General features: G+C 42.8%; 2 protein-coding genes across 4 annotated transcripts; one reads left to right on the forward strand and one right to left on the reverse strand.

Moving 5' to 3' along the window:
- Positions 1–332: 332 nt before the first annotated feature.
- Positions 333–30,541, reverse strand: LOC146359636 (uncharacterized). Of its 2 annotated transcripts, none has more exons than XR_014786732.1 (2): positions 30,049–30,541; positions 333–640 (listed from the first exon to the last, which is right to left on the reverse strand). XR_014786732.1 is itself a non-coding variant. In XM_084827812.1 (2 exons), the coding sequence occupies exons 1-2, from the start codon at positions 30,393–30,395 to the stop codon at positions 25,194–25,196; spliced, it is 447 nt and encodes a 148-aa protein (XP_084683938.1). The 2 variants fall into 2 exon arrangements, 1 of the variants encoding a protein (XP_084683938.1); XM_084827812.1 differs by lacking the exon at positions 333–640 and adding an exon at positions 25,194–25,293 and having other exon boundaries at positions 30,049–30,395.
- On the forward strand, positions 27,677–113,625 carry TAB2 (TGF-beta activated kinase 1 (MAP3K7) binding protein 2). 2 transcript variants are annotated; one of them, XM_084827811.1, is made up of 7 exons: positions 27,677–31,302; positions 83,525–83,710; positions 92,088–93,591; positions 106,183–106,343; positions 106,949–107,042; positions 107,756–107,836; positions 108,311–113,625. In XM_084827811.1, exons 2-7 carry the CDS (start codon positions 83,609–83,611, stop codon positions 108,454–108,456), a joined length of 2,088 nt encoding a protein of 695 aa, XP_084683937.1. In that variant the 5' UTR covers positions 27,677–31,302; positions 83,525–83,608; the 3' UTR covers positions 108,457–113,625. The 2 variants fall into 2 exon arrangements, with proteins under 2 accessions (XP_084683937.1, XP_084683936.1); XM_084827810.1 differs by having other exon boundaries at positions 108,308–113,623.
- The last annotated feature ends 15,699 nt before the right edge of the window (positions 113,626–129,324 follow it).

Here is a 129,324-nt window from a genome sequence, read left to right on the forward strand (position 1 = left end):
ACGTATGCATAGGATAAGACCACAGAACTTACTTCTGCATAGATATACGTAGAATAAGATACTATCCTTATGCAGATTAATCTGTTCAGGACTGTAGCCTTATCAGATTTGGGGCAATTTGGAAACAAGTTAGCAGTAATTCTTAAAAACTGTAGCACAGTGGGAAAATATTTCATTGCATTGATGGCTGTGGGCCCATATCAGACATATTCTACAAGTACACTAATTTCAAGAGAAACACTGACAGATGACAAGTACTCTGCTTGCATGTAAAATCAACCCTGTGTCTCAGATGCGAAATAGAAGGCCACCAATGAAGGGTGACAAGGAAGGACTGATCACATCATAGGTTAGAGATTTAGGCAAGACATTTTAATTTCATTTTAGTCTGCCAAACACGTTTTTTTTCTGAATTTAAACAGGCAAGCAAACAACGCTCTTGAATTTCACATGATTTCCAATGCATATAATAGATGTAAGTTGGAGCAGTGATGGAGTCTGAATGAGAAAGAGAACTTCGTCTTGTCTTCTTCTCATCTGAATTAATGGCAAGATTCTTTTTCTAACACAACATATTCTCAAGAGTATTTTTTTAGTTCATTTTATAGATGGGTAATGCTACTAAGGTCCTCTGCCTCTCCTGGAGAAATTAAAGAAAGAAAGAAAGAAAGAAAAAAAAAACAATATCAGGCAGGTCTTCCCTCTTAGAATTATAGGTTCTTTTATTTGGCCTCAGAATTTGTGACTCTGAAGACAATTCAGTCTGACAGACGGTGGTAAACATCCAGGTATAATACCATAGAGATGAACTAACCAGCCAGTCAAATGCAAGCTGCAGTCCTATACCCACTTACCTGAGAGAATGTTTTCTTGAGCTTAATGGGGCTTATGTCTAAGTAACCATACATAGGATTCCACTGTAGGTCTCACAGATTGTCGAGACACTAATTTTTAGTCCTATGCACACTTCAGTAATCCTTCTGAATATAATTCAGCTTTCATTTGAGGAAGCACACATAGGATTGCACCCTCAATTGCTGGTGCTCAGTCTCTCAAGGTCAGTATTCTTACTTGGTAAGGTGAAAAGTGGAAATCCCAAAATATCAGGGTCCCAAAACTTTTTGGGCTGATGGCACATTTGGAATTTTGAGGGAGTGTTGTGTGCACTCTCACAAAATGGCTGCCATGGGGGGTTACTCATTCATAAAATGGCTGCCATGGTAGGCATGTCCAGTCACAAAACACGCATTTCCCAGAAGGCAAACTGGTGAAAATAAAAGAAACATAACTTGCCCAAGAACCTAAGGACTAAGCAGAGGTGGGGTTTGAGCTCCCAGCACAAAGACCTGGTATGCATGTCACACTAAGCTACGCTGTGTTGTTATCCAGGGTAGCTTAGCATGATATCTGAAACCAGAGCAATTTTTCCATTGTAGGTTCTTTTTCGTAAACAAGCCACCCTGAGAACCCATGGGTTGTAGTAGGGTTGTTTATGGTGGCTTGTTCTCAGGGTGGATTTTTGTGATATCCAAACCCAGCAGGGAAATTTTATTACAGGTTGTCAGGAATGGCTAGAGAGCCTCCTGGCAAGCACAGGGAAAACTTCTCTCAACCTTGAATGCATTTGCAATTTTTTTTTAGTCCTGTACAAGTGCGCAGGAATGAATGTCTACTGCTAGAAAATTTGTACAATTTCCTCCTCTGTTTTACTGCTTTGCCACAACATTTGCACGATTTCCCCCTTAGTTTTACTGCTTTGTAATGACATGTGTGTATGTTTAGCGATCCTTCTCACTGCTCTGTAACCCTCAATACATCTGACAGCTAGCAATGGAGACAGGGGAGGGAAGCGACAAGCATGACGTGGTTGTGGCTGGTGGCTGCAGGACAGAAGAGCTTTAGGGGCGGGTGTTATTACTTCACTAGAACATGAAACAGCCTTTCAAAAAGTGGTGTTTTCCCTTGCTAGCAATGCTGAAGTGGAGGATGAAACTGACAAGAGGGCAATATCGGTATGCTTTGCTGAATAGCGGACAGGCAGCCTTGCAGTCTTGTGCAAGACCCAGAAAAATAACAATAACAATAACAATAATAATTATAAAATTGTGAAAGCATTCCCACATTCATAATGATTCAGAAAATTATTTCCTTTTTTGCAATCTGATGCAAGGGGGAGGACGTTTTGCTCAGGAAACACCAAAGTGGAGGATGAAAGTGAGAAGGACATTAACAAGATGCGGGAGGGGAGGGGGAGTTTCCCTTGTGAGCCAGCAACCTCAGCCGACCAATTGCAGAAAAGGTGCTGATGAAGGGAACAAGGAAATGAGGATTTCTGCCACAAAGGCCCCTGGGAATGGATAAGTGCCAGCAGTGGCTGGGAAGAATGAGAGGGACTGAGGGAGAAACACGCCATGGCAAACCACTGAGCTGGCAATCGTCTGTTGGGAGTAGCAGAGAAGTCACCCACCCACTGCAGCTTATTCTCAGGGTGGCTTACTGTGACATATGAACTCTCCCCAAACCTCTCTCTTTTAACCCAAATAGAGATGATGCTGTAGGGCAAGACTTCATTTTGCAGCATGCCAGCCCCCCGTTATTTTTGTCAATTACAAAAATCTTAATAAATAAAATAAAAATCAGGAGGGACAGGGAGCCTGGTAGGTGCCAAGAGAAGTGTCTGTGGGCAGAGTGGCGCCTACAGACAGCGCAGCAATATATGTTCTAACCACAAAAACAGTGACTTGAATTATACGTTTTATTTCAGTGACCATAATTGTCATATGTGCTAATATAAATGATAATTAAGGGAACTTGATTGATACTAATATCGATCTCAGTTCTCCAAGTGCCAGTTCTTATGTAACCAAAAAGGCACATCCATGCACAAGAGGGAGGCATCAACAGTCTTGGGGGAACTCTTAGTTTTGCAGAAGTGCAATCAATCTTTGGGGGGGAGCTCCCCAAAACAGCCCAGTGAGGACTGAACATGATCAGTGGACACAGAATGTTGGCTGACTGTTGTGGGGAAAAGGAAAACTTGGGAGGGGTGGAGGAATGGAGTGGGGTGTCTGGCATCCTGAACAGGAGCACTCCACACCGCAACTTCTTACTGCAGGTCCCATATTCATACACATCCATATACGTATGGGAATATCAGCATTGCTAGTGTACTTCCACAACAGACAGAAAACTGACATGTGGTATAGATAGTTCGAAGACATCTTGATTCCTCGAGAAGCCTGAAAATGGGACATTTTGATCTCTCCCACTTGAAATTCAGAGCATGAAATCCGTATTGTCATGGGAGCCAAAGCTGCCGCTTGGAGAAAGCCAGTCCACACATTCAACGAAATGGAAAGGTGCAGGAATTCTCCACTCACATACTGTCTTGAAGCAATCCCATGTGCTGGAGAGAGAATGAACATTCGCATCCAGGGGTGAGCCCATTCTTCCAAACGCAGGATAACTGAAGCAAAGAAGCATTGGCGAGAAGAATACAAGCTGCCACATATTGGAACAATATCCTTTCTGGCTATGTAGGTTATAGAAGAGTTTTTGAGTAGGCTTGCTCTAGCCTTAATTAAAAGAGAGCTCAGGCCTTAATTAAATACCAGAACATAACAAAATTGGTATATGATTTATATGGAGCCATCACTTCAATCCTTTCTGCCTTTACAGCATTTCTATACTGCCTGTCAGGAAAAGTTATCTGGATAGTGCACCAATAAATAAGGTATTGAGATACAGAGCAAGTGCTGAGCACTCCATGTGAGGTGAGATAATGAACGCTGCCTGTTTCTAGTCCCATCCTGAAGCAGTTATTAAAAGTTATGTTTATTTTATTTGCTATGCTCAAATGCCTTACTGAACATAAAAATCCCTCTAAACTGCTCATCAACACTTTTGGATGCTCCAGAAGAACTGAAGGGTTGTTTTGCTTTTGCTACACGTGTGGTTTCATTTTTCCTTTAAAAAAGGGGTGGGTGGGGGATTTTTGGGATAAACATTTGATTCTATATTTTACCTCCAAGAGAAGAAAGATCTAAAATGTCTAATTTGGTTCATGGTTTATATTGCATGTGCTGTACATAAATGAATGCTGGAGACCTAAATCCGTAGTTGGAACTATTTGAAAAATGTGTATAGGCTGAAATAGGAACTTCAGAACAGTCCGTCAGCATCTGGCCTCTTCCTTGGGAGTGTCATGAAGCCTTCAGAGCTTGGCAGGCAATTGCACAGCCCTAGCCTACCTTACAGCATATGTAGGAGACTGAGAACAACTTAATTACTGAGCATCTGTATAGCAGTTCCTATGGGGAAAACCCCCTAAAGGGGAAAATGGGGAAAAACCCCTAAAGGGGAAAATGGGGAAAAACCCCTAAAGCATGTTTTCTCATGCTATTCTCCATGTGTTTGTGAATCTTACCACAATCCTATATGATCTTACATTTTTAAAAACGTGTAAGTTGTACATAATGTAAACAGCTGAGCTGCTGTGATGTGCGAGCGTACCGAAATGCCGATGACCCAGCATTACTACCTAGTAGCCGTGCTAGTATGACAGTGTTGTACTACGTTGTACTGTATGTACATTTTACTGGGGGGGACATACATGGAAACGGAATAAGAAGCACTTCTGGCATTGTCTGGTTTTTCATGAAATCATTTTTGTTCCATCCCGGGCACGTGAAGCAAAAAATGTGGAGTAAAACACAACCTTAAAACCTATTTTTCACAGGTCAAACTGCACTTTAATCTGCCTTACTTTGCGGTTGGACAGGCAGAGTCTTGCTAGTAGAAGTGAATGTCATCAGCCCTATAGATGCTGCTCAGCCAGTGAGAGAGGCTTGCTTCTGCACCCACCATGCTCCACTGGTCAGGGAAGTTTAATGGAAGAGATTAGTAATGTTGAATAGTTCACGCGATGCCTCTCCCCCTCGCATCCACTGACTGTGAACCAGCAATATTGAAACCTGGGGATGACCCACGGGTAGGCAGACAGGAAGTGCCTACGTCCTGCACGGGCCGGAATGGCCCCCCTCTGCTAGCACTCTGGAGTCAGCAGCAGTGGCTACTGCTGCTGCCTCCACTTCCCCAAGCTGAAGTAAGCCTCCTCCTCCTCCTCCCCACAAACACACAGGAAAGTCACACACACAGGGGACTATTCTGAAGGGGAGACATGAATGAATCAGAGGCTGCGATCTGTGAATGGAAAAAGCAAACTGCCGCGTTACTATGAAGGGGTGACCCAGAGCGATTCCGTGATTGGGGAGGCGTGTTCCCAGCCCTGTCCATGCTCCCTTGCTGTACTGGCTACCCTTTCTTCTTCCCTTCTGGGTACTCCTTAGCTGAAGGTGTATTGCGCAACTGTGAACTTGTAGATGTATAATTACTATGAAGTTGCAGGTGTATCACAACTGCGAAATACTGAGGCTGGCCACCCTCTCTCCTTCCCTTCTGGGTATTCCTTAGTTGTAGGTGTATCATGCCACTGCAAAGTTGTAGGTGTGTTGCAGTAACGCAACTGTGAAATATGGCGGCTGCAAGCTCCTGCTACTGGCTGCCCTTTCCCCTTCAGATCTGTGTATTCTTTATTGTGCACTACATATAAACTGGCTACTCCACTATTGTAAATGAAACAGTGCTACTGCCATTATGAATGGGAAAAGAAGGCTATTTATTTTGAAAGCAGCCCCACTGCAAATGAGGAAAAAGAGGGAATGGGGGGTGGGGAAGGGGTGGCCCCAACCCTTGACCATGTCACTTGCAGGTCACAGAGGCACACCCAGTCATTTCATTTCATGTGGTGGGATGGAGCACACTGCTGCAGAACCTCTCCAGAGCCACATTTAAGAAAAACAAGTAAAAAGATTTTCCAAAAATGCACATTTTGGGGGATGAATGCTGCAGGATGGTGGCAGATTGGTGACGGTGTCACCTGTTGCAAACGACCCCAATGCACTCTACCACCGCATGAAATCAGCCATGTAGATTGGCCCTGGGTCATCATAAGTATTGAAGAACAATATATTCATTTCATTATTTATTTAGAGTATTGGTATCAGCTTTGCAAGAAAGTTATATATAAGCGTCACAACTTCGAATCTTCGAAGATCATGCCTGAATTAGAAAAAAAAACATTGCGGAGAAGCCCTGATTCTGCGAGGATAATGCCTTAATCAAAAAAAAAAAACATCCAGAGCAGGGGATAGGAAGGGGTAAAACTTAATCTCATTTGAGGGGATAGAATAACCCCCTGCTCAGTGCAGGAAGCTTGATTCCCAGGCGGTCGCCCATCCAACTACTGACTGGGGCCGACCCCTCTTAGCTTCCGAGATCAGACAACCACACACACATCCAGCCCTTTGCTTGTTGCTGAGGAAATGGGGGCTGCTGAGGAAGCTATGTGATCAGTAGCCGGAAGAAGACATGGGGCCGTCGAGAGCTGTGATTGGACAGGAGGGAAATACAAACACTGCCGTATATGGACAGGCGGGGGAGGGGACTATGACCAGATATGGTAGCAAAGGCGGAAAATCAGAGCACATTAAGGGGAAATACCGGGATATTAGGGTATTGAAAGCGGGAGCACGGAAGTGGGAAATTCCGGTTCCAATTCGAGGCGGCTAGTGCGTAGCATGAAAAGCGGGTGGTGAGACCTCATTGGAAGAGAAAAAAGGCGGTAAGTGTAGATCCAGCCTAAGTGTTTCCTGATAAATAATGGATCCCTATAACTGCAAATGTACTAATGTTAAGTTTTTCCAAGGAGAAAAATCACTCAATTTATCTTCCAGGTTTAGTTTTTGATCTCTTCTGACTGAAGCTAATTGTTAAATTCCCAGACACTAACTAGAGAAAAACACATTGTAACCCCTTTCCCTGCACTGTAGTTTGTAGTAGGAAAAAAAAGTGAGTTGAATTTATAGTCGTGTGTGTTTGTGCAAGGCAAATAACTGTATACTACACTCTTACATGTAACTAGCCAGATAGATGTGTGGTTACGATGTCTATGACCAAGGAGTTTTATGCAAGTTCAAACACCTAATTTGGCCTGATGACAGTCAGCACTGATAGCACAGATGTGTACAGAACAGGGTGGTCCCTGTACAAACAGAGTCTCTAGTGAACATTTTATGACTGACCTCCATGACATAGTGTGGTGAATATCTAGGCACTGCATGCTGTATTAGTTAAGCTTTGGAAAGGTAATCTTATCACTAAGGACATTCTAATGTGACACAGATTTATCCTGGATTTATTCTAAAGCATAAATGTACATTTTAATACTGGAAGATTTTTTCACTGTTACATTAGCCAGATTCCTACAGGGAAAACAATTTGGGATATCTTGGGTTTTGTTATTGCTGTACACACTTTTTCATCCCGAACAGAGAGCACATCATTTATTTAAATAGCTAGCAGTGTTATTTTTAACTTTTTTTTATAGTGGTCCATGTGAAAGACCCTGACACTTCATCTACTTGATCAGAGAAGGCATTAGTGGTCCAACTCTGACAGACAGCAGTTTTTCACCCCAAGGGATGTACTGTGTAGGGTTATCTCTACAGGGACAGGAACCCTGGTCAATTAGTATTTCTGTCCCCATGGAGGGAGTCCTTATATGTGTACATCTGTACTCACCTGACACTGAACACGTGGTGGCAGATAGTTTGGCATCACACAAATATTTTTTTCTCCCTCTGGCTCAAAATCATGCTCAAGAATATCTGTAACATAAAGACTCTAATACAAAATAACTGCACCAGAAAGCTGGGGTTGTACAAGCTGATAGGGATTGATGGTTCAGAAGCAGATGAATGGATTCTGAATGCTTCCATCCCAAACTTTTGCCCTTTTGCTCTATATTTGAATGCAAACACTTTTGCAATCCCGGAGGGTGTTTCCACCAGCAATTTACTCTGAGCCAGCTACGAGTTGAGGTCGTTAGGGATACATGATGTCGTGGCCATCCAGCAGCCACCCAGGAGCTTATCAGGGAAAAACCGGATTTCCTGAGACTGCTTAAAGTCCGATTCTTTTCCTTAAGTTGGGTTCTCCTTGGTATAGTTGCTGTGTTCCCCAACCCCCACATTTACCTTTGCTATGCTAGCCCTGCCCAGGGGTGTGCCTTTTATCGTGACCCCGGTCAAGGGGTGTTTCCTGTGTGTTTCCCATCCCTACACAAACCAATTAGTGTCTTCCCAGAAGTAACTCCCATTGTGCTGAATGAGGTTTGTCCTCTGAATACCCACATCAGAACTTACAGATAGCCCCCTCAATTAATGTGGCACAATTTAAAGTCCAATTCCCAAAGTGTGTTAAAGCACGATCTCAAGGCTCCGATTCTCCTTTGTTTGGTTTAACAGAGATCCTGCAGGAATCAAATGGGGGCTGGTTTCCATCTTTGTGTTTACTGCTCTCTTTCCCAGAACAAACCCATTACTGTCTCCTCAGAAGTAGCTCCCCTTGTGGTCAACGAGACTTGCCCTCTGAATGCCCATATCAGAACTTACAGAGATCCCTCAATTGACATGGCACAGTTTAAAGCCAAATTCCCTAAGTGTGGTAAAACACAATCTTGAGGCTCCAATTCTCCTTTGTTTGGTTTATTGCCTTAAGAAGTAACTACTTTGACCCTTTGTTATAGAGATCCTGTGGGTTAAAATGGGGGCTGGTTTCCTGTCTTTCTGTTCTCCTCCCCCCTTTCCAAGCACAAGTATATGTGTGCCTACTCAGTGCTCAGAAGTAACTCCCATTGTGGTCAATGGGGCTTGCTCCTGAAATGCAGGTGCATCTGGACTTTCAGGGGAAAGGAGAAAGGGGGGAAGCCTATCTTATTGGTTGAGCAGCCCCTGCCAGTCCGATGACATTCACTCCAAACCCCACCAGGAAGTATGTTCTGTGAAGCAATTTTTACTGGTGCAGAGAACCTGCTCGTGGAGCCCTGCATGGACCAAAGCACAGCAAAACTGGTTCCTTTAAAAAAATCTGGTACTCCATTCATTTTTCCTTCCGTTGTCATGGAAATATAGGCCAGGGAATTCAGGGTGGAGAGACTCTGAGACAATCTCACAGAGGGCTAAATAACAGCTTACTGAAAAAGAATGTGGACAGAAAGAGAACACGGACAAGGAATGCACTGGAGCTTCCTAGTAGGTACAGTGGATTTATCAAGCAGCTATGGCAGAAGTCAGTCTGGCAGTTCACCTTACCCATTCCTGCTTTTGGCCAACCTGTTCCAGTGCTCAAGCTTATTTATAGTTTAATAACTCTTCCTAACATCCAGGCAAAATTATTTGAGCTGCCATGTGAATCTTTTATCTCTTGACTTCACCATTAGATGCCAGGAGAAGAACAGGTTCTTCTCCTCCCCAAGGCAATCCTTCATACTTTGTGGGTCTCCTTTGGCTTGTTTGGAGTACTTTTTAATGGGATTTTTAGATAATGAACAGAAGAGTTGTGTTACCATTCCTGTGGGATTTGTTTTACAGCAGTTGTTTACACTTGCTTGTAATAGTGTGATAAACCACAAGGCACATATTAAAAAGATGATCCTTAATCACATTTTAAAATAAAAGATAAGGCATATGTGGCCCAAACAAAACATTGCACACAAGAACACCTTGCATATATTAAAGAAAAGGAATAATGCCCATTTTACAGCAGTGTTTCATAAGAGATTAGAAATAGCTAGTACATCTGAATAGGAGCATGCATATCCCCCTTGCCTGCTGAACCATTTTGCTAGTCCTAGCAAAGCTCTTCTTGTTCCTTTGGATCTTGTGTCTCAGCCAAACTCAGCAGCAACATAGAGAAGCCTTAAGATGGGACTACATGAGATGAGGGAGATCTGAGATCAGGATCTCCTTCCTTTTAAAAAATAACAGTTAAAAGCAGACACTGGAATACGTGTGTGTGTGTGTGTGTGAGAGAGAGAGAGAGAGAGAGAGAGACTGGGGGGATGGTACTGGGTGGGTGGGGTTTAACTCTTTCCCCGTATTGGTTTTTCAATTTAAATTGCATCCTCCCCAAACTGCTGTTTGTCCTGCCAGGTACCTATATATTTCAGATGGACAATGATTCTAGGCTGAAATCCTACTTGGGAATAAGCTCCATTGGACATAGTGCAACTACATCTGAGTAAATATGGGTAGGATTTTTGCTGAACATTGGGTTAAAACTTCTCTCTTAACACCACAACCCTGATCACAATGGTCCCCCTGTCTGGTTGTTTTTAACTTAAAAAAAAAACAACCATGGAAGATTCATATTATGGATCTCCCACGTCATGTCTAGTTCAACATGTATTGAAACTCTTCTTTGCTTCCCACAACATTCTTTGGATTTTTAACGTATCCTTAATTATTATTATTTTTGCCCAAGCAGGAATCTACAAATTCAACTACTAATTCTAGAATTAGGAATGGAGAACCTGTGGCCCTCCAGATGTTTTTGGACCACAACATCCATCATCACTGACCATTGACCATGCTAGCTGGGTTTGATGGAAGTTGAAGTGCAATGACGTCTTGAGGGCTGCAAGTTCATGCCCTGCTTGAGCGTTCCTGGCCAACAGCTGGTTGGGCACTGTGTGAACAGAATGCTGGACTAGATGGACCCTTGGTCTGATCCAGCATGGCTCTTCTTATGTTCTAATGTTCTCTAGCCTGCTTTAGGGGAATTCAGTGACTGGACTCCCTCTGTGCACATAGCAGACTTGAGCTCTGTTTCTGCTGCTGTTGTTTTTGGCAACCCATCCGATAAGTGAAGTGTGTGTGTGTGTGGGGGGGGGTGTTGTTGTTCTGTAATGTTTTTTCTACAGACCTGTTTGGTTTGTTCCTTACTCTGCCTACTGCAGTGCTTCTCAAACCTCTGAGCGTCAACCCACAGGTGGGTCCTATCCCAACATGTTTCTGGTGGATCGCACAATGAGAGCCTCCCCCTCCACTTCCACTGGCTTTTTTCTTTCTTTCACTAGGCTGCGAGCACACCGTTGCTTTTGTGTGGCCTCTTCAAGAGACAGGATGGCTCCCTTCCTCCATATAAGACAGCCTCCCCCAACCTGGTGGGCTCCAGATATGTTGGAATGTTCCCATCATTCCCAGCCAAAATATCTGGAGGCCTCGAGATTGGGAGAGGCTGCTGTGTAAGTCATGTTTCAATTCTATTCAGCTGTGTACTCCCTACGTATACCTAAATTAACCTTAACAATTAACACTAAAGTATTATATTCAGTGTTAGCAACTGATATGATCGTCTTGTGTTTTCTGTTGGAGGGGGGAGCAGAGGACACGAACAGTAGAGTTAGTTTACATGTGGTCCCAAAAGGTTACATTTACAGGTGCATCCCACTTCCAGACATTTGAGAAGCACTGCCCTACCTTTGCAATGTTTCCAAAACAAAGAGAAATAATCTGAATCTTTGTTTTATTTCTCTGTATTTTGACTTTGACAGAGTTCATGCTCAAGATTCCACTAGCAAACAATTTCAGTGGAGCCGGCCATCCTTGGGTGCTTCCAGATGGGGCTTTTATTGTGCGGTCACCCTGCTTCATTCATTGAATTTTGCCACGTGTGTGTTTCAGATGACATCATCTTCCATTTGAATCCCTCCCGTGTTTTCCATCTTTTTTCTTACCAGAAAAAAAAAAAATCCTGTTAAGGAAGAAAAGATGGGATATCTGCACAGTGCTTTTAACTGGTAGTGCTAGGGCTGGCTGCATTTTTAGAAAATGCTTTTGAAGTTGTTTCAGCTGCTTGTGTGAAAATTTTAAGCTTTCTTGTCATTAATGAACATTATTTACTAGCTTTGAAAATGGCAAATTCCCCATTCTGGCCTTTCTGAATATATCACACATTTGGCATAAGCCTCCGTGTGTGATATATTCTGCTTTTTTAACTACTGTGCTCATTGACACTGCATGCCGAATAAGTCCTTTATTTTGGTTTGGGACCTCACTTAGAGCACTAGGTTTCACACAGAAATCTATCTATCTATCTATATATATTGAAGTCAGAGCCTACATTGGGAGCGTCATAAATAATTTAGCTTCAGTGAATGCTGAAATTAGTTAAGGCTCCACATTGCTTGGCTCCAAGTCATCTATTTGCGGCCAGATATGTAGAAGTGTCCTTTGGCGGAAGCCCAGCCTTTACCATCATCATTACCCCCAGCAAAAACCAAATGGAAAACAATATCATCTTCTTTTAACTGGGTATGCCTGTGATCCCTGGGATATAAATGTACTTAGTTCTTATTGTAATTGCTGTAAGTGGAACAAACAGAGTGAGCCAAGAGCTAGGAGGCAGAAAATAATGAATGAGATACATTTTGGGTGTTACAGGCAAGAATTATGGATGGCAAAAAGGAAGCTAGCTGAATTACGGTATTATCTTGCAAAACTGTTGGCTCATCATTCAGTAAAGTAAGTGGTTACTATATTTAGCAATTCTGCCATGGCCTGAACCTGTTTCAGATTCAGCTCCTACAATACACAATGCATCTTACTTTCCATTGGTTTCCCTTGGCTTTGGAGCAAGGCCTGTTTTCTCTAAGCACACACATCTTCATTAAAAAAACACACAAAAAAACGGATAAACAGTATAAAGTTAATGGTGGCATTAAAGCCTACAGCCTTCCCAACCTGGTGCCCTCCAGATGTGCTGGATTATAACTTCCACCAGCTCCCGCCAACATGGCCAAAGGTTAAAGAGTTATTATTTTATTTTATTTTATTTTTAAATGTTCTAAGTAAGCAGGGTATGCATGAGCACTAACAGCTGTGGGGGCAGGCTACACAAAGAAGGGGTGTCTGGGTTGAGGCATAGTGGTAGCATTTTCAAACAGCCCAGGTAGCGTGCAGATGTGCAGGTTTGACTTGGAAGATGAGATGGAAGGACCAGAATGTGGATGAACCTTGACAATTCAACAGCTTTCCTCCTGGCAATGGCTGAGGGGAGGGTACCTTGCCCATAGGCCCTCAAAAACCTAACCCACTGGTATAGTTTCCTTTAAGAATTCTGGAGGGGGGATATTCCTGCACATGCTCAGTAAGAGAGTGAGATAAGGAGTGACCACCATTATGGGCAGTTACCTCAATGTAGTGTGGAAGAAGCTTGCTTTCTCCTCTTTGTAAGGCCTTGAACCCTTGAGACAGGGCTGTCTGTAAAGTTTGTTCCTGTGTGGGCTAAATCTACACATAGAAGTTATACCATTATCATACTGTTATCATAACTATTGACACACATGACAACAATGAGCACCAATAGTTATGATAACGGTATGATAACGGTACAACTGCTATGTGTAGATTCAGCAATGGACTCTGATCCACTTCGAGAAAACTGCTGTCAAGCTGAGGTGAAATGAGAAGAGACTGTGTTCCCGCTTTGGCCAGCAGAAAAATCAAGCTTCAGGGAGAAGTTTCATTTATATTTTTGTTGTTGACCCAGTCTGGAAGACAGAACTTTGGAACTGTTATTTATGTAAACTTCTTATATGTGTATTATTATTGTTGATAATTAAGAAATTAAAATAATACATGTTAATTGTCCCTGTATACGGCCGTTGCTGTGAGCCCCTTTAGAAAATCTTACACTGTCACTGTCACCACCTGCCACGCCACACAGTGGCCCTCCTTGAGGAACAGATACCCATGCAGAGCATGGACAGTCTAGCCTGTGCGCTACCTCTAGAAGTAGACACTTGCCCACCACCAGGAGTAGAAAGTCATCCACCTGCCTGTCTGTACCGTCTGTTTTCTCTTCTTCCTAGAACTTATTTATGTGTAGTTTTCAACTAGAATATCACAGACGTCTATGGTACCAAAATTAAACAGACACCACAGAAATAAACTACAAAAACAAAACAAAAACCACAGCATCATCCATGACATGGATGAAGGAGTGAATACTCTCACCAAATTTGCACATGCTACTGTGCATATCACATTAATTATCTGATGTTAAAGGCAGGTGGGAATCTAAAATCCTTCTAATTCCTGGTAGACAGGTAATGTGCTTGGTGAAATATTTTTTGCTGATAAAGAATTATTGCATGATTTATTTATTTTATTACATTATTTTATTACATTTTGCCCAATAGCCAAAGCACATGATATATTAAAAAGTTAGGAATATTCTTGAAAGACCAGCTGTTTGGTTCTGTTCAGAAAGATTTGTAGCATTTATAGCACTTCACTAATCTCAGAAAAAAGAAAATTACCCTCCCTCTTACAGTCTCTTCTGCCTGAAATCCTATGCCAATCTTAGTTTATATCGTCTATTCCTAATGGCACTTTGCACAGTACATCCAAGTTAAAAGAAGATTTTTTTTACTGCATTTGGGTCAAAACAGATGGTATTAAAAGCTAAAAATAATGTGTAATTTGATAGATTCCAAAATTAAATTCTTCCACCCCTCTTTCTAGACATTCAACTATAAACGCAGCTCTGTGCCAGTGAGTTTGTGTCTATTTTATTTGTGCTATTCTGTTGAATATTTTTAATGATCCCCCACCCTTGTTGTTAGAATAACTTACTTAAAAAAAATACTAATAGCACATTATATATTTGGAAAATATGTTCAAGCACTTTGTGTCTAATCCATTTTCTTTTCTCTCTATAAGTTTGCCTTGCCACAATCCCAAAGGGCTCTCACCACTTCTTAGTTGCAAATGTGTCTGATCAGAAAATAAACTGCAAAAATTAAAGAAGATAGCAATAGCCATTCACAAAACTTGTGCTGTATCACAGGTAGACCTTTTTATATTGTTTCAAAACAGCTGGCAGCTTTTGCAACGTCTCACCAGTTTTACTGAATCATCCAAGATTTTAAACCCATGCATCAACAAGCCACATGTCTGTCAGTTTTGAAATGTTATATGTTATTCTTCAGTAAAAACACTCTGGGAAGAGTACCCTAAGTATGAGTACACCATCATATGAATACAAGTTAAGTTCATATAAGTATATATGAACTTAGCTTGTATTCATATGATGGTTTATCTACCATCAAAGTTAACCCATTGTGAAGGTGAGATCTGTGACAAGAGAAAACTAATGTATAGTGCAACCCTGTATATGTCTTCTCAGAAGTAAGTACCATTGATTTCAATGGAACTTACTCCCAGGTAAGTGAATATAATAGTCAGAATATATAATATAGGGCTCCAAAGTTTCAGCAGTGCTGTAATTTTTAAATAATTCAGACGTATCAGGGCTACAGAACTCTAATCTTGCCAGTTAAATTGGTGCATCTGGTATAACTTCCAAAGTCTCATAATGCAAATTTTGCCCATTGAAATTGTATTTATAAAAAATGGCAAACTACGCAACATGTAAGTAAGCATACAATTCTCCCTAAATTCACTTATTTCCTCAACCTGGTGCCCTCTAGATGTTTTGGACTTCCACTCGCATCAGCCCCAGCCAGCATAGCCAGTGGTCTGAAATGCTGGGAATTGTAGTCCAGAGCATCTGGAAAGTACTAGGTTGGGAACGGATGACTTAGAAGGTCACTTTTGAGGAGTAATCACCACATCTTAGATGGGAAATGGCCTTGCTAGATTTAAATCTGAAACCACTTTAAAGGAAACATTAACAATTCTTACTTTGTCCTGCCTCCTATGCTGCAGAGAAATAGCCACAACATTTTAATTAGATACTACTTCAAGTACAAGGGACATTGTACAGTGGTCCAAATGATCAAAGACATGGATATTGAACATACAGCCAGCCAGGCTGCATTGCTTTTATCTGTCATTAAAAAAAAAAAAAACTTCTTAGCATTCCTCTGAGGAGAAAGCACTTTATAATCTTTGCAACTTGCTCCAATATTCTATTGGTGCTTCCACTTTGCCCCTGGCAATATGAACCAAGATCCAAAGAGCTACTTTACACTCACCTAAGAGTTTCAGTATGGAGAATTCTTTACTTTTTCTTCTTCTTTGAACAATAGCACATCATGCCACATCACAAACTCCTTTGGAAAGTCACCCTCAATTTCAAAATAAATTTGAGGGACACAAGGCAAAAGCAGTCTTGGATGCATGGCACTATTTGTGTGGTAGTTTGTACCTAGGTAATGATATTCTTCTGTGTTAGGGACTGATAGCCTCTCAATTACTATATTCTATCTAGAAACTGATAAAAGAGAGATTTTCAATAAGAAAAAGGAGGGGAAGGAGGAAGGATAGCCAAAATAACATTCTTATCCTCTGTATAAGGTGTGGCAAGTGGCTACTGGGTAAAGGGCTTTCTCAGTGGTGGCACCCTGGCTGTACAACACCCTCCCCAGAAAAGCACACCTTGTGTGGGGGATGCTCTCATGGGAAGCCTTCAGTTGCTGCCCTGGAGAATCAGGGATTTGAGCTTCTTCATGGAAAACTGTGCACACATTGGGGAAGGGGAGGTGCTCTCATGGGGAGCAAGTATCTAGCCTGCCTTTTTAGCACTGTTTCTTGCTTTCAGAATTGTGAATTAGTTACTCTCCATTCATAATAGCAGCAGGGGGAAGCCTAGACAGGGGTGAGAAACAAGCTTCTTTCATTGGTTGAGCAGGCCCTGCCAGTTTTGTGACATTCAGTTCTACTGCCCCCACCAAACACAGAAGTATGTTCCTTTCGAGTGCTGTGTGACCGGTGAAAACTGGATTTTAAAGATACAGTACACTCAGCTTTTCTTGCTTTGTGTGTCCCTGAAAGACCAAAGCCGATTCCATGACAATCTGGATAATACTCCAACGCGCTTCTCATTCTGTTGTCTTGTAGATCGCCCCTGGTTTCACTGTGGTACTAGGGGAAGATCTTTTTTATTTTTCCTATCCAGGCTTTTTAATGTCTCTGAGCTTTAAGCTGCAATCCTGTGGTTCCTGGAAGGGCATCCCAGGGGCAATAGGATTTTTCATATCTCACCCTCTGAGGGCAGTTAGAGAGATCCAGCCTAGGAGAAGGAGATCTGATGCAGCGCCGGCTCCAGGTTTTTGAGAGCCTTTGGGCAAGACACCTTCAATGGGCCCACCTCACTCCATGGATCTACCTTCTCATGGCCATTGTCACCAGCTGTTCTTGCTCCTCATCTTCTTTCTCATCATTGTCACTGCTTGCTCGCTTGACAGGCAAAGAGCCAGTCAGCAAGTAGGATTTGGCATCTACAGCTCCCCCTCCTCATCACCACAGTTGCCTGGGCCAGAACGAGTCAGATGAACAAGCAGGTTGGAATGGTGAAGAGGAGGAGCAAGTCCAGGGAGCCATCGTCAGTCGGCCCCTGCAGGGGCCTGGGCAAGTGCCCAACCATGCCTATCTTTGACGCCAGCCCTGCCCCGGCCTCACAGGCTTCTTCCATGAGGCCGTGGAAAGGTCTGCAACATCAGAGAACACAAAAGGGGACGTTCCAAGGGCATTCAGTGGGCATGCTGGGAGCCCACCTCTCCGGTGCTTCTGACAAGCCCCTGGAACAAGGGGGAAACTATGCCAGCCCTGATACTTGCATAGTTCATTTCTCTCCCATTAGTGACCCCTCCGTCTGGAAGAACTAGGCAAGAGAGGAAGCTTCTAAAAACACAGCTCTTGCAACACTTAAATTAAGAAAGTCATTATAATTTAAACCACCGAAGAATCTGATGTTCTACACAAGTAAAAAAAGGGGGGGGGAATGTTTAAAGGATCATATGCTTTTTGCACAGTCCTTTCTGCTATTCAGTTCAATGTTTCCATTAGACAGAAAAATAGCAACAATGGCCAACTGTGCAAGTGGTTGGAAAGAAAAAATTATCAGCGTGCAACAAATCCTTACTAATAGTAAAACAACACTAGAATCCCAAAGCAGCACTGCACAGTATTGTTAATACTCAGATTGCATTTTCTTTCTTTCCAGCATGTTTACCCCTTTCTTCAGCCAAAAAGGCTCCTTGACAGGCTTACAGATCACAATCAAAAAGACACAGCGCAAAGGGAAAAGGGGATGGGAAGGAAAAAAGAAAACAAACTCAGGCACCAGTTCTTAAAGTTACAAATAAGGACCAGCTGGGATGGAAACAGCTCTGGGAGAAGAGGAGCCAAAAGAATCTGCTCCCTCAGCAGAGCTGATGGAGTAGCCCAGCTTCACTTCTCTTCCTGTGCTACATCCTGATGGGATGGCTGCTGTCAGGTGACAGCTCAGGGATGGAGGATAATCCTCCAGTATAGTTAATGGTCTGGTTTCTGAACCTTGATGAAATTAAACTGGAGAGAGGGCAATGCTTCCCTATGCTAAATCTAGTGTCTTATGTTATGGGTTAAAAAAAGAAGAAAAAGACTCCCAGCAGTACCACCACAGCCAATCTACCAATGCTATCAGCCTTCCCCACACTGCTGCCTTCCAGATACGTTGGATTCCCATTATGCTGGCTGGGGATGATGGGAGTTGTTGTCCAATGCAGCTGGAGAATGCCAGGTTGGGGAAGGCAGAGTTACACCCTGCAGCATTTCACAGGTGGAAATAGGAGCACCCTGGTAACATCCCTATTCTTGTAGGAAAGATAAACTGCCCAAACACCCCCGCTCCATTACACATTGCTGAGGATTTGATTTAGTGATTTGACTTGGGGGATTTGACAACTGAGAATGAGCCTCACTAGCATAGGAAATTGCACACAACACTTTTGTGTTAATGCACACAACAGAGATAAGATTAATCTATCCCCACCTAAGACACAATCCTATGCATGTTTAGACAGAAAAAAAGTCCTACAACTCCCAGCATTCCCCAGCCAGCCATGCTAGCTGAGGAATGCTGGGATTTGTAGGACTTTTTTTTCTATCTAAACATGCATAGGATTGTGCCCTTTGTGATTTAACCTCTAGAATCCCCAAGAAGCAGGGGTTGAGCCCCGAAGAATGACTGTATTAAATCATGCTAATAAAATGTGAAATAATTATTCCCAAAAGGTCAAAAGGAAGAATGATTTAGGGTTATGGATAATAATTGACCAGGAACAGGCTTCAGAAAATAGGGACAACTGGAACATATGTAATAAGCGGAGTGAACTTCACAGCCCCTCCACCTGCAAAATTGCCAAAATGCCCTCCAATTTCACAGCCTGCAAACAGAATGAATCCAAAGACTGATGTAAATTGTGTATAGTTTACTATGCTAGGTTACATAATTGCTTCAAAGAAACATATTTTGCTTAAGCCAAGATGTTACCCCCAAAGGAAATTGATTTCTCCAGTGTGAGTTCAGAATATCCAATGCAGTTCCTTCTCTTACAGTTATATCACTTCTGCTAATATCTTCCTTAATTAGCACTTCTGCTAATTCATTTTATTTATGGGTTATTTATATTTTGCAGTGTTCCACCATTTCTGGGTCTTTGTTTTTTGAGCATATCTTCCTCTCGAATGAAAGACACCCTTTCGGTAAACAATTTCCCCCTGTGTATATTGAACCGGAGATAACATACAGGGTGTGTGTGTGTGTGTGTGGGAGGGGATTCTTGGTGAGATGATAGTTATTATTACACCCTCTGCTATACCACTGGCAAGGATAGAGACAATCATTCAGGAGCGGTTCTGCACATACTGACATGTTCCAATGGCCTTATCACCAAAACCTTATGTTCAACAGGGGGAAGGCTCAACTGGATCTAGGGATGTGTGAAAGTCACTTACCTTTTCGAATGGGTGATTCATGGTGGGGGGGGAGGCGCTCCGCACCTCCCCCCGAAATCCTAACCCAGCTGGCTCCACTCCGTGGCAACTCCGCAGAGCTGCTGGCCGGGTGCATTCGCGGCCGCCATTTGCATTTTTTTTTGCCATGATAGGCTACGTAAATATTTACATAGCCTATAACGGCAAAAAAGCAGGGGCGCAAATGGCGGTGGCTACGGCAGCCACCATTTGCATTCCCTTTTTTTTGCTGTGATAGGCTACGTAAATATTTACGTAGCCTATCACGGCCTCCGGAGGGACACAAATGGCATCCCTGCGTTAGCTGTGATAGGCTACGTAAGTATTTACGTAGCCTACCACAGCAAAATTGGGGAAGCAAATGGCGGCTGCAGATGCGGCCGCCATTTGCAAAGCAGCGCAAACGGCACCAGGTAAGTGCGCTGTTTTGTGCACCTTTCGTGGGGTGGGAGGCGGGGGGGCTTCATTCCGCCATGGATTTTGGGGGGCCGAATGCACTGGCAGTTGGCCTCACTGAGATCTGTGGCGGAATCCTCTGACATCCCTAACTGGATCTAAAAAGATCAGTAGGGTACAATTTTCCCCTTTCAATCTCTATGTAAGATCACCGAACAAAGCCACAAGTAGTCTCAGTGCCTGACTGGCAGGAATCCAAGAAACCAATGGCTTCAAGGGGTGTGTTCCTAAGCTGCAATCCTATGCACTTACCCGAGGGTATCCCATTGAAACCAGTTTCTTCAGAGTATGAATCTATGAAACCATTTTGTACCAACTTGTGCATTTGTCCATGTATTTCTATCTTGCATATTCTGGCTGGTCTACTAAGCTGCTACCCATGGTCCTATATCTGGAGATGGCAGGGCCTGAACCTGTAAATGTATGCATTAAAATTACACACTGAGTATGTGCTGCCTGAAGAGAAGCCTTAGGCTGCAGTCCTAAGGAGTGGGGAAGAGCTGGAGCTCAGTGGTAGAGCACCTGCTTTGTGTGCAGAAGATCCCCGGTTCAATTCCCGGCATGTCCAGGTAGGGCTAGAAAATCTCCTGCCTGAAATCCTGGAGAACTGCTGCCTGTCAGTGTCATCAGTACTGGGCTAGATGAACCCATGGTCTGACTCAGTACAAAGCAGCTTCCTAGGTTCCTATGAGTTATTCTCGTTGAAATGAACAGGGCTTACTTCAGAGTAACATGCTGAGGATTGCAGTGTTAAGACATTAAAAATCGAGGGGCTTAATTATTCCAAACATGTACAGCAAATAAACCCAAATCTAAATGGAAAAATATACACATTGAGAACTGTGTTCACATGTTTCAGTGCTTTGCATTTCCCTCAATAAACACAGAAGCAGGGCTGCCCCTATGTTTGTTATGAGGAAACAGTTGATTTTGTACTGGAGTTTCAAAAACAAGGTGTGAACAAACCTTGAATGTATTTAACTTCCTTTGTAATTAACGGGACTCAAAACATGCTTAAATATATCATGTGTACTTAACTTTCACTGAATCACTTCCTATAAGTATAAATGGAATGGGAGACTAGTAATACTGTAAAATTATAATAATGGTGTGTGGTAACATTGCTTAACGTCTTTTTTTATTATCCAAGAGCCTCATCCAAAATGTGTTTGAGTGAACTAATAAAAGCATGACTGGACTTCCTGATTGTTGCCTCATATCAAATGTCATGTACCAACATATTTCTGTAAATGTAATAAAATCCCCAACTCTTTACTGTGTAAAATCACTCCTTACCAAATTATTTGCCACTATCCAAATCTTGTTTTGGCTTGAAGACTACTGAGACCTATGCTTTTAGTATGTGTTCTTTTAATAGAAAAAAACTGAGCATTGTTTTAATCAGGGTGGGGAAGTGTTGGCTTTCCAGATGTTGCTGGACAACAACTCCCATAATCCCTGACCATTGCCGATGCTAGCTGGGGTTGATAGGAGCTGGAGTCCAACAGCATCTTGAGGGCCATAAGTTCTCCACTATTGTCTTAAATGAATACTAGAACTTTTTATCAACCCTACCTTCTTTTACTTTTCTTTTTACAGCAACAAAATTATTTAATTTATTTATTTAATTTATTTATTTATTTCATTTCTATACCGCCCAATAGCCGAAGCTCTCTGGGAGGTTCACAAAAATTAAATCCAAACAAGACACAATAAAACAATTTAAAATATACAGAACATTAAAACCACAATATAACAATACAACCACAATAAAACCTAGCAGCAGTGCAAGAGTTTAAAATACAGATTTAAAACAGCAAAGATAAAAATTTAGAAAGCTAAAATGCTAAAATGCCTGGGAAAATAAAAAGGTCTTCACCTGGCGCCAAAAGGAATACAATGTTGGCGCCAGGCGAACCTCACTAGGGAGCTCATTCCAGAGCCGGGGTGCCACAGCAGAAAAAGCCCTCCTCCTAGTAGCCACCCGCCTCACTTCCTTTGGCAGGGGCTCATGGAGAAGGGCCGCTGATGATGATCTTAAGGTCCGGGCAGGCACATCTGGGAGGAGGCAATCCTTCAGGTAACCTGGCCCCAAGCCGTTAAGGGCTTTGAATGTTAACACCAGCACTTTGAATCGGGCCTGGAAATGGACTGGCAGCCAGTGCAGCTGGAAAAGTACTGGCGTAATATGAGCTCGCAGGCCAGTCCCTGTTAACAATCTTGCTGCCCTATTTTGGACCAGCTGAAGTTTCCGGACCGTTTTCAAAGGCAGCCCCACGTATAACATATTGCAGTAATCCAGACGAGAAGTTATCAGAGCATGGATAACTGTAGCAAGGCTATCTCTGTCCAGATAAGGGCGTAGTTGGTATACCAGCCTAAGCTGATAAAAAGTGCTCCGTGCCACTGAGTTCACCTGTGCCTCAAGTGACAGTTCTGGATCCAAGAGCACCCCCAAACTACGAACCTGATCCTTTAGGGGGAGTGCAACCCCCTCCAGAACAGGTTGAATATCACCTAGCTGGGCAGACGAACCATCCATTAATAGTACCTCCATCTTGTCTGGATTGAGTTTCAGTTTATTGGCCCTCATCCAGTCCATTACCGTGCCCAGGCACTGATTCAGAACAGTCACTGCCTCACCTGGTTTTGATGTAAAAGAGAGGTAGAGCTGGGTGTCATCCGCATATTGATGGCACCTCAGCCCACACTTCCGGATAACCTCCCCCAGCGGTTTCATGTAGATGTTAAACAGCATGGGGGATAAAATAGAGCCCTGTGGAACCCCATGGCACAATTGCCATGGCACAGAGCAGTAATCCCCCAGCACCACCTTCTGGAATCGGCCATCCAAGTAGGAGCGGAACCACTGTAGTGCAGTGCCTCCAACTCCCAACCCAGACAGCCTATCCAGAAGGATACCATGGTCGATGGTATCGAAAGCCGCTGAGAGGTCCAGGAGAATCAACAGGGTCGCAGTGCCCCTGTCCCTCTCCCGGCAGAGGTCATCCCACAGGGTGACCAAGGCAGTTTCCGTTCCAAAACCAGGCCTGAAGCCCGATTGAAATGGATCTAGATAATCCGTTTCATTTAACAGTGCCTGGAGCTATCCTACAACCACCCGCTCAAGCACCTTGCCCAGGAAGGGGATGTTGGCCACTGGCCTATAATTGTTAACCTCCTCTGGGTCCAGGTTAGGCTTTTTCAGGAGTGGTCCAATTACTGCCTCTTTTAAAGCGGCAGGCACCACTCCCTCTCTCAAGGAGGAATTTACAACCTCCTGGAACCAGCCGGACAACCCCTCCTTGTTTGATTTAATAAGCCATGAAGGGCAAGGGTCAAGCACACAAGTGGTCGATCGGACTTGGCCAAGCACCTTGTCTGCATCCTCAGGCCTCAGTAACTGAAACTCATCCAATAAAACTGGACCAGACGGTGCTCTGAACGCCTCTACCAATGGAACTGCATTAATGGTGGTGTCCAATTCATGACGAATCTGAGCGACTTTATCCTCAAAGTGCCGTGCAAACTCGTCACAGCGTGCCGAGGGTTCCACCGTCTCTCTCCCTGGCCCAGAATGTAACAGGCCGCAAACCACTCGGAAAAGCTCCGCTGGACGACACTGAGAAGATGCAATGCTGGTGGAAAAGAACTGCCTCTTTGCCACCCTCACCACCACAGAGTAGGCTCGATAGTGGGCTCTTACCTGTGTTCAGTCAGACTCAGCACGAGTTTTCCTCCACCTGCATTCTAGCCGTCTCCCCTCTTGCTTCATTGCCCTCAGCTCAGGTGTATACCAAGGAGCTGGCCGGGCTCTGCTGAGAGGGAGAGGGCGCTTGGGCGCGATCGTGTCAACCGCCCGAGTCATCTCTGCATTCCACAGAGCGACCTGGGCTTCGACAGGTGCACCAGCCATAACAGCAGGAAAATCCTCCAGGGCCCTCTGGAATTCATCGGAATCCATTAATCTCTGGGGGCGGACCATTTTAATAGGTCCCCCACCCTTGCAGAGGGGAAAGGCCGCCAGGAGTCTAAACCTCAGCAGGAAGTGATCTGACCACGACAAAGGGACAGATGTTAAGTCCTCCACTTTCAGATCACCATCCTCCTGCCCAGTCGAGAAAACCAGATCAAGCATGTGTCCTTTTATATGCATTGGGCCGATGACATGTTGGGATAGCCCCATGGTTGTCATGGCGGCCATGAAGTCCTGAGCCACCCCGGATACAGCGGCCTCAGCATGGAAGTTGTGATCCCCCAGGACCATCATCCTAGGGGTCCTCAACACCAAGTCCGAGACCACCTCCGTCAGCTCAGGCAGGGAGTCTGATGGGCAGCAGGGTGGGCGGTACACCAACAGAATCCCCAATCTGTCCCGGGTACCCAACACAAGGTACAAACACTCAAGATCTGCACTCGAATGAGCAGGAAGCCTGGAGAGGGAGATTGAATTCCTATAGACCACGGCAACCCCCCCTCCCCGACCCTCAAGTCGGTGTTGATGCTGCACCGAGTACCCAGGAGGGCACAGCTGGGAGAGAGTGACCCCTCCCAGTTCCCCCACCCAGGTCTCAGTAATACATGCCAGGTCAGCCCCCTCATCCACAATCAAGTCATGGATGAGGGAGATTTTATTTTGGGCCGACCTGGCATTCAGCAGCAGCAGCACCAGACCCGAGGGCAGACTGGTAAGGCTGCCAGGAACCATCAGGTTGGGGGAAGAACCAGAAGAGGGGACAGCTGTAAGGTGTCTAGCCCTTCTTCTCCTCTTCTGGCCTGTTAATCCCCCAATGCCATACCTCCCCCTGCCCATGACCACAGTTATGGTGGCACCTCTCTGACTCCCTGAGTTGCCCAATAGTCCTCCCAGGCACATATTAAAATGTTAAGATATAAATAGCACAACAGTTTAAAAGAATATAAAAGATAAAAGAGATAAAAGAGAACAGCAGCTAAGAAGGAGCAGATAAAGTCCACGTTTGCCCCTTTCCCCTTGTCTTTAAAGCTGCTGCCGCTATTTGCTGCTGGTATTGTGGCTGCTGGTGTCTGGAGAAGCAGGTGGGTAGGTCTTCAGGTCCTACGCGACTCCAAGTCCGACGCTAAGTGCGCACTTAGCGTCGCATTTGGCACGACGCCGAGGCGCTGCCTCTGGCAGCTCCGCCTTAAGTACCTGTGGGCGGGGACAGAAGCAGGCTCAGGCTCACCCGGTGCAGCTGCTGGCTGGTAGGATCAATTTTGAAGTAGGAACTAAGGCCCCATCTATGGCACTGCTTTCACCCTTCACTCTGTTGCAACTGCGCAGCATTTCAGCTTCGATTTAGCTTCTGCTGCAATACACTTGCAATTTACTGCGGGGTTCCCTAACAGATTCCACTGTGCCCTTTTTTTTTGTCATTATATTTTAATGAGCAGCTGTGCAGTCCCGTGAACATGGGGGTGCAACACTTCAGTGGCTGTTTTTATTTTAGGGGTTCTGTTGTGTCTGTCTGTCCCTCGGTGTTCTGTGCTCCTTCATTTCCATGTCATCTGTTTGTCAGTTCCCCAGGCTGAGACTCTCACGATGGTTCGCACTCACAAGGCGTGAGCGGTATGTGCCTACCCATCACTCCGAAATGGAGACTGGAGTGAAGTTGGTCCTCCCCCAAGATCCCGCGGCCCTTGGGCACCGAGTCCAAAAGCAACAATTGAGAAGATACGAAGCTGCAAAAATTTGCGGAAGTGTGATTAAATAAACGAAAACGCCTCTCTGTGCCTCTGTAACTGCGCAGCTGCAAAGGGACGGGGGGAGTAAAGGGATGTCACAGAGTGACGCAAGTATTACGCACACCTACAACATGCCCACTGCAAAATGAGAAGTTGGTTTGGGGAAGGGACAGATGGCTCGCAACTGCAGGAAACCTACAGCAAATGAAAAACATCACAGCAAAACGCCTCCTCGGAAATCTGCATTTTCTGGGAGAAAACCATGTATGGCTGCAAAGTGGTGATGGCATCATCTGTCCCAAAGGACCTCAACTTGCAGCCACCCCAGGGTAAAAGGCTCATATAGATGGGGCCTAACAAATATCTCCATTCCATTCCTTTATTGCTCTTTGAGTTCATCCTGACCTGTGTTCCAGTCATTCTGAATCTGGTTTATCTAGCAGAATTTCTAAAATGCTGTAATTGGAGCATTTGCAGTTTGCAACAGATTACAGTCCATTCAGTTCATATCTTCCACAGTCTCCTAATCACAGGAGGTACTGCAATGGCACCCAATCAACTTATTTTCCTTCAAAATAAAGACAGCAGTGTTAAGCCCCCTTTTTTCAAATACATTTCATGTCATGTTCAGTTAGGCCCTTGTTGCAGATGCTCATTCATATGCACAGAGGTAATATATCCACTGCGAAAAAGTCTTGATGCAATGTACTTAGGATTCTTAGTTATTTAACTGATGGGCAAATGTGTTCCTATGCATTGGTAACTCATATAGAAAGAACTGTGATGCAACTATAGTTAGATATAATAAGTCTGAGATTGATTTTTTGAAGTGTTTTTATCAATGTATGTGTGCATATTGCACCAACCCAGAGGGAACAAAGTCCCAAATGAACTGAAAGCTATAGCAAACTGCATATATAGAATTCTATGCAAAATCCAGAAAATAAAATACTGAAATTAATTGGTTCCACTTTGGGATGAAGACTAGGTAATTTGGAAATCCAAAATCTGTGGAGAAACTTGGATGAGCAGAATTTCAGAAGCATCCCTGTTTTAAACTTTGGAGAAAAAGAAATTGGAAGTTCTGTAGAGTTAAATGGAACTTTCACCGGCTTAGTGGTTTGAGGATCTCACCTATGAATCTATCAAACTCAAGTGCGGTTAATAAGACACAATCATTCTGATTCTCCCACTAGAAAAATAAGAGTTTTCCTTTATACTCATATTATTTATAGTCTAAAGTCAAGGCTCCAGTGTTGTTTTTCAATCTTCAAAGAGAATGAGAATGAGAATGGATGTATTGAGGGAGATGAGAGGGGGAAGTGGGGCCATTCCACTATCCCTGTTGAAAGACTTAGGGTGGAATCCTATGGGGATAGGCGGCTGCCTCCAAACTTGGAGGTGACCACCTATCCAATGCAGGGCAGGAGAAGCACGGAGGGAATCGTTCCCCCCGCACTTCTGCCCTGCATTTGCGGCTAGACAGCTGATTTCGGCTGTCTGACGGCGGGAAAGTGGAGTGGGGGGAGGAGGCTGCCAGACAACACATAGGATGTGTCATACCAACATTTCTGCCTTCCCTGCCCTGGAACACCCCCCCAGAATGTCCCGTTTTGGCCGCTCCGCACCCCTCTTCCGAGTGCGGAGCATGGGGACGTTCCATGCTGCCTGCGAGGTAGCAAGGAAGGGGACGAAGGTTAGTTCTCCAGGAACTGACCTCGGAGCGCAGACACTGAGGTGGGTTTCCAGAAAACCACATATCCTATGGCCGTCTAGCCACTGACTAGCGGCCATAGGATTACTCCCTTAATTTTTTTCCTCTTTCCTTCCCATTTCTTTTTCCTTGTGTGTCGATTCTTTTGGATTGTACGCATACGGGCAGGGACTGTCTTGTTTTACTGATTATACGTAAGCCACTCTGGGAGACTTTTTGTCTGAGGAGCAGAATAAAAATATTTTAAATAAATAAATAATAAACTCCTTTTCCAACCAGCTTCTTTGCCTTCAGCCTGCCTATAGGCCTTCTGTGGGATTTTTCAAGTACTGACATTATCCCTGATCAGGACTATTGTAAAATCAAACCTTAAAATAATCTTCCTTCCAGGCTGCCTTTCCTTAACGTGTTTTAGTTAGGCTGAGATTTTCTTCCTTTTTTTCTATATTGAAATTCTGTGCCTTTGTTCAAACCTATGATGCATGCCGTGCCCAAGTGCTGTTTCTTAGTAATTTATACTAATTTGATGTATTTTTTAAACTTTGTATTTTCTCTATTGTGTATGCTGCTTTGCGAGGGTAGCCTATAAATACTTCCAGTAAGCAAACAAATAAATTGCTGCATAGGTAACTAGAACATCAACAAGAGAGGGAGGAGCAAATGTACTTAGTCCTGTCTTGGAAAAGACAGCCTCTCCTGCTTACACTGTGAACTGCTCTGGTTCTGAAAGAAGGTTGTTGTATCTGCATTATTATTACATGTTTGCATTTTATGTTATTTGGAAAATTATTTTATTCTTATGGAAAATACTTTTTGCTTAGGAGAAGCAAAATATAATTGTCCAAATAACAAACAAATGCAGGAGTGATTCTTTTTAAACTACCCAAAGTGATTCTTTTTAAACTACCAAAAAGCTGTACAACCTTCTAGCAATCGACCCGTGGTAGCTGGTTGTTCTTTATCATAGGCCTCCACTTTGCCAGAACATTCTAAATAAATATTTTAGGTAAAGTCAACCCCCAGTTTCCAGTCAGGTTAGCCTTAGGGGTTGTAATTTGGCAGACTTTGCATCAAGACTTTTATAGTTTTTGATTATTATTATTTTTGGGTGAGCTTTCCAAGTGCATTCCCCCCACTACAAGTTGTGTTTACATTTGTTTCTCAGTCATTCCTACACATAGCCCCTTCTTATCCCAGCCATAACAACATTTTTGTCTGCAGTGGTGGTATTAGTTCTATGTGTACCCATTCTGAATAACATGTGCAGCCTATCCCATCCTTTCTACCACTTCTGTTGCCATGTTGCTATCATTTACATTCAACTTTGACAGAAACATTTCAAAGTTGTTTCTCTTTCTCTGACATTGGGCTAAATAGGTAAATTTCTATTGGCATTACTGTTCAGTAGACAATATTCCTCAAAGGTTGCAATTGTAGCTTCCTAAATGATTCGTTCCTCAGAGGAGAGCTCAAAGGAAGTATAAACACGTGCACCAACTGATGAAATAGTTCAAAGAAATTTGTCTATTGTAGTTTTAGTTTATTAAGTTAACTCATCTCCTATCAGAAATAGTTGTATTTCCTGTTTTAAACTTTTCTTCTTCTCAACAGCAAAAGCGTGAAACAGCTAGGAATAAATATTTCACAGCAATAAAATGTCCACAATTTCTCTATTCCTTTCATATAATCCAAACCAGAGTATTTCGTGCTTGGTATAGTGTGCTGTTAAATTGTGTTTCTGTCTCAAGAACTACAACTATGTTATTAAAGTAACACCACAGACACATTATAGAGTGGGAATTAAAATATAATTGTTGAGTCTGAGTCTATATCCAACTGCCAAATCCAGCAACAGTCACACAGCCTAGTCGAAAGATTCCATTCTTCTTAAATCAACAGTAATACTAATATAATCAGATTATCTTTCCCTTTGCATTGGTTTTAATTTTTCCCTTTTAAAAAAACTTGTAGTATTTATGCTCAATAGAACCTATTCACCTTTCTGCCAGTACCTAGATCCATGCAGTTGTGCATGAATACATCCTTTCCTAGCATAAGGTGTGAGAAAAACTTATGGGAAAAGTGGGAAGTGGGATCAATTAATGGGCAGCTCTTCAAGGGCAATTAAATTCTTCAAAGTTTCTAAATGATACTCAGAACTCTCTGCTTCTAACTCACTACTGGAAGGGCAAAGAAGGTAGAAGCAGTTCCAAGTATCATTGGAAAGTTTGAAGAATGTAATTGCCCTTGATGAAGAGAAGTCTCTTTTAAAACACATCAGGAAACACTGCAGCTACCTGGTGGGGATTTTTTGGGGATGAACCTGTGACCCTCCAGATGTTGTTGCACTTCAGCTCCCATCATACCCAGCCAGCACGCCGAATGATCAGGGATGATGAGAGTCATTGAACAGCACACTATACCAGGCAAGGGCATCTGGTGGTCCACAGGTTCCCCTATGTGAAGCCAGAGGAAATACTCTTGAATCGATATTTCATAATAGCCTACCTCGCAGGTTTGCTGTAATCGTCTGCTGAGATAATATAGCAGGCTAAGTAATATCTAGACGGCGATGAAGGAACCCGGGCTGTAAGCATCCTAGAATGGCCGGAAGCCTCCCTCTGTGCATCTGACGGCGGGGCTCCTAGTATTTCATATCGATCATTGTTCAGCCACCCACAACTGTTCCCAACGCCCATTCGCTTCAGGACCACGGTCCCAGCCGTGAGTTCTGAGATCCCACATATGCCTTCAGGCTTGTAGAAAAATACCTGATTTAAGGTATCAAACATTACTCGGAAGAGCCTGGAAACGGCCTCCTCCTCCTCCTCAGCCGAATCGGCTCGCTCCGTCATATACGGACCCCCCGTCCCCGTAACGCGAAGGAAGCGCGCCTGCAGGACAGCGCGGGAGCTCCCGCGTTTGTTTGTTTGTTTGTTTGTTTGTTGGCGCCGCGCACGTTTTTGCCCGGAGCGCGCTCCGAGCGCGTCGCTTAAGCTCCGCCCGCTTCATCTTATACGCTGGGTTTAAATCGCTGGAAAGGCAAATAAGCATTCAGGCAGGAGGGGGAGGGACTGGGGCAAAGGAGAGAGAGGCGGAAGAAAGGAGCCCCTCCCCGCCCCCCTCCTTCCGTTGCAAGCGGCGCCGAGGCCCGGCCCTTCCGCGCTGCTCCCTGTGAGGAAGTGCGATGCCGGGAGGAGCGGGCTGCTGCCTCGGGGCGCTCGCCGGGGGTGGCTGCCAGAGGCCGCACGGCTGTCAAACTGACCCTTGCGCCGTTCGGCATTACCAGCCGTTACCTAGGCAACGGCCTCCCTCCGCCCTCCCCTCCCTTAGCTTGTTCCTCCTCTCATGCTATCCCGTTAGCACTCGCGCCAAGATCTCGCGAGGCTTGACAAGTGGAGGGGCCGCCATATTGTGTGACACTATTTTGATTTGGACTCGGCTGGCTGAGACGCGCAGCGAGAGACGGAGGAGGAGGTGGAGGAGGGGGGAGGGACGGGAGCGACTGGGAAGCCGGAACGGTTCCAAACGAGGTCGGGAGCGGCGCCTGCAAGATACCCGCCCGCCTGCCCGAGCCGTCCCTTCCTCTCTGCCCACCACCACAGCAGCACCAGCACGGAACCCTCCTTCCTCCCTCCCCCGGCGGCGGTGGGAGGAGGAGGCGGCGGCGGCGGCTCCGAAGTGTCCGCCTTGCCGGTTGGAGGCGGCGGCGGCGGCGGCTGTGGCTGTGGGAGGCGGAGGAGGAGCCGGTGTAGAAGCAGGGTAAGGCAAACCCCGCCGAGGCGGGCCTTATGGAGGCTTGCTTCTTTTCCTGCAAGACGCTCGGCCAGAGGCCTGGGAGAGACTGTATATCCCCCTCCCCTGGCTGGGCCCACTCCGGCCTCCTTTCCTCGGGGGAGGGAAAGCCTACCGGAGAATCCCGAGGGTAGAGGCGGCACTAATCCAAACGGCCCCCTTCGCGCTCCGTAGGCTGCCTCGCTAGCACTGTCGCTTTCGACCAGATGGTAAATCTGTGAGGCAAGGTGGCAGTGGTCCCATTTTATAGGTGAGAAGTTGAGGCTGAGAGGGCAAAGCTTGCACTAGGTCGCCTATGAATTGAACCTAGTTGCAAATTCTGAGCTCTTGGATGTAGCATGTATGAAAGGCATAGCTTCAGACCAATGTCTGGGGAGGCCTTGGATGGGTGGCAAGTATATTTTCCTTGATGAACTTGAAGTTCTTTGGTTGGAGCCAATGTTTTGCCTTGCATCTTCTTCTGCAATGGGCAGTGCCGCCTTGAGTCCCAAGATGTCTGGAGTTGATAGATCTAGACAGTTTGGCTTGGCTATTTATTAAAATGTTTATATTCTACATTTTCCGTTCCATTTAAGGAACATTCAAGGTGGCAACGAGAGATAATTAGAAGCAGTTTAAGAATAAGAGATTCAAGTGACATAGCATTCCCTCAGCATTAAAAGGAAAGAAGCAGTTCAGTCGTAGATTAAAAGCCCTACAAAACAGAATGGTATTCATCAAATGCTGGAAAGTTACCAAGTAGGGTCAGAATTCCAGAGTCTGGAAATTATAGTGGAGAAGGCCCTGTTTCAGGTACCCACCAGCCATAGTTCAGTCAGCAATGGGATGTTGAGCAGAGTTTCTCCAGAAGACCTGAACAGCTGGGCAGGATTATCTGAGGGAGGTGCATCCTTTTAAATATCTTGATTATAAGTCATTTCTGACTTTAAAGGTAATAACCAGCACCTTAAATTGGGTTTGTACACAAACCAAAAGCAACAGATGTAATAGCAGAACCCCGTGGCCTCTTAATACTTGCCACAATTAAAATTCTTACTGTTGCATTCTTCAAAAGCTGGTTTCCAAGCTTTATTGGAGGGGTGCCCCACATAGAGTTTGCTGCAGCAATCCAACCTGGATGTGGCCAAGGCATCTGTGACACTGACCCGATCAGCTCTCTCCAGGAACCTTAGCTGAGTAGAAGCATTCCTGGCCATGATTGTGGCATCAGCATCCAGGAGCAAAGCACTCCCAGGTTGTGAACCTAATTTTTCAAGAGGAGTGCAGCCCAGTCAAGGCTGTACCCTGTCTCTCTTGCTGACCAATAACGATCTTGTTTGCCCACAGCCAATCCTTCACTGCTCCCAAACACCAGTTAAGAATGTCTGCTGGACTCTGATGAAAAGGAGATATAGGATTCGGTGTCATCAGCATATTGATGGCCCTAAATTTCTGGACAATATCTCCTAGGACTTTTATGTAGATGTTAAATAATGTAGGTTGGCAGAACCAGATGTTATGGGGCTGAGCAGTAGACCCCAACCCCCCAGTACCACCACCTGCAACCTTCCCTCCAGGAAGGACTAGAACTATACGTAAGCAGAACAATGTCCCTTGCTCAGTCCTGGCAACAGTCTAGAAGGACATTCATGGTCATGATACTGAAAGCCACTGAGAGGTCCAGCAGAACCAACAAGGAAGCACTTGCCCTGTACAGTTATGACAGTTTATCTTTAAACCCCCCGCCCATCATTATATTTGAGTTCTTAAAGATAATGTCGATAACAATCCTGTACATGTCTATTCAGAATAAGCCGCATTGTTTTCAGTGGAACTTACTTTCAGGTCAGTGGGTGTAGGTTTGCAGCCTACGTCTATGTACTGAACACTTTTTTAGTTTATGGTATTTTTGGGGAGGGAATGGTACTTAGATTTATTATATGAAGTACTACATTGTTTATGTACCAAATTTGGTGGTGTTACTTGTGGGTAAAAAGATTTTCTGCAATATGTATATATTGGGTTCATGCCTATATTTTTGGATGGTAGTATTTTCCTTGTTCAGGTTAATTTTAGTTAGCTAAAAGTGATTTCTACTTGTTGGAACAGCTGGTTTACTTCTTTTATCATGCTGCTAGATCAAGTGTATTTTTGGAGGAATTCGGCAGTTGTTGAAAGCCATATAAGTAAACTTCTCAACCATTATTTCTGATGAATCATAATTAAGATGTCACTTCTTGAGTTTGATACAGCATGGGTAAAGCTGTGGTACTGCCACTGATGAAGCGTGAACATTGGTTTTATTTTTCTAAACTATATGCAAATGTTTAGAAGCCGTTTTACTAAGGGGCTGGGTTTTTAAAAAAATCAGCGGTGAATGCTGTACTCTTCATGTACAGCTGGATATCCTAAGGCAGTATAAAGCAGTGTTTAGACCTTGTTCTGGTCTGCAGCCAGTATAGCCTATAGTATGCAAATATTGGGTGTAAATTAAGAATATAATGTGCACCGTTCCATTAGGAATAGAATGAAATTTAGAAAATGTGAATAATACCTTAACATGTTGCTTCAATAATAGTAATTATGGGGCTATTCAGACAACACAAGAGCCCACGGTGACTTATTTAACTCAGGGTGAGGCTACGGTGTGTGTTGAGCACCCATGGGTGCCAGGTTGCATAAGGAACACTGTTTAGGGGTTGTCATGTCTTGCAAACCCGATGAGCATGGTTTATGCAAGGGTTAAACCATGTTGTTTAAACATAAAACACACTCACTGGGTTTGCATGAAACAACCCCCCAAGTGGGGGCACCTGTGGGCGCTGTGGCTCATTGTGGGTTAAATAACCCATGGCGAACTGCAGTGTGCTGTCCAAACCCAATCAATGATTGGGACCTGGCTGCAGCAAAATGTTGCAGTGTGGAGTTCAGGGAGCCAGCCAGCCATGCTCTTTTCCAGGATACTCCATTCCATTTTCCCTCCCCCATAGCTTTCTGCTCCTGCTCAACAAGCATTCAGCGTTCAGTGGCCATTGAGTATGTTCAGGCCTCAACTGGTTGTGTTTGGGATTTTTTGACCCCTTAGTTTTTTTAATTTTTTTGTACTTTTGCAAACTTGGGGTTCCCTTGAGCATGCAGATACCTCATTCCTGTTTCTCAGTGGCCCTGTTTTTTGCTGCAATCCTGTCAGCAGTCAGCATCTGAGTTGGCTGTTATAAGTTCAATAAGATTTTGGATTTTCATAAAAACATCTGTCCCTTCTTTGCAGGCTGCTTCTGTAAAGTTAGAATTCATTTTTACTAGATGGGAGAGATGCTGTCAATTTTATTTAAGTAAAACTTATGAAATGCAAAGGATTTCATTTTTCCATTATGAGCGGACATATAACATTGTTGACCTAAGTCTGTGAAGAATTGATGGTTGCTTCTGTTGGTTCTTATTCCTGTCTTAAACCATGGGGTAAAAGGCTGAAATTCTTAAATAGCACTTTCTGTAAGGTGTAGAACTTAATAACTCGCAATGTAAATTTACTGTTTTTTATTCTTTAACGTTGCTAAATGGGTTGAGTAGGTATTAACACAAGAGGGCATATAGTGTAGACGCTTTTTCAGCTCTTAGCAGTCATAGGGTTGAGTAGGGTTAGGAAAGATGTGGGTCCCTTAATCAGCATTGAGAGGCACATCAGAAATATGTCACAAGCTAACGGCTCAGAGCTTAATTTGAGCAAGTACTTAGCCCTGGAAACTTTCTCCCAGGCTCTGGCCCTGTAACATGTGAAGCAATATAAACAATACTTTTGAGGATGTGCATAACGTATTTTCCTTAGTCTTGAATACTCATAACCAGTCCCTACACTACTAAGTGGGCAGGCAGTGAGTTTTCAGATCAGATTGTGTGGCTTTCTGAGAACTTTGAGCCTTGTATATAATGTAACAATTATGTAATTTTCTGATCTTGGCAGGTACCGGGCTGTAGTTAGGAGACACAGAACTTTGCTCTGAAATATACTGCCTTTTAAAAAATCTTAGCTGTAAAGCATATGTTTTTGAATAGTGGTGAATTTGGTTGTCTTGTGTACCTCCTTGTTTCCTATCTTTTTAGCACTTTAGCTAACACTATTTCAAATATGCCAAATGAGGGTTAGCAACATACTCCCCCCCCCCAATTGCAACACTTAAGAACCTACAAGGTGAGCAAGTGACTTGGCACCACATTGATTCTTGGATGTGTGCTGCCAAACTCTGGATAAGCTTTATATGTGAAATTTTCCCTTCACTGAGGTCAAATATACACCATCATATATGAAGTATGGGGTATGAGGGGTTTTTTGTCACAAGTATATAGATTTGCTAGTGTATGTGCTCTTTCCTACGTGGAGATGATATAACACCTCTTCTTATAAATTCCATTTTCCTACCTGTGAATGCTCTCCATGTTGGAAAATGTCACCTATGAAGAAGCTGTACTTGGCCACTCTGTGTTAGTGGAGAAAGTATACAGCCATAACTTTTAATATTAGCTAGAGGAATGGTCAGTTATGTATGTGTTTAACAAAAATTTTAAAAGTAGAATATACTGTCTTACCATGTTGCCTGTTATATTAGTCTCTAATATCTTTCGTGCTGAGGAAATTTATTATTTCCCCCTTAATTGACTAGATCCGTGATCTTCACTATTCAAGTAGAAGTCACTTGAGCTCCAGGAACCACCACTTGGGTGCCTTTGTCAGGTGGTGGTTGTGGTGGGCTTTTAATCCCCTCCTGGCCAAGATGCTGTGTAGCAGATTCAGCTGGAGGTTTTTTGCAGCCTCTTCTCCCTATCCTCCCTCTGCAGCATCCAAGCAAGGCTTCATCATTCAGTTACCCAGCAGGCAAATACTGACAGGCTGATTTGGTCTTTGGACTAGTATGGATCTTTTCTTCATCTCTGAAGCAGTGCTGTGCTGTACTCAGTGCTGCAAAATCTGGCACAGGTCCACATTGCTTTCTCTCTCACCTGCGCATTCAACTTCCCCCCAAATGCATGTGCAGTACACCACTGTAGCTATCCAATAATGTTGCTCTTGGGCTCGTCCCCACCAGAGCTAATAGGTTGATTACTCCCACATTTCCCTCTTTCTGCCCCCCGCGAAGTTTCCTGACTCTCCACCCATGAAGCCTGCTCTGGTACCCCAAATCACAGCAGCCAGCCCACTGCTACCGCTAACAACAGGCCAAAGCTAGAAGGCCTCTGCTGAGAATGAGGACCTACTGGAGAGAGAGTTTGTGAGTGAGTGAGTGAGTGAGTGAGTGAGTGAATGAGAGACTAGAGCTCCCAGAGAGCACCTTCATAAGAATTTCACCATGTTCTTCCTTTGAATATAGGTGTGTACTAGGGCATTTCCTGAAAAACTGGGAGGCCTCCCAACTTTCATAATGGTGGCTTAGGAACTCATTGCTGGTAAACTTTAACCCTAATGTATCTAAATACTTGTCAGTTGAAGAGGACTTTTAAAATTTAGTTTATGTTTTGTGATAGTCAAGATAAATGTGTTTTAAGGTAAAAATCCAAATAGATTAATACATAAGGTGTCTTCTGTCATGAGGAATTGTTAAGAATAATGGAAAAAATCACCATGCAAGGTATGGTAGAATTTCTGAGCTCGCTGAATGAGGGATCAAGTGGACTGTCTTTAAAGTTGCAATAGTATTAAACATTCTGTCACTGTAGTTTTCACAGGAAATAGAACTAAAAAAATCCCAGTGATTCAAAGTTTGAATGTTCCTTTCAGTTATACTCAAAGTGCAAATATTTAAATAGCCACACTGAAATGTGTTTACTCCAGCATGACATACGCTGTGGCTGAGGCTTTTATTACTACTTTGGTACTGTCTGTTGTAATTGTAAATTTGTTGTAAAAGAAGAATCGACAATGATCTTGCAAGATTAAGATAATCCTTACTTGGTATACTTTTGTTGTTGATGTCAGAAGAAATAATTTATTTGTCTTTTTCAGTGAAATATCAATTACAGGAAACAGTTAATAAAAATAGAACTTTCATTTGATACTACTTGGGGGCAAAATGAACAATAATAGATGACAGTCTTGTTTAAAAACTCCAGAATTTACAGTCAGGCAATACCTTTTTGTTTGGTCCTAATAACGGTATTATCTGACTGTGCATTTTTGAATTTTTCTTATGGACCTATATGGCTTACTTTTTTGTTAAAAACTGATGCTTTTATGGCGACCTCAAGTTAACACATGTAGTGAACTGATTTATATTAAGCGCATAGAATGTTTAAAATATTCTGTATACAAGTGTTTACTTAAATCTATGTACTTCCATTGATTTTAGTGCAACATCTTTCTGAGTACATTGGCTTACCTTTGCAGCTGTAACAGTTACTTTCCAACACTGTTGTGGTCATACCTTGGGTATTGGTTATTTACTGATCTATTTTAGTGTGTGTGGGGGGGGGACAAGATTAAGTATAACTGATATCAAGTCAACTAACTGTATAATGTACTTGTAACTACATATTGGATAATTTATGAAGTGCTGTGTGCCCAACAGTTGATGAAATGTATTTCTAGACAATATCTTGTTGCTCTAAGTATGTAAACTTGAAGAAGGCATGTGGGAAAAAAGCATTTCTTGAAGGATACAGTGGCTTAATAGTTCTAGAAACAATTGAGTCACCTACAAGGAAAATCACTTTGTCTTGGAAATAAAACAACGTTGTACTCTTATAAAACAGCTAAGCATGGTTAGTTTTAATAAGAATATGGAAAATTGTACCCATTCTATTCTGAGCACACATGCAGATCAAATTTCACTTTCTTTAGTGATAAGCAATTGAAAACTTACTCAATCCTGGTAAGAGCATGTGTGGAATTCAGTCCACTTTTACTGGAAAGAAATGCGTTAGAACAATACTTCTGTTGTTGTGATTAGTAGTTAACATGAGTAAAGCTTCTGTTTTGGAGCTGCAGGGTATAGCATTCTTACAAAAAATGTCAGTGATAAAAAAATACTCAAGTTCTAACTTTTACATTAATTATGTATATATTTAACATATACTACATTTAGTTAATTATCTGAGAGTGTCTTTTTTCTGAATTGGCCTGCTTGTGCTGATGAATTGGTTAAATAGCAGTCTTATCTATAAATACATTCAGGCAGATCCACTGCAAATCAGGGGAAGCTGTATGTATGCAATACTGCTTAGTACTACAGCTTTACTTTAGTGATATTAAAGCTACTTTATCTTAATCTTATACAAGATTGTATTTCTTTCATTTCTATAGCGCCCAATAGCCAAAGCACTCTGAACATTCTAAATGTTCTTATGTATCTAAGCTTTCTCCTATGCTTCTTTGCTTCGCAACTTTGTATAAAACTGGTTGATAAGAATATTAGACAAGGAATTGTTTTCTGTGGAAACCTGTAGTACATGTTCACTTGGGCTCAGAGGTGCTCTGCCTGGGATTGAAGTTTTAGGGCAATATATTGCTACATAAGGCAGCCCTGCAAATGATGTATGGCGTTATTAGCCTACAGAACAGTTAATACCTCTAGTGTCAGAGGGATTATGGCTGTCAGTACCAGTTGCTGGGGAACATGACCAGTAGGGTACTGTTGTGCTCATGTCCTGCTTGTAGGTTTCCCATAGACATCTGGTTGGCCACTGTGTGAACAGAATGCTGGACTAGATAGGCCTTTGGTGTGACCCAGCACTTGCTGGCCCATGCATATGTATGTTAGTAATCATTGGCCCATTGGTAACCTGAAAGAAGGGAACAGTGCAATAATTAACATATGAACATAGGAGCTGTGCTAGATCAGCCCAAAGGCCTATCTCATTCAGCATTCTTTTTAGATATTGGCCAGCCAGATACCTATGGGTAAGGCCACAGCAGAAAATGAATGTAAGTACTCTTACACTGATATTCCCCAGCAACTGAAATACAGAGGCATACTGCCACTGATACTAGAGGTAATATATGGCCATTATGATTAGTAGCCACTGATAGTCGTCTCCTTGAAGAGTTTGTCTAATTCCCTTTAAAGCTATCCAAATTGGTGGCCATCATTACATCTTATGGTGATGAATTCCATAGTTTATGCACTGTGTGAAGAAGTACTTTTATCTATCCTGCATTTCCCAGTGTTCAGCTTCATTGGATTCTAGTATCATATGATATCATATGAAAGGGAGAAAAACTTCACACCATGTATAATGTTATACACCTCTATCATATTCCTCCCCCCTTTACCTTTTTTCTAAGCTTTATGTATGCTTCCCTGGCTGATCACCTACATGGAATTTTTTCCCATGACTTAAGTTATAATAATAAGGCAAATTCTTATCACTGGGGGCTTTGTACAGGCAAGGCCAATGCACGGGAGATGGAGGAACAGAACACTTTGTCCAGGCAAAAAGGTCCAGATGAGCCTGGCCTGGATGCAAGCCCATGACCATGATGAAAAAATGGAAACTAAACTGTACATCGTGGTTTATGATACATATATAATTGTATCTCATGCTTGAGAATGTAAACATCTGTGTATCTGTATGAGATATTTAGGTCTTGTAAGATATGGTGAGAATTACTGGAGCCACTCAGAAACAGTTTTAGAACGGAACAACTGGCATTCTGAACAATCTACTGCTGGCCCAACTGCTTTTCTAGAACAGCAAATGAGCATGCTTGTATAGGCAACTCTCTAGGACTTGTTTTGGGAGAACATGTGCCACCATATGTGACATGCTTTCTTAAGAAATGCATTAGTTTTTGCTGGTATTTCTTGTGCATAGGTAGGGGAAACCAACAGATGTAGCAGCAGGAGGAAGAGACAAGCACCATAGTCGGGGAAAGTAGGAGCTAGTGCTGCAGAATTTACCTGACTAAATGTGTGAGGCCTCTGGTTTCCAGGATGCATAGAAAACTAGATCCCTGGGACAGGGAACTATGTCTAAAGGGCATTTGTCACTTGTCTATAATATACATATATACGTACCATACTGTCATGTCTGTCTAGATATACAAATCAGGCAGCTAGAAGTGTAAGGATCTTAAACAAATGGACCTAAAGGCCATCAAACAATCCTCTTTCAAAACAGCCAAGGCCTCTTGTTGGGGATGGGCTTGTTCTACAATGTATTATTTATCATTATGTGTTATTGTATTAAAGTTTTATGTACTGAAAAAAAATAACTTTGGTATTTGGTAACAAATTTGTACTGGGCCTAGAGAAATGTTGCTTCTGTGTTGTTTGCAGGCAGGTGCTCTTCCTAAAAATGTTGGAATTATTTAATTTTTGGAGTCTAGAGTTTGTACTGGCTTGGTATTAGGAAGTGGCTGCCCTGTGTGAGAGGCAAAGGAGTAGGTGGGGTGTCCTTCCATTTCCTCATAAACTTTAAGCCTGGTCTGCTGAAGGAAAAAATATGTTCTTGGGAGGAAATGAAGACGAGTAGAGATATTATTTTAGTAATTTTCAAATGGATTCTAGAACCCTGTTTGACCATGGGTTTTCATACTATGGTTTGAAATTGATCTCTTCCTCCCCCCATCTTCCAAACTTGCCTCACAAGAGCTATTGCTGTGACAGGGTTTGCAGACTCAACTGGCTGTATTTTTCTCAAATAGGAACTGCTATTTTAGATACCCATAACTCCTATTCTTTATTGGAGATCATTTTGTCCTGAATATCTGGATTGGTTTCAATCTGCGTAATGCACTGAGGCATAGCATGTGCTTGAGGCTATGCACGTGGCCATTTGTGTATCAGATCCATGCCAGTTCTGGTTGGTGAAAACCAACTGAGATAAATTGTTTTTTAGTGCTGAGTGGGCTGAACTGTGTAGCTTTAAAGAATGGTGGAGATCCAGATGACCTCAGGTTTGTAATTGTTAGTGTTGTGCTTAAATAAAATAACATATACATTCTGGTAGTGATTGTTCAGCCAGATGCCAGTCTGCTTACAATCTTGCTTGGAAAGGAGATGGGGGTAGACAAGGTAGTTGAACATCTGGTTTCTCTATAGCTTCAGGGAATTATCTGTTCCTTGATCTGCACCATTCTGGACCTTGCATTGAGACTGTACTTGTTCTTCTGCCAAATTCAGACCCAAGATTTTGTCAGGATTTAGGAACAGGAAGCTTTATTTAAAGCCATCATCATTTCTGAAACTCAAGGCCACTTACATGACAGCAGATGCATGCTTGTCACTGAGTGTATATATATTAGAGGGCCAAAGTCAACTCTTGCCTCCCTGGCATATTTACTGTATGCATTGCATTTTTACAAGTGCATGTAAAAATGTTACATGTATGCAAACTCATGCTCAGAACTCTATTCAGTGAGAATACTTGGTTCTTGTCAGGTCTTATAGTCTGCTCTCTCTAGATCTGAGCATGTATGCCTCATTAACTTCACATGCGAAGAATCTCAGAAACAATGTTTTCCCTTGCTCCCAAGGAAGATACTGCTGCTTTCTCATGCAGCTCTAGTCTAGCCACACTTGATGTGCCTGATGCAAGTCAAAATATACTGAGAGCTAGAAATGTTTCAGCGTTTAGAGTGTTGGGCTTGGATGTGGGATATCCAGTTGAAATCCTCACTTGAAATCCCACGTTTAGGTAAATAAATATTGACTTGACCAAAAACCCTCATAAGGTTGTTGTTTGCTAAAATGCCATTCTGAGCTACTTGGTAGATGCCTGGGATATGCATATAATAATTGACTTGGATTTCTTCCCAAGAAATAGGAGGAAGGGATGATCACTTCCTCTGATAATTGTTTCACTTGGGACGAATTAAACTTCTTAATTTTGTAATTAATTTATTTTCTTTCATCCAGACCTTAACACTTATTTTTCACAGGTTTATATCCTGTCTTTCCACTATTTGGGCTTTCATGGCAGCTTACAAACATGTTTGAATAACTAGTTTACAGTCTTAGCAGGGGTGAGCTTCCACATCTAGATCCTGTATCCTTGCACAAAGGAACAGACTCCCTCACCCTACTCCTGATGTCTACTTAGTTCTGGCTGCCTTGGAAGTGGGGCAGAAAGTAACCCCTCCCTAGAAATACCTGTTCCCTCACCTGACAAAAATGGAGTGGAGAACAGGCCTCACATATAGTGTGAAGAATAACCCCTGCCTGAAGCACCTCCCCTCTTCAAGACCACGAGAGTGATAACAGTGTCTGAGGCAGGGCCCCTCCTGCCACGTAGTTCTTTGCAGGCTTGATGGCAGGTAATGAAATCTCCAGGAGGACACTTAGTGGGAGTTGTCATGTCAGTTGCAGTTCTGGCTGTCTTTGTCATAGCAGTGGGGCAAAGAGCACCCAACCCCTAAAAAAAATCTGGGAGCAGAACAGATGAGTGCCTGAGTTGAGCTCAGACTGCTTTCCCACAGAGTGGAAAAACAATACAACCAATAAAATTTACATAAAAAGGGAAGATCTCCACTGAAATCTCAAACATCCTCCAGAATGGAAGTGTTTTCACATGTTTAAAATAGGAATTCAGGAACATTTTGCAACTCTGGATGCACCACAGAAAAGTTTTGCATCCAGTGGATAACCACCATATCTCTCAATGGGAAGTCATCTGGAACATGACCTCTTTAATATATCTGAAGGCTCTGGAGAACACAGGAGAAAGTGTTTCCTGAGATACTTGGGACTGAAATTGTCTAAAGTTCTGAAGGTCAAAACCAGCATCCTTAAAGTGAGATTTCAGAATGCTTGGTTTTCTTGTTTTCATTTTATGAACTCAGATTTAATCTGTTTACCTTGATAAAAGTTATTTAATGGTTACATTTGTCATGCTATTTTAAAATTAATGTTAAAGGAGTACCACAAACAATTTGGTAGCCAAATCAAATATGCTAGAACAGGTGTAATATGTTCTTGTTAACCTGTACATGTTCAGAAAGCTGCTAACTCCTGACAATTCATAGGCAGCTACACACAAGAGCACACTCCACTAGTCACATCTAGAATTTACAAGGGATAGATAATGATAGCCAGGTCTCTCTTTTCCAGTATAATTGGTAAAAAAGCATTCCTGACAGTAGTGATCACCTGAGAATCCAAGAGCTATGCTGGTCCAAGAGCACTCCCAAGCTATGAATCTGTGCCCTAAGAGATACTGTGTAGCTGTATTTCTCCAGTACATAAGTCAGAATGGTTCAGGTTTGGGGTTCATGGTTAATACCTAAGAGAAAAACAAGAATAAGCACACAATTCTATGAGTGTGAGGGGAGACCCCAGTGACTAAGCATCACAGCAGTAAGTTAAGCAGACAGGTGAGCTAAGCACCTGCACAAATTTAACAACAGGTGAGGAAGCCTTTACTGATTTATTTACTCTTTACTGATAGTAAATAACCATTCAAGGAAACCCAATAAAGAAACAGCTATGAAGTCAGAAAGGCAGCAAGGCTGTGGGGTATCCTCTGTATTGCATAGAGTGTCACATGTATGACTGCCAGCCTGCTGGACAGAAGTTGTAATTATGTGCTTAGTTCAACAAACTGCTGATTCAGTGAACAAGTTAATTCCCTTGAAGTCAAGGTAGCTGACTTGGAGAAGCTTAGAAAGGTTGGAGGACATGGCTTTTGTGGGTGTGAGAGTGACAGCTCCTCTGCTGTCACAGAAAATTGCTACCACAGGAAGGAAGGTGTCGTCACTCCAAGAAAGAGGGAACAGATCCCCTAGAAGGGACCCATTCTGTCAGGCAATAAACAGATATCCTCTCATATTGAGGATGTGCTTCTGAAGGAGGGGGGCTCCAAGTGCAGTGCCAGCTGGACTGGTGAACCTGAGGGATCTCAATGCATAGGTGATGTGGTGTAGGGAGGAAGGATTTAGATTTGTTAAGCACTGGGGAATCATTGGGTGCAAGCTAGGCCTGCACAAAAGGAATGGATTCCACTTGAGCCAGAATGGAACCAGACTGCTGGCGCTTAACATAAAAAAGGTGGCAGAGCAGCTTTTAAACTGACCCCTAGGGGAAAGCCAACAGGAGCTGGAGAGTGTCCAGTTCGGGATTAGTCATTCCTAGGCTATCTGTGTGAAAATGTTCTTGATCAGCCAGATAGGGATGGGGGTAGAAATAGGCTATGAGTGTACAGTATAACGTGAAGCCAGTGAAAAAAAGCAAAGGGCCATATGGGAAAATGCACAACCAGAAACATGGGGACGACGACACCATGTACAGGTATTCCTATGCCAAATCTAGATGTTCCTGAGCCGAGATAAGGTCATTGGAGTGACTGGTTTTAAAGGAGAGCATAGATTAGGCATAACAGAAACGTCTTCTACAGTTTTTCTTGGTAGAAAGGCAGGGTACAAATCAAACACAAACTGTGGAATTGAGAGAAGGGATAGGGTCTACAGGAAGGACAGGGGAAGGCATACTGGAGTTGGTGTCACTTCGTATGTCAGAAGAGGGCATAGTGTCAAACTAGAAACCTCAAAAGGGAGAAATTCCTCCACAGAATCACAATGGGTGACAACAGCAGGCTGCAAAAGTAATTTCATTTCATTTTCATTTATTAAATTATTGGATGCCTTTCTCTTAAAAAAAAAAAAGAAAAACTCAAGTCATCTTATAGCAAGGTTTAAAACATACAAAGATGTAAAACAATTTTAAAAGGCTAAAAAATTAAAAATGACCCAAGATCTAGTAAAACAAGTTGATCAAAAAGCCCCATCATATGCCGTCGAATACCTGGGCGTAAAGTCTTAACGTGGTATCAAAAAGATGACAAAAGTTGGACCTCGCTGGGGAGAGCATTCCAGAACTGGGGGAGGCACCACTGAGGAGGCCTTCTCCCTCCTGCGTCTAGACAGCCACAATCGTCTGTCTAGCTGAAAATGCAGGGCAGGAGAAGCACGGAGGGAATGATCCCCTCCATGCTTCTCCTGCTCTGCTTTGGATAGGCAGTTGCCTATGAGTTCGGGGGCGACTGCCTGTCTGGGTAGGATTGCGCCCTTAGGGTAGTTAAAACAAAGGATAGCAAAGAGTTCCAAAATAATTTATCTGAATTGGGGATGGGCATTAAAATGGCAAATTCAGATCAATTAATTGTAAAGTGATGCACATTGGGCTAAAAAAAATCCTAATTTCACATATACACCGATGGTGTTTGAGCTAGCAGTTACTGACCAGGAAGGGGATCTTGGGGTCATGGTGCATAGTTCAATGAAAACATCGACCCAGTAGAATTCTGTGTTAGATCTCATTGGGAAAAGAATTGAAGATAAAACTGCCAATATCATAGTGCCTTTATACAAATCTGTGGCGCAATTGCACTTGGAATAATACACAGTTCTGATATATTTCAGGAAGGATGTGGTAGAGCTATAGAAGATGCAGAAAGGGGCAACCAAAATGATCAAGGGCCTAGAGCAACTCTCCAATGAGGAAAGATTATGTTTGGTGCTTTTTAGTTTAGAAAAAAAGCAGAGTAAGTGGGGAGATGATAGAAGTATATAAAATTATGCATGGTGTGAAGAAAGTGGGTAGTGAGAATTTTTTCTTCCTCTCAATACTAGAATACAGAGACATTGAATGAAGCTGAATGGTGAGATTCAGGACAGTCAAAAGGAAATACTATTACACATATTGCATAGTTAAACTATGGAATTCAGTACTACAGGATATAGTGATGGCCACCAACTTGAATGGGTTTGAAAGGGAAGTTGACAAATTCATGGAGAATAAAGCCTCTGAACACCAGTTACTGGGGAACAGAACTGGGAGAGTGATGTTGTGTTGATGTCCTGCTTGTACACTTCCCATGGGCATCTGGTTGGTTACTGTGAGAACAGAATGATGGACTAGATAAGCTTTTGGTCTGTTCTAGCAAATCTCTTCTTAATTTCTTATATTAATAATTAAAAATGGGGGGTAGCACAGTAAACAAAATCAGTAGCAGAATCGGGCAATATCAACAAAATCAATGTACAAATTGAGGGAGACAGTTAACTGATACTAAAGACAAGGCACTGTTGCAATACAATGATTTTCGTGAAACACTGAAAGGTTAGAAGAAAGGGGCAAGTGAGCTTCCGGGGGGAGAGAATTTTAAGGTCTAGCTTCTTAACTGAGAAAGCCATGTTCCACTTACCCACCAGTAGAAATGTCACATTTCTGGAAATGTTGAAGACATGGGGGGGGGGAACATTGGGGGGGCGGGAGAAGGGGGTTGGAAATTTTAGGGAAAATTTAAAAATATGTAATACTTTTTTTAGTGTTCTTTACTGATCTAAAGCTGCTTATTACTTTAGGAACATAACATTTATTATGTATAACTTGGCTTGCTAATAAAAATATATAAAAATAATTTAATGATATTGCAAAAACAAACAAGCGGAACAAAAAGAAAAGTTTTATGAGTAGTAATTAGTTTTTAACAGTATACAAACTGATAGTAAATAGTATTTTAAGGGCGCAGTCTTATCCGGATGCCCATCAGCCTCCAAATTCAGAGGCTGACAGGCATCCTATGCAGAACAGGAGGAATGCAGAGGTAATCTTCGCTTTTGTGCTCCTGCCACTCTGCATTTCAGCTAGATGGGCGTTTTCACCCATCTAGTTGAGACATTAGGGAGGGAAGGGGGCTGGGTGGGCTGTCTCGTAAGCTGCCACCCCTCTCCCCTCCCATGGGAATGCCCTCTTTACCTTCCCTCCGAGGTCAGTTTTGCGCCAGCTGAGATGGGGAGAGAAGCTCTGACTCCTGGGCGGGATCTTCATGGCAATGGAGTGAGAAGCGCATTGGAGTATTACCTGAATTTTCATGGAATTGGCTTTGGTCCGTCAGAGATGCATGAAGCAAGATAAGCTGAATGTACCATACCTTTAAAATCTGGTTATCAGGGATCACACAGCACTTGAAAGGAACATACTTCCAGGTGGGGTGGGGGGAGTAGAACTGAATGTCATCAAACTGGCAGGGGCTGCACAATGAATGAGAGGGGCTTGTTTCCTGCCCCTGTCCAAGCTCCCCCCTGCTACTACATTATTACGAATAGAGAACAGCTAATTTTCCCCACGTGTGCAGATTTCCCTGAAGAAGCCAAAATCCCCAGTTCTCAAGGGCAGCATCTGAAGGCTCCCCATGGGAGGCCTCCCCCCACCCCAATTTCGCTGCGTTCCAGCACTCCACTGTGGAGCTATTGCTTCCAACCCCGCCTTCCTTCCTTCTCCCTGCTCGCGATGAGAAGCTGTTATAAACCCAATAAAGTGGAGAAGGCTGCATTAATAGAAGTATAGCTTCCAAATCCCATGAAGGACTTGTTCCCTTCTACTCAGCATTGGTTAGACCTCATCTGGAGTACCGTGTCCAGTTCTGGTCACCACACTTTAAGAAGGATACAGACAAACTGGAGACAGTTCAGAGGAGGGCAGCAGAGATGATCAGGGGGCTGGAAATAAAGCCGTATGAAGAGAGACCAAAAGAACTGGGCATGTTTAGCCTTGAGAAGACTGAGGGGAGATATGATAGTGCTCTTCCAGTACTTGAAAGGTTATCACAGAGAAGAAGGCCAGGATTTCTTCTCGGTCATCGCAGAATGCAGGACACGGAATAATGGGCTCAAGTTACAGGAAACCAGATTCCGGCTGAACATCAGGAAAAACATCCTGACTGTTAGAGCAATACGACAATGGAACCAATTCCCTAGGGAGGTGGTGGGCTCCCCCACACTGGAGGCATTCAAGACGAGGCTGGATAGCCATCTGTCGGGGATGCTCTGACTTGGATTCCTGCATTGACCAGGGGGTTGGACTCGGTGGTCTTACAGGCCCCTTCCAACCCTACTATTCTATGATTCTATGGTTCTACTAAGGTGAATGAGTGTTCCACTACTGCAGTACTGTCAGGGGTCGTTGCTGCGCTGCTAGAGATTTTCTCAATGGGAAAAACTACTTTGGGGAAACAAGAGGGAATGGAGCATCCCACCCCCTTGCCCACATCACTGCCACGTCACAGAGGCATGCCCAGGATTTAATGCAGGGGGAGGGGGATGGCATGGCACACTGAGGTAAAACCGCCAGGGAGCCGCTTTCAGGGGGGAAAAAGTTGGAGTGAAAGGAGTTTCAGAAAATGCAGCTTTTCAAGAGAGAAGCAGCTGGTTGGCAGCGGATTTGTGGCAACTACATCTGTTGTGAAAGAACTCAGACTGCTCTACCTTCACACTAAATTGCTTGTGAAGTCAGCCCCCATGGTGCAAGGTCAGAGCGCTGTTGCTGACCTCGGATCCAGGAATCTGAACTATCTTATGCTCCCCCATCCCTGCTGTCTAGGGCCCATATGTTTGCTCTCCCCTGAACTCGTAAAATATTAATAACTTCTAACAAGATTTTTTAAAATAGCAAAAGATATATCTAATTAATGTTATATTCCATTAAAAATAAAAATACAGGAATTGTCCTAAATCATTTAGTTTTAGTAATCACTAGGTTCAGAACTTAGAAAAAACACATTGTATTTTTGGAAGCTAGGAATTCTTTTTGCAATAATTAATAAATGTGGTGAAATTTATTATAAAATTGTTCTGTCGCTGTATTTTTTGTTCTCATATGACACATTAATGTAGGATTTTTTTCTTATAGCTACAATTTTTCTAGCCATTCACTCATTGTAGGTATAATTAATGGTCTCAATTTTTTGGCATATATGATTCTTGCTGCTATGACCATATAAGAAGATAGTTCTTTATGTGGAAAGAACTAACTAGTTTAGCTAGTTCTAAGTGGAAAGATAATTGTTATTTTATTTATTACTTCCAGTGTAATGTGCCATCTTGTCATTGTTTTATAGCGGTTCTTTTACCACCATGTTCAAAGAAAATTGATGAGCCCTATTCCACAGCAAAAAACCCTATTTCGCCCCACCCCATTTTTTCCCCATTTTTTTCCTGGGCCTTCACAGCTCTACTCACTAGCTGTACTTCTCATGGCAGTGATATATGAAACATGTCCTCCCCTGACAACCTCAGTGGATGTGCGGGGTCATCTGAGTAGTGAGAGCTGTCCTTGCAGATACTGTCTTTGAGGTCCTTGTAGTCCAGCATCCTGTTTTGCACAGCAGCCACGCATTTAGCTCTGGGAAGCCTGGAAGCAAGCCAAGGAGTTTGCCATCCCAACAACTGGTATTCCATAACAGAGTACCTCTGAACCCGGAAGTCCTACTTAGCTATCATTTGCCATTTTGTTGTCCATTCACCTAGTTTGGAGAGGTCATTGTAGAATTCTTCAGTTTTCACTATTCTAAATTACTTAATCTTCTCTGCAAATGTGGCCATTTCAGTGCTTACCCTGACTCCAGATCATTTATGTACAAGTTATGGTACTAATCCCAGTATAGTTCCCTGAGGATTCCAATGCCTACTGTTTGTTGTTTAACTCATTGAGTGATACAGAAGAGGACCTGTAATCTCATGACAGCTAATGAGACCAGATTATTTCTCTTTGCATATTGTGTACAATCTTAGTGGAAGAAAGGCAAATCAAGCTGGAATAAGAGAAACTGCCATTTTTATAGCAAAATATGTTAAAGAGGAGATGGTATAAGAAAATATAAAGTGAAACATATGTAATTAGTGTTTCTAGTCTGAGTACTTGCAGAATATTCTAATTTAAGAAATGTTTAGCACGTATTGCTCTTCATAAAACGACAATAAAAAGAGTTCTTTCCTCAGCTGATCTATATATTAGTATTTTATTGCAATTTTTCTACCACACATTTCTATAAAATGCACAGAACTGCTTATTGTAAGACGTATAAACAGTGCATAATAATAAATGAAATGCCAGTATAGCAGAAATTATAATCAAAAGAAACCAAAACAGATTAAATATATTGTCTTGCTAGGGGAATTCATTTTCCCTTAATAATTGGGAAAATACTTTATTTCTGTTATGTGCTCTGTACTCAGTACTCCACAGTATTATAAACTGAAAACTTCTAGACATGGTAGAAGAATTGATAGTAGGCCACTCCAGAGCTGTTTTAGATGGGTCCTGCTCACACTGAAGAATCAGGTTTGACTCTTGGAGAGATCCTTGACCATGCATTGTTGCTTGGTTTAGTAATCTCCCTGGCTAGCTTATTGCACTGCATTCTGTATCAGCCTTTTAAAGACTGTTTGGAAGCTGTAGTTAATAAAGACTTTGGTGATTTGTTTCCTGATGGGTGAGTCTTGAAGACTACATAACTTCCATCATGATTCAACTGCACTGGCTGCCTATTTGCTTCTGAGGCCAATTCGAAGTGTGCTGTTTATTTTTTAAATGTATAAACTACATGAGTTCTGCATACCTTGGGGAGCTTATTGTCTTTCGTCTGAAGCAAAGTCACTTTGTTCCATCTTTAAGGGATGGTACAGAGCTCTCTGGTGAGATCCATCACATTCTTTTCCTAGACTGTGCTGGCTGTTGTACTGAGTTTTATTTATATTGTATGGGTTGGATCCAAAGGCATTCTTCTATAAATGCAAAGCCTTCAAACTGGCAAGGTTCCTGCAAGTGGAAGGGGCGGGGGGAGAATGATTTTTGCCAATTGCCCTTTACCCTGCGGACCCCTCAGATACTGTTCCAGAGGGTCCCCCAACCCTTTGAAGCAAATTTTTGGGTTTGGGGGGAAGGGGGAATTGGTGAAAATCACCTCTCCCCCTGCTGTTTGTGGGAGACTTCTCTGGATTGAAGGCCCTTCTATGAAGGAGAGGGGACCTTTTGGATCCTACTCGATATTTTAATATGTACCTTGCCTTGAACCAATTACAAAAAGGTAGATATAATTTAGAAATTGATAATTCTTACTCACTTTAGTTTCTTCGGTATATAATTAATTGTGTTTAAGAACAATTGCTTTTGTGATGTTATTTATCACACTTGTACCTTATTCTTCCTTCAGATAACTGAATAGTTTGCATATGATTCCCAGGTGGTGCCCTATCAAGATAGTTAACAGGTCCAGATCTGTTTAGCTTTGATGGCAGACCTGCATTTGTGCTTGCAGACAAATTTGGGATTTCAGATTTTGTCTTGGTCCAGAAGCCAACCATTACTTCTGCTTGCCACCAATTTTTCACCAGGTTCTTTGCACATTCCAATAGATTTGGGTCAGGGGCATGGTGTGTCTGTCTTGTATTGTGCTGGACTTTGGATCATTCAGAACCAGTACGAGCCTTTTGTGCTGGTTCTGTCTGCTTCAAAACTCAGTCTGCCATGAGATAGCTCCCCAATTTCTTTGCATCTGTGAGAGAACTTGGAATGTGTGTCTCATATCAGAGGTCGAGTGAGTCTTGTAATACTGCTTCTGCCCGTTCCAAAGTCTAATGCAAGAAAGAGAAGCTACTTCTACATCTTCTCTGCATTGGAGAGCATAGTGGGAAATCTCATATTGTACTGAGATTTGGAGCGGGCAGAAGCAAGACACAAGAGGCCTCTCCCAAATCTGCTGCAATGTGTGTAGAACTCAGGGAAGGGAATCTGTGTGCTTCTGGGCATGCTGCCTTGCTAGGAGGTTGGGCCACTTGCCCTTATGAGTGGATTTGACCTCTATATAAGAGGGGAATTGAAGCCAATGAAGATTTCCAACACCAGCAACAAAACTTTGAGGAAACAGCCAGGTTAACATGCTGTGAGCTGTAGGACATTTCTCTGTCAAAAACTGATTTATAGATGGCATTTAACACCCTTGCTGCTGAGTAGGATCTGCAGATCTGTAAACCCTATGTATTGGCAACATTGTTCATACACTTGCATTTATGGTGGATATGCAATATGATGCAAAAATTCTGGCAACTTATTTTTAATGAGTGTAAAATGATAATAAAATTTAGGGTACAACTGGACCCTAAGCTAGTTTTGCTTTCCCTTTTGTGGGGGAAAACTGATTTACTCCTTTAAAAGAAGCAGTTACTTTTATGATGTTTGCTGCTAGACAGGTCACAGCACCTATTTGGAAAAGTGACAAACCTCTCATCCTAGATATGTTACAATCGTTCATGGTCAATTATTCTGGCTGAAAATCTTATTAGCAAGGCTAGAATACTTAAGAGGGGAACGGGACTCAGACTCTTTTATCAGTACCTGGTATTTCTTTATGGATCACATTTATTCATTCATTCATTTATTTATTTATTTAATCGCCCATCTGGCTGATCACCCAGCCACTGTGGACGATGTACAACAATAAAAACAGTTTACACAATAAAATTCAACATTAAAAACATCACATTTCTAAAAATACCCTAGCCTACCCCAAATGCCTGCCTGAACAACCATGTTCTTAATGCACGGCGGAAGCTCATTAAAGAGGGGGCATGGCAGAGTTCCCTAGGGAGGGAGTTCCACAGAGTGGGGGCCACCACAGAGAAGGCCCTCTCCCTCGTCCCCACCAGTCTAGCTGTCCTGGCTGATGGGACAGAGAGAAGGCCATCTGAGGCTGATCTTGTTGAGCAGCCTATCTGGTGTTGCTGGAGGCGCTCCTTGAGATGGGCTGGGCTGGAGCCGTATAGGGTTTTAAAGGTCAAAACCAACACCTTGAATTTGGCCCGGAAAACAACTGGTAGCCAGTGCAGTTCCTTCAGCACTGGAGCGATGTGATCTTACCGGCGGCTGCTTTAATCAGGCGAGCCGCCACGTTCTGTACTAGCTGCAGCTTCCGAACCATCTTCAAGGGTAACCCCACGTAGAGCACATTACAGTAGTCTAAACGAGAGGGCATGTACTACTGATGGGAGGAGATGGTCGGGAAGGTAGGGGCGCAGCCGCCGTATCAGATGGAGTTGCTACAGCGCTGTCCAGCTCACAGCTGACACCTGAGCCTCCATGGACAGCTGGGAGTCTAAGATGACCCCCAAGCTGCGGACCTGGTCTTTCAAGGGTAACTGTACCCCATTCAGCACCAGGTCAACATCCCCCAACCTCCTCTTATCTCCCACCAAAAGTACCTGTCTTGTCAGGGTTCAGCTTCAGCTTATTCCTCCCCATCCAGCCGCTCACCATCTCCAGACATTTGGACAGGGATTCTATGGCCAACCTTGGTGAAGATTGGAACGAGAGGTAGAGCTGCGTGTCATCCGCATACTGATGACACCGCACCCCAAACCTCCTGATGATAGCCCCCAGCGGCTTCACATAGATGTTAAATAGCATCAGGGAGAGGATGGAACCCTGTGGCACCCCACAAGTGAGCGGCCACGGGTCTGAAACCTCCTCTCCCAGTGCTACCCTCTGGTACCTGCCGGAGAGGAAGGACCGGAACCACCACAATACGGTGTCTCCAATGCCCAACCCCTCCAGGCGGTCCAGGAGGATACCATGGTCAACGGTATCAAAAGCCACTGAGAGGTGAAGGAGAACAAGGAAGAAGCATTCACCCCTATCCAGAGCCCTCCTCATATCATCCACCAAGGCGTCCAAGGCCGTTTCTGTCCCATGCCCAGGCCTGAAGCCCGACTGAAATGGATCATTTCTGAAATACATCAGAAATTATGTCAGAATACCACCAATATGCTGAAAGAATACTACCAACTTCACACAGAACTATATGGAAGGACTCCTTTAGATAAATGAACTTGGAATTTAATTCAGTCATTAATGATGTGTGCTGCGTCTTCAAACTGTAAGCTGCCCCATGTGTTTCTTGTTGTTATTTGTTTGAATTTGTATTACTCATATGAAAAATTAATATATTTTTAAGTGCATATGATTTCTCCCTTAATTATTAATTTATGTTGAAATAGGGCACAGTAAAGACAATGAGTTTCAGGAGTTAAAGCCTAAAGAAATAATTGTGTAGAAACATACTTTTTTCAGTTCTGCTTTAACTGTTAAGCTTTGATATGCTGCAGCAAACCTCATGTAGAAACTTATACTGAAACTAGTTTTGGAATGATAAAAGTAAAATATAATTGCTGAGAAATGCTGCAGTATAGACCTTTATCTGACCTAGAGAAAAAGGGCGAGGCATAGAGGTATGTAGATGAGACCTTCAGATACATAATAGAGCTGTCCTCCTCTCAGGCTGACAACACCTTTGCTGTTGCGAAAAAGGAGGGTCTTGGGTAAGGAGAGCATCATTCCAAGGAAAAGGGAAACACTCCTGAGAGGGATCCATTCTTTAGGGGACAAACTGATAACCATCACACAGTGAGGATATACCTAGAGGAAGCTAGGGGCAGGGGGTTCCTAGTAGTAGAAGAGTAGAAATACAGAGAGATGGGTCTATGATGGGCATATTGACAGCATGACTACTTGCCTGGCTGGCATGAAGTTTGAAGACACAACCCATTGGTAGTGCTGGGGGAGGAGCACTAAGCATTTTAACATCAGAGATGTTGGGAAACATAGTTACACAGTCCTGAAAGCTTGATAGGATATTGTAGTCCAGGATGCCAGGGTAGTGTTCTCAGAAATGCTGTCTTTTCCATGTGCCAGATCAGTCACAGGTGGAGCTGAGGAATCTTGACATGTGAACTGGGCAGTAGTGTCAAGAGGAGGGATTTAGATTTGTTGGGTACTGGGGAATGTTTTGGGACAAGTCAGGCCTGTACAAAAGGGACAGAGTGTCCTTGAATAGAAATGGAACCACAGTGCTGATGCCTAATATCAAAAAGATAGCATAGCAGCTTTTAAACTGGGCTCTGGGGGAAAGTCGCCAGGAGTGGAGAGCATCCAGTTCAGGACAAATCATCCTTGGGGGAAGAGGGTGAAAATGTTCCAGATCATCTGAATGGGATATAACTTGGCAATGAGTGTACAGTTAGGACATGACATGCTGAAGATTTTTGGAAAGGGCACAATGTATCAGTGTTCACAAGCTATTGCTTGAAACCTCCAGGCCATGATAGGGGAGTTGGGAGTGCTTGGTTGTAAAAGAGAAGATATAGTAGAAGCAAAACTTGGTAGAATAGAGAGAATAGTCAATACAATTATCCCTGAATGCAAATGCTATAGAAAGGACAGGGAGGGGTGTATTGGAGTTAGTATAACTCTATATTTCAGGTGGTCCAATAAACTGGGAAATGTAACATGAACACACTCGTCTACAGCACCACTGGTAATAACACCACACTCAAAAAATAGTCTAGTATTGGGAATGCAGTATACTCTTTTTGACTGAAGATGATCTTTCAATGGGGAAAAGAAAGCAGAGCGGAATCCCCAGTAGAAAGTGTTTTAATAATGGCTGACTTCTGTTACCATCACACAGACTGGATAACCAAAGAGACAAAACTTCTGGATACCCTAAATGACTGTGCCTTAGTTGGTCACAGAACCAGCTGGAGAGGAGGCAGTTTTGGACTTAAACCTATGTGGTGCCCAGGACCTGGAATTACATGTAATATTGGATGACTTGGGAACAGTCACTACAGAGTTCTGAAATCCAACATATATGCAAGTGGACAATTGTAAAGAAAGTTCAGTGCAGTCACATTCCAGCTCAAAAGAGGAAGCTTCTTAAAAATGAGGGGACTGCTAAAAAGGAAGTTGAAAGGGTCACATCTCCAAAGCATTTGGAGGTTACAAAAACCACAAGAATAGAAGTTTTAGAATGCATACCACAAAATAGGAAAGGTATCATCCAGTCCAAGCGGATGCCTGCATGGTTAACAAGTAGAGTCAAGGAAGCTATAAAAGGCAAGAAGACTTCCTTCAAAAATTAGAACACAAACTTTGGCAAAAGAAGTGCAAGCAGATAAGTGTTGAAACAAAATAATTTGAGGAGCATATCACTAAAAACATTACGACCAACAATATACATTTCATTAAATGTATTGGACGCAGGAAAGCAGACAGGATTAGCAAAGTGTGGTAATGGAGGATGTAAAGTTTGCAGAGAAGCTGAATGAATTTGTTGTGTCTGTCTTCACTGTGGAAGATAACAGATATCTACCTAAACTGACATTTTCAGGGAGGGAAAATCTAGGAAATCACAAGACTATTTAGCTTAACATCTGTTCTAGGTAAATTGTTGGATAACATAATTTTATCTTTAATAATCAAGCATATAGAACAGGGATGCACAATCTGTGGGCTGCATGCGGCCCTTGGCTGTTTCCAGAGCAGCTCATAAAGCTGTGGGGACACCGCCCAGAGGTCGGAGATGAGGGTAGGATTTCCCTTGTTAGATATAGCGTTAGCAAGGAAACCCCGCCTGGCAAGGGGAACCTGTGTGAATGGGGGGGTGGAAAGTGTGTATGTGGTGGTGGGGAGAAGGTGTGTGTGTGGCAGGGAGGAAAGTGTATGTGTGCTGTGCATGTGTTCAGTGTCAAGGCCAGTGCCAGATTCCAGTAGGCCCTCAGCATAGTGCTGCTGATGGAGCCCCCTACTCACTCACCCAAACCCCCACCCACCCCTGCAACCCCCACAGCCCACCTGTATTGCAACACCAATAGCATTTGCTGGCATGATAGATTTCCCAGTGTGAACCGGTACACCAGCAAACACTGTTGGTTTTGTGCTAGAGATTGCTTATGCTAGTGTGATATAATTTCTGTTAGCAGCGGTGTCAGATTGGAAGCTGCTCATAGTTTAGATTTGAAAGGCAATTCAGGCAAGGTGGCAAACATTTATACAATCATGCATGGTGTGAAACAAGTGGATACAGACACGTTTCTCTTCCTATCTCATAATACTAGAACTCAGGTCATCCAGTGAAAAGACAGAAGGAAGTGCTTCACCAAGTGCATGACTTACGGAATTCTCTGCCACAGGGTGTGGTGATGGCCACTACCCTAGATGGCTGATTAGACTCATTCATGGAGGATAGTTCTATCAGTGGCTCCTGGTCATTATGCCTATTTGGAGCCCTCAGGTTCAGAAACAATGTGCCTTTTAGTATCGTTTGCTAGGGAACAATGGGAGAGAGTTACTGCTTTCATTTCCTGCTCGTGGGTTTCCCCAGTAGTTGGCTACTGTAGGCAAACAGGATGTTGGGCTAGGTGGACTTTTCATGTGATCCAGCAGAGCTGCCCTTACAGATTTGCAGATGCCTGCTGATATATAAAAGCATATATATAGTTCTATTTTTTTTGCATATTATTTGTACCATAGAAAACTTTATCCTCAAGCTATAGCAAATCGTGTCTTATTTTTGCCAGTTTCTGTGGAAAAGACCACATCTGCATTTTTAAATTATGTCTGTTAAACCCCACAATTTACTGTTTTTGCTGGGAAAGTAATAGGAAGTTGGAATTGGTGAGATTTGGAATGTTAACCACATATTTGAGATAGAATAATAGTTATACATTCACTACTGCTTATCTTCTTAAATTTTAGCGAGGGCTCGTCCCAAAGTTGATAGAAGTTTGGCCATCGGTTTCCTTAGCTTTTTGACATGATAGTATATTCTTTGTTTCTGTATGCTTCAGTCTGTATTTGTGAGCTGGCATGTGCAAGCTGTGTTTGCTTGATTTTTCTTCATTTCCACCTCTTCCATTAGTCCTCATACCATATCCCAGTCCTCTTCTGAAAGTCCTTTAACTCTCACAAGAGCTTTACAGGAGGTGCAGAGGACAGCAGCAGGAGACAATTGCATACAAATCTTGTTAAGCTATTTTATAGGGATGAAGTAAGTGACTTTGGATCTTTTCTCGTATTTTGACTCAATTTGTATCTTTGATTAAATGAGTAAATAAGCCAGGCATGAGTGAATTCATGGGTGGCTATCCCAGAAACAGAATATAAGCAAACCTTCACTGTGTGTGTGTGTGTGTGTGTGTGTTTACAGATACAGTCAGTACATCATCCATGTTTAGGATGTGGCTTTTGTTTGTAACCTCAGATATGTCCTGTTAACGATTTATTCTAGAATGTTGACTGATTAACACTTTCTCACAGGTGTTAATCTGAAATAAATATGTATATGCATGTGCAGTTATTTGAAGAAAGATGGTTGCAGCTTGCTTCTGTGAGACATAAAGTAGTTTGGCAAGGTTTTCTTAATGTTGTTTAACAATTGCAATGACAAAATGACCTACTCCTCCCAAAACCTATACTGCTGAAATGAAGAACCCTTGGGGGGGGGGGGGCAGCAATCAGGAGTCGATTTTTGTGCAGAATAACTGAACTCTGTTGTCTGGTATTCAAAACAAATTCCTGGGCTCAGAGTTCTTTAATCTAGGTGCATGTCTCTTGCACCTAGCTCTGGTTGGTGACCAGAGTTATGATCAAGGAGTTATGAACAAGGTAGTATTCTGGTCAGGGAGGGAAGAGATTGTTCTTACAGCCATTGTCAGCGGAAAGCTTCTTCTCACTGTTTCCTCACATTCAGTGGTACTTGATCTGTTTTAAACATGACCGGAAATACGCTTCTGCCCGTATGCATATATTGGAAAATTCATTCTGTTTCTCTGTACATAGAAATAAATCTTTGTAGGGAGAAAGCAACATTCGAATCCACTTTATGTGTTACTATAGCAGAGACAGGTATAAATAAGCTTGTCCTGTGGACAATTTAGTATATGAATAGTTTGCTGAAGGTTACTGTGAGAGAAGTGAAAGTGGCCAGGGACACATCCCCCCTCCCCTTTGCAGGGGGAAGGATAGGATAGTTGAGAAACATTCTAGTGCAGAATTTTACTGGCATGCCTGACTTCGAATTGTATATATCCTATTGAATACCAAGCAGTAATAATGCCTGTTCATTCCTTAACTTTGATTTTAAACCAAAACCAAGTAAATGCCAAATTGAGCAATTGCTGCCCTCAGTGGTTAGCACAGTAGTCTCAGTTCTGTGGTGCAACCTATGGTATTTATAGCTAGACATGTACATTTTTGTTGTGTCTGAGTGACTGTATGTCTGATGCAAAGTGAATGAGTGACCCTGCCCCTTATCTGAGGAGCAGGATTGTTCTTTTGCTTATGTTGGGCATTGGGCTAGTCATCTCCCCAGCACTGAGAAAGTTAGCCTCTGATCAGCTGCTCATCAGACATGAGAGCTTTTTCCTCCATGGCAAAGAGGGTGGGGACAGAGGAAGAAGCTGCTGGGATGGAAGGGGACACCCCCCCACACCCCCTGGTCCTTATCAGGCTGTCGGGCATGGAATATCAGGCATTGTGCCTGTAGTGGATTGCAATTTGGACTAATTTTTAGGGTTTCAGAATACTTCATGTTTTTTATGAATTTAGTGTATGTGTGTATTTTGTAGTCATGAATGTTAGAAGTTTTGTTTTTTTAATGGAGGCTGAGATACTCAGAATAAACCTTTAAAAAAAACCCTCTGGGCTACACAAACCATTCTTCATTATCCACCTGTTGCCAAGACCATCTATGTTTTTTCTATAAATTTTAACCTCTGCTGCCTTCCCCAGTTTTTTGTTTTATTGTGCAACCATGAACGCTGGTTTCATAGTGAGCACAGATGTCAGTTGTTTATTATGACTGTGAAAATCATACATCTACATTGAGATTTTTCTTTCTGTTGTAACAATGATTGTTGAAATTGTCTGGGAAACTTTTTTTGAGTAGCATATAGTTTTTTGATGATCAGTGTTGGCTGTAATTTTGGCACCTGAACTGGATTTGAAATTACCATTTGGAATATATCTTGGGAAATGTAATGCCATTGCCAGAAGATTTTACCAGCTCAGACAAGGAAGAAAGAAAGTAATTAAACTATTTGCTAACAGACCTGGAGAAATATACTGGGGACAATTTGCAAATGTATTCATTGTAAATTAGCTTTGTAAAATTATTTATTAAAATTCAGTTGATATATTGCTGCGAATAGCACTGGGGGCCTGTTCTGGATCACTACTGCAGTAGGGGAAAAGTGTTGAAGCCCTGTACCACCCACCGCTCTACTGGGTTCCAGCCTAGATCAGGTTTCCATCACCTGCTTTTTACTCTAGCGATTACATGAATGGCTTTTTAAATTGCGTGAATTTCATCTCAGCTTGCTTGGCTGGATACACTTCATATACAGTGTTTTATGTGGCACCGTATTTCCTACCTTTCCTGAAGACATGCTTATTTGTAGGGATGTTTCTAAATATAGTTATTAATGTGATATATTTTTTTATATTCTTCCTAACCAAGCCACATCTTTAGCATCAATGGTGTCATCTGAAACTAATCTGGGAGACACACAGTTTATTTCCTTCATGTTGTGCATATCCTATCTGAGCATAGTGGATCACATAAGCAGAACAAAAACAAATGCTGTTAAGATAGTTTGAATACAGGATCAGTTAAAGAGCTAAAATTCAGGGATGAATTTACAATTCAGCAAATGGATGTTTCTAAACATACTGCTTTTTAAAAAGAAACAGACATCTAAATGTACCTTACTATAGTTCATATACTTCTGGCCAAATCAATCAAATTCCAGCAGTGCAGGTCAGTTATCTCCATATATAAATGTATAGTTAAAATATTTGTGGTAACATGCCAGAAGGATTGCTACAGAGCAGTGTTGCATGTCTGTCTTTGAATAGAAGGAACATTCATTAAAACTCCAAGTGTAATTTCTGTGCAATCCTATGTGCTGCTCATGTAAATTTATAGTCTCTCACCACTTTAGTCTGTTTCACTGGAATTGCTACCCCAAATGTTGCAAATCATCGGGATTTTCTAAATCTTGGATTCTTACGTTTCTAATGACTAAAGTTGTATGATGCTACTGGGCTCCATCCAGCATCTCATGAACAGACTTACACTCATGCAGTGGGACTTCCCATTGCTGTCCTCCTCATGTTCCCACAAATCTGCTCGGGAGGGGTTCCCAACCTTCTAGAGCAGATTTGGGGGACACATGGGAGGCTGGAGGAGGGAGGAGGAATACATTTCTCCAGTGGCTTCTGTTCCACTGGTGGGCAGAGAGCATTAGAACTCATGCTTCTCTTTTGCAGTTGTAAGTTAGAAACATCTTTGTTAAATAGACTGATAAGTTAAGGCTGCAATCCTGTATGTACTTACGTGGGAGTGAGCCTCATTGGAATCAGTGGGACTTACTTCTGAGTAGACTGAAGCTCTAGTCAAGCATTTAGAAAGGGATTAAAATAAATACATGAAGGAGCACTCTAGCCCTGCCCCCTCCTTTCTTGTGTTCTCATTGGGTTGTAGCCTTCTACTTGTGGAGGGTGACTTTGTGAACAGGAGAGCCTCCTGTATCCATGGCTGCTCTCCTGTATCATGGAGGGTGGCTCTTCACAAAGTCACCTTCCATGAGTAGAGGGCTGCACACCCAAGTTCACAGAATCTTGAATTCTACTTACCCCGGTCTAGAATAGTGCGGGGATAAAATGGGGTTTGTGTTTTACAAACATTTTGACTCCCACAAGATATGCAAGCAGCCTTTTGGGCAATCTTCTGCATTTCTCTGAGAAATTATTCTGAAGTAGACGAGTTAGGGAAAGAGGGAACCCCTGAGGCGACTGGATCAACACTCCCTTGCTGTGAGCCAGTTGTGCTTAGTTGGCTGGTTTGGGGCAATATGGGGATGTGCATCAAAATGCACATCCCACTGAAAGTAATGCAATATGCAAATGTTTATTATTTATTTATTACAATCATTTATATACTGCCTTCAGGATACAAATCCTATCAGAGCAACTTACAAGTAACATAAAAATAATAAAATCACAAACAGTATTAATAATATTTAAAAAATAAGATGCTTCCCTTAGGACATTTATTACATTTATATCCCTCCTTTTTTCCTCCTTAAGGAACCCAAGGCAGCGTACATAATCCTCCTCCTCTTCATTTTATCCTCACAAAAACAACAACCCTGTGAGGTAGGTTGGGCTGAGAGTCTGTGACCGGCCCAAAATCACTCAGTGAGCTTCCATGGCCGAGTGGGGACCAGAACCCCGATCTCCTGACTCCCAGTCCAATGGTCTAGCAACTACACCACACTGGCTCTCTTTTGATGAAAGATATCCTTGGGGCCGGGAAAATCCAGCTGAAGCAGGTGTCTGTTGTCATCCTCATGTGACCTCCCTCTCTCCTGAAATCCTTCTTACAGGGCAGTTGATGGTAGAAAGCCCTGTGGGGCAGGAAGAGGGAAATCCAGTGGCACAGGCCTTGAAGTCTTCTTCACAGACTTCTCTCCATCTCTCTTGCCTTGCGTAGTTTTTGACAAGCATTTTTGTTCTCTCACTGCATCTATATTTCAAGTACAGATAATTACACGGCAGTATGGTAATTTGTACTTGCAATGCTCAAATGTTGAACATCTGCACTGCATGGGTTAAATCCAATATCACACTAGTGGAAATCTGCTACATCAGCAAGACTTTCTCCCTCTCTTCTTCCCCTGCAGCCCTCCACACCACCCAGAAATCTGCTCCAGAGGGTTCCCAGCCCTCTGTAGCTGATTTTACAGGGGAGGAGGGAAAGAATTGCCCCCTTCCCGGACCAGCTGATGGAACTTCCTCCATCAGTGGAATGACACCATTGGATTAAACCCAATGATTTGTACTGGGTTGTGCATTTGAATATGTATCTGAAATGCTTATTCTCTGCCATTCTGTTCCAAGTTGTCATTTATAACTATATACAGCTAAAGCTGGATTACTTTGAAAGTCTTGCTGCCTAGCACTGCTGAGAAACAAAACTGCCTGCATGGCAAGGCAGTGAACATTGGCCTAGTTTCCTGAGAAATGGGGATATGTTCCTCTCTCATTTTCCCCACCCCAAGCAACAGCAGATTGAGGAACAATGGCTGTGAACAGCCAAGTGCCACCTGAAATGGCATTTTTCTCTGTGAAAATTAAACCCCACAAGTTTGGTGTAGCACTCCTTTAGATAAATTGAGTTCTTGAACTTCATCATTATAGCTTTCTGTATCTGTGAGTTTCCAGTCATGTAAAATAGAGAATGGTACTCGGAAATTTATATTTTTAAAGAAGGAATAGTTGAACCAAATTATGTTAGTGAGAGTTGGCTTATTTTATGTGCAAGTGAGCTTCCTGCATAAAATCCTTTTCCAAGAGCCTGTCAATTTGAAGCTAGAGGTGTTTTGTGTGTAGACCTTTAAGCTTGTTTGTTTGCTAGTTTCCCTTCAAGATGAGCCAGAAGATTCCCAAAGTTTTGTCGGATAAAAAAACCCACAGTATTTAAGATGTTTGAAATAAACTTCTTTCCACATAAGGAATTAACTATACCACCTCATTTAATGTAACCAACTGTTCATTTTCTGCATGGTGGTGACTTATTTAATGGAAAGAATAGCAATTTTCATTCCTTATTGGAAAGAAATTTACTTTAAAAGCAAAAGGGAATAGGAAATGAAAGTTTAACTTCAACATTGTGTAACTTGGAATGTTGTTGGCAGTAACAATGCAGATTATTTGCTCAATGAAGATTACTTTCATAACCTTCTACTAGATTTTTTTTTTTTTTTTGCCCTACCCCGTTTCTGGCTGAAGAAGAGTTCTGTGAAGCTCAAAAACTCACAAACTACTTTGTGATTTTTTGTTGGTCCTAATAAGTACTATTTTACTGTCCCTGATTGATTTTTCCATGTTTGCCTTCATGGCTGTTAGTTATGGAGATACAATAACCTATGTGTTGTGATGCTATATCTATATATACCATTCCATTTTTCATAAATTCCCCAATATAGCTTACGTAAAACCAAAAATTAAATATAAAATTGCATATTAGGCTATGTAATAGAACATGGCTAGTTACTGACTGAATAGGTTTTGGTTGTTGTGTGGAATAGAAATTCTCACTTTTTGTGTATATCTACCAGAAAATTCTAGCTACTTTATATTTTTAGTTAGACTTCCTGCAGACTAGATTAAAACAAGTCTGAAATGTAATGTGTTTGGTAACCTAACATATATACCTAGGATATTATAAAAGTTTGGATATTATACAAGTTTCCCTAACCTTAGCACAAGGCTGCTGTCCCATAAGCACTAATTGTAACTTCTTATGAATGAATAGCTAGAGCTATAATATTTCTACGCAGTAAAGTATTCCAAAGACTTCATGCCAAATAAACCTCTGCAGGCTGCCCCACTAAACTGTAGAACAGCAAGTTAACCTTGGCCACTTGTGCAGTTGATTCCAGACATCCTCTTCAATCAAGCCTTGCCTACTTCATGGGGGATAGGAGTCAGATGGGTATCGAGAATTTTGCTGGCAGTAATACAGCAGTAGATATAGCAGCTTTGATCACTGTATGTACAAACTGTGTTGTGGAGTAATTGTCTGCACTAAACATTCAGATGGGTTGAGAGAACTAAAGTGGTTGTCAAAAACTGCAGACTAAGAGAACCTTTCAGATTCTGAACTGACAACCTTCTTGCATACCTCCATTTTTGAACCTGAACTACCCTCATGTCCTATTTGGATGCTTTGACTGAAGCTGAGTGCAGAACTACTTCCTCTACCAGAAGTGGGTTGTTGGAATCACATTGGCAAAAGTTCTCCAGGATCTGCGTTGGCTTGTCAGACTTCAGAAGAGAGGCTGTTGCTCAGTGGTTGAGCAAATGCTTTGCATTTAGAAGGTCTCCGGTTCAATCCCCAGCATCACCAGATAGGGCTTGAAATGTTCCTGCCTGACACCCTGGAGAGCAGCTTGCCAGTTTATGTTGACAATATTGAGTTAGATGGACCAGCTTCCTATGTTTCTAGGGCACAACTCAAGGTGCCGGTTCTGATATACAAAGCAATAAGCAGCTTAGGCACTATGTGCCTACAATACCTTCCTTAGTCTCCACAATGAACAATGTGTGTGCTTTTGACCTATACCATCTCTGTGCCAAGTTCATATGACAAAGAGATGGAAAGACATTCTTGGTGGCTTCCCCAAACTGTGGAATTCCTCCCATGAAGACCTGCTCAGAGCCAAACCCAAGCACCTTTCAAAAGCAATACAGGACCTTTTGGTTTAAAAAACCAAAATAAAATAAACCCTACTGATACTTAAAAGGTTTTATTTCTTAAGCTTGTGAGTAAAGAGAGGATTTCAGTTTTCTTTAAAACTATTTAAAACCTTGTGGCTTCTTGTATTGGAACACGTGCATTCTGTATTCACGGCTTGTTCACAAGCCAAAGAAGGTGTAATTTGATCTTTTAGCCACGTTTGGTAAATACTAGTTTTGTGGGTACATTATGTTCTGCTGTTAAGAGAAAAAAGAGCTGCCAAATATGTAGATTTTTTTCCTATGCACTCAGTTTTATTTTCTCTTCACTTTAAATTGTTAGGCAGCGTTAATTACCTTTGTATAAACATCTGTTTTAATTTCTGTATGTAATTGCATCCTATACCTGTTGACATGTTTTTAAAAAAGCTTCCTTACAAAATCTTCGGTAGAATATAAGTCTTCAGGAACACTGAAATAAAAACATTGGTTGCTCCTACTTAGCATCTTATTAGCATGCATGCCTTTTACTGCCTAATAAAAAGTGAACATGTTGTTTGAATGTGGATTCACCCAAATTCTCAGCTGCCCTTGAAAAATGTTATAGCAGCCTTCCCCAACCTGGTGCCCTCCAGATGTTTTAGATTACAGCTCTCTCAGCCCTAATGGCTGGGGCTGATGAGAGCTGAAGTCCAAAACATCTGGAGGGCACCAGGTTGGGGAAGGCTGCTGTAACATTCATGCTATGAATGTCTTCTCAGGAAAATTAAACTGTAGTAGCTTGGTAGATCTGGCCAAAGGTAATGCTCTTCTTTATCAACCCCCCACCCCCCCAGGTATAGGTAGACTTGTTTATACTGGCTTCTCTTCAAAGGATCAGGGTTATAAGAGACTAGTGCACTGAAAGACTAAATCTTTAAAATAATACAGATCAGCTGTGCCCAACCCAGTACCCTCCAGATGTGCTGAGCTATAACTCCCATCTAGCTGTGCTGGCAGGTGATGATGGGAGTTGTAGTCCAGCACATTTGGAGGGTGGCAAGTTGGGCAAAGCTAATACAGGCTATTTGAAAGACAATTCCAATCTTTCACTTTGTCCTCCATACTAGCTCAGTTAAAATGTGGAGCCTGTTCAGATGCAGATGACTTCAGTAATATTCTACAGATGGTGTAGTGTAGTCCTGGTTATTAGGATCTCATATGCCCACCAGCTATGACCAAATCAGACATAACATTTAAATGTGTGAATGCATTTAAAATCCCCCTCCCTCCCCCACAGATACTGCTATTCATCCTGGAGCCAATGGAAGTTTCTCTCCGGGACTAATAGTGTCTTGAGAGGAGATGATTTTTGATGGAACCATGCTGTGGGGGAAAGGATTAAATCATCCTCCCTGCACACTGTGGTCCCAGTCATGTTCATATCCCCTCATGGCCGCTATTCTTAAAGGAAAAAACAAGACACAAATATGCAATCTAACATTGCATGTGTTTTGGCCAAACATGTAAGAAGTTGTAGGTAGTGATTACCAGATTAGTTGTATTTGAAGGTAGCACTTTTATCTTCTTGCTTTCTTAATCATGTTTGCTTGAGGTCTCTCAAAGTCTACATGGTGTTCTTGCTTCCCCTTTGACATCTTGGAAAGTGGGACCATGATTCTATCCATGTGGGCTACATAGGCAGATATTCTAGATCTGTGATTAAAGATTGTGATAGTGCTTCCTTCAGTGGCATACATCCAGGCTAGAAGGAACTACAGCTCTGTGTTTTGAGTTTGGTTCATATATTCTCTCAAAATGCATTGATGCAAACTGGGACTGAAGGGGCGTGGCCTGATTACTCTCAGCAGCTGTGTGGGTGGGGAATTTCATTCTGTTTCCTGACTCCTTAACTGACCAGACCAGCTGGTTTAGAGGCTATACAAGCAAGCAAGCTCCCAGAGAGTGAGCGATCAGAGCAAGCAAACAGGAAATGCAGACAGGAGTTTGGCAGGGGAGGTCAAGGGGGAGAAATTTTTTAATTTATTTTTCTTGTAACACACTTCTATACCAGTGGGTCTCTGTTGCTAGCCTCCAGTGAATAGAGGACAAAGCACAGGCTATTCCAGTACAATTAGAACGCTAGAAACAAAAAGGGAATAGAGACACTGGGGAAAAAAGACTCTCCAGTGGTGGTGACCTGCAAGATGTGTGCAATGTTTGTTTTCTTGCCTGAGATCAACATGGTCTACACGTGCAACAAGTGCAAGTTGATTACACTCTTGGGGAAAAAAGTAAGAGTACTGGAGTGGCAAGTGTCTACCGTCAAGGGAATAAGAGAAGACAAAGAGTTCTTGGACAGAACGGTGGAACTACAGCAGCAGAGTGAAGTACAGGAGCTATAACAGCAACAGCAAGCTGAGGCAGAAGAGGAAAATGCGGAGGCAAGGAAAAATGAAGTAGATACTTCAGGGTGACAGTTAAGAGCAGGAGAACTAGAAGCCATTCTGCACCAGTGTAAGCAGTGGAACTATGGAACAGTTTTCAGGTACTTGAGGATGATTCAGCCTGCAGAGGAAGAATTACAGGGGACCCCGCATGAGAGCAAGCAAGAGGCTGAAGGTCAGTCAAGCAGAGGCAATGAAACCAAGGCCTACAACAACAAAATGAGAAGAGTAGTAGTTGTGGGAGACTCCTTGCTGCGCAGGATTGAAACCCACGTATGTCTGAAACCCACAAGTATGTTGTGAAGACCCATGGACTCGCCAGGTATGCTGTCTCCCAGCTGGATGGATTAGAGACGTGACTGAAGGGTTGCCTATACTCATAAAGCCCCTTGACATGTATCCCTGTCTTCGCATCCATCTGGGAACAGATGATACCGCCAAGCAGAGCTATGAAGAAATCACATCAGACTTTGAAGCTTTGGGAAGGAAACGCAAGAAGTTTGAGACCCAGGTAGTTTTCTTATCCATCCTTCCAGTAGTTAGAAGAGGGCTAGAAAGGGAAAGAAAAATACTCTGGGTGAATGACTGGCTACGAAGGTGGTGCCAGCGCGAGAGGTTTGGATTCTGGGACCACGGGCTATTCTTCCTGGAATATGGACTGTTGGCAAGGGATGGATGGATTGCACCTCACAAGGGCTGGGAAGAATGTGTTTGGCCACAGCATGAAGAACTTCATCAGGATGGCTTTAAACGGAATCCTACGGGGAGGGAGACGTAAAGTTGGGGGTAATAACAGACAAAGGCTTATGCACCACAATGGAGTGAACAGCTCTAACGGCACCCAATAATAGTCTTCAGAAACATGTAGGAAGAAAGCCAGACTATAAAGCACATGGTCTATATACTAATGCCCAGAGTATGGGAAACGAACAGAATGAACTTGAGCTCAGGAGGGAAATTACGACTTGATAGGTGTAACTGAAACTTGGTGGGATGACTCCTATGACTGGAATATAAGGATATGTTGAAGGATATAACTTGTTCAAAAAGAACAGGAGGAATAGAAAGGGAGATGAAGTCACACTTAAAAATACATATCTCTGCACAGAAATATAGGAGGATGAACTTGGTAGCCCCACTGAGAGCATCTAGGTTAAAATAAATGGAGCAAAGAATAAAAGGAACATGGTGGTCGGAGTCTACTACCAACCACCCAATCAAGGAGAAGACAAAGATGAAACTTTTGAAAAGCAAATTGCCAATATTTCAAGGAGGCATGATATAGTAGTCATAGGGGACTTCAATTTCCCTGGTATCTGTTGGGAGACAAATTCTGCAAAACATGGCCCCTCCAAGAAATTCCTGACTTGTGTGGCAGATAACTTCCTCCTACAGAAAGTGGAGGAAGGAGCTGATAGAGGATCAGCTATCCTTGACTTGATCCTAACCAACAGAGATGACTCATTGGATAAAGTAGCAGTTACGGGAACTCTGGGGGAAAGTGACTATGTCGTACTTGAGTTCTTGGTTCTCAGGGAAGCAAAAGCCGAGTGTAGTCAAATGCGTACCCAGGATTTTAGGAAAGCCAATTTTAATGAACTCAGAACAATGATCAGTAAGGTCCCATGGCAAGCAACTCTAATGAGCAAAGGAGTCCAAGATGGGTGGGAGTTTTAAAAAAAGGAAATTCTCAAGGCACAATTACAAGCAATTCCAACAAGAAAAAAAAGTGGAAGACAACCGAAGAAGCCAAAGTGGCTTCACAAAAAGCTTAGAGATGACCTGAAAACAAAAAAGGACACATATAGGAAGTGGAAGGAAGGCCAAGCTACAAAGGAAGAGAACAGGCAGATAGCACAGAATTGCAGGGATGGTGTCAGGAAGGCTAAAGCTGAGAACGAGCTGAGGTTAGTGAGGGATGCTAAAAGTAACAAGAAAGGCTTTCTTCAGATAAGTGCATAGTATAAGACAGAGGAAAGAAATGGTGGTTCACCTATTCAATGGAGATGGCAAAATGATAACAGATGACAAAGAAAAGGCAGAAGTGCTCAATTCCTACTTTGGCTCAGTCTTCTCCCGAAAGAGGGTCCATGACCCCCCTGGCAAAGGCGAAGTACAGGCTGAAGGAGCAGGATTGCAACTTGAGATCGATAGGCATATGGTCAAGGAACACCTAATGACTTTGAATGAGTTCAAATCTCCAGGGCCAGATGAACTGCATCCTAGAGTAATAAAGGAACTGGCAGAAGAACTCTCAGAGCCACTGTCTATTATCTTTGAGAAATCATAGATGACTGGAGGAGGGTCAATGTTGTCCCTGTCTTCAAAAAGGCAAACAGGAGGAACCTGGGAACTACAGACCAGTCAGTCTGCTATCAATCCCTGAGAAAATTCTGGAGCAGATTATAAAGCAATCCATCCATAAGCACCTTGAAAACAATGCAGTGATTACTCAAAGCCAACATGGATTTGTCAAGAACAATGCCTGCCAGATGAATTTGATCTCATTTTTTGATCAAGTAACCTCCCTTGTGCACTGTGGGAATGCTGTGGACATAATATACTTCAGCTTCAGCAAACCTTGTGACAAAGTGCCTGTGATATCCTGATTAGCAAACTCGCTAAAAGTGGGCTAGATAAAACAACTATCAGATGGATCCACAGTTGGCTACAGAATTGGACTCAAAGAGTGCTTATCAGTGGGATCTTCTCAAACTGGGGAGAGGTAACGAGCGGGGTACCGCAGGGCTCAGTCCTGGCCTCAGTACTATTCAACATTTTTATTAATGACTTGGAGGAGGAGGTTTGCTTATCCCTTTGCTGATAAGGGAATGCTTATCAGATTTGCAGATGACACAAAATTGGGTGGGAGAGCTAATACCCTGGAAGACAGAAACAAAATTCAAAGTGATCTTGATAGGCTGGAGTGCTGGGCTGAAAAGAACAGAATGACATTTAATAGGGATAAATGCCAAGTTCTGCACCTGGAAAAAGAAACCAAATGCACAGTTACAAGATGGAGGATACTTGACTCAGCAATACTACAAGTGAGAAGGAACTTGGGATTGTTGTCGATCACAAGCTGAATATGAGCCAACAGTGTGATGTGGCTGCAAAAAAGGCGAATGCTCTTTTGGGCTGCATTAATAGAAATATAGCTTCCAAATCACGTGAAGTACTAGTTCCCTCTACTCCTAGTGGTTAGGCCTCATCTTGAGTACTGTGTTCAGTTCTGGGCACCACACTTTAAGAGGAATGCGGACAAACTGGAGAGGGTTCAGAGGAGGGCAACAAAGATGATCAGAACACTGGAAACAAAGCCCTGTGAGGAGAGACTGAAAGAACTGGGCATGTTTAGCCTTGAGAAGAGAAGACTGAGGGGAGATATGATAGCACTCTTCAAGTACTTGAAAGGTTGTCACAGAGAAGAAGGCCAGTATCTCTTCTCGATCATGCCAGAGTGCAGGACTCAGAATAATGGGCTCAAGTTTCAGGAAGCCAGATTCTGGCTGAACGTCAGGAAAAACGTCCTGAGTTAGAGCAATACGACAATGGAACCAATTCCCTAGGGAAATAGTGGGCTCTCCCACACTGGAGGCACTTAAGATGAAGCTGGACAGCCGTCTGTCAGGGATGCTTTGACTTAGATTCCTGCATTGAGCAGGGGGTTGGACTTGATGGTCTTATAGGCCCCTTCCAACCCTACTATTTTATAATTCTATAAAGTCATCTGCTTGGTTAAAATTCTGAGGAATAGAAGGGGACTGCCTTCCACCAGCCTTCAGAACAGTCTGCCTAGACAGCAACAGTTTTGGGGGTGAGTTCACTACCTCTGTCCTCATGCTCTGGTAGAGGAAAAAGGAGCACTCATGAGGTTGGAGCTGGGGAAGGGATTGTTCTTCGTGGTCTTTGTGCACCACACATATGGGCTCTGTGCCTGTGCTGAGCCACTCTCAGGAAATTTCTAAAGCTGAGGAAAGTTTTGGCTGGAACCCTCCCCCACTGTCCACTGCGCATGTACCAGCGGGCTCCCAGCCCGTTCGCTCAGTTCTCTTTCAACAGCCTAGTGGTAGCCTCTTCAGGAGCTTCCTCCATTCATAGAGAACTTTTTCTCGAGTGTTTTTACACTGGTGCTGAGGTCTTTCTCTCTCTTTGTCTTCTCCTCCTCCTTATTTTTCTTGCTTTGGTCATTACCTTAAAAAAAAATTCCTGGTCATCTGTTTGTCTTTTGTCGTGTACCGTGGCTGTAGTCTTCATATGGCTGCAAAGGCCCCATTCCGTAAATGCGTCAAATGTGGGAGTAAGTTTCCCCCTACTGACCCTCACTCTCTTTGATTCTTTTGCTTGGGTGAGGGCCATTTACCTGACACTTGCTTTTTGTTCCAGTCATTCACTAAACAGGTGCGGAAGAACAAGTCTGACAGACTCAAAGCAGAACTGTGGAGGAGGGCTTTGTTGGCCACAGATCCAAAAAGATCGTCCGGCTCTCATGTAAAGGAAAAAACAGTTGCTGCTATCTATCTATCTATCTATTTATTTATTTATTTATTTATTATTATTAAATTTATTGATCGCCCATCTGGCTGGTCACCCAGCCACTCTGGGCGATGTACAACATACAATAAAAACAGTTTAAAACAATAAAATTCTACAATAAAAACATTTTCTAAAATACCCTAACCCACCCCAAATGCCTGCCTGAACAGCCACGTTTTTAATGCATGACGGAAGCTCATTAAAGAGGGGGCATGACGGAGTTCCCTAGGGAGGGAGTTCCACAGAGTGGGGGCCACCACAGAAAAGGCCCTCTCCCTCGTCCCCACCAGTCTAGCTGTCCTGGCTGATGGGACAGAGAGAAGGCCAACCGAGGCTGATCTTGTTAAGCGGCCTGTCTGGTGCTGCTGGAGGCGCTCCTGAAGATAGGCTGGGCCGGAACCATATAGGGTTTTAAAGGTCAAAACCAACACCTTGAATTTGGCCCAGAAAACAACTGGTAACCAGTGCAACTCCTTCAGCACTGGAGTGATGTGATCTCGCCGGCGGCTGCCTTTAATCAGGCGAGCCGCCGCATTCTGTAGCAGCTGCAGTTTCCGAACCGTCTTCAAGTGTAACCCCATGTAGAGCGCATTACAGTAGTCTAAACGAGAGGGCATGTACTACCGATGGGAGCAGATGGTCGGGAAGGAAGGGGCGCAGCCGCCATATCAGATGGAGTTGATACAGCGCTGTCCGGCTCACAGCTGACACCTGAGCTTCCATGGACAGCTGGGAGTCCAAAATGACCCCCAGGCTGCAGACCTGGTCTTTCAAGGGTAGCCGTACCCCATTCAACACCAGGTCAACATCCCCCAGCCTCCTCTTGTCTCCCACCAAAAGTACCTCGGTCTTGTCAGGGTTCAGCTTCAGCCTATTCCTCCCCATCCAGCCACTCACCATCTCCAGATATTTGGACAGGGATTCTACGGCCAACCTTGGTGAAGATTGGAATGAGAGGTAGAGCTGCGTGTCATCCGCATATTGATGACACTGCACCCCAAACCTCCTGATGATAGCCCCCAGCGGCTTCACATAGATGTTAAATAGCATCGGGGAGAGGATGGAACCCTGTAGCACCCCACAAGTAAGTGGCCACGGGTCCGAAACCTCCTCTCCCAGTGCTACCCTCTGGTACCTGCCGGAGAGGAAGGACTGAAACCACCGCAATACGGTGTCCCCAATGCCCATCCCCTCCAGGCGGTCCAGGAGGATACCATGGTCAACGGTATCGAAAGCCGCTGAGAGGTCGAGGAGAACAAGGAAGGAGCATTCACCCCTATCCAGAGCCCTCCTCATATCATCTACCAAGGTGACCAAGGCCGTTTCTGTCCCATGCCCAGGCCTGAAGCCCGACTGAAATGGGTCTAGATAATCAGTTTCTTCCAAGTGTGCCTTCAACTGCACCGCCGCCACCCGCTCAATCACCTTGCCCCAAAATGGCAGATTTGAGACTGGGCGAAAGTTGTTCAAAACTTGAGGATCCAAGGAGGGCTTCTTTAAGAGCGGTCTTATCACTGCCTCCTTGAGGGCTGATGGCATCACTCCCTCCTCAAGGGAGGCGTTCACCACCGCCTTGATCCCCTCACCCAGTCTCTCTCTGCAGCTCATAATGAGCCAAGATGGGCAAGGATCAAGTAAGCAGGTGGTCGGCCGTACCGATGAAAGCACCTTGTCCACTTCATCAGGAGGAAGAAGCTGGAACCGATCCCACAAAACCGGTTTGCCACAGGCTGCCTCTTGCTCACTAACTGTATCCATAGCATGCAGAGTAACACACCTAATCTGATCAATTTTATTTGCAAAGTGCCTTGCCAAGGCCTCACAGGAGGCCTTAGAATGCTCCAGTGGTTCCGGAGCCACAGGACCGACCAGGCTCCGGACCACTTGGAACAGCCTCCTGGGACAGCACTCTGCAGACACGATGGAGGCAGCATAATACTCCTTTTTTATCAAAGCCATCATCTCCTTGCCTCTCAGTTTCTGCTGAGCGGGTCGACCCGCCGACTCCGGGATGCTTTTTAGCACTCTTGGTAGCAAGGAAGATTTCGAAAAAGGCTAAGATTCCAAAGTCGAGATCTAATAGCCTCAAGAAACACAAGAAAAAGAAGGCTGGTGATAAGCCTTTGAAACTGAAGATTCCAGCTCCTCCACCTTTGCTGGATTTGCCCATCCGGATACTTCTGTCGGTACCAAGCACTTCTGCAATCAAGCCAATTTCTGCAGCATCGGAAGGAGAAGTACTGGAACTGTCTCCTTTACAGCCTTTCTTGGGATTGAATGACTTCTCTGTTGGAGCACAGATGAGGTTGGAGCTGGAGAATGGATTGTTCCTGACTTCTGTTGTGCCTTAAATGTAGCATCTCCATTACCTCCATGTAATTCTGGGCACTTCTTGGATAATAAATAGGGTTCTGGTGACTATAGTTTCGCTAGCTACCAAGGTAGCTACAATTTGTGGGTCCCTGGCTACAATCAACATAGCACCTTTTGGATTTATCCTTCTTTTTTGTCATGCAGTAGAGTGGGATTTAAGGCTGTTCCAGTTTGTATTTTGCATGTCTACAGATGATACTTATTTCACAATGAGGTTGCTAGATACCTAATTTTAGTACAAGTAATTGCAGATTTGGATTGACAGCATGAAACTAGCTTTTGTCTTGAATCAAGTCAGGTGGGAATGCTGGGAACTGTAGGACTTTTTCCATCCATCTAAACATGCATAGGACTGTGCCCTTAGTCATACTTAAGGTAGATCCATTGATTTCACTAGATCTACTCTAAGTGTGACTCAAGTCTTGATCCAGCTCATGCATAGACTATTCTTCCTATTCATTCTTATTAAAGTTAATAACAGATCTGCATGTAATGTATCAAACGATTCCATATGCCCCTTAGATCCCATAATAGGACCTTAATGTTTAGACAGGCAAAAAGTATTTTCCCACTTAAAACACTAGAGCAACACTCCTGTCACAGTATCTAGGGTTCAAAAGTTCTTCTAAAGCTGTATTCTTTTGAATTCCTGCAGTACTTTAAAATTCTAGTTCTCTGTTCAAAAGATAATAATTTTATTTTCAATATATCATCTATTATATCTTTTTCGTACTTCTGTCTTTGTATGGGATAAATAATTGGAAAAACCATCATAGTTCTAATAATCTTGAAGAAACAAAAAAAACACCATGTGACTGGTTTAGCCACAAGTAGGACATGTTGAAAGAAGCATGAGTATCTGTCTGTTACAGAAACAGAAGTAGGTACTATAGTAATATTGTATTTGCCTTAAGTTGTATATTGAATATTCTAAAAACAGTGAAAATGTAACTGGCAAGAATCTTGTAGTATTGATTATGTTGTGAAAGGAGCACTGAAGAAATGAGAATATGGAAGATGGAGGGCTAGAAATGCAGTGACTTTCTTATTTGAAATTCAGTGACTATCTTAGAAGCAGCAGGATAAGAATATTAGTATTCATTAGATCCAAACCAGCAAATGCAGAAAAAAATACATTAGCTGTCCTTTGTTCTCCTGTTCTCAACATGCAGTCTCCCCCGGCTGCCCCCAATACTGTCACCTAACTGACAGTTCATTTAGAAAACTAAAAAAAAGGGGGGGGGAGAAGAGGTTCATGAGATTGCCCATAAAGAGACATTGAGGACTTCTGACACACAGCACAAGGTCAAGAACATATCCCCCCATCTATAGCTACAGATAGCATCTCTACTATCTCCCTTTCTCTCTTCCAAACTCCCAGACAAGAGAGTCGCTGCCTTCCACCTTCCAAGTCAAGATATGACAAAGGGATGAGGAAGGAAAAAGAAAACATGCAAACTCAGGCACCAATTGTTAAGGTTACAGACGTTCTTATGAAGACCAGCTGGTATGGAAACATTTGAGGATGAGAATAAGCCAAATGGAGTTGTAAGAGCATAAGAAGATCCATGCTGGATCAGACCACGGGTCCATCCAGCATTCTGTTCACACAGTGGCCAACCAGCTGTTGGCCAGGAACATTCAAGCAGGGCATGAGTGAAACAGCACTCTCCCACCCATGTTCCTCAGCAACTGGTGGACATAGGCTCACTGCCTCTGGTACTGGAGGTAGCACATAGCCATCAGGACTAGTAGCCATTGATCGCATTTTCCAGGAATTTGTCCAACCCCCTTTTAAAGCCATCCAAATTGGTGGCCATCACTACCTCCTGTGGTAGTGAATTCCATAGTTTAACTCTGCTGAGAGAACTATGTTCTCTCAGCAGAACCAGTGGAGTGGCACTACTTCCCATTTCTCCTTCTGCGGCAACCTGATGGAGCATTGCCGATCTTCAGGAAGCATCTTTCCCGTTATGGCAAGCATGGCTATAGGACCAACAGCTTAAGAGGCAAGTTATTGAGCCCCACACTGCAAACAAACGCCTGATACTTTCCAAGGTCAGATACGAGACAAGAAGGCCTTCTTAAATGAACAATGCAAAGAAATCGAGGAAAACAACAGAATGGGAAAGACTAGAGATCTCTTCAAGAAAATTGGAGATCTCAAGGGAACGTTTTGTGCAAAGATGGGCATGATAAAGGACAAAGAAGGCAGGGACCTAACAGAAGCAGATGAGATTAAGAAGAGGTGGCAAGAATACACAGAAGAACTATACAGGAAAGATCTGAATGTCCCTGATAGCCATGATAGTGCGGTCACTGAACTTGAGCCGGACATCCTAGAGAGTGAAGTCAAGTGGGCCTTAGGAAGCATTAGTAACAACAAAGCTAGCGGAGATGACAATATTCCAGCCGAGCTATTTAAAATCCTAAAAGATGATGCTGTTAAAGTGCTGCATTCAATATGTCAACAAATCTGGAACACTCAACAGTGGCCACAAGACTGGAAAAGGTCAGTTTACATTCCAATTCCAAAGAAAGGCAACGCCAAAGAGTGTTCAAACTGCCGCACCATTGCGCTCATTTCACATGCCAGCAAGGTGATGCTCAAAATCCTACAAGCTAGGCTTCAGCAGTATGCGAACCGAGAACTACCGGAAGTACAAGCTGGGTTTAGAAGAGGCAGAGGAACTAGAGATCAAATCGCCAACATTCGCTGCATCATGGAGAAAGCAAGAGAATTCCAGAAAAATGTCTATTTCTGCTTCATTGACTACGCTAAAGCCTTTGATTGTGTGGATCACAACAAACTGTGGCAAATTCTTAAAGTGATGGGAGTACCAGATCACCTTACCTGTCTCCTGAGAAACCTGTACGAGGGTCAAGAAGCAACAGTAAGAACCAGACATGGAACAACCGATTGGTTCAAAATTGGGAAAGGAGTACGACAAGGCTGCATATTGTCACCCTGCTTATTTAACGTATATGCAGAGTACATCATGAGAAATGCCGGGTTGGATGAATCAGAGGTCGGAATTAAGATTGCCGGGAGAATTATCAACAACCTCCGATATGCAGACGATACCACCCTAATGGCAGAAAGCGAAGAGGATCTCAAGAGCCTCTTGTTGAGGGTGAAAGAGGAGAGTGCAAAAGCTGGTTTGAAACTCAACATTACAAAAACGAAGATCATGGCATCTGGCCCCATCACTTCCTGGCATATAGAAGGGGAAGAAATGGAAGCAGTGACAGATTTTACTTTCTTGGGCTCCAAGATCACCGCAGACGGTGACTGTAGCCATGAAATTAAAAGACGCTTGCTCCTTGGGAGGAAAGCTATGGCCAACCTAGACAGCATAGTAAGAAGCAGAGACATCACCTTGCCGACAAAGGTCCGTCTAATCAAAGCTATGGTTTTCCCAGTAGTAATGTATGGCTGTGAGAGCTGGACTATAAGGAAGGCTGAGTGCCGAAGAATTGATGCTTTCGAACTGTGGTGCTGGAGAAGACTCTTACGAGTCCCCTGGACTGCAAGGAGGTCAAATCAGTCAATCCTAAAGGAAATCAACCCTGAGTGCTCATTGGAAGGACAGATAATGAAGCTGAAGCTCCAATATTTTGGCCACCTAATGCGAAGAGAAAACTCCCTGGAAAAGACCCTGATGCTGGGAAAGACTGAAGGCAAAAGGAGAAGGGGACGGCAGAGGATGAGATGGCTAGATAGCATCACGGATGCAATGAATATGAACTTGAGCACGCTCCGGGAGAGAGCAAAAGAAAGGAAGGCCTGGCGTGCTATGGTCCATGGGGTCACGAAGAGTCGGACACGACTGAACAACTGAACAACAACACTAATTCATATTCCTTGCGGTTCTGAAATGTTTAGACCTTGTTATCCAAGAGCTGACATTTATTTTTATTGATGATTTTCACAGAATGATTCAACTGAAGATCTGTTTATACTGTATCATTTTGGATTGCGCTTGAGTAAATTTGGCAACTTTGCCAGTCGTCACCCAGAAAAGGTTGCTTGCAAATTATTTGCTATAATTGGGGAATGGTAACATTTCTGTATTCAGAAGCAAAACTGCAGAAGATGGTGTACATTTTAAAGATTACTGATCTTTTTGTACAGCAGTTTGTCCTGAATGTTAGGGTAACTGCAATATTTGCATTGATTATACAAAGAGTAGGTAATTCTTACAGTTATAGGGTCAGGTTTTCCGTTCCTCATTGATGAGCCTCTCTTCTCAGGAAGATGAAGGTTTAAAAAACTGAAATGTCATAGCCCCATAAGTGATGGCTTTTTTAAAAAAAAATCTGCCTTGTCATGTACGATTAGAACTGTGAACTGGTGACATCTATGTAAATACTAGCATTTTATTTGTGTGAAGTCTCGTATCATATAGAGAACTAGAAGACTTGAGGCCAGACAGATCCAGAAAAGGATGCAGTGTATGCAGGAAAAAACTGCACACACAGGCAGAACTTATTTTGCTGCTGCAGTTCTCAGAGCTGAAAAGACAAGCTGCTGCTTCAGCTGATCAGCAAAGTGTATCTCTGGCAGTGGTTAGTGCTGCAATAAAAAGAGAAAGCAAAGCTCTGGCTGCTCACACAGTTCTTTGCCCCTGTGCCTATTCTTCCTTTGGATGCCATCCTTAGTTCAGTGGAGCAGAATACATAATTATACATGTACTGCAATACTTGTATCCCACTTTTCCCACCCAAATAGGGTCCTCATAGGAGATTTCAGTAAGACAATAAAAACAGTATTAAAACAAAAGGGTCAACAGTAGCACAGTAACTGCACAAAAACCATGCTGCTGCAGAATCAGCATCAGCACAGCAGAGGTAGCAGGCACTGGCATCAAACACACATTCAATTAAGAGGGTAGCTGGGTCTCCTAGGGCAGTGAATTCCATCATCTGCGCACTGCTGACAAGAAGGCTTCATCTCAGGTCCCTGTCTTCCACATCTCTCCAATCAGAGTGACATGTAACAGGGCCTTTCCTGATGAGTGCAGGGTATAGACAGGTTACTGCAGGACAAACTGGACCTTCAGACATCCAGGTCTCAAACCATTTAGGACTATAAAGATAATAACTACCACCTCGAATTGGTCCTGGGAACAAATTGTGGGCCAGAGCACTGTTACATTAGCATAATATGCCCAAATTGGAGGACTGCTTGTTGCTGCATTTTTGCTCTATGTGAAGTTTCCAGACCTTTTTCAATGGCAGCCCCATTTAGAGCCCATTACAATCTAATTTATAAGTGACCAGGTCTTGTGTAACTGTGGCAGGCTATAGGTTGAGAACTAGATGATGCTGGGCAAAAGCACTCCTGACCACAGCCACTACTTGAGCATAACCGAACTATGAACCTGATTCTTTAGATGAAATGCCATCATATCGAGAACAGGTCTTCCTGGGTTAGTGCTCCCTCATTACTTCAATCTTGTCTAGATTGAACTTCAGTTGTTAGCCCACATTCATTCTTTCACTGATTCAGGAATTCAACAGCTTCCTTAGACTAGAATCAAATGGAAAGGGTTGGCAGGGGCGGGTGGGAGAGAGCTGAGTGTCATCAGCATACTGGTAATACCATATTTCCAAACTACCTATCCCAATGGTTTCATGTAGATGTTAAAATGGGGACTAGATGGACCCCTGCAGGACCCCCAAAAGAAATCTCCCAATACCACCACCTGAAACTTACCATCCAGGATCAATCAGAACCATCATAAAATAGTACCTCCAATACGCATAATGAGTACATTCATTTTTGAAGACGGTGCAATTCATTGTCAATTGAAATCTATTTTCCCTTGGACTTAAATGGACAAGGTGAGTTCTTCTCAGCTTCACAGTTCCAGAAAGCTACTTACCAAGTCGCTAGTGGCATCTCCCTGCATGGTCTGGTGAGCAGTCCTGCCACTCCAGCATAAATATATCTTCCATGTTCTCTGCGAACTGCAGAGAACTTAGAGAAGGGAAAGGAGACTTGTCCCTTCTCGAAGGCTTCTTCATAAGTAGTGAGGCACTGTTTGAACCTTCTGTAAAGCCCATCATGAAGACAGAAAATCACATGAATTCTCTGCAGTTGTAGAATTCAGGAAGGGTTGGTTTCTTTCCCTTCTCTTTGGGCCAGTGTGACCACAAATAATGGCTGGCAATAAAGGAATGAAACAGGATGAATTAATATATTATCCTGGTACAGAAACAGAAAATAAAGGGAGAAGAAGAATCCTGAAACTGAGCTAGGGGAGGGATTGGAGCGGGATTTTGAATTAATATTAATGTGGGTTTTTTTTTTGTAATTTCTTTTGTAATTTTTTTTAAAAATCAAAACAATGGCTGGCTATTAAATCAAACCAAAATGTGTAGACCCCTTAATCTTTATTTTGTCTGATCAACTCTGTAGTACAAAACAGCTGTGCTCATCTTGCATTGGCAAAAGTTATGTGCCATTTCTTAATTTGACCTATTTAACAAATAAGTATGTTTAGTTGTATTTTTGTCTGTCAATATAATTGAAATTTGTACCAGTTTAAGATTCAATATATAAAGGTTACAAAGCTTAATTCCTTGTTACATTGCATTTGGTTTTCAGATAAGTCCTGACCTCCTTCAGTGATCACTCTGGACTAGATCATAAAATGGCTATAATGTTAACTGATACTTTTTCTTCAAGTTTGCAAAGTGCTCTACAGTCCCTCTAATTCTTCTTTTAAATGGCAGGGGGTGGGGGCTGAATAAGATAGCAACTCATCTAATGCATTGTGATATTTTTAAAGAGAATAACCCTGCTTCTAGCTGTAGAGTTAAATGGTCCGGATTACTGATAAGGAAAAATCATAGGTCATGGTTCTAATAGTTTATGTTGTCAGTTCTATAAAAATGTGACTGAGTCCTGAAATCCTTTCATTCATTGCTAAACTGGCCCATGCAATTTCTGCAATTCCAAAACATGAAGCTACTCTATCCTGAATTTGTACTGCTCAAAATTATACATTCCCCAGTAAGTCATTCACTTGTCCAATGCAAGGGTCTTTGGCAAAATATGCAGAAACTACTTGGGGCAATAAAACTGTTGCTGGATAAAGAGATAACATTACCAGTTTAATTCGTCCATACAAACTGTATGCATATTATAGGGTTGCTAGCTTGGAACAGTAATGTGACAGCTGAAAATAACTTCACTCCCTTTTGGGGAGCAATTAGAGGGGAAATAATACAGTGAATATGTATGGCACAGTAAGATATATGTGGTAACAACATGTAGGTGGGGTTTTAGTGCTTTAGCCATATTATTTCCACATAGGAATCATGTGGAAGAACAAGCAATATGCAGAAATACTAACTTTGTTCCTTAAACTTAATCAGGGCAAATTCTTAGCTCATAATAGATTTGTATTGCAATCAAACAAGTGTTGACTTTTTCAGACTGAATTTTTATGCGTGCCTGTCTTATGCTTCAGGCTCTTGGCAGCGCCCAAACAATTACTTTTTGGAGAGTGCAGTGCTGCTGGTAGACTCAGTTGAAGTGCTTTTTATATGAGCCCTGATGTTGGGCCTATTATATGGTTATTTCAGTCAGAATAGTCACAGCAATAGTTGCCTTTCACGCCACCATGATTGTGCAAGCCTATATGAATAGGTTCCAAGTGATGATAATACAATCAGCACCAATATGCTGTTCTTGCTGGGTTGTGGGCCCATCAGCAGCCCCTCTGAATCAGACACTAGAAGTGTTAACTAACAGGTGTTTATTCCTTTTTCCAGTTTTCTGCTTAACATGGCTTAATTTGTTAATTACATTTTTGGTGGCAAACATGTTTGATGCAAAAACTAGATTATACTGATCAGGACTGAAAAGAGTGAGGCTTACCCAAGGAGTTTACGTTAGCTAAATTGACTTTTGACTGACTGTCTTTGAATAGCTGAATCATGAACTATTCCATGCTGCCACACACACAATTTCGTTGCTGTAGCCTAAAGCCCTCCTGAATGCACAGAACTGTGGTTGCATGGCTCTTTAGACCCTAGGCATTATGTATAATTTTATAAATACCAAAAGATATACTGCAACTTCAACAGACTTTGCATTCATGTTACAGATAAATGCACAAAATTACTAGCCTTTTACTATCCTGCCTATTGCACATACCTCTGTTCAATTGTTTGTGGTTTACGAGCAACACAAACAGGCTTTTCTAGAGCTTGTTTTGTATTTACTTTATTTTTAAAAGCCCTTCAGCCCTAGCGCAACTTACTTGTCTGGTCACTTTTAGGCAGTTCCTGTACTCCACTGGTGACCAGGAGAATAGCTATCTAATGTCTAATGGTTGTTTTTAATAAAGTTCATGTGTGAAAAGATACAATCAATTATCAGAGATACTGGGAAAAGTACCTTTTATCTGACTTTATAATAATTCAGACATTCTGCAAATATTCCAAAACCTATGGGCTTTCCACATGGCTGTTTAAAAACACCCAAGCAATCAGTTATCATATGAGCAGTCATAGGTCATTCCCAATTAACATAGCTGTCTGTTTCTCAGCAGTAGGGATTAAGCCGGTTATCATGTTGGCTGTTACCTCACATAATGTCTTATTTTAAATTTAACATGTAAGCTTACTTTCAAGGCTTTACAGGCGACAGTATGGAAAACAAAATGTAAAATATTGCAGAGGGCTGACATTTTGAATTTCAGCCTTTTAGAGGGCTGTCATTGTTTGCAGCACTGAGTCAGTGGAGCACTTACTGCTCACAAAGATTCTTTGCATCATTCAAGTGCAAGTTGGGACTTAGGAATATAGCTTCTTCCTAGTCCATCTCTGATTAAATGTGCTCTTCTGTGTACATCCTGAAAGTGAGCTGGTTCTCTTCATAGAGTAAAGAAAGACATCTCTAGAGGCTATGACTAAGGGAGTATTTTAAACAAAAAAGTCACAAAGCATGTATTAAGAGAGCTGGATTCAAAAGCATGTGATTTTATTGTAGTACACTTTTAAAAACATTTTGTCTTACAGAAAATGCTTGAAGAGATGATTGTTAATTCGCACTAAGGCCTGGAACTGCCTATTGAACAAAAGTCCTGACCAGGCAACATACGAATGGCCCAAGGAAGCCAGCAAATTGATTTTCAGGTTTTACATGACCTGCGCCAAAAATTTCCTGAGGTACCTGAAGTTGTTGTGTCCAGATGCATGTTACAGGTCAGTGCTATGCTGTTACTGGTTTTATAGACATGTAATCTAGTATGGATATTTAAAATTACTTTAAAAGGTTTTTCCCATTAACATGTTAAGTGTAGATTTCCTATAGTAGATATTTTTCTTCATCCCGATTTTACATTACCTGTTGCTTTTCTTTCTATTTGCTTTTAGGTATTCTTGTTTCGCCCTTGTCATGTTGCACAACTTTTTGAATCTTAGTTAAAGTTGTTGTTTCCTCAGATTTAAGAAATGTATACAATCTCTTTCATAAGGACCTCGTATAAAGAATTTACCACTTCCACCATTTGATTGCACTGTAATTTTGGTGTCCCCCCATACAAGAGCATCCAGTCTGCCTAGGAGTTGGAGAATCTGAAATGCCTCTTCATATGGTTCTCCAATGGCAGCCCTAGGAGCCATTCCCTGTAGCTCCTGCTTGTCTGCATATTCAGTGCACCTCCAAGTACAAGAGGTGTAGAGGTGGCTGGGTGGAGTTTTCCTTGGGCACTGGGGTAGGATGAGGTAATAGTCTCTCTCCCACTTCCTTCACCACGATATGAACAAGAGTCAAGGCGAGGTGTTATTTCCTTCCCTGAAGGCATTCATTGTGCTTTTTACTACTCTGACAGTTTCATATCTGACACAGAGCTGTGAAGAGGTTATGGGGGGGGGGGCGGGGGGGCAATTGTCTAACCCTTCATGGGGCCCTGCCAACTTTTAACAGTATTCTCACCATGAACAAAGGTGGGCATGCCAGGGGGCGGGGGGGAGATTCAGGATGGAATGGAGGCTTCAGTGTAACTCTGGGGTGGCAACTTATGGCCATCCAGATGTTTTGGCCTACAGTTCCCAGTATAGGCAATGGTGAGGGATTATGGGAATTGTAGGCCAAAACTTTGGGGCAGGGGGAGAAGTTGCCAGCCCTGGCCTGTTTATTAGCACTGCTGGACTTTTCCTCTATCTTCTCTCAGTTCAAGTCCTGTTCATAGTAGTAGCACTGGGAATGGGGATACTCCCTCTGACCCTGCTGACCTGATACTGCCACAATGTAGAATCATAGAATACTAGGGTTGGAAGGGGCCTACAAGGCCATCGAGTCCAACCCCCTGCTCAATGCTGGAATCCAAGTCAAAGTATCCCTGACAGATGCCTGTCCAGCCTCGTCTTGAATGCCTCCAGTGTGGGAAAGCCTACTACCACCCTAGGGAATTGGTTCCATTGTCGTATTGCTCTAACAGTCAGGACGTTTTTCCTGATGTTCAGCTGGAATCTGGCTTCCTGTAACTTGAGCCCATTATTCCGTGTCCTGCACTCTGGCATGATCGAGAAGAGATGCTGGCCTTCCTCTCTGTAACAACCTTTCAAGTACTTGAAGAGTGCTATCATTTCTCCCCTCAGTCTTCTCTTCTCAAGGCTAAGCATGCCCAGTTCTTTCAGCCTCTCCTCATAGGGCTTTGTTTCCAGTCCCCTGATCATCTTTGTTGCCCTCCTCTGAACCCTCTCCAGTTTGTCAGCATCCTTCTTAAAATGCGGTGCCCAGAACTGGACACAGTACTCTAGGTGAGGCCTAACCAGTGCTGAGTAGAGGGGAACTAGTATTTCCCGGGATTTGGAAGCTATGCTTCTATTAATGTAGCCCAAAAGAGCATTTGCCTTTTTTGCAGCCACATCACATGGTTGGCTCATATTCAGCTTGTGATCGACAACAGTTCCAAGTTCCTTCTCACGTGTAGTACTGCTGAGTCAAGTATCGCCCATCTTGTAACTGTGCATTTGGTTTCTTTTTCCTAGGTACAGAATTTGGCATTTATCCCTATTAAATGTCATTCTGTTCTTTTCAGCCCAGCGCTCCAGTCTATCCAGATCACTTTGAATTTTGTTTCTGTCTTCCAAAGTATTAGCTATCTCGCCCAATTTTGTGTCATCTGCAGATTTGATCAGTATTCCCTACACCTCCTCATCCAAATCATTAATAAAAATGTTGAAGAGCACTGGGCCCAGGACTGAGCCCTGCAGTACCCCACTCATTACCTCTCCCCAGTTTGAGAAGATCCCATTGATAAGCACTCTTTGAGTCCGATTCTGTAGCCAACTGTGGATCCACCAGATCATTGTTTCATCTAGCCCACTTTGAACGAGTTTGCTCATCAGGATATCATGGGGCACTTTATCGAAAGCTTTGCTGAAGTCAAGATATATTATGTCTACAGCATTCCCACAGTCCACAAGGGAGGTTACCTGATCAAAAAATGAGATCAGATTCGTCTGGCAGGATTTGTTCTTGACAATTCCATGTTGGCTTTGAGTAATCACTGCATTGTTTTCAAGGTGCTTATGGATGGATTGCTTTATAATCTGCTCCAGAATTTTCCCAGGCATTGATGCCAGACTGACTGGTCTGTAGTTCCCAGGTTCCTCCGGTTTGCCTTTTTGAAGACAGGGACAACATTAGCCCTCCTCCAGTCATCTGGCACTTCACCTGTCCTCCCATGATTTCTCAAAGAGAATAGACAGTGGTTCTGAGAGTTCTTCTGCCAGTTCCTTTATTACTCTAGGATGCAGTTCATCTGGCCCTGGAGATTTGAACTCATTCAAAGTCATTAGGTGTTCCTTGACCATATGCCTATCGATCTCAAGCTGCCATCCTGCCCCTTCAGCCTGTACTTCACCTTTGCCGGGGGGTCATAGACCCTCTTTTGGGAGAAGACTGAGCCAAAGTAGGAATTGAGCACTTCTGCCTTTTCTTTGTCATGTGTTATCATTTTACCATCCTTATTTAATAGCTGAACCACCATCTCTTTCCTTTGCCTTTTACTATGCACGTAGCTGAGGAAAGCCTTCTTGTTGCTTTTAGCATCCCTCGCTAACCTTGGCTAGTTCTCAGCTTTAGCCTTCCTGACGCCATCCCTGCAATTCTGTGCTACCTGCCTGTGCTTGTCCTTTGTAGCTTGGCCTTCTTTCCACTTCCTATATGTGTCCTTTTTTGTTTTCAGGTCATCTCTAAACTTTTTGTGAAGCCACTTTGGCTTCTTCGGTTGTCTTCCACTTTTTTTTCTTGTTGGAATTGTTTGTAATTGTGCCTTGAGAATTTCCTTTTTTTAAAACTCCCACCCATCTTGGACTCCTTTTCTCATTAGAGTCGCTTGCCATGGGACATTACTTAGTATTGTTCTGAGTTTATTAAAATCAGCTTTCCTAAAATCCAGGGTACACGTTTGACTACACCCGGCTTTTGCTTCCCTTAGAACCAAGAACTCAAGTATAACATGGTCACTTTCCCCCAGATTTCCTGTAACTGCTACTTTATCCACTAAGTCATCTCTGTTGGTTAGGATCAAGTGAAGAATAGCCGATCCTCTAGTTCCTTCCTCTACTTTCTGTAGGAGGAATTTATCCGCCACACAAGTCAGGAATTTCCTGGAGAGGCCATGTTTTGCAGAATTTGTCTCCCAACAAATATTGGGGAAATTGAAGTCCCCTATGACTACTACATCATGCTTCCTTGAAACATTGACAATTTGCTTTTCAAAAGTTTCATCTTTGTCTTCTCCTTGATTGGGTGGCCGGTAGTAGACTCCGACCACCATGTTCCTTTTATTCTTTGCTCCATTTATTTTGATCCAGATGCTCTCAATGGGGCTACCAAGCTCATCCTCCTGGATTTCTGGATACGATGGGGGAGTCTGACATGATCCCTCCTCTATTGCTTGACCTAAGCTAGCCATAAGATGTGCATGTATACTAATTTATAATATGGTTATGAATAGGAAAAACTCTGTAGACTAATCCTCTGGCCTTGTGTTATTAATTTTAGTCTTCTGATTTAAAATGTTGTTTAGGATTTCTGTAACTTTTAAAAGTAGTTTTTGTAGGGTGATGTGTCACTGAACATTTATAAGGTCTCTGTGAACAGCCAACCAAATTGACTTCAACTGATAAGACTTTAACATAAATCAAGTTACAGGTAGTGTACGTGTGCATGCTCACAAGTATTTCTGCAAATCCAGGAGTGTGGCTTTCCTGTATTCTTATAGAGTAAATAGGAAGTCATGCCTCTCTCCGGGGATCCTTCCCACAGAGCAGTTGGTAGTACTGGCCCTATTGGGGAAGGGAGGGACAGTCTAGCTGGAGCAGAGATCTGAGATTGTCCTTGCTTGCATGCCTGCCTCCCTCTCCTCTTAAGGGCTTGGGATTTTTTTACCCCATATTCAAATGTAGAAAGGAGCTGCTGGAAGACACTTAGGTCAAATTACTTCCTTCCTTATAGTATGCAAAACTGCATATGGTCATGAGTTCAGCTCTTATTTCATAGACTGCTTTCTATATTATCCACAGAGAGACAATGTGTCTCAAGATGCTGGAAAAGATTACTTTATTTATGATAAAACCCAACATGTTTCAGCCCTGATATTTTTAGGGGCATTGTTCAGGAGTAGATTTAAATTTTCCTCAGAGAAAACAGTGTGTTCAATTCAATAACTGGCAGGACGTTTTCCACCATCTTGAGACATGTTCTCTCTCTGTGGATCTGTGGTGGATGCTTTCCAGTTTGTTTACATTCATTGATTTCTATATTATACTTCTTTTTCTTTTTGTCAAAATGAAATCTTTTCCCTGTGAATCTAAAGGATTTTCTTTGTCTGAAGAAGAATCTCTTTTACCTTCCTGCACTATACTGTACTGGGAAATTCAGTTTGGATCTGTAGTAAGATAGGATGGGAAGTTTGCAGTAATATTGAAAGGAGGGGGATGGACAATGCAAGGGTCTGTGCTGGCTGAAAGATTACAGAGTCGGAAGAGGCTGTATTCCATGTTGTGATATATCCATAAACACAATGGCCATGTTTGGAAGATCAGCAGGGGAAACAACATAGTATGGGTTTCCTGCACCTCTGCACATGCCAGTTGCATGGCTGGTATTTCCCTAATTACCTGTGCTGCGTTGTGGTTTGCCATGACATCCAAACCTGGCATGCAACATGGTGGAGGTGCTTTCTCACCCCCCCTCCCACAGCTGCTACTACAAGCCATGGGTTGTAAGGTGGGTAAGAAGCTACACCTGCCATACCGTGCGCCAGGTTTGGACAACATGGCATGAGTAATTAGGGAAATGCCAGTCATGCAACCAGCACGTGTAGGAGCAGGGAAAACAACCCATCATACATTGTTTACCCTGTTGATTGTCCAAACCTGGTCAATATGCATATAATCTAAACAATGTTCCAGCCTCACTGATGGAAATATCAATATGATTAGATTGTACCCTGATAAGGCTGAAATTTGATATACATATAGTAGAATAAATTCGTGTTACTAGAAATACCTGACGATTGGAAATTCATAAACTTCCCCCTCAAAATCAGTATTTCCTCAAATGGTTAAGGTATTTCCAAGCCACTCCCAAAATTGAAATTTGGTACATGTGTAGCACAAGGCACATTGAGTACTAGACAGAACTGAAGTATGGGGCATGTTTACGTTTGGGATATGAAATTTACCTCTTAATTGTTGTTGTTGTTGTTGTTGTTCAGTCGTGTCCGACTCTTCGTGACCCCATGGACCATAGCACACCAGGCCTTCCTGTCCTGCGCTCTCTCCCGGAGTGTGCTCAAGTTCATATTCATTGCATCAGTTGATGCTATCTAGCCATCTCATCCTCTGTCATCCCCTTCTCCTTTTGCCTTCAGTCTTTCCCAGCATCAGGGTCTTTTCCAGAGAGTTTTCTCTTCGCATTAGGTGGCCAAAATATTTGAGCTTCGGCTTCAGTATCTGTCCTTCCAATGAGCACTCAGGGTTGATTTCCTTTAGGATTGACTGATTTGACCTCCTTGCAGTCCAGGGGACTCGTAAGAGTCTTCTCCTCTTAATATTAATATTAATATTACCTCTTAATAGAGGCCAGCATTCCAGCAAACTGGTACAACTATAATTGCAGAATGCAAGCTTAGTTATTATGGGTTCTATCCAGCTGACTTCCACTGAAGCAACTGGACTTCTCTTTCCTCCTCCTCCGCCCCAGGCACTCCCCAATTCTAGTCTAGAGGGTCTCCCAACCTCCCAGAGCAGATTTGGCGGGCTGCAAGGCGGGAGTGGGGAGTCTGTTCTGCTGGCAGACAGGCACAGTTGGATACAGCCCCCTCTGTCTGTGTGTCTAGATATATTTTTGGTGTTTTTTTGTGGGAGTCCAAACGGTGAAGGAGGATGGGAACGGGTATCTTTCATTGATAAAGACCCCCTGCCACTGCAGGAAAATATTGAGGGGTCAAACAACCCCATACCTCCACCAAACCAACCGCTGGGGAGGAGGGTGCAGGACATGTGCACTACCTTCATGTTGCTCCAGAATTTTGGCAGCAAAGAGCAGTGTGCAAGAGCAAGCCCTCGGCTGGTCAGAACTTGTGGTATGAGGCTGGGATTTAAAGGAGAGAAAGAAATTCAGCTTAGAGATGTGACTTCTGAGCCCAATCTCCCTCCATAGGATATACTAAGTTATGAGTGAGAGTGCCCTATCAGAATTTAAAAGAACCAGAAGGGCATTTAGCCTCAGAAGGTGGATTTGATTTGAATAATCAAGAATAAAACTGATTTAAATCAAGGTTTCCCATCTTGAAATAGATATATATTCCTGGATAGGTGTGTGTATATACACTTGTCCAGTATTAACTAGGTACAAGAACTATTAACTAGATACAAGGACAAATAAAACATATTAGTTTTCAACTTAATAGAACATTTGTACAATCTGAAAATACAATTCAAAACCTTTGATCTTTTAGCATTTGAGAATTATATCTGTTTATAGCCAGATTTCTACTTGGCTCTTTCTGCACATGTGCAAATATAATAAAGAAGATCACTTCCTTAAATGCTAAGGCTGCAATTCAATGTACATGTATTTTGACGTAAGATCTACTGAACAAAGTGAGACTTACTTTCAAATAAATAGAGGGTTGCACTGTAAATGTCCAGAAATTTCTAGAAGCACCAAAACCCTGTTGCAGACATAAATCCTGCACCATGATTGGATCTGAAAATAAAATGGACAGAGGAATTCAAGGAGAGAAGGTGAAGGAGAATGTGAATTAATGGGTAACTCAGAACTCCCTACCTCCTGACCATGGCTAAAGCAGCATTGTGTCTGCTCTAGTCCTGTAAGTTAACGCAGAAGCTAAGTTTCAAAAACTTCCTGGCTGCTTCTAAGTAGTATTAGCTGGATGGGGTCAGATGTGTCCAATATTCCTTCCTTACCAGCATTATGCACTGTTACATAGTAATACTACATAAACTCAGTGTACATGTTTACTGATGCCCCACCCCACTTGGGCTGCTACTGTCACATCCTCCCAAGAACCTGATACTAGTATTTTATCTATCATTTAAAAAACATACCTGATTATACAAAACAGAAAATAAATGATTACATAATAAGGGAGGAAATGGGGCTCTTTGTGGCTCCTTTGCCATTGAAATTATGGGAGAAGAAAAATTATTCTCTGAGGGTATACATCCTCCAAACCCCAATCCCATCCTATTAGGATCTTTTGAGCAGCAGGGTGGACCCCCACTTTGCTGCTGAAAGGATTAGTTAGAATCGCCTTTAGAGGACATATGTTGTGTTGCTGGCATCTTCTAAGACCAGTTTCCTCCTTTCTAAAGGGAATACTTTTTCATGCTGGGGGGGGGGGGGCGTTTATTGGCCATTGAGGACAATGCCTGCCTGCCTGCCTACCTCCCTCTCCTCTTAAGGACTTGGGATTTTTTTACCCCATATTCAAATGTGGAAAGGAGCTGCTGAAAGGAGGTGGTATGCATCCTGTGAGCCAAACTTACACATTCGATAATGACAGGGGCTTACCATCACCTACGTCCAACTCATTACAGCTAAATTGCTAGTATATATATTAGCAATATATTCTGTCTGGCTGAGTCCTTGCCGTGTCCATCTCCTTCCCTTCCGTCACATTCCTCATCTCTCAGACTCTGCAGTCACCTGTTCTTGCTATCAAATCATGTTTCTCAAATATTAACATTCATTGGTTGGGATTACTGTGTAAATTAATAATTTCAGCAACAATAACATCAGTCATTAAAACAGAGGTTGAAATAATTAACACCTTGTGGATATTTATCATGTATTGACTTCATAGCTTTCTGTCTTTTTTAAACCCAGACTTGTCCTTTAACCCCAACCAGCAAAATGGAAACTACTTTAAAATTTGTATAGTGTTTTTCCCTTCCCTTCTGTTTTTTCTTCATTTTGTTTTGCCTGTCTTCATACAGTGCCATATTTCTGAAAGATAGTGTTTAAGTTCTTGAATTAAATGTGATGAAACTGTATGACTTCTATTAATACCATCTTTTTTGTAATTTCTTATAGAATAATAATAACTTGGATGCCTGTTGTGCAGTTCTCTCTAAGGAGAGCACAAAATATCTTTACGGTGAAGGAGACATTGGTTTTTCAGATGATTCTGGGATTCCCAGTCTGCGAAATCACATGACATCCCTTAATTTGGATTTGCAGTCACAGAATGTGATTCTCCATGGAAGAGAAGGAAGTAGAATGAATGGAAGTAGGACTTTAGCGCATAGCATTAGTGATGGACACCTTCAGACCAGCCAGTCCAACAGCGAACTGTTTCATCAGGAACCACAGTCAGCTCCAGTCCAAGTTCCACAGGGATTCTTTGGCATATCTAATACTCTTAGTACTTCTAATCCAGGGCAGCATTTTGGATTTCATTTGGGGAGTAAAGGAGCATCTAGTTTGGCTCAGCAAGCACCTAGATTCAATCCTATTATGGTAACTTTAGCCCCAAATATTCAACCTGGTCGGAATACCCCTACATCTTTGCACATACATGGTGTACCTCCAATAAACAGTCCACAAGGCAATTCTATATATATTAGACCTTATATTACCAATCCAAGTGGTACAGCTCGCCAAAGTCAGCAAAATCCAGGCTGGACGTCTCAGTTTAATGCTATGCATTCTCAACAAAACTACCAGCCTTCACATGCGAATCCCTGGACAACTATTCCCACAACCAGTTCCTCGCAACATACCTCATCACAGCAGTCAACGCAACCAAACCAGCAAGGTCATCAGACTTCCCATGTCTATATGCCTATAAGTTCGCCTACTACTCCACAGGCACCTACAGTTCATTCATCTGGTAACTCACAATCTTCTTCCACCCAGAGCCAATACAATATTCAAAATATCTCAACAGGACCTCGTAAAAACCAAATTGAAATCAAACTTGAACCACCACAAAGAAACAATTCTTCAAAATTGCGTTCAACTGGCCCTCGCTCATCCTCAAATTCCTCTTCCACCAACAGCCAGACTTTAAGTAGAAGTCAACCTACTGTTTACATAGCTGCCAGTCCCCCAAATACTGATGAAATAATCGCACGAAGTCAGCCTAAGGTCTACATTTCAGCCAATGCTTCTACAGGAGATGAACAGCTTGTACGGAATCAGCCCACACTGTTCATATCAACAAATCCAGGAGTTACTGCCACATCTAGGAATATGTCTGGTCAAGTAAGCATGGGACCTGCATTTATTCACCACCACCCTCCCAAGAGCAGAGCAGTGGGCAACAATGCCACTGCCACTTCTCCCCGAGTGGTGGTAACACAGCCTAACACAAAATACACTTTTAAAATTACTGTTTCTCCAAATAAACCCCCTGCAGTTTCACCAGGTGTGGTGTCCCCAACCTTTGAACCTACAAATCTTCTAAACCTTCCTGATCACTTTGCAGAAACGGAAGGTATCCAACATCTTACTGACCCTGTTTTAGCACATGTCGATAGGATTAGTGAGGCACGAAAACTGAGTATGGGATCTGATGATGCTGCCTATACACAAGGTAATACTTTTATGTAAGTTGTAGAGATCTCTGCCTTGTTGTCTTGATCCATTAATTTAAATTTATTAGCCACCTTTCAAAATGCACATTTTGTCAAGGCGGTGTAGTTTGAAAAGCCTTCTGAATAAAATACTGTTTTCCATTTGACATGTTAAAAATCTTACTGCCAGTGTCTGCATGGGCATTGATGACTTATGCTGAATATCTGAAAATATTGGGTTGTATCCAATGTTAGTCTAACATAACTCGTATTCATTTCAGTGGGTCTACTCTAAGTAGGACTAACATTGGATGCAATCCATTTGTTAAATTAGCCAGTTTGGAGAAACTATTTTGTTCACAATTGTGGAATAGTGATGGCTTCACCCTCTAATCTGTTATTCTGAAAGAAGCTTCTAGACTTTTATTTTAAGCAGAATGTCTGTCAAATTGGGGGATAAATCATTCACAGGCACATCTTTATTATTTATAGTTGAAGAGAGTTTGCTTTTGAAAACTGGTATTTTTAACTTACTCTTCATAAATGTCTTACAGTCGTGTGTGTTAAAATTGCATGTAAACAAATATTAAGGTCTTTATACAAAAGTGGTTAACACGATTTTACTGAATTGAAGTTAAAACCAGTGATTCACATGGTTTGACAAGGATATAACCTGCCAGTACAATAGTTAAAATATAAAGGACTTCAGAAATGTGAAAACGTATAGAAGATTATTACTTTTAACACTCTGGAAATTATTTTGTAGGGGTTAGGTTAGAATTCTCCAAAGAGGATAATGGTGGCATAACAATTCTTGTGTGAAGATCTGTAAAGAATTCAGAGGTTGGGAGGGTAGGGGAAAACTTAGTTATGATAAGCACAAGTATTATATGTTTGTTCTAACATATTTCTTACCTATCAAAGTAATCATTTTGGAGTATTTATTATTTATTTATTTACAACATTTGTATACTGCTCCACATCTAAACAGAATAACATTATGCAGTTGACTTTTCTGCCCCACTGTGCACTAAGGTGTCAGATGTTAATGAAATAGTCATTCCTTCTGATTATCCCAGCTGCTCCCACATCTGTGTCCTGTTGCACTAGACATCTGTTTTTAACAGCCTGATACTATGCATATTTGTTCAGTGGGTCTTACTCCCAAAGTAAGTGTGCACACGATTCCAACCTAAAACTTAAGTGCATGAAATAACCATGCAAGGTATCAGTTAAGATCCTTATTCAACTCCCAGGCTGGTTCTGGGGCTGTTTGCATGTAATGGCAACCCATCAGTTTAAAAACCAATGGGTTGTTGTTACATACGAATCAGGTCAGTATCTTGTCAGTTTCATTAAACATTTAAGCTGGTAAATTCATTTCACACCTGCAGCAAGCTTCACTGATATGAAAGTATGTTTCTACTAATACGTTAACCTCGATTCTAATGAGTGCCCTATATTCCTGCTTTGGCTTTGATTATTTGTTTACTTATATTTGTCATCTTTTAGAAATTGAAGTGACATCTTTGTTTAGAAACTGAAATGGGACCATGGTCTATTTTATACAAATGGATCATATAAAACAGTGGTCCCCAACCTTTTTGGGCCCAGGGACCGGTCCCGTGGAAAACAATTTTTCCACGGACTGGCGGGGGGGATGGGACTGGGCCGCAGCAGGGGTGTGGGAGCCCCCCTTACTTTGGGTCTGCAGGGGAGGGAGGTGATCTGCCCCCCCACGAATCCTGGCCGGCTCTGCTCCAAGTCTGCAGAGCTGCCGGCCAGCTCTGGCCGCTGGTGGACTTCCGGCCGCTGGGACGGAAATGGCGTCTGCGCGGACGCCATTTCCGTCCCAGCGGACGGAGCCGCCTGGCAGCTCCGCGGACTCGTAGTGGAGCTGGCCAGGGCCGGCGAGAATTGGGGGGGGATCGCCTCCCCGCCGCGGACCCACAGTAAAGGGGGTTCCCACACCCCTGCTGTGGCCCAGTCCCTAACAGGCCGGTCTGCGGCCCGGGGGTTGGGGACCCCTGATATAAAAGATTATTATTTTGGCATACAAGTGAATTTATGCAAAATTAAGGGGGTGTTTGTTTTTTGAAAGCTGTTTTTCACGTAATGGCAGCAAATTGTGTCTTAATTAATGAACCTATGATTTACCACAGGGTATACCAGGTGAATTCCACAGCCATTTTGAATATTCAACTCCCAATTGTGGCTTGCTACATGATGTCCGAACCTGGACTCTATATGTTAATCATAAGTTAAGCAAACCATAGTTAATATACAGTTAGTAGTTAGGTTAACTGGGTTGTTTGACCCACGGTTAACCTATAGTGTCCAGGTTCAGACATCCCATAGCAACCCTCAATCAGCCTAATCAAAGGTTGAATATTCAAAAAGGCTGCAGAATGCACTAGGGGTTCTTCGCAGTCATGTGCAAATAGCCCCAGTGTTTCTAAGCAGGTATATTCACTTACGTTAAGGGGATCAGCAATTTGCACAAAGCTTCTAATGCATTCACTATCATGGTTTTAAAAACACACACCAAACACCAGTTTTTATTTGTTTATTCAAATAAGGGAGCAGAGTTGAGAAATGTGCTGATTGTGGAGAGCTGCTAAGATTACCTAAATTGCTCTGTGACTGGTATTTCCACGGTGGTAGTATAGATGTATGTCCTCAACTTGTCTGCACTGTCTCAAAGAAGCAAGGATATGGGCATATTGTTCCCTTGCATGTTTAATTACCTTTATGCGTAGGGATCAAAATGTGACTGGACATTTCTTTATTGCACTTTCTCCTGTAAACCCAGTAACACAAGTCACTAATCTTCTCATTTCATAGTGGGATAAGAGGCTGAGAGAGCTCCTTGCCCAAGATGACCACCCAATGTCACAGCTAAGATATACTTTGAAGCCAGGTTAATCCAAAGCTTTCCTACTATACCATGCTAACAAGACACTTGGTTAGTATTCTATCTTTGGTTAGAATATTAACTCGTTTATTTAACTTCAGTTTAAAGCAGAAGTAGGCAAACTGGTGCCCTCCAGAAGTTTTAGACCACAACTCCCAGAATCCCCAATCATTGACCATGGTGGCTGTGGCTTCTAGGATATGTCCTCCAGATGTTTTGGACACTAGATGGCCTAACCCTTACTTAAAGGCACCAGCCTAACACCAATGGGAATTGTTAGTGTTATTATGTTGTCAGAAACCTGAAGACATAACTTCATAATGTTGTTGTCTGAGGACCCTTATGATTTTTTAGAGGTAGGGATTTTTTTAAAGATTACAACAGCTTCTATTTATAGAAGCTGTTCTTGAACCTTAAGCAAATGCACTGACTGCATTAAATCAGTCTTTTCTGTGCAACCACAGGGGCTCAGAATGATTTAATGGGATTTCATCTATAGTGCAGATTGCAGCTTTTGCATGTGTTGAATATAGGCAGGTGTGACAGCTGGCAAATATCCTCACATTTCTTGAGGCCTAGAAAACATCTTCAGATTTACCGATGACAGTTGATATACTCTGTCAGTTTCAGATTACTTGTTAATAAGAAACAGATGCTCAAAATGGTAGAAAAGTGCAATGTGATGGTGAGTTTCCATCAAAAACAACAACAAAAGGGTTATAGTTGAAACTTCAGCTTTTCTGTAAAATTCTTTTCAAAGGTATTCCCTGGTAAAAAACAGTGGGTGCATTATTTTCAGTGTATTAAAGAAGCTTAGGGAAGATGAAGAGCACGCTAATTCCCTTCCATTGTTAGCAGTGATTTAAGTAATTAATTTGACTATTGGGGTGCATCCTCCATTTTGTTGAGGATCACAGTGGTTGGAGGATCACAGTGATTATCACAGTTGTCTAATAAGCTAGATGTGCCACAAATATGTTGCTGAACCAACCATGATCTCCCACCCCCCTGTTTCTCTAAACTGTCCCTCATTTATTAGCTCATAGAATTCAAGTATAAAGAAATCTGTAGCTGAGTTAAGATTTGACTTCCACAAATTTTGGCAGATCATCTTGTGGCTGCTAGGCTCACTCTGTCCTCCTTGTGAGTCAAGACAGGGCTGGAGCCTTCTTTAATGTTGTGCTGAACTTCAGAAGCAACCAGCATTTTCTCTGCTTCCGAATGCCTCCAAAACTCAGCATGGCTTCGCTCAGACCAGGAAAGGGATGAGGTTCGTTCATACAGTTGCACCGAGCTCTGAAGGCACCCTGGTATCACACTGCTTGCTGCTTCCAAGTGCTTCTGAAACCCAGGACAGCTTCGGGGATGGAGTTTGAGGGGCCATATGTAGCTCAGTGGCAGAGCACCGGCTTTCCATGCAGAAGGTCCCAGGTTCAATCCCCAGCAACTCTGGTAGGGCTAGGAAAGAATCCCCCCGGAAACCCTGGAGAGCTGCTGCCAGTCAGTGTTGACAGTACTGGGCTAGATGGACCCATGGTCTAACTCTGTATAAGGCAGCTTCCTATGTTCCTGGCTTACCTTGCTGTGCTCATCAGATATATCGTTGCTACTAGCAATCAGGCAAGTGCCTTTGTGGGTCTCTCACTCTTTCTTTTTGAAAAGACAGGGAGAAGTTGGGTTGCCTTTTCCTTTCTAAATGGTATTGGTAATACGATAGTCACATTTCCTTTTTTCTTTTTGCTCACTGTAGATAAGATATAGTGGTCAGGATGCAAAATGCTACTAAAACTCACACAAAGAGCTTGTGCTGGTTGTGTGGAATTCATGACTTCTTTTCCTTTGATACGTATTGCAAAATGCTTTTAAATCCACCCATCCCCCTCTGAAGAGGAGGATCTTATGAAAGATTATTTTGCAAGCGTACTGTTTCTGGAAAGGAATCTGGCATTTTAAGAATATATACTTTTATTTGAAGGGGGGAAATACACAAGTTGCTAGTCCTCATAGTTGGGAAGCAAAGCATAGATAGTATGTGGAGAAATCTTACAAACAAATATGGAGCTTAGCTGGAATTCCAGTGGCCATTAGGTGGGTACCTGCACAGTTCCTTATTCTCTGCAATTGTGGCCCTAATGGCCACTGAGCCAGAGGAGCTGTTCGCATAACACACTAACCCGCACTCAGTGGTTGAGTGTGGGTTGTTTGTTGAACTGTGGGTTAGCATGTTGTCTGAACACAGCCAGGGTGGCTTGTTAACCATTCAGCATGGCTTATTTTCTCAAACAAGCCACCTTGAGAACGCATGGTTTGTTAGGTTGCTCAGAGTGGTTAACAAACCACACTGCATGGTTAACAAGCCACCCTGGCTGCATTCAGACAGCATGATTACTCACCCTGCAGAAAACATGCTGCATTCAGACAACATGGTAATCCACAGTTCAACAAACAACCTACCGTTCAAAACAACCCACACTCAACCACTAAGTGTGGGTTAGCATGTTGTGTGAACAGCCCCTTAGTGTCTCTACGTTGCTGTTTTGTTCCTTGTGGGAGAGAAAAACATAATGATCATTGATAGCAGAAAAAAACAAAATATAGACATAAACTAAGCTAATGAACATCCAGTTGCTCGACTCAAAACATAAAATTTGGTCCTCCTTGGTTCATAATTATTATTTGGGAGAGGGAACACAGAATAGACACTAGCTCAGATTATCTCACTATTTTAAAATATAACCTAATACACTGTAGTTGTTTAAAATTTCTTCTACAGAGATTTAGAAAACCAGAATTTTCATCATTCCTGTGCCACACCTCCAACCCACAGAGTAAAATAAGCAGAGAAGAAACTAGGAAACCAAGGAGTTCTGCTCCCCAAATTCAACTATTGACAAATTAGGGAAAGCAGTGGTAGTTATCTTACATTTTCTGAATTTGCTCACAAGCCAGCATGGTAAAGAAAATTCTGTTTGTATGAGCCTTTCTTATTTATTGCAGTCTTGGATTTTAGCACTTTCACCACAACCATAAAGGATAGGAGGTTTTTTTTTAAGAGAATAAAAAACAGAGGGCAGAAGTAAAATTACTTTATTAATTTATTACATTCTTGTGCCATCCAACAGCCAAAGCTCTCTGGGCAGTTCACAACAATTAAAATAAAATAAAACATGATAAGATACAATATAAAATGTAAAAGTTTAAAACAACAATATAAAAAATAATAGTAATAACCAAATAGAACCTAGGAGCAGTGCAACGGTTTAAAATACAGTACCAGATTTAAAACAGAAACTGAAAAACTAAAATGCCTGGGAAAATTAAAAGGTCTTCACCTGGCACTGAAAAGAGCACAGTATAGGCATCAGATAAGCCTCTCTGGGAAGCTCATTCTACAACCAGGGTGCCACAGCAGAAAAGGTCCTCTTCTTAGTAGCCACCCGCCTCACTTCCTTTGGTGGAGTCTCCCAGAGAAGGACTACTGAAGATGATCTTAGGGTCTGGACAAATGTATATGGGAGGAGATGATCCTTCAGATAACCTGGTCCCAAGCTGTTTAGGTCTTTGAATGTTAATACCAGCACTTTGATTGGGCTCAGAAATGGATTGGTAGCCAGTGCAGATGGAAAGTACTGGCATAATATGATTATGTTGGCCATTCCCGGTTAACAGTCTCACTGCCCTATTTTGGACCACCTGAAGTTTCCAGACAGTTTTCAAAAGCAGCCCCACAAATAACGCACTGCAGTAATCCAGACGAGAGGTTATCAAAGCATGGATAACTGTATCTAGGCTATTTCTGTCCAGATAAGGATGTATTTGGTATATCAGCCTAATCTGATAAAAGATGTTCCATGCCTCCTGTGCCTCTAGTGACAATGCTGGATCCAAGAGCACCCTCAAACTACAAACCTGATCTTTTAGGGGGAGGGCAGCCCCTTCCAGAACAGGTTGAGCATCACTTAGCTGGGCAGACAAACCACATACTAACCATACCTCTGTCTTGTCTGGATTGAGTCTCAGTTTATTGGCTCTCATCCAATCTATTACTGCACCCTGGCATTGATTCACAACACCCACTGCCTCACCTGGGTTTGATGAAAAGGAGAAATAGAGCTGGGTGCCATCCACATATCGGTGACACCTCGGTCCGTATCTCCCAATAACCTCCCCCAGGGGATTCATGTAGATGTTAAATAGCATGGGGGATAAAAAAGAGCCCTGTGGCACCCCATGACATAACTACCAAAAGGCACAGCAATAATCCCCCAGCACCACTGTATGGAATCAGCCATCCAAGTAGGAGCAGAAACACTGCAGTGCAGTTCCTCCAACTCCCAGCCCAGATAGTCTATCCACAGGATACTACGGCTGATAGAATCAAGAGCTGCTAAGAGGCCCAAGAGAATCAACAGGGTCACCCTTCCTCTGTCCCTCTCCTGGAAAAGGTCATCCCACAGGGCGACCAAGGCAGTTCAATTTCTGTTCCAAAACCAGACCTGAAGCCTGATTGAAATGGATCTAGATAATCTATTCCATTCAAGAGTGCCTGGAGTTGACTGGCAACCACCCACTCAAGCACCTTGCCCAGGAAGGGGGTATTAGCAACCAGCCTATAGTTGTTAACATCTTCTGAGTCCATGTTAGGCTTTTTCAGGAGTAGCCTAATAACTGCCTCCTTTATAGTGGCTGGCACCACTCCTCTCAAGGAGTTGATAACCTCCTGGACCCAGCCAGACATCCCCTCTCTGTTAGATATAATAATAAGCCATGATGGGCAAGGGTCAACCATACAGGTGGTTGACTGGACTTGGCCAAACACCTTGCCCACATCCTCAGGTCTCAACTACTGAAACTCAGCCAATGAAACTGAACCAGATGGTGCTCTGGATACCTCTACTAATGGAACTGCATTAACTGGTGTCCCAAGTCGTGTTGAACACGAGCATCTTTATCTTCAAAGTGTCATGCAAACTTGTCACAGCGTGCTACCAAAGTTTCCACCATCTCTCTCCCTGGCCCAGATTGCAAAAGGCCATGAACCAAAAGCTCTGCTGAATGACACTGAAAAGATGCAATTCTGGTGGAAAAGAACTTCCTCTTTGCCACCCTCACTGCCACAGAGTAGGTTTGATAATGAGCTCTAACCTGTGTTCAATCAGACTTGGCACGAGTCTTCCTTCACCTGCATTTTAACCATCTTCCATCTTGCTTCATTGCCCTCAGCTCAGGTGTATACCAAGGAGCTACCTGGGCTCTGCTCGGTGGGAGAGGGCGCTTGGGAGCAATCGTTGCAACTGCCCTAGTCGCCTCTGCATTCCATGGAGTAACCAGGTCTTCAACAGGACCACCAGCCATACCAGCAGGAAAATCCCCTATAGCCCTCTGGAATCCATCAGAAGCCATTAGTCTCAAAAGGCAGCCCTTTTTAATGGGTTCCTCACCCTTGCAGAGAGGAAAGGCTGTTGAGAGTCTAAGGAGGAAGGGACCTCAATAAGTTGGCATTCTTATTGCAGGAGGAACCCCAGGGTACCTCTCATTGCCCAGCTTTGTCATCTAGTGCAACTCATTACCCATAATATGTATGAAAATTATCTGAAAATCCTGAACTTGGTTGAAGAAATAACAGCCACAATTAATGCCTTTCAGTGTGACTCATTCAAATAGCCTTCAGTTGTTTTGTATGTTCAGTGCAAACCGATTCTACTTTGTAAGGAATTATAATTTTTTTAATGTATTTATTAGCAGTATTTATATACCGCTTTGCATTTGATTTACAAAAAAATAAAAGCAAAAAACAGACAAGACCCACACATGCATGTGTATCATGAGGTTGGTACAAAGGTAGCTCATGGCTGGGGAAAATCCATAGTAAACAGATATGTTTTCAATAAACGCCTAAAAGATGCCAGCCTGCCGTACTTCGAAGGGGAGATCATTTCACAGGATGATCAAGAAGACGTGTTTCCAACAAACAAAAACCTTTAGGCTGTGGCACAGACAACAGGGCCAACTATAACCAGAGCCAACTATAGCCAGCATTTTATATGTAACGTATAAGGAATAAAGTTTTAATCAGCATCAGGCAACCTTAAACCTTATTTTTTTACTTGCTTTACATCTAAATTCTAGAGTACTATGTTTCATAATCTGCCTCTGCCTCTTCATAATCTGGACTGTTACTCCGTCAACCAGGGTAGATAGTTTACTTAGTGCAGAGGTCTTTCCTATAATTGTGATGGGGCAGGTGGGAGTAAGTCATCATTGACATTTTTTGAATTTTCTTCTCTGAATATGTGAGCCACCCTTGGAAGGGTTTTTTTAAAACTAAAGGGTGATGCATAAATAAATGAAATTGTGTATCTAAACATCATTAATAGAATTAACCTAACTGCATATTTTTTACTTGGATACAGTGGATAATTCTGAACAGTCACTTTCAGATTTTATTTTGAAGAAGCAGTTTCCACATAGACTTGACTACTACTGAAGCCCAGTATTGTGTAGGCTCTGAGGCATGAGGTTGGAGCTTATTGTTGCCTCACATGAACTGAGAGTGTGCCATTAGACACACAGAACACCGCCTTGCAGGTGCACAGTAGTGATGAGCATGCTGTCTTTCAAGGAAGCTTGTCTGCCATCACTGAATTTTATCCATTAAGGAACCCTTGCTATTTCCAAGGAATTCCAGGCTTTCCTGGAACACATTTGAAAACCACTGTTCTAAAGGATGTGATGCACTTCTTCAATGTAACTTTCTGCAACTTTCTGTGGGAGGCGAGAAATGGATAGGGTATTTCTGGAGTGGTCACATGGTAAATGAGATTTCAGATTGTGTTACTATGGATCAGCTATGAAAATGCACTCACTGACTAATGTTCACAATGTTAAAATATCTGAAGTTCCAGCAGTGGGCTGGTCAGCTTATTCTAGATAATGCTACACAAAAACACTTCTCTGAAATCGCTGCCCCTTAAGCAAATAGACCATTGTGGTGATTTTCTGGGTGCAGTTTTTGCAAGGATTCATTGTAGGATGCTTATCCATTGGCAGTGGTGGCTTCCCTTGTTTTTAATACATTAATTTTGGAGCTCTTCTCTGTGGCCACCATTTATTCCTCAGAATGCCCCAGGCACAGATTTGTTCTGGGGGGTTTGGTAGGAAAATGGCAACTTCCAATGGCAGCTACCATTTCGTCCCGCAGGGTATTCCATAATGGCACTGCATCCTGGATGTTCTGCTGGGGGTGGGGTGGGGGGAGTGGGAGCAGAATGGCAACTCCTGAAAGGAGTTCCGTCATCTAAGTTTAAAAAGAAAGACAGTACCTGCTGCAGCAATGCTGCCAATGGTAAAGTTCCCACAAATCCCTGAAAAAAATGGTGTCCTTCCTGAAAAATCAATCTCTCTCTCTCTCTCTCTCACACACACACACACACACACACACACACACCCTGCCATTTCAGAAGCTTATTTCCCCCTCCTGTTAATTCCAGATGCTGAATCTGGGATTACTGAGGATCTAAATTCTGAAATTGTAGGTATACCATCCTGTCAAAAATCTTGAGATGGGCTTTGAAATCATATTTCAGTTGGACATTCTGAAGTCTTAAGAACACTCCCATTTCATTTTCAAGCTCTATGCTTTCATGCATCCGTAAGAGCAAGAACCTTTGTTTAGTTAAAGGTTGAGGGGGACAGAAATTCAGCAAGGCTTATTAGTGGCACTGAAGTGCTTATGTCAGTGTTTATATTACACAAAGACTTTAGCAGTGTGCTTCCAGTTTAACTAAGATAGTTAGATCACTTTTAGTATTTTTTAAATAATAGTGGAATTAAAAGCAATAAATTGTCTTCCTTAAAAGGGATGTTTGTATTACTTGCACCACTTAAAGAGGATGTATGGATCAAAGAGAAGTGACTCCTAATGCTGTCTTGTTTCATATAACATTTTGTGTCAGTTATTTCAACACTACTAATTATGTTTTGATCAGGTACTTGTCTTTAGTATAGGTTTGGGTTTCATTATTTTGTTTCCTATATACCACACTGCATCAGGGGTTGTATACTAATGATTCAGAACTGTGGCACAGGAAGCAGTCAGAATGTGCTGCATATACCATTAATCTCTATATCACCTGTATGTAACCTTAGAAGAGTCTGGCTAGATTCTATGCAGCTACAATTAATATCTAGGTGACAACTTGTTCAGCAATAAGCCATAATTGAATTTGCATTTTACTTGCTCACAATAGCCAAGCTACATATCTCTAATTTACTATTCAGCGTGATTCTATATCCAAAATAAAATTGTTGTGTGCAGCTCTTTTTATGGTATATGTATACTGAAATAATTAACATGTGAGCATAAGCCAGAATTTTTTTTCAAAAAAGAAAATCTCAATTTGGTTTAACTTAAACAAAGCAATACAGTAATGCGCGCGCGCACGCACACACACACACACACACACACACTCTTAATTGAAAATCCAATTAATTTTGCATGGCTTAAAATTGGTCTTCTCTTATCCTTTTGTATTTCATAAAATTGCATCTTCAGTTCTCTAGATCAATGATGGGTTGAAAGTTTGTACTGATGGGCTTCAGAATTCCAGTTTTCTATTGAGCTTCAAGAAGTTAACACAGAATGAATATTGCCCTTAAACAGGATATGGTTCTCAAAACAATACCTAGTTCACCCTAGGCTTGTACTGTTGGTTTAAAGCAGAGTCAGTTTAAATTTAAACAGCAGTATTTCTTTGATAATATTTTTAACATGGTTTCAAAAATTGTTTTGGTTCTACATCTGTTATACCAAATGAAGGAACTTGGTAATTTTTTTACCGTAAATAAGCTAAGAACGACATAAGAATTTTTTTTCTGTATAAAGTAAGCGAAAAGCACTCTCACCTGCAACCCCCCACCTACACCACCTGTGGCTGTGACCAATGTTCTCACTGCTGATGGGAAAGTGTCTGAGAAACAGTGCTGAAAATAAGTATTTTGTGATCCATTTTGCCTGAGAGAACTTTGTACAGCTCTTGGGGCAAGATTAGCTGTGCATTGTTGGTAGGGACTGGGATAAGGTGGGTGGAGAAGGAGGGAAGTGGTGGGATGAGAAGGTTAGTGGCAAGATGCGCAAGGTGGGATAGTTAAGGGACACTGAGCCAAGGAAGACGAAATCGGCCATGAACTGAGAAACAATGCATTATGCATTGGGAAACGATGGGTGGAAAATGTAGAAGGTTCAGAGGAAGGAAGGGACAGGAGATGAAGGAAACAGGAGTGATTGAGCCTCAATCAGAGGGGGTAGGGATTAGATGGACTGTTCATTGGAAGGTAGGCTACGGAATTTGGAAGGTATAATAACTGTAAACCAGGAAGTTGATTAAGGAGGCAAAAGTGAGAAGTGTTTAAATTTCACCTGTTGATTTTAAACAACCAACCAAATCTTTGGTTCCACATTTTACATTTTTATATGGGCTTGGCTGTTATAGGCTGTCATATCAGTTATTATTCAGGTGTTCCAAAGCAGCCATGTGGGACACACAAATCTTTATATCATTCAAAGTTTCACACTGGGTAAAGTGGGAAATTCTCATGGAATTATTTATCTTAGAACTGCGGTATGTTAAATCAAGTGATGCTGTGAAGAGAACACTAAAGAGAACATTGGTTAAAGTGGTATTTTAATGTTCTTCAGCCTTACTAGTACACCAAAAGGCTAGGATGGAACGACTTCAACGAGAACTTGAGATTCAGAAGAAAAAGCTGGATAAACTAAAAACAGAAGTCAATGAAATGGAGAATAATCTAACACGAAGGCGGCTGAAAAGATCAAATTCTGCTTCTCAAATTCCTTCAGTAAGTCATAATTTCTGGAGGCTTTAAAAGTATATCATAAACTTAACATAGTTCTTCAGTTCAGAAATATGTTGATGAAAAATAGAATATGCTTTGCTTACCAAGTACCTTGTACATATGGGGAAGGGGATTCTTAAAACAGTTGAGAATAATTAGAAAATCAAATCATACCGTGCATTTTTAGTTATTTGTTCTGAAAGGTATCATAGAAAAGTGCCATCTCTGGCATTGTCAAGCCAGTTCTTCATGTGATTGTTCCTAGGTAATACACCTAGGATTTCTTTATTATATAAAAGAAAAGTAACACTTTATTTCCAAACATCGATGTTTTTCTAGGCTTTCCAACTAGGAAAAGTTAACGCTGATTTCCACATATCAGGTGGTAGTTTTGTGGACAGTGTAGTAATTAGTCTAAATCCCAAATGGTTTTATAAATCTGCAGGAGCCACCTTATGTGAATAAATAGCCTGCTCTCATGCCTGAAGGGATTCATAATTATCGTTATTATGACATAAGTGTTTGCCATCATCAACCTATAACTAAGCTTTGTCATCGTACACATTAAATTAGTAATCTAATAGACAGCATTGTTCTGTGTTTTTCAGCTTGACGAAATGCAGCAGTTAAGAAGTTGTAACAGACAGCTTCAGATAGACATAGATTGCCTAACCAAAGAGATTGATCTATTTCAAGCAAGAGGTACTTTACTATCAGTATGAATAATCTTTTTGCCTATTCAGCTAAATCACTTTGAGGGTTTGAAGATTATAGAGTATGAATATAGAGTGTGATAGTTAATTTGCTATCTTATTTGCTAATTAGAGTGTGATAGTCAATAATAATATTTTATTGGGCATTTTTGTTATGAAAATCCTCAAGTCATTCCCTAAGCTGTTGTGGGGACGCACAATTCCTTTGTCCCTGTTGATTTGAGATGCTATGTTTGTAAAAGATCAAATCTACATATATGTAGGTAAGGAAGAAAATAAACTGAGGACTAAGGGAAACTTAAATAAAAAATGATAGTTCCTAACATGCTGTCACGCTCTAATGTGACTAACAAAACAGCGCTTAGGGCAGGGTTATGCACTTGAGGATGTCTTGCTATCATGCCTGTACTTGGAGGCAATGTTGTGGCTGCCCATTACCCGACACTAGGTGGGCTAGCCACCATTAAAAGGGACCCTGTGTGAAGAGAAATGCCCTTTCTCCTGAAGCATCTTCAGAATTGGGGAGGGGAAAATACATTTTAATATTATTCTTCCTCCACTACCCCAAAAACCACAAGATAAGTTCAGAATAGAGGAGGAGGTGGCAAGGTGGTAATGCAAAATTGGCTTGTTTCCCCACACCAAATACAGCTTTTGTGCTAACTTTTTCTTTCATTGTGCTGTGTGTTTCCTTTTTTCCAGGACCACATTTTAATCCCAGTGCCATTCATAATTTTTATGACAATATTGGATTTCTAGGTCCTGTGCCACCAAAGCCCAAAGGTACTACTGGAAATTTTTTCTCTCCAAGTTAACTTATCTCTGGAATCAAAACACATCATTGAAGCCATTTACTGTCAGTCCTTCATAAAGTTATCGGAGGACTGAGGCATGCGAGTAATGAGGTCACTGTATTCGTTTATTGTGTTCATTGGTTCTCTCTCTTCTTTGTCACTTATACATGCACACACGAGGGAGTTGTGTCCTTTATACTTTCTGGATCACTTAATTTCTGCTCATTTTTGAAACATAGAGACTGAGGGATTATCTAGACTAAAGTGTAGAGAAGAGGGTCATTTTTCACTATTGAATGGTGGGCTGAAATTTTAAAAACAAAACAGTGGGAAAAAATCAACATACCACACAGTTCCAGCATTTAATACTCAATTTTGCTACATACAAAGTGGGGGAAAGAGTGCACAGAATTCAGTCTCTTCTGCTGTTCGTATTTAATCATTGTTCTTTCTACCCCAGCAGATCAAAGGTCCATTGTCAAACCACCAAAAACTGTACCGGATACAGAAGAAGATGAGGGAGCTCAGTGGAGTTGTACTGCTTGTACTTTTTTAAATCACCCAGCCTTAAACCGTTGTGAACAGTGTGAAATGCCCAGGCATTTCTGAGCCAGGGAGGCTCTCTTATCTTCTGTAAATCCAACCTTTGACTATTGTGTCATTTCCTTGGGATAAATAATCATTTATGCATAGGATTTTGTAAAACTGAATGTGTGACAAGTTTTATTACTAATGTTAAATGTCATTCTACAGAGATAATACCTCAGTGTTGTGCTGCAGGCAGCTGAAATTCATCAGCTGGAAGGTAATCTCCTGAAAGACTTGGTTGCCAGCTGCCTGAATCATGTACAGTATTACCAGAACCCCAGTAAGAATAACTCTCACCATGTTCAATGCTTGGGTGTTCCCCAACTGCCTTTCTCCACAAATGTCACTACTGAATTTTGACAGGGGAAGGAATTAGATTGATAGCTTTTTTTGTTTGTAAAGCTTTCAGTGAAACACTACATTCACCGAGGAAATGGAAAGGAACAAATTGAAAGTGTGTTAAACTGTTTGCTGCCAAGTAGGGCCCGTGGATTGTAGAAAAAATTCTCAAATTAGTGGTACTCTTCACCTTGTCTTCCTGGAAAACAGCTCTGCTCTGCGAAGACACAAATCAGTACAATCGTCTGAAGATGAAAAAGAAAACTGCATGCTTTGTCTGTACAATACTCACAGTGAAATACCCCCAAAGCTTTTCCTACTGTACATAGCTCTAGAGCCTGCTTTAAGTGACTTACTTTTCTTCACCTTTTATTATTTCTTGTACTTCTTAATGTATAGTGTAATAGTCTTTGTTAACTTTCTTTTTTCCTTTTAAGTGATTACGCACGATCATGACCCCTTTTTTAAAGCTTTGATCTGAGAGAAGCAGTGCCTTAAAATAAGAGCATTAATAATAAACAATGCCCAAAAACCTCTCCACTGCCTATTCTGTAGGTTGCTCTTGTAAATGCTGATAATCTGTGAAGACCTGGAGATGCAGCATTGTAAAATGCAGGAAAAGTTTGAGTTTATACATATAGTTCACTCTGTTCACTGATTTTTACGGTGGGTGACACAAGATAATATTTTGTCTGACACAAGAAAACCAAAGTTAAAATACATTCAACCCACCAGCATCTCAGCATCTGAATATGCTTGCTTCATTTGCTGCATATCTTGCAAACCCTTCAAGAGGTAATTACTGGGGAAGTACATACAGTACACAAAACAGTAGCAGTGGCATAAAATATCTGTGCTATCAATAACTTGGCAGCCTATTTTTAAACCTGATTTGGTGGAGAATAGAACAAACTGAAATACAGGCAGGAAGAGAGTAACCAAGCAGACTTGATCACTGAAGCAATACCAAGCATCTCTTTATTTTCATAGGCCTCCTTGTTTTAAAGAAAAGCATTCAGTTGGTCAGGAACACTCATAACTGAAAACAATAATATAGTTTTATTTTTTTATATGTTCTCTTGCATACTACAAAATAATGTAGCATCTCTTAGGATGAAGCAAGAGGCAGTGAGTAACAGTGCAATCCTATACATCTCTACTCAGAAGTAAGTTCTATTGACTTCAATGGGGCTTACTTCTAGGAAGCTGGGAATAAGATTGCAGCCTAAATGTAGCAAGAGACAAAGTAGACTGTCACCCACTGTAAATATAAATGCCAGTGGACATTTCTAACAGGTATTTTTACAAGTGATCTATGTGAATACACAAAGGCCTTTGTTTTAAAGACTTTGCATTTTTTTAAATGTGGGACTTAAATGACCCAGGTAATTAGACAGTAGACGCAAAGTACTTGCATTGAATGCATTATGTTTATAAAAAAGAAGCATTGTTTTTAAGCTTCATCTGCAGTTCTATGTGAAGATTGACAAATCAATTTTTACCTGTTTTATTAATAAAACCTAATTTGGATATCTTGAGTTGATGGTTTTGTGATTTAGCTGGGTAAACTGTCTTTGTAACAGATAAGTTATTTATAAAAATTAAAAAAATATATTGTAACACTTGGATTTGTGTCTTTTTAACTTTGTAGCTACTATAAATTCAGCCATATTATAATAGAAGAATGTAAACTGACTGATCTTGTCTATGCGCCAACGTTTTGTGAACATAGTGAGTTTTGAGGTAGACTTTAGACCTTCTTCTGAGAGGAGGAATGCACAGACAATTCTGAGAGTTATTTCTTTTCTTCAAAGAAATTATATTACCCAGTTTTTCTACAGCTGCTTTTCCCAACCTGGTGCCTGCCAAATGTTTTGGACAACTACTCCCAGCATTCCTGACCATTGGTATGCTGGCTGGGGCTGATGGGAGTTGAAGTCCAAAGCATCAGGAGAGCACCAAGTTGTAGAAGGCTGTTCTACAGCAAGCCACTAAAGCAGCAGTAACCGTTCCTGTAGATATTGCAGAAATATTTATCATCTTAATTAAAATTGCCATTGAAGCTAAAATGTGGAGTGATGCTGATTTACTACTGTTTCAACTATCAAAAGGTCCATATGTTCTAGAGGAACAGCTAGATTAAAGCCTGAACACAGTAGATAAACGGATATTTGTTTTAATTTCATTATCAGTTAATCCTAAGTGCTTTTAAGACAGGTAGTGTTAAGACCTGCTGATACTATAGTGTAATGGTTACATGTGCTTGCTTCTGGATCCATTCCAGCAAACCCATAGGGATAAATAAAACATTTCATTTTTATCTGTTAGTGGAGACTGATGTGAAAATGACAAATAAATCACTTTCCTTTGATTATTAAATCCTCGCAGGAATCAGCACTGCCTGAGATGATGATGGCAATTGTGAAGAAAGGTCCAAATATGTGACTACAGAACAAGAAGCCCCTTCATGGGGAATATGAGAGCACAGGAACTTGGAGACCAATAATAGTACCTGATATATTCCTACTATTGATGAAATGGAGGATGCTTTCCCACCATTACAGTGGATGTAGGCCCTCCAGATGTTTTGGCCTACAACTCCCATGATCCCTAACCAACACAGCCAATAGTTGATTGAACATGGGAGTTGTAGGCCAAAACATCTGGAAGTTTCCCACCTCTGCACTATTTGGTAAAATGCTTCCAATCCAAATGTTCCTACATTAGATAGATTTCTGAAAGAATCTAGAAACTGTATTTGGGATTTACTGGCATGTCCTAAAGCTGCTGTTCTGATGCAGTGGTTGCTGTGGGAGGAGAGTCCATTCTTCACTTCCATTCAAGACATTACAGATCACTTTGGGAAGCATTCTGTAATTCTGGTTGCTCTTTCTTCCACTTCAGCTCTTGATACCCTCATGATTTCAGATGTCAAGTACTATCTATACAAGAAAAAAAATCATTGGTACTGCTATTGCATCTTAAGCTTCAGGTACAAACCATTGTCATTGAAGGCACTAAATCAGTATTGGTTTTGATGTTATATAATGGAATCTCAGTGGGGAGAGACTCTAAGGATGATCTAAAGTGTTGGTTCTGAACTAGCCCCAGGCCTACAGTCTACCCTAAAGTGGGTTATACCAATAGCCCCACTATTGGAGGGGCAGGGGGATTATGCAAAAGAAAAGATAGGGGAAAACACATAGTTAAAAATTTAAAGTGGGCCTCATAAATTGGGGTTAAAGGGTGTCCTACATCTAAAAAGGTTGAAGACTAGTGGTTTAACCCAATGCCCTACCATAGTGCAAGCCTTGCCTTTAGCATCCCTAGCAGATGTCAATCTGAACTTAATCTTGGAAAGCGAGACAAGTCTCCACACCCACCCTATGCAATTTATTCTGCTATGGAACTGACTTTTTAAGGTAAGCTTGAATCATTGTAACTGAAATTGGTACACGTGCCCCTTGCTTGGCATTTCTTTTAAATATTTGAGTGCATATGAAAGAGTGAGAGAGAAATGTTTCTATGTAAAAAAATGTTTAGATTGCCCATTGATACTGGTATTTTGAAATGCAATATTAATTTGTAGAATTGAATTATTTCTTAATATTTATGCATTGTTTATATTAAATTTGTAAACGATACACAGGGGACATACAGATATACCTTCCAGGAAATACCTGTTGGAAACGGTACATTTTTAGTAAATGCTGAAAACCAAAATGGGCTGGCACCTGCCTAATTTGTAGTGGAAGGGAGTTCCAGAGACTGGGCACCATGATGCTGAAGGCGGTATTCTGAGCTATGATGGACTGAACCTGCAAATTCTTGGGTACCACAAGGAGGATATCTCCTGGTAAGCACAGCAACCAAGCAGGCCAGTAGCGAATCAGACGATCTTGAGTATCCTGGTCCTGAGTTGATTAGGGCTTTGTAAATAAGTACCAAAACTTTAAACCTGGCCTGGCAGCATTTAGGCAGCCAGTGCAGTTCCCTTAGCATAGGTTGATATGCCGGCTGTAAGCCACTCCTGTGACCAACCTGGCTGTGGCATTCTGAATCAACTGCAGCTTCCAGACCAAGCTTAAGGGCAGCTCCACATAAAGCAGATTGCAGTAATCCAGTTTTGACGTTACCACTGCATGGATCACAGGGGTCAAGCTATTCCTGTCCAGGACTTGTATCAAATTTTAGTTCTACTTTGAGTAGACCCATTGAAATGAATGGGTCTTAAGTTAGATTATTGGATGTAACCCAAAGCTTACTGAATTGCTAGAATTTGCAAACAGAATTAAATATAGCTTAGGCTTCTTGCCCAGTTCTGTGCATATTTACTCTGAAGGGTAGACTCTACTGGGTTCGGTGGAGTCTGAGTCAATGTACGTATGTTTAGGATTGTAGCCTTTGTCTTTACTTTCAATGAATGTGCTTGTCTTATTGTAATACAAAATTTAAGATGCATTTTTAAAGATTTTGGGGCTCCCATACTTCGTGATGCTTGTGCAAAAAGAGGGAGGAATACACTTTTCCTGAAGTGTAGGGCTGTGATTTCTGTCTGCAGAGTGCAAAACCAAACTCTGCACTCCCAGTCTTCAGAGGCTTGGAAAGGAGGCATTCCCATCCCAGACTAGAGGGACATAAAATGTCTGGGTTCACAGAACCAAGAAAAACTTTGGCTCCTGGGGAAACACTGCTCTGCCCACCCATTAAAGTTACAGCCTGCAGTCCTAGCTCAAAGGCTGGCATGGGTTAGAATGAAGGCTACCCATTCCACAGGAAAAGAAACTAGTAGACAGGACTAACTTGAGCTGATAGAGCCTGTACTTTTTGTGCCTTAAAAAAAAAAAGAAAAAAAGATCACCTCATTGATTTATCTATTTCAATAAAGTTTAAGTGGAGTTTTACCCAAGATCAGCTTAACTAGTAGCCAAATAGGTTTCTTTCCTATTTGGGTATAGTGGAGCAAACACAAGTGTTGGGGTAGACAGGCTTTGTAGTTGTACCTCAGATATGCCAACTGAGGGCTGTTTTTTTAATTATTATTACTTGGCAGTGAGTCTGGCTTTATTGCCAAATGTCTCAGGACCAGTTTCAGCTTTTTCTCGGCCTGCCTAGAAAATGTGCAAGTCCTGCAGAGCTGGGTGGGGGCTCACATCTCATGCGCTCTGGGTATGTTTGTGTAGGTATGAAGAGGAAAAGCAGCTGCGTACAGGGCCCCTCTGTTGCCATGGCAATAGGCCTCTGTGGGGATAAACGCTGGCCCTGACAAAGGGCAGAGAGGAAAGATGGCACTGGGTCAACTGGTCCCAGGGCAGGGAAGCCACACACAATACCTTCAAGGGGGCAGAGTGAGAGGCATTGGCCCTGTACATGTTCCTCTGCAGCTGCACTCAAAGCATAACATAGAATCATAGAATAGGAGGGGGAGTGGCTGTTATCTACTGGGAGTCCTTGGTCTTCGCCAGACCCCCTCTCCGGGAGACCAAAGTTGCTGAGTGCATGTACTGGAGGTTGAGCCCGAAGGGCAGTCTGGGGATTCTGCTCATGTACCGTCCACCCTGCTGCACAACTGACTCCCTGGCCGAGGTGCTTGAGGTGGCCTCTGATGTGCGTGTGCAGTCCCCTAACTTATTGGTGTTGGGGGACTTCAACGTACATTCAGAGGCCGTCTTCACAGGGGCACCTTGGGACTTCATGGAGACCATGGCTTCCTGGGAGCTGCACCCTATTCCATCTGGGCCCACCCATGTAGCTGGTCATGCGCTAGACCTTGTGTTTGTTTCTGAAGAAGCGGGGAGTGATCTGGAAGTCGGGAGTACATCCGCCACCCCCTTGTCATGGCCAGATCAGTATCTGGTGACATTAGGCTTCTCAGTTCCAGAACCCCTCCACAGGGGTGGAGGACCCATTAAAATGGTCCACCCCAGATGTCTTATGGGTCCGAATGGATTCCTGAAAGTGCTTGGGAATTCTCTGGAGCACGCCAACAGCCACTCGGTTGAGACCCTGGTGGGTGGCTGGAATGCCGCAATCACTGGGGCATTAGATCGGATGGCTCCGAAACGCCCTCTCCCCCTGAACAGGGCTCAGACTGCACCATGGTTCAATCCTCAGTTACGAGCTCAGAAACAGGAGGTGAGACGGCTAGAGTGCCAGTGGCAGAAGTCTCGCTCCAAAGATGATCAGGCACAGGCTAGAGCTGTATCTTCAGCCTGTCATGTGGCGGTGAAGGCAGCAAAAAAGGAATATTATGCTGCCTCTATCGTGTCTGCAGAGTGCTGTCCTAGGAGGCTGTTCCAAGTGGTCTGGAGCCTGGTCGGTCCAGTGGCTCCGGAACCGCTGGAGCATTCTAAGGCCTCCTGTGAGGCCTTGGCAAGGCACTTTGCAAATAAAATTGATCGGATTAAGATACAGTTAGTGAGCAAGAGGCGGCCTGTGGCAAACCAGTTTTGTGGGATCGGTTCCAGCTCCTTCCTTCTGATGAAGTGGACAAGGTACTTTCATCTGTAAGGCCGACCACCTGCTTACTTGATCCTTGCCCATCTTGGCTCATTATGGGCTGCAGAGAGAGGCTGGGTGAGGGGATCAGGGCAGTGATGAATGCCTCCCTTGAGGAGGGAGTGATGCCATCAGCCCTCAAGGAGGCAGTGATAAGACCACTCTTAAAGAAGCCCTCCTTGGATCCCCAAGTTCTGAAGAACTTTCGCTGAGTCTCAAAACTGCCATTTTGGGGCAAGGTGATTGAGTGGGTGGTGGTGATGCAGTTGAAGGCACACTTGGAAGAAGCCGATTATCTAGATCCATTTCAGTCGGGCTTCAGGCCTGGGCATGAGACAGAAACGGCCTTGGTCGCTTTGGTGGATGATATGAGGAGAGATCTGGATAGGGGTGAATGCTCCTTTCTCATTCTCAACCTCTCAGCGGCTTTTGATACCATTGACCACGGTATCCTCCTGGACCGCCTGGAGGGGTTGGGCATTGGAGACACCGTATTATGGTGGTTCCGGTCCTTCCTCTCTGGCAGATACCAGAGGGTAGCACTGGGAGAGGAGGTTTCGGACCCGTGGCCGCTCACTTGTAGGGTGCCACAGGGTTCCATCCTCTCCCTGATGCTGTTTAACATCTATGTGAAGCCGCTGGGGGCTATCATCAGGAGGTTTGGGGTGCAGTGTCATCAGTATGCGGATGACACGCAGCTCTACCTCTCGTTCAAATCTTCACCAAGGTTGGCCGTAGAATCTCTGTCCAAATGTCTGGAGATGGTGAGTGGCTGGATGGGGAGGAATAAGCTGAAGCTGAACCCTGACAAGACCGAGGTACTTTTGGTGGGAGACAAGAGGAGGTTGGGGGATGTTGACCTGGTGTTGAATGGGGTACGGCTACCCTTGAAAGGCCAGGTCCGCAGCCTGGGGGTCATTTTGGACTCCCAGCTGTCCGTGGAGGCTCAGGTGTCAGCTGTGAGCCGGACAGCGCTGTATCAACTCCATCTGATACAGCAGCTGCTCCCCTACCTTCCTTCCCATCTGCTCCCATCGGTAGTACATGCCCTGTTCTCCTCTCGTTTAGACTACTGTAATATGCTCTACCTTGAAGACGGTTCGGAAGCTGCAGCTGGTACAGAACGCAGCAGCTTGACTGATTAAAGGCAGATGCTGGCAAGATCATATCACTCCAGTGCTGAAGGAGTTGCACTGGTTACCAGTTGTTTTCCAGGCCAAATTCAAGGTGTTGGTTTTGACCTTTGAAACCCTATACGGTTCCGGCCCAGCCTATCTCAACGAGCGCCATCAGCAACACCAGACAGGCCTTCTCAAGATCAGCCTCGGATGGCCTTCTCTCTGTCCCATCAGCCTGGACAGCTAGACTGGTGGGGATGAGGGAGAGGGCCTTCTCTGTGGTTACCCCCACTCTGTGGAACTCCCTCCCTAGGGAACTCCACCATGCCCCCTCTTTAATGTGCTTCCACCGCGCATTAAAAACGTGGTTGTTCAGGCAGGCATTTGGGGTGGGTTAGGATATTTTTAGAAAAATCATGTTTTTACTGTGGAATTTTATTGTTTTAAACTGTTTTATTATATATTCTGTACATCGCCCAGAGTGGCTGGGTGACCAGCCAGATGGGCAATTAATAAATTTAATAAGTATAATAAATTTAATTAATAAATAAATCAAGTCCAACGCCCTGCTCTGTGCAGGAATCCAAGTCAGAGCATCCCTGACAAATGGCTGTCTAGCCTCGTCTTGAATGCCTTCAGCGTGGGAGAGCCCACCACCTCCCTAGGGAATTGGTTCCATTGTCGTATTGCTCTAACAGTCAGGAAGTTTTTAATGACGTTCAGCCAGAATCTGGCTTCCTGTAACTTGAGCCCATTATTCCGTGTCCTGCACTCTGGCATGATTGAGAAGAGATGCTGGCCTTCTGTGACAACCTTGCAAGTACTTGAAGAGCACTATCATATCTCCCCTCAGTCTTCTCTTCTCAAGGCTAAACATGCCCAGTTCTTTCAGTCTCTCCTCATAGGGCTTTGTTTCCAGTCCCCTGATCATCTTTGTTGCCCTCCTCTGAACCCTCTCCAGTTTGTCTGCATCCTTTTTAAAGTGTGGTGCCCAGAACTGGACACAGTACTCCAGATGAGGCCTAACCAGTGCTGAGTAGAGGGGAACTAGTACTTCCCAGGATTTGGAAGCTATGCTTCTATTAATGCAGCCCAAAAGAGCATTTGCCTTTTTTGCAGCCACATCACATTGTTGGCTCATATTCAGCTTGTGATCGACAACAATTCCAAGATCCTTCTCGCTTGTAGTGTTGTTGAGCCACATATCCCCCATCTTGTAACTGTGCATTTGGTTTCTTCAGGGTGCTGTGGTCTAGCCCACTGGTCATGGTGGAATGCCTTATTGTCCTTTTGGCACCAAATACTTAAAAAAAATATTTTAAAAAATTCCATAGATTTTTACATACAGTTATAATCCTGCTGTTGTATGGGTTTGTTGCCTTTTAGTTTGTTATGTTTGTGTATTTACATTTTAATTATTTTATTCCTTTTGGTAAACTACCCTGGGAATATGATTGAAAGTTGGTTTTTAAAATACTTAAATGCACACAGTGGCTCCTTGCTCCTGCAGTGCTGCAAGCTGGAAGGATGCGGCATGGGGACAACTTTCTGTGCATCGTAGATGTGGGATCAATCAGAAGGTCCTGCCAGAGTGAGAGTGAAGGCCAGTCATGCACACTGTAGAGGCTGCCTCCTCTTAGTCACCACCACACCTTGTTTTTCCAAGAATAGGTCTGGATCCAAAAGAATACTCTGGCTACAGATCTGCAGTTTTAGGGGAAAATATGATTCCATCACAGGGACCCTCCCCACCCCTCATTTAAATGTAAGGTCTGCAACCACTCTTCTCCTGCCTGGTTTAAAACCTTGTTTCTGTGTTAATGCCCAGTTCATACCTCTTGGGATTTAAGGATAAATTTATAGAGTGCTAAATATTAAACCCATAGGGTTGTATGAGTAGAGCTTCCACTCTCAAAAATTAGAGCTGTGCACAAATGACCTCTCGAAATTCTCCACCCTACTTGTGGGCAGAGAAATTGGGGGGGACAATTTCACCTAATTTCTCCAGGGAGAGAAGAAATTCTCAACTGTTTCTCACAGGTAAGGCTCACCATTGGCAGGGGTTGTAGCACAGATTATTTTTGTGTAAGGGCTTTGGGGTTTAATGCTACCACTGCAAGTGGCAACAGCATCAACTGTGTTGGCAGGCTGCCCCCCAGCCCATTTTGCATCCACCATGATGCAGGTGTGAGGGGGGCAGCATTGTGTCTCGCTCCAGGGAGGAGGTGGAGCTAGCGCTGTGCCAAAATCTGTCCTCTAAGTTCCCTACCCTATAAGGTGTTCTGACTTCTCAGAGATGAGGCATAAGCCACAGTAAACCCTTTTACTGAAGTAATTCTAGTAATCAGCTATCTGCTTTTACAGTCCCAGTAAAGAATTACAGTTAACAGTTCTCCTTTGTGGTCTCTGTGCATCACACATATGGGCTCTGTGCATGCATGGAGTCTCATTCGGGAACATTCTCTAGCTGAGGAAAACATTTTTGGCGGGAACCCTCCCCTACTGTCCACTGCACGTATCCCAGCGGGTTCCCACCTGTTCCCTCAGTTCTCTTTCGACCGCCTTCCTGAAAGGGCGCCTCGTTGGGACTTTACAGTTTTTCCCGCTTTTGATGATGGAGGTTAGGAGCTCTCTTCTCCCCCTTTCTCTTTTTCGCCTTTTTTCTGCCTTTATCTTATTCTTAAAAAAAAAAAAGTAGTTATTTTTTCTATCGCAATCGCTGATCACCATTTGGTGGCGCACGGCCGTTAGGGCCCCTTTTCAAAAGTGCACTCAGTACAGCAGTAAGCTACCCCCCAATGACGGACACTCTCTTTGCCTGTTTTGCCTGGGGGAATCTCATGTGGTGGAGATCTGCCTACATTGTATGAATTTCACCAAACAAACTAAGCATCACCGGGCAAACCATTTAAAAGCAATGCTTTGGAAGAAGGCTTTGCAAGCTGTTGATTCAACATGCCCAATGACTTCTGTTTCTCAGTCTCAAGCTATGGCAGAGACACATCAGTCTTCCTCTGTGCAGTGGGCCAAGTCTTCGACCCTAACCACAGGTTGAACTGATCCGCCCACTCCAGGCAGATCCTTAACTATTTCTACAGCTTAAAAGCTTTCTAAAAAAGCTAAGGTGCCTAAAGCACCTAAATCAGTGAGTGAGGTTCCTAAAAAGAAGAAAAAGACCATTATACAGGCCTTTCTCCCTCTCAGACTGTGGAGCGATGCCAGATCATGATCCCGCTGCTGCCACTCTTGGATTCTAATACCGAGAGCTCCATTGGTTTTGGTGTCAGTCCCGAGGGCTGCTTCAGTATCATTAACCAAGCAACCACATACGGCATAGATCTCAGAAGGTGAAATCAAAGAGGTGTCACCACCGCTAGCCCCTCCATCTCACCACCACAAATTCAGCCTTTTCCTCCCCCAGCATGGAGGGAGCATTTTTATAGGGATACCTCCCTGGATTAATTCCGTTCTGACACGCCACAACTTCCTTACCATGACTGTTACCAGAGAGATGTGGGTTACAGATCCCATTCGCCGATACATGACTGGGACAGGTATGGCGACTGGTCCGCTCCACCCGGGAAGCATTACCATTATGAGGACTGGCGTCATTGTGATGGTTTTCACAATCATAATAGGTATTTCAGAGCAACTTCTCAGTACCATTCAGCACCTTCAGCAACTATTTCTAAACCACCACAAGAAGATCCCTTCTTGCCGCCACTGCCAGTCCCACCATGCTCTACTTCATTAAAAGCACAATCTACAAAAAGAATGTTGGTGCCACAACCTCCTGATGCTGTGGGATTGATTCAATCTCACCTACTCCTGTCCCTCCCTAGCCCAACATCTAGGGAGAAGGAGAAAGATCAGGATCAATGCGTAGCTTCATCCCCGCAATCCATGGAGGATTATCTTTCGGCCTCAAAGTCGGTATCATCAGCACAACCTTCTGTCCCCTCTCCAGACGAGATTGTAGGAACGCGTGAAGGAGTCTCGCCTTCTGAGGATCTTTACCACTTTACAGAACAAATACTGAGAATGGCACAGTCATTAGGTATTGAGACCCAACAACCAGCAGAGAAATTACAAGATCCAGTCTTCAATGTGGTTTACATGGAGGCATCAGCTCCAGTGTCCATTCCTTTTCTTCTACACTGCTACAGACTGTGAAGGAGTCCTGGAAAGCCCCTTCTTCAATGGCCCCCACATCAAAATGATTAGAACCCTTCTATAAGGTGGGAGAGGGTGCTGGTTTTCTGTTTAAACACCCGCATTCAAATTTGATTATAGTGGAATCATCCCAGGGCAAATCGCAAAAGACTCGTGGCTCACCAGCAGACAAGGAGGAGTGCAGGCTGGGCTTACTGGGCAGCAGGATTTATTCGTCATCCACACTTGGCCTCCACGTGGCTAATTATCAAGCAACAATGTCAAGATATCCATTTTTCTTATGGGAAAAGATGGGATCGTTGTGCGATTATCTTCCGGAGGACCAGAGGGAACATGCACGTCTTTTCCAGACTGAGACAGTGAAACTGTAATGACAACAAATTAACACCATTTGTCACCAAGCTGACTGTGATGCAAAGGCGATGGTAGGAGCAGTAGCCTTTTGCAGGCACATTTGGCTCCGGTCCACCAGCTTGACACCAGAGGCACAATCATGGATAGAAGATCTCCCCTTTGATGGTGAAGGCCTCTTTAACTCTAAGACTGATGAGGCAATGGATGCCATTCAAAAGGCGAAGAACACTGCAAAGAAGATAGGTATTTCGCAGCAATACCAACAGTACCCTTATAGGCAGAGGAGATGGTTCAGACAGCAACAATTTCATCAACCTCATCAATACCAAGATAGAACATCTAAGTTTTATCAGCAGCAGCCTCAAAGAAAGCAACTTCCTCCTAACTGCTTTTGACAGCAACTCTCCAAGGGAGACAACTCGTCCAAATGACAGCTTTGACTTAGCCCTACACCCCATGCCTCCAGTCTCTCTTCATCTTGTTTTTGGAACATGCCTGTGTCGTTTTCTACCTAATCGAACGATCATAACTGCAGACAAATGGGTCATCCAGTTTGGATACTAAATAGAATTCGAAGTCCTTCCTCCTCTTGGTACCATTCAAATTATGCCACTCTCGGAGCCTCTCCGGATGGAAACATCTACACTGCTCAAGAGGAGAGCTATCAAAAGAATTATACCTTACCAGACCAGAGATGGCTTTTTCTCCCATTACTTCACAGTACCGAAAAGGGATGGAGGGCTTTGTCCCATTCTGGATCTCAGGGGCCTCAACGAATTCATGAGGACACAAAAGTTTGAATGACTACTTTGGCTTCAGTCATCCCTCTTCTTCGCCAAGGTGTATGGTTTGCTTTGGTGGACCTCAAAGATGCCTACTTCCACATTGCCATCAGGGAAGATTATCAGAAGTACCTTCATTTCGTGATTGGAGATCAGATGTTTCAGTTCATGGTTCTCCCATTTGGTGTGGCAACCACACCAAGGGTCTTCACGATATGCATGGCAGTGGTGTGTGCCTTCATTTGCAGTCAGGTCATCGAAGTCTATCCATACCTGGATGACTGGGTAATAGTGGCATCATCCAAACACCTTCTAACTCAAGCAGTTTTATTCATCAGAAGCCTGTTGCAGTCATTGGGACTAATAATAAATGAGGAAAAGTCCAAACTGGAACCGACTCAAGTGATTCCCTTCATAGGTACAGTATAGGATTCAATAACTGCAAGAGGTTACTTACCTTCAGACAGGTACAGAGCATTGATGGAGTTAGTTCACAAAATTTCTCATTCCCACAGGACAACGGCTTTTCAAATTCAACAGTTATTGGGACTGATGGTAACCACAGTTTACGGCATAGCCTGGGTGAGGATCCGCATGAGGTGTCTGCAGAATTGACTCCTGAAATCGTTCGATCCCAGTGCCAACACTCGCAGAGCGTGCTTGGTAGTGCAGATCTATGTAGTGTGCAGTTTCATTTGGTGGATACAGCCACGCAATCTTATAGCAGGGATTCTGTTTACACTGATGCCGCCATCACAAACTTTGGTGACCGATGCATCTCAACTGGGATGGGGAGCCCATTGCAGCCCACTACAGATTCAAAGTCTCTGACAACCACACAACAGAGCACTACATATCAACGCACTATAACTCTTGGCAGTGAGGAAAGCACTCCAATCTTTAGAGTCTCCTCTTGCTCACAGGCATGTCCATGTACTGATGGACAACACTAGGGTGTTGTGGTACCGCAACAAGCAAGGAGGAACTCATTCCCCAGGCCTAGTGAATATGACTATCAAACTTCTTGACTGGGCAATCAAAAGGGATAGTATGCCCACAGCCCTACACATCCTGGGGAAGGCCAACCATTTGGCAGATTCTCTAAGCAGGACCTATTGATTGTCACATGAGTGGCAGCTGGCTTCTCCCCTCATCAGGACGCTATTCCAGAAATGGAATATTTCATATTCCACATCTCTTCACTACCAGTCACAACATGGTATGTGATGCTTTTGCTCCAGGGGAGGTCTTGGCACCGGATTGCTAGGGGATGCCTTTCAGATTCGTTGGTCGGAAGGTCTCTTCTACATCTTCCCTCCATTTCCTCTAATTTCCAAGGTCCTGCAAAAGATTTGGACGGACAACACAGCCTGTATTCTGATAACTGCTTGGTGGCCAAAGCAACCATGGTTTGCTCCCCTGCTCAATCTAGCCAACAACAGATACATGTGCTTACCGTCGATATGACACTTCTCACCAGGGATCATGGTCATGTTCGCCATCTGGATCTCGATATCCTCCACCTCACGGTGTGGAAAATTCATTTGAGTTAGCCTGCCTTCCACTGGAGGTACAGGCAGTATTGGATGCAGCACTCAACCCATCTACTAGACGGACATATGAGAATAAGTGGAAGACTTTATCTTTTTTTGCAGCTTCTCAGGGCATAGATCCCTACTGTGCTTCAGTACCGATGGTACTTGCTTTTCTTCACAGTCTTCTTAAAAAGGAATTACAGTTTATCTCGATTAAGGTCTATTTAGCCGTGATCTCAGCTTTTCATCCTCCTATGGATAGTTTTATGATGTTTGCACATCCAACAGCACGCCAGTTTCTGTGAGGTCTAAGAAACTTAGACCAACTCCAACTCGAGTTTTTGTCACGGAACAGAGTTTATCTGTTGCTCTGAAGATCTTGACGGCGAAGCCGTTTGAGCCTCTGGCTAAGATAGATCTCCAACTTCTATCTTGGAAGGTGGGATTCCTAATTGCCATAACTACTCGGAGGGCGAGTAAATTATGTGTCCTTCATATAGATGCACCATACCTTATTTTTCATAGAGACAAGGTGGTGTTGAGACCCGACCCAGCCTTCCTGCCTAAGGTGGTGTCTGATTTCCATGTAAATCAAGACATTGTGCTCCCCACCTTTTTTCTGGTACTGTCTTCGCAGCTGGAAACAGCACTCCATACTTTGGATGTATGTTGTGTGCTGGCTTTCTACAAGGCTAGGACAGAATTGCTTCATAAATCCCAAATACTTTTCATTTGCTATAGAGGGTCTAAGAAGGGGTGTCAGGTCTCTTCGCAGAGGCTCGCCGCTTGGTTTGTGCAGACTATACAGTTAGCCTATGAACTTGCAAGATTGAAGCTTGACGGTCCCATTAAGAACATTCCACTAGAAGTGTGTCCACTTCGACAGCGTACAGCAGGGGAGTGTCGATACCAGACGTATGTTGAGCTGCGACGTGGTCGAGGCCATCCACTTTCATCTCGCACTATAGACTGGATGTCAGGGCAAGGGAGGACTGCAGTTTTGGCTGTCATCGATCCTCCAATAGCACATGACAACACCTCCGGTAAGTCAGCTTGTTAATTGCCCATACCGTATGTGTGATGCACAGAGACCACGAAGAAGAAATGCAGGTTGCTTACCTGTAACTGTAGTTCTTCAAGTGGTCATCTGTGCATTCACACTACCCACCCACCATCCCTGCTTCAGTGTCAATGTCACTATTGTTGTCAATGTCGAGGTGATGCAGCTTTCCTCAGTAATGAGGCCATTAGTCTGTCTCAAGGAACTGAGGGAATGGGTGGGAACTCACTGGGATATGTACAGTGGATGGTGGGAGAGGGTTCCCGCCAAAAATGTTTTCCTCGGCTAGAGAATATTCCCAAACGAGGCTCCGCACAGGCATGGAAGATGTCTGGTTGAGAAGCAGGGGCCTCTATCAAGGTCATATCTCCAGGCTATGGAAGATGGGCCGTATCAGTGTCCTGCATCTCACCCCCTCCTGGCTCGTAAGGCAGTGGGAGGCCTGACAAGACTGAATTCTGTCAGGCCAGTTCTCTCAGGCGCCTGGCTTGTGGCTTCCCATGGCTGAGTCTGACTCTATAGCATCCCCTTCTGACTCAGAAGTGTCAGAGGCTATAGCACCCAGGAACCAAGGCAAGGTCTCACAGAGATTTCTGTTTTTCTGCTTCTTTCCCAGAGTGCTTTATAATTTATTTTGGTGGTGTTATCTAATAACTAGGAGGTGACTGAGGACGTTTTGTGTGTTTTTTTCTTGTTATTGCACATCTCTCCTTTGCTTTGCCTCTTCCCAGGCTGCCGGTGCTTCCTGATTTGAAAAACCCTATGGGAGGAATCACCATGTGATGTCTTTCCCTGGGCTTTAATTGAAGTGTGGGAATTCAAGGAGGCTACAGGCTGCTGGAGAGATGGGCATACAGTGAAAAACAGGACACTTGTGCACACCTCTTAAGTAAGGTAAGCACAAGAAACCCAAACCCAACCCATAAGAATTTCTCCAAAATTTTCTTCACCACTGAATTTCTTTTTGAAAACTCTTTCTTTCCTACCAAATTGAATGAGATGAGGAAGGTCGAAAAAATGTGGGAGAAATTTTCAGCACAGCAGTATAAAAAAAGACAGGCCTTTTCTAAGACATTTTGCAGCTTGAGGAGAAGAACAAGATGCCTTCTGCTCCCATCCACATACAAATGCTGACTGGACTGTTTCTTGAACACTAGTGATGAAACAGCATCCTCCACTGTACCTGAAGGCAGCAAGTGATGAAACAGCATCCTAGTGATGAAACAGCATCCTCCACTGTACCTGAAGGCAGCAAGTGATGAAACAGCATCCTAGTGATGAAACAGCATCCTGCACTGTACCTGAAGGCAGCAAGCTAGGCTAGGCAGGCTGCTTGGCACATAGCTCTCTCCTCCAAAACGGTGCTGCTGCCACCCAGCATCTGCCAGCCTGAGGCAACTGCTTCACTCAGTCTAATGGTAGGGCTGGCCCTGTTCAAAAACGTGTGTGTTTGTGTGTGTGTGTGTGAGAGAGAGAGAGAGAGAATCTTAAAATGTGTGACTAACAATACAAAAATACTGTATTAATGTTTAATTGCGATGGCATCTACAGCTTTTAACAATAGTGGCTCCCCCTGTACCTATTACATTTACTATTTGCCCTCACCCCCACAAAAAAAAGCCCTGTAGATACATTGCACACACATCAAATACTAGATCCTGCCTTTGACACTCCTAGATGCCTCATGCCTTGCAAGATCATCACATACAAACTTGCACTACTAGAGTGACACTAGGCGGCTTATTATGTGTACTGCACTTTATATTTTATACTAAATCACACAGTGCTGCTAGTTTCTTGAATAATAGGCTTGCAATTTCATTTCAATAGCATGTCAACAAAATAGACAGAAAATCCATAGTATCAAAATACTTTTGTACTCTTGTTTTCCAATTCTGAACAATAATGCTACTATGACCTTCATCTCAATGCTCTCATACCTGCAGTGCATCACTGGATGTGGCAGAAAGAGATGTTGTGTTGTATGAGCACTGTTCATCTTCCTCCATAGGAACCTAAAAGATGTTCACGTAGGGCTCCAGTGTGGTGTTGTGGTTAAAGTGTTTGACTGGGACTCAGGAGATCCAGTTTCTAATCCCCACTCAGCCATGAAGCTCACTGGGTGACTTTGGGCCACTCACTGACTCTCAGCCTAACCTACCGCACAAGGTTGCTATGAGCATAAAATGGAGAAGTCTAGGACCATGTAAGCAGCCTTGAGTTCCTTGCAAGAGGAAAAAAGGCAGGATATAAATGTAAAAATCATCATCATCTGCATCTGCTTGGTTATTGAATGTTCAAACCTGTACAGATGCAAAATCCTTGCACCGATGTACATTTTTATAATGGCCTGGATGAAGGCCTAGGGAGAGTGGACCAAGCAGTTAAAGCACAAGCACTGTATCTAATTCTGTACTGTGGAGGTGGTGCAACTTGTGGTCCTTCAGATGTTTTGGTCTACAACTCCTCTCAGCCTTAGCCAGCATAGCCAATGGTGAGGGATCATGGGAGTTGTAGGCCAAAACATCTGGAGGGCCACAAGTTGCCCATCCCTGCTGTACTGAATCCTACAGCCATCTCCCAGCCCCTAGTCCTCACAATGGCTGGGATCAGTTATACATTAGACTGGCCAGAACATCAGGCTGCCAATTCTTCAGTTCTCTGCCCTCTCTTTCTCAGCCCCTTTCTTTCTCTTTGTCCAACTTTGAAATACTTCTGTGTAACCTTCACATGGAATTCACAAACTGGTCACCACATTTGTTAGAAAATGAGCTATTCAATTCTGTATGTCATATAATGTAGGTATGTATTTATTTATTGCATTTATATCTCACCTTTTTTCCTCTTGCAAGGAACACAAGGTGGCTTACGTTATCCTCCTCCTCTCCATGTACTCCTTGTAAGTAAACCTGGATCTGATTTATCACTATCTTGGCACCTCTAAATTAAGAGTTCTAAGCCTACTGCCGGCAATACACTGGCCCAAAATCACCCAGTGAGCTTCCATGCCCAAGTGGAGACTAGAACCCAGATCTCCCACCTTCCACGCCAACACTGTCACCAGTATACTGCACTGGCTCTCTGTACAGCTATAAGAGTAAATTATTTTGTTCTTATCAAGACTATGTTCGCTTCACTGGAATAATACATTTATTCATTTCTACCCTTCTGTATTATCTCATCCTTAAATGACCTCCTGTGGGAAGCACACATTTCTCATCTGATGTCATTTCTGGTGCCAATAATTCTGTGTATTTTGGCAGCGTTACACTATATCTTCCAAGTTCTCTTCCCCACTGCAGTTTCTACACTGCTTCTTGTGTGGTAGTCATTTTATGGATCACAGTCTTCCATTTGTATGGAGTTTTCATACAGTAACAGAGCCATCATTGCTCTTTTGGGAGCCCTGGATATTCTCAGTCCTCAGAAATGTGAGTTGGGGGAAAGCACCTTTTAATTCCCCCCTCCCCTGCTCATCTTAGATTTTATTTTTGTCTTATTCTTTACATAAGACAAATAGTCCATCTCTTTCTGTTACTCTGAAAACCCTGCAATTAAAATGTTAAATGTTCGAGTGCTTTGATCTAACTCTAGCTACACTGTTAGAAAATAGTATTAACACCTGACTAGTGCCAGAAAATGGATGGGAGGCATATGTGCTGTAATGAACTTGCCACATTTATCTCCCAGTCCCTTGTCCTCCCCATCTGTCATCTCGAGGGCTGTTAATTAAAGATTGACATAGTATCCCTACATGTGTGGGGAGTCCATGGTATACCATCCACCACTATCAAAGTCCTGCCAGCTCACTCTGGCCAGGATGGGTGGTGTGGGGAAGCTTTTTTAAAAATACCTGTGTTCTTTTGTTTTGCAGAGTTTCCCATTGACACCAACGGAAGGGAAGTTCAGAATGCCAGCCCCAGGCTGATGTAGTTAATGGGTCTATTTGGGGGGAACAATGGTTATTTCGATCTGGCAGGTCCAAGGCTGCCCCTGCTCTGCTCCCCCACCCACAGAATACCCTGGATTGGGCCTTACAGTCAGCAGAAACACCATCAGTGATACTCCTAGACCTGCAGAGCTTTCCATGGGTGTACTGGAGGGCACCAAGGGGGATGTGACACCCCACCAGAAGAGGTCCTTTCCGCTGGCAGAGGGGCAATTCTGCCTCATCCTAACACACCCACACACTCCTCTCAGCCATCTGTTTGATGGCTAGGATTGCTCTGTAGATTCTTTGATACTGAAAACCTGGACATTACCAACTGCGGCAAGATATGTTTGTCCATGAGATTCCACAGCTATTGCACCAGCCATAGTTGATAAAAGTTTTCGCAGAAAACCATTGAGTGATGGGTTTGAACCCCAGATGTTTGTTTTGTGATGTGATCAGTTTTGGCTGACTGGTTTTTGTTTCTGGCCAAAGAGGAAGTTCTGGTTTCCAAAGCACTTTATGATATAACAATGCTGTTGTTCTTTATTGGTTGTTTTGTTTTAAAATCCACACCCCCACACATTTTGATGAAGATGCGGGGTATGAATCAAGGAGAACAGTAATCTTCTAATTGTACCAATGAAAAGATATTTCATTTCGGTGTATGGATATTATGGATAACCTATCATTGTTATAAGTGGTTGACCCTGTGATACAAGAAAAAATGAGCTGGAATGTCACTTTAAGTGGGGAATCATCTAACTTTGTGATGAGACTCTCAGCAAGGTTGACATCCCATGAGAAATGGGGATCAGCAGTTCTACAAATATGACCTAAGTGTATATTTCTACACTGACTATTCAGATTATGTTTTCTCCCAGTAAATTATAATCCACCCAGAGAAATTAGTTTGTAGTCTGGCCATAGAACATTAGTTACTGGGTGGATTAGAAATAAAATGAAATACAATAAATAAATAAATTACAAAAGAACTTCTCACCAGACTTTTAGTGCAAAACTACACATTACAGTGGCAATATGTGACTACATATCTGTCTCTCTTTGAAGTTTTTGCAACAGACCTGTGGATGTATGC

The sequence above is a fragment of the Heloderma suspectum genome, chromosome 1 (genome assembly GCF_057233095.1).
Source record: "Heloderma suspectum isolate Gila_16-S chromosome 1, 16-S_ref, whole genome shotgun sequence".
In the NCBI taxonomy this organism is placed as follows: domain Eukaryota; kingdom Metazoa; phylum Chordata; class Lepidosauria; order Squamata; family Helodermatidae; genus Heloderma; species Heloderma suspectum.

Coding starts and splice junctions, on each gene's coding strand:
- TAB2 (XM_084827810.1), top strand. CDS start 83,609: ATGGCCCAAGGAAGCCAGCAAATTGATTTTCAGGTTTTACATGACCTG. Junction 93,592..106,182: donor TGATGCTGCCTATACACAAG/GTAATACTTTTA, acceptor AATGTTCTTCAG/CCTTACTAGTACACCAAAAG. Junction 107,837..108,307: donor TGTGCCACCAAAGCCCAAAG/GTACTACTGGAA, acceptor TTTCTACCCCAG/CAGATCAAAGGTCCATTGTC.
- LOC146359636 (XM_084827812.1), bottom strand. CDS start 30,395: ATGACGGAGCGAGCCGATTCGGCTGAGGAGGAGGAGGAGGCCGTTTCC. Junction 25,294..30,048: donor GATTACAGCAAACCTGCGAG/GTAGGCTATTAT, acceptor CCCCGCCCACAG/GTACTTAAGGCGGAGCTGCC.